Source organism: Phalacrocorax aristotelis, chromosome 3 (assembly GCF_949628215.1).
Source record: "Phalacrocorax aristotelis chromosome 3, bGulAri2.1, whole genome shotgun sequence".
NCBI classification, from domain to species: domain Eukaryota; kingdom Metazoa; phylum Chordata; class Aves; order Suliformes; family Phalacrocoracidae; genus Phalacrocorax; species Phalacrocorax aristotelis.
This window is the reverse complement of record NC_134278.1, coordinates 100811227-100952717: the sequence shown is the minus strand read 5'-3', so window position 1 is coordinate 100952717 and position 141491 is coordinate 100811227. Positions and strand designations below refer to the sequence as shown.

Below are 141491 nucleotides of genomic sequence, written 5' to 3'. Positions count from 1 at the left end.
ACAGGCTCAGAAGGCGGTCCCATAATCAAGTGAACATATAGATAAGAACAATAATAGCATATGGTAACTCAGAGGAAGATAACAAGTAGGTTATTGAAATATGCTTCAAGGAGTAGAAAGATCAACTCAAATAGGAGGGAATCAAACTGGCATTTCTTTTGATTCAAGTTCAACCTCTGCTATAATCTATACATTCAGGGTTAGGTCCAATTCAGACTACCAGCAGATACCCCCCACCCATCACCACTTCAGCTAGATCACTTCAGACCTCAGCTTCAGTAGAAATATTTTAAAATGTGAAATAGCGTTCCAAAAGCATTCAAAATTGAGTTGTTCTTTAGGCCATTTCTGTGTCGCTAAGCAAAAGATGTAGGAATCATTCTGATTAAACCTTAGACCCAAGGGGCAGAATAATTTAAATATTGATTCCCCCCCGCCCACAAGTAGTCATGAGTCACTGAACCTGTCTGAGTTACGGCACACTGAAATGTATACTTTATAAGAGAAGTTGAAAGTATTGGTAGTCTTCAGGAAATGAAAAGTTTTAACATACTGGAAGTTATATATGAAAAACTAGTATCATCCCTTTAATGTTACACCTGTGGCCTCATCAGCTGCACTTGGTAGCAAGTTTGATAGCAGGTAGCAGGTTTTGATTTTGGGGTGAGGTACAGCTTTTATGCTAAATCCTGAAGCCCATCGGTTTTCATTGTATCCCCTTTACAGTCAATACTTCTAGACAAACATGCAGCAAACCAGCATCAGCTCTGTCAGTGCCTGCCTTAGAAAAAAGGAACAGAAAATAGCGGTGTCCCTGTAGACTTTCTGGGTGCAGGTACGCCTATAGTCCTCTGTGGATATTTACTGCTTTCTTTCCTCCCCTCCCCCAAAATAAGCAGCTCGCACTTCGATGTCATGTATTTGAATTCCTACAGTTCCAACAAGGGCAGGACCTTCCCAGCAACAGGGCTTTTTTCCCCTCCTCAGCGTTGAGCAATTTAATAAATAAAATAAAATTTTAAAAAATCTCTGGTTCAAGTTTAGTAAGATGGATAAAATTTCAATCATTCACTATCAACACATCTGGAAGCTGTAGGTGGATTGCGGGACACTGGACGTGTAACAAATGCACAGCTAACCTGCATATAGGCACTGGCTATACATCCAGGACTCCCACACCCGTTCCTGCACCTAGGCTGCTGGGCTGCCTGAAGTCAGACCCTCCTCCACAGGACGCGGATTAACAAGGAGGACTTCACTACTCGAAGCAGAAGAGGTGGTGCATATGAAAACAGTGATTCGGGTTCAGTGAGAGTTCACATAAAACAACGGTTTAAGTTTCCAGGTGGAGCCACACGCAATGCGAAGTCAAGCCCTTTTCAGAAGGAAATGAATTTGCTGGGGCTCGTGAGGCTGCGCCAAGCAGAAACCCACACTCGGGACATGGTGCGAAGGTTTGCAGTGGCGTTTCCAACTTCATACAGCTCCTGCTTGCTGTCAGGACAAGCTGGTGGCGTCTGAAAGGTGGGGAGGAAATGGCCAGGAGTTTTGTTGGGGCTTTTTTTTTTTTGTAATATAGCAGATAAAAGCCTTTTGCAGCACACGTAACTAGCCATCCCAGCAACGTGGTTTCTGTGCTTCAGATCGTTTCCTGTGCACTGCCACAGCCCCTTAATCTCTCCACGTTGGTGCTGAAGCGCTCGCCACGCAGTGAGCATTTTTCTCAAAAACAAAGTTTCGGTAAACTGTCAGGAATCAAACGCCCAGGTGGTATGGCAAGAGTCATTTTAAAATAATATATCGGATCATTTAGGTCAACATTAAGCTCCTTTATGCCTTTTGTTATTCTGTTCCAAAACAGATCCTGTTGTAATATTCCCAAAGCATAGTAGACTCTCAGTCCTATTGAGTGGCCTCAGTAAAAAACCTCAGACGCTACTTAGGATCAAATTCCACTCTATGAAAATAGCCTGAGTTGTGCTGGGTTTGTGCTGTTGCAGCTCTGAAACAACACAGAAAACAGTTTCATTTATATAGCACTAAGACCATGCACAATAGGTTTCACAAAGCTTCATCAGCTCTTTGCTGTGTAATTTCTCTATTGTTTCCTGCTGTAGAGAAAGTTACATGTACGAATGGCTCCTGCCACTCCACAGATAAAAGGTAAACAGTATTCTTATGATGCCTTTGATTTATTCACCAACAATATGTTTACTTGCCAAATTATTATGTAGCATAGAAGTAAGCCCATCTAGCTAATTTAGTCTTTCACTACTATAATTATAAAATATATGTATATATTTTCTATACTAATCTGAAACACTGAACCCAAAGAGTGTCTGTGCAGGTCTACTGTGCTAAGTTAAAATTTTCCCAGTGGAAAAAGATATCTTTCAGATTATTCCTTCTTCCCCCCCCCCCCCCCCCCCCCAGTTGCTTAATTATACACAACACATTCAAAGCCATTTTGGATAAAATATGCAGCTTAAAACCAACCATACAAATTGGGTCTTCAAAAGACATCAGTACCATACAGTGCTGCTTTGAATTATAGGATAAAATGAGCTACAAAGGCTTTTAGGCTCCTAATACAGCTGCTTCTCATTTACCACTGACATTGTATATAAAGAGATGCGTTAACTGAATGCATCTTTTTACATTACCTCCAGAAGAGTGAATCCTTTCTGTGTTTAAAAAGCAGATGTTGCATTCTTTCACGTGATGTGTGAAATTCAGATGACCCTGTATCTTTTCTGGTTGGGAGCCTTGGGGGAGAATAAAGGAGAGTTTGGTTTGTTTAATTTAAATCACTGGATTTTTGTCTAAAAAGTAACTTTTACAGCATTTAAAATAAACTGAGCCCAAGTGGTGAAAAACAGTTCCCCAAACTTGCATGGTATTTGATGGGTTTTCACAGTAACGCTAATACAAGAGTGATTTGCATTACATCCGTTCTCTCTTCTATGCATCCACATCAATGACTTAAATTAACCTCCAAGAGGCTGCACATGTAAGCATAAGCACCAGGGAAATGCTTACACACTCAGCTGGAGACATGATTGGTATTCTTCAGGTACCTCCTTTTGCTTGCATGGCTCCTTTCTGTGGACGTACTGCTCTCTTTGGCAGTGTCCCCATGAAAAATATTGAAATCACCCAACCTGACTGGGGAAACACATTCACGTGGTTCAGCCATTTTTCATCTGTGCCAGACCTCAAAGAAAGGCAACTTCAGCAGGGCTGAGATGTTCTAAGACTGACATGGATTCAGAGAAAGCAAATCCTTAAAATAAATAAGTAAATAAAAATCAGCGAGTTTATTCCATGATATTTAAAGCAAAGAATTAAACTTGTAAAGTGGATTACAGGGAAATTCCAGCTGGAACTAACCCGAGGAGTGCCTTGTCCAACCTCTGGCTCAAACCAGGGCCAGCTATAAGGTCAAGCCTGCTCACTCAGAGCTTTAAATGTCCTTGATATGGCATTTTAAATAGGTCAATAAAATATTCTTTAGTGCCTGCATTAATACCCAGCTATCCCACCTATTATCACTGAAAACCGTGCAGTTTTAAACCTTGCCAGCAGATGCCACTAGAGTGAAGTTGTAATAAAATACATCGACGAGTCAAGGGGAAGACCTTTTGTTCCTTGGTATGTCTTGGTGCCTACCTAGCAGCTTCACAGAATCACTTAAATCAGAAGCTGGGCATTGGAATAAAATCCCCCAAATCCTGCACCGCCACCATCCCTCCCAGGGGACTGAGTTTTCTTGGGTTTAGCGCAGAAACAAAACCACAGTATTGCAAAGCATGAAGGTATGGCTTGATGCAAGAAGGAAGGCTGGGCATGGCAGATACTGATCATCACATTTAACCCACCCTGGCAGAGGCTGAGGCACACAACAGAAACCTCAAGAAATCGCCACATTTGGAGCATCCTGCCTGCAGTTTGTGCTGCCTGAATCCTTGGAGACCTGCTGGTGCTCAGGCAGCCTGAAGTATCTCAGCTCCTTCCATAAGGAAGGGACTAGAAAAGAGCTTGGGTTTCAGTTTGGGGTTTTTGTTGTTCTGCTTTTGAAGTTTCACCATAAACCATTGCTTCTTGATACAAGAAACCTGGCCAGGCACAGGCATCAAAAGCCAGCAATCAGTAGGCACCAGCAGCCATGTCTAGGGAAGGTGAGGCTCCACCTCAGCTGGAGTATTTTCCTGGTCAGGTCTCTGTTTGGCTCTTAGTTTCTGAACATCCTTATACTTTTCAGAGAAGGAAAGAGCCACACTATTGCTGGTAAACTAGCTGGATGATATGTGACTGCCCTTGAAGAGGCTGTGGGGAAGCATTGGAAGATCCCGACTGCTTTTCTTGGCCTGCATTAGCTACAGACAGTTACTCCATGATAGGGGAAACCCAGCTGCAGAAATGCTCCTGCCTGCTGCCAGTTAGGCAACCTGAGAAGCCTGATAAGGCTCAGAATGCTGTGCTGGGGCTTGACAGCGGTGGCCTATGACTTATCCAAGGAGCAGCTTGCCACAGCAGCAAGGCAAGCAGCACCATGTTCCAAACTCTTGCAGCTGCCTGAGGATGTTGACTTTAATTTTTTTAAAATTACACTTATGGTTACAAAGGTGCCATAAAGGAGGTGGAAGGGAGATCACGTACTGTGGGTCAAGTACTCTAAGAAAAGTTGAATGACGTGGGGTGGGAACTTCCAACCACAGAACAATAATTAATGTATCATTGATTCTGAGGACAGTTGTGGTGGGCACAGGAAAACAAGAAAACATATTTATATTGGCTTTACTAAGAAGGGGGAATAGGAACAAGGCACACATTTAAACAAAAAACATGGTGTCCATGCAGTTCCTGGGCATCCTATAAACTAAGGTTGCCCACCAGCTTTTGAAAGAGATGGAGAAGATGTGGCAGGTGCACCCACCCTGACAAAGACTGGGGCTTCCCAGCGGTTGAAACAAAGCAGTCACTGGTTCTTTCTGTGCCCTTTGGCACAAAAGTGACTGTAACTTGCTGTGACTGTGGCACATATCCAGTCACCGGTAGATGGAGCCTTTGGTCAACAGGAACGGACGTGGCCATCTATGACCGCAGGTCAGATTTCACTAGGATATAAATGGGGTCCTCTTCGGAGCAGCAGGTCTGCAGTCAGGGACTCACTCGCCCCTTGGTCGGGACATTGCCCAAGGTAACTCCTCAAGATTGAAAGCCCTCGCTTTATTAGGTGAGAGACTGCACATCTTGAGTTATCATCACTCTAAAGCTTAGGAATTCTTAAGTTAGTTGGGTAATATTAAGTCCAGTTGCCATCCTGAATGTGTGGTTTACTAATGTTTGTTGGAGTACCAAAACACTTTTGATTAGAATAAATATTACTTTGGGTTACATCATCTGTCTAATTTGACTTTGTGTACCTCTGTGACAGGACAACACAGGAGAAAAGCACTGTCCTCCCAGGAAGAGAGACAGAGAAGTCTCCCCTGGGCTCCTGGGTTTCTCAGCAGGGAATTTCTCCACTCATGATGCCCTAGGAGAAGGAGGCATGTCCACAGCAGCCCACTCCTTGTTTAATGAGTCTATCTTCCTTTGTAATCTCCCTAATCTCAAACTGGATGATAGAAACCTACTTACAATAGCACCCAAACCTCCAGCTGCACAGCAGTCAGGGAACTGGAACAAATTCCTTAGGAGAAAGAGAGCCAAAAGGAAGAGTTCCTTGAGCAACTATGGTCCTGTATTGCCAAGCCACAGTCTGAGAGAGATGAAGCCTTCATCCTCTGGAGATGCCAGTTTCTTTCTGTTGACCGTTATCTAGGCTGAGTAGTTTAGACTTGAAGGTCTAACCCAGGCGTGAAAATGGTGTCAATCACTCCTGAAGATGTAGGCTTCCTTTAGGGCTATCAGCACTACCTTTGGGAATTAACATTTCTGGTCTTCTCCTGTTTCCAAGAGGCAGTGATTTCTTCCAGCCATGCTTAGGAAAAGATGATGCCTCAGCACCGCTCCCAAGGTGCTTCTCTATCTCTCTGTGGACAGAGCAGACTTTTAGGGAGATTGCAGATGGCATCTGTTCTGCAGCAAGGTGCTGAGGATGCAGTAGCTCCCCAACACATATCACTGTGTATTAGCACCAACGTTCAGCTAAGCAAATAATATTCGCAGGCTCCTATCAGCAGCAACTCTAGCTTTACTAACTCCCCAAAGCCTTTCTGCCTTACCAGCCTCAAAATCCACTGGCTATGGGATGCTACCCCTTGTACATCTCAATTTTGAACACGTTGACAGGATTAGCAGCTCTCCACAAGGCAATTTTCTGTGAACTTAAATTAATTGCACATTTATGGCACAGGAATGCATTGCCTCATGTCATGAAATAACTCGAACCGCAGAACCAAGGTTTCCTTCTCTTTTTTTTTTTTCTTGCACTTTTAGCAGCAGGTTTTTGGGTCAGCTCTTAGAAATGCAATGGTGTCACTGTCAGATTTTTGTTAGAATTGTTAGATGGTACTCTGCCATCATCACCTGACATTTTAACTGCTCCTTTTGTAACACAACCTGGTATTTGTGCATGCTCAATTTAAATTTTGGGCCACAGGCAAAGCAGACTAAACACACAGAATAGATCCTGCTGCCCAGAAAGATGAAATCCACTCATCTGCATATTTTCCGCTCTTGAAAAAAGGGGAAGCCGTTGTAATTGTGGTGTTAAGGAGTTAAGGTTTATGAGTGAAAAGCCCATCAAGAATTAAATTGCTTTGCTAGACTAAGAAAATAGCAGATATTGATGTAATGAGAGGAATGACCACAAGTTTCTTGTGATATGCCCTATGTAGTTCGCTAGGAATATTTAAAATGAGTATGAAAAACTCCTTTTAAAAAGTCTGATCTTGCAGTCCCCGTGTAAGCAAGGCTTCCATTTTGAATGAGAACTAAAGGATTGTATCTTCTAATCAAAATATCTTTATTGCCACAGGTTGCTTTGTGTTCTTGCATGGAATTTCTATAGACAAATGTATGGATGGGACCTCCAGGCATCACCCAGTGAAACTCCTGCAATGAGATAGGATCAGGGAAGCCTCGGTCATCATCATTGAGGTCTTATGATAAAATCCTCCAGTGAAGAAGAGTGCAAGACTTTCATAACCCGTTTCAGGATTTCAGCCCATGAAATAATTTTAAAGCTTAAATAAATAATTCTAAACTTAACAAATTTTAAAGTTATTTTAAATTACGGTATTTCTTAATAACCTACGTCTTCACTGCATCTAATGAAGATTATTATCTTACTGAAAAGCGGCTATGGAGAACATGGACATTCATATCTTTTTAAAGAAGCTTTTCATATTGGAAGACTAGTGTGCCTTCTCAGTCGACTCTTTCCTAGAATCAACATATCCAGTTCTTTCTGATTTTCCATAAAGGTCATACCAGCTCTCCCATGCCTTTTATCCCTTGACTAAATTCAATTAATCTATTCACCTCCTCCCCAGTTCCAGGGAGGATGGGAGTGAATGCTACCCATGCCACCCATATGCTATGCTTTTAAATACCTCTCAGTTATTTCACAGATGTCTCTGTTTTGTCTTTCAACAAATACTACATCATGGGCTCCCATCAGGTGTGACACCCAGCTTACTCCCCGTTTTCCCCACAGCATCTCATTCAGCTCCAACCCCCACCCACAGCACCAGGTGAATGTAACACAACCATGCCTGTGTGTCTCTTGCTCTCAAGTATTCTGCAGTTCATCAGCACTGAATGTCTTAGGCCATCTCTCCAATTTAGCAGACTTGGTCTGAACCCTCAGTCATTTATTTAAAATGACTAAAAGAAGCCAGCCCAGGACAGATGTTCATCTGGATTCCACTTGACAGCACATCATCTTCCCTCTCTCTTTGGGCAGGGAAATAAATGCTTCTTGCAAGTATCTTCTCCCTTTCTTCCTCCAAACTAGTTTGAGCCATTACCATAACAGTAATGACCTCTGGACTACACTTTCAACTCTGATTCATGGTCTTGTGGGACATTCTCACAGCATCATTAAAGTTAAGATAGAATCTTGACCTCTTCCTCCTTATCAGCTAAGCAGATGACCTCATTCAAGGAAATAGTTTGGATAGGTTTGTTCTCTTCAAGACCATGATAGTTCCCCCGCTCCCCCCTTCTTTTAATTTAAAATGAAATTACTTTTTGAATACTTACAATCACACCTTTCAATGATTTCAGCATCTTTTGTCCAATCCTCTTTTGAGTTTGGTTCCTCTCTTTTCAACCCTCTTCTCATGGTAATACATAGACCGTGTTACCAAAATCAGCTGGTACAGACAGAACTTCAAACAATAATTTATGTTTGAATGTCAAATCACGTATTTCTGGAACCTATCAAATGCATGTTGTAAGACAAAGAGGCTGTAAAGCTACGATGATAATAATCTGTTCTTGTAAGAATGCTGCCATGCCTTAGAAAAGCTTCTTTTTCCATACAGTTTTACTGCTGCTTACAGTGCAGTTGTTCTGCAAAAGAGATTTATAAGAGCATTGTAAAGCATCATGCTTTTTGCATCAATCTTTCTACAACTTGTTCATTTTACAAACTAAGAGATGACTCTTTCTATTGTCAGTCCTAAACTTTAATCCTGCCTCTGGAAGTCAGCTATTTCTTTTCTGGGAACCCTGCCACTATCAACAGGAATTATACTTTAATAGCAATAGCAATCCCACAGCTGGAAATATCCTACTTCACAATTCTGGGGGCAATGCAGAAACCAAGTGCAGTTCAACATTACATCATTGGCTCTGCAAGATAACAGGCACTAACAAAAGTCCTCCCAAAAGTGTAAAGGCATTTGGACTGAAGTCCACTATTTTACCTTTGCTTACAGTCAGGAAAAGAAACTAAAATTACGAACATAGATGCAAGCAGTCAAAAGGAACTGCAGCCAAGTATTTAACCATTTTAAAATGGCTATTTAAAAATAGAGGAATTAGAGGCATTAAAATACCCAGCCCTTACTCCGGGGCTGCTTCTGAAAATGAAGAATGGTGCTGACCAACAATGCCTGCTGCTTGGCAGGGAGGAGCCATACTTGCTGTCCCAGCAGCTGCACATCAGCTGGGAGGACAGAACCACCCTCTATTTCCTCTGACTTATCCCCCAGACAGGCACAATCCTTTCTTCAACTCAAACATTTCCATCATTGCTTGCCTGTTACTGTTTCATGCGACTGTTTCTGCCATTGATGACTTTTTTCCTCATTCCTGCCTTGGTCCAGCTTTGTCAGTGATAGTTTTGGCTCTGTACATCCCACACAGACTGCCATTTCATCAATCCCATTATAGCCTGAGATCTTGAAAAGATATTTGTTCAGGTTTTTAATTTTAAACAGAGTCTTGCGTGTTTAGGAATGGTGGTCATACACAGGAACACCTCCTAATTGCCCCATTGCATATTTGTTGAAGCTAGCAGAGTGTAAACACATACACACCCCCCCCAATTACAATTAAGACCTCTGTTCCCACAGACCTTATTTTTCCTCTTCGTTGGCTCCAGCTATTTTACACATTTCCCATGATATAGCATAATATTGGACATTGTATCTGGAGTGGAACTGCTGAGTGATTTACTCCAGCTGCTGCCTTTGCTGGGTGATTTCACAGCAAATGGTTATTTGCTTGTTAATATACAGTCATGTGAGTGACACTCCAGTTTGAGCATTCTTGGGGGGTATTTTATTTTTAAATTGCATTCTTGATATTGGAGTAAATGCTTAGGTGTTCGTACTACTGTGTTCTGAGGCTTGTCAGGTGGTGCTTTTATTTTTTTACTTGTTTAATGGCAAAAAGCATTATGCCAAGCAGCATAGTCCACATCACCTGCCTCCTCCCCCTCCTCCATAACTGCAGACAGACTATTTTTCCATTCATTACAGCATCAATATTTTTGGATACAACTGAAGATGATCCTGATATGGTGGGACCCTGGCTGTAGGGAACCAACACAATACCAGTATATGATTGCTAATAAAGCCCCAGTGAACTATAGTGAAGTGCAGGTCTTCTGGACCCTAAACCCAATTACTATAATCCAAATCACCACAGCAGAGACTTGCAAAGTAGCTCCATATCTAGAGGCTCAGAACTACTCTTTAGCTGATGAGGGTCACCAAATAACGCCCACCTCTAACTCAGTTGAAGACCCTTTCTTTGTACAAACCTGTATGAATCTCTTTATCCCACAAAATACACAATTTAAATATACAGTACACAAAGGAAATACCATGCTACAGAAGAAGGGTAATTGAGGCATCAGCAGAAAATACAACTCCATAATCAGTATTTAGGTATTTAATAGTATTAACTACCATAAGTGAGTGAGAGAGAGAGAGAGAGAGAGAGAGAGAGAGAGAGAGGGGTTAAGAAACCAAGTGGTCAAAGGCAGAAAAGCCAGAATACACAACTGACTCCTTAAAGACGACTCACCCCAGTCCAACAGTCTTGGAACATAAATAACCTATATGTAAGATAGCTTTTTGTGGCTTCAGACAAGTGTCATTCTCAAGAGCCACCTCAGGCGCCTCCCTTGTTTCCATCATACTCTTTTAAAAAAGGCCACAGTACACAGCACAGTCAAAATATTAACTGGAAAAAAAAACCCAAAACAAACCCAACCCTCTGATAGTAAAGAGAGAATTCCTGCTTGACATATAGGGAAAAGCCCTGCATTCTCTGTAGGCTGAAGGATGGCGTTGGAGGTGAGGGCTGTTCATCAACTGGCGTTTGGACGAACCGGTGGGCCTCCAAGTGTAGGGGAATGAGGTTCTAGATCAATTTATCATTCTAGATAATGTTCTAGGTCAGAGGGTGGTTCTAGATCTGACAAAATCGAAACCCTTTATGTTCTATGTACTTTTTGTTCTACAAACAAAATCTGGAAACTTTCTTGACTGCTAAGTTCAGCAGCCTGGACTGTTAAATGAAGTATATTTCTGTGGATTGTTGTGGTATTGACTTTATATTTCTTTTATATCTCAAAAGGCCAACAAAACCAGTCGAATCTTGAATTCACAAGAAGCTACAAATAGTCTTTTGGGAATATTTTGATACTTTGTGGCAAATCCTAGGTTATATTCTACTGTTCTGCACAGTGATCTGACTTGAAAATTATATCACTTATGTTATCCATGAGACTTCAACACTGCAAGGGAAAGAAATCAAGATGGCTCAAAGATCTTAAACGAACAACACCCACACTCTAACACAAGACCTGCTTTGTGCTAGCAAGCTCTGTTTGCTTTGAAAAGAAAAAATGCTGAAAATACATTAGGCATGTAGAGCTTTTCTGCTTTATTATACAACAATCATCTTTATCTTTACAGCAACTAGTAGAAATTTAGGTGTCAAATTCTGTACTGTTCCCTACTATAAGCTTTGCATTTTTTACATATGATAAGATTGATCAATTTTAAGCATGACTTGCAAGAAAATAATTTTTACATGACCCAGTTCACCCCATCCATCCAAAAATCTTCATATCTTTTGTCATACTGTAGATAGATTCTATTTAGGAAGACGAAGACCTAGACAAAATTAGTGAAGGACACCACAAAACTGCAACTGTGAAAACTGAGCAATGGAAAACAGTACATTTAGAAGCCTCTTTAAACCCATGCAAACACTGAGTGAAGTAACCCTCCTCTGAACATATTTAAGTCTGTACATTCCCACATAATGTACATTTATTAGAAGTCAAGGTAGACGACCTTTACAAGGTGCTTAACTGGATGAGATGAAGATGTGATGTTCGCATCTCCAGAAACATTTCAAATATATAACCAATGTCTACAAAGATTTTGGCTCCTACACTTGAAAAAATAACTAGTTTTGAAGTGATGTCTTTTGGCATCAAGTGAGATACCTGCAACCCTCACTGTCAAACAGGCGATAAGGGCAAAATGCCAACGTGAAAGGGGCAGTTCATCCTTAGCATCGTGCTCCATGGTCTGCTCTCCGCTCATGCTTTAGGACTTTTCTTTGCAACCAAATGTGGAGATCATGTGTAGCACAAAAGCAGCTTGAAGGAAGAGCTGACACATAAACCAGTGACATCCAATTTCTATCTTCTGTTATCTGACAAGATTAGAGTAACTGGGAAAACGGAGTCAGTCCAACCAGCAGTCTAATAATACTGCTCACAATCACTAGCGAAACTACTGAATGCTGTAGTGGAAAGGTATGCATCTGCTTTTGTTCAATTACAAAAATCAAGGCAACAGAAGTACTAAGAAAAACCATCTTGCTGTAGCTTAGGGGAAGGACACTGTGCCAAAAAAGCCAGGAGCACAATCCAATATCTGTATTGCGCATCCTTGACGCAGCGCTGTTTTCTAGGTGAGGTCAGACAACTTCTCCCCTCCGGCAGCTGCAGCACAGAATTTAAGTTCATAAAGCCACAGCTAACTGTGAATTTACATGTACTTTGTAAGTTAACTAAAAAATGCCTTTTAACTATAAAAAAGCCTTTTTAGCTTAAATAAAAATGCCTTCAGGCTTACAGGGTTAGTCTCTGAAGCTGACATGAACAGGGTTTTGTTAAACTTTGCTGTGCTCTTTCTAACTGCTGGATGATGGCAGGCTCAAGAAAAAGAGCCCATGAGCTCTGTGTGGCAGCATCGGAATTACCGTTACAATTATTTCCTACTGCAACCTATGCAGAAATGAAGCTACAGCAGCAGTATTTCAGCTTTTAGGTTCTTGTTTTGGTTAAACTGAAGTTGCTCCCTCAGTAGTATGGGGCAAAAACTGATTTTTTTTGAAAAAAGCTCTATGTGATGAATATACATAAGAAAGGATGCAAAGGTTGACAAAGGAAGGAAAGCATTTTTTACATTTAGCATTCAGTCAGGCATCTGGAGACCTAAGGTTTTGGTAGGAAGGCTAAGGTTTGCTTCACAAGGTGGTTACTTGTATAACCCCAGGCCCAATCACAAAACGGTTAGAGGTTATTCCCATCCCCTGGCAGTCTGGGCTGATCAACTGCCAGACCAGCTAGCAGAAACAAAGTAGGATTAAAAGAAAAAAAAAAAAAAGGCTAGGGAAAACGAAATGCCTTGTTCCTGCCTCAAAATCCAACTCAGGCTCTGCGATGTGTGTGGTAGGAGAGGACAACCTTGGTCAACTGGCAAGTGAGAGGCTGCTAAGGGAGAAAATTTTGGGAAGCCCGGAAGAAGAATGTGAATCCATATCTGTGTGCCTACCTTTAAAGATTAATTTAAGCCTAAAAAGACCATGGCTGAGGAGTCATCCCCTGACTTTTCTGAAGCTATTTTAAGACTGAAAACACCTGAAGGAAGTTGTTGGCCAGATTTTGAAGGAACCAGTTTAGCAATGCATCAACTGCCCCTTAGAATATCCCCTAGGCTGAAACTGTGATGACTATGTGTCATGGTTTAGCCCCAGCCAGCAACTAAGCACCACACAGCCACTCACTGCCCCCCAGTGGGATGGAGGAGAGAATCAGAAGAGTAAAAGTGAGAAAACTCATGGGTGGAGATAAAGACAGTCTAACAGGTAAATCAAAAGCCAGGCACACAAGCAAAGCAAAACAAGGAATTTATTCCCTACTTCCCATGGGCAGGCAGGTGTTCAGCCATCTCCAGGAAAGCAGGGCTCCATCACATGTAACGGTTATTTGGGAAGACAAGCACCATCACTCCAAACATGTGTGTCCCCCCACCCCTTCCTGCAGCTTTATGTACTGAGCATGATGCCATATGGTGTGGGATATCGCTTAGGTCAGTTGGGGTCAGCTATCCCGGCTGTGTCCCCTCCCAGCTTCTTGTGCGCCCCCAGCCTGCTCGCTGGTGGGGCGGGAAGCAGAAAATTCCTCGGCGCCGTGCAAGCCCTGCTCAGCAGTGACGAAAACATCCCCATATTATCAATGCTGTTTCCAGCACAAATACAAAATGTAGCCCCACACTAGCTTCTGTGAAGAAAAGTAACTATCTCAGCCCAAACCAGCACTCTATGAAACAAAAGTATTTTGATTTTCCTCATTGCTCTACACGTTGAGCATCTAAATCCTTTTGTTAAAAGCGAGCCATCACAGAACAGACTTTTCTGGTTTCTGCCCTATCTCAAGCACTTCAATTACCTTTCTACAACACCAGAAAAATCAGTACCCCTTTGCTATTAAAAAAAACCCTACACATCTTATATTCATGCCAAATAATGAGGATGTATTTCAAAAAGAAAACTGATATTGCACTGTATCAAAATAGCACGTCTTCTAACCAGGAAAGCATAGGTATGAGGAGGAAAAGTTAATCTGCTATCACCAAGAAACATGTAGTATAAGTTTTTTGTTTCTTTTCTCTCTTTCCAAGCCAACATATTTTCAAGAAGAAAACCTGAAATTAACAGGAATATGAAATCTATATGCAATTTGTAAAACACAAAAGGACCATTTTTAAGTCACTGTTTGCAATACAGAATCTCAAACCCAGCTTGGATGCACCTTTGCAGCACTGCACTGAAGTTTTCCTCTGGGAGCATTAGTTTTAGCAATGACACCTTAAAAAAGAAAAAAAAAAAACAACCCAAAAAATCTGCGATAACTCTGTAATTGGAGCATTTTCATTTTTTTAAATTCCTTTTAAAGCAGACATCAAACCATTTCTGAATTATTAGTGAGGAACTTCTCCATAAAAAGGTGTTTTCCTTACCTCTAGCAAATTTAGTACTACTGAAACTCAGTAGCAAAGTTCAAAAATCCCATAACACTTGTAATGGCTGCATCACCCTGTAATGCTGGCTCCAAACTGCACCAGCTGATGATGCTATCCAGCTCCTTACTCAAAAAGGAGATATTACTTGTTAGTAGTTGCTATTTATTTATTCAGTATCTGGATCTCATTTATTTAGCAAACCAATTTTAAAAAGAAATACTGCCAAATGCTTTTTATTCTTTACCCACAGCATACTATAATTGCTACAGTATAGTCATATTATGGTATGTGAAGTTACTAGGACATCTATAACATGCAACAACATACATAAAAGGCATGCCATTCCAGAGCATATAGATTGGAAGTAAGCAATTAAAAATAGCTTAAGCCATTCCATTGCACCCCTGATGGTATTAGAAGCAGGATTCCCAACACCCAGTTAAAAAAAGCCATTTCCTGTAATTCAAGTGATATTTTATTGCTTACATTTTTTTCATAGATGCATAAAAAATGCTGGACAGTATTTACTAGATTGTATAAATACAAGACAATTACATCTGATGGCTGGAAACATTTCAGACTAAAAAGACCAAACTCTGTAATACAATGTGTATTGACTTCAGAGAAGCTGAGAATACTCAGGGCTTGAAGACGTGCAACATTTTTATTCAAGACAGCTGAAAGCATATAAAGAAACATTCGTGATTTGGGTTCAGTTAAACAAAGCATGAAGCCTTTAGAGTAACGTGGAGGGTAAATATATAATGACTTATTGGCTCTAAATGTTGCAGGCTGACCAGCTGACACTGAAAGGCATTGTTTCTTTCCCCAGAAGACCAATGACTTCGTGGCAATGAAGCTTTCCTTCAGCAGATATATAAAATGTAATTAACAATTTATTATGCAATGAAAAAGTCAAGACTTTACTGCTGGCACAGGCCCTGGTTGTGCTCAAGGTTTCACAGACAGGCCATGCTGGGTCTGTCTGCACAATGCTCAGACCTCAAGCTGTAACACTGCGAGGTCCTGCACTTAGGGAGCGGCGTTTCAGACCTGAACTCCTCTCCCTTTGTATTAGTCTAATACGTAAAAGACATGACTTCAGTTATATATTTCACCTTATATTTCTATGCTGTTAACAAAAAAATGCATATAAGTGAAAAGTAGTAGTAGTACAGCAAGAAAATGCAGTATTTTATGAAGAGCGCATTCCCCTCCCCTTGATTATTGATGATTATTAACATTGTCACCTCTGGTTTTCCTCACACACAATGCTTGGGAACACATGAAACCCTGATGCTCTATCCAACACTCATTATTTTGACCACGCTAAACGCGCCACCATCTTCAAAGCCTTCTGCAGCTCTTTTCCTTCATTTTCAAGGAAGGAATTTGCATTTTTGGCTGTCAGAAACCCTCTCTTCTGGAGTCCTCTCATTTGCCTACCACTGCTGCGGACTCGTGATTTCTTTACCTACTTTCCCTAAAGATGCACTACCCCATTCCCATCCCTAAGGTCATCTCTGGAGATCTCTACCTTCAGGTGACTTTCAGATATACTTCTATTAAACCACATCAAATAGCTCACACAAGGATTTTTCTCTCCAATCACTCTGGGCCACACACTGCAAGCGGTAACTGAGCCCAGCTGTTCAGCAGAACTCAGGCAAAACTGTTCCCAAATGAGAGCACAGAGCATCTCGCTGACTCTGTGACAAATTACTACAGCCAGTAGCAGCTCACCGAGTATGACACAAGTGAAATGAGAGATGGAAACATATTTGAAAAGCAATACAAACTAACAGATTGAGTAAATAGCTGAAAACTCGTGTTCTCAGTTACAACCAATAAATTGCAGAACCTGCATTTTCAGCTTGCAAGTTATAATTTTGTGCCTTCTTTGAAGAGTGCTTTTTTCTTTTTAAATGCTGCCTCCCCAAAATTACCTGAGCACACATTGACCTACCATGCTAGAGAGATACTCCAATCTCCAATTTTTCTTAGTGTCACTTACTATTCTCTTTAATAACAAAGACTCTAGGAAAAAAACACCCCACCAAACCCAAAATGAAAACAAAAGAGAAAAGGTGACAAGCATTTGATTTCCTTTTGCTGTTGGAATAAGGCTTCCTGACCATCAGACCGAGCCTGAACCTGCACATCCCTAGCTAACTGCACTCTGCCTTTGGGTACACAGCATTTATTAGGCACTGCACCTCTGATGCACCTGAACTTCCAAGTGACTGACAGGATTGCACTCCTTGGCTTCCCCACTGCTTCTGGGTGCAGTGGTCGCCGCCTCTTTACAAATACCCCATTGAGTCATGTAACAGTGCTAATTCCAGTTTTCTAAGTGACTAACTCCAAATTTAGAAGTCACTTTTGGGAGGTCAAACTTGTAAACTGGCTCCATAACTGAGAGATCCACCCCCATACAACTAACACCACAAAGCATGACAGTAGGATATAAAAAGGTTCTCACCTTTCACAATCCAAACACTGGCAAAAATCCGAGTTAGAGAAAATAACATTTATGGCTGCGGTACACACAGAATACAAAGATTTGCCCTTCGGGTCAGGCTACGAGGAGCGTTGCGCTAATGCAGATTTTTCCAGTGTTTCTTGAAGATCTGCTGACAAAACCAGCATGTGTGACAACAGTCCTTCATGAATGCCAATGTCCTTCGAGCACCGTGGGCACCCGGTAGTATCAGCTAGTACTCCTCAGGGCTGCGTTTCTGTAATCGCTCACTCTGAACAAGGGAAAGGATTTTTCACTTACCTTGTGAAGCCCCTTGACGGACCAGCTCCATTAGGGCTGGACTCCTCTCGGCCCCTCTCCACTTCTTACGCTGTAGCGCGTTGCCAGCCTGTGGGGCTGAGAGCCACAGAGAAGCTGCTCTCATTAGTGGAGCTAAGATTACTGGGCAGAGATAAGGCATATTTTTGGCCAATTTTGTCTCAAATATGAGCATCACTCACTGGCAGAGCTGAAGGTCTCAGCCTAAGAGCCAAATAAAACTCTGTTTCTCATCTACTGCAGCCACAAGGCTTCGTGGCAGTGACAGGCTCCCCTAGATCCCCTTCAGGAGGAATTTATGAGCATGCCTGCACTCCCGCTTTCCCCAGGGCTACACTTTAGCTGCTGGGGCTGGTTCTGCAGCATCTCAGGACTTAGCTAACTATGCACGGTCAAACTGGTTTCACAATACACTACTGGGAAGAAATGGTGAGCAGCAGATAACGTACTAGGCCTACAATGATGGACAAGCAGCCTCAAGATTGCCCAGAATGCCACCTCTGCTGACTATCCTACATTTGCGGATTCCAACAGCATCCAGACTGGGTTTGAAACCTGTTTGTGAGTTTTCAGGACTCTTGCAGGCCTGCTCATTTCTAGCTGCTTCCTTCCCTGCAGGTATCAGCCTACTCTGAACACCTCCAGAACTCCCTTACACTTTCTTGCTACTCTGTGTTTTTCTCTGTCTTTGTCAGCAGCTTGTGGACCGACTCCTAGAGGTTCTGCAAAGAAAACCAGGACACAGTTCAGGACACTCACAGCGTAGTTAGCACAGGTAAGTTTATTGCTGAGTTGAGAGTTTCAGAGAGTAGGTAGGGACTTAAGTGGCTCCAGCTGACTGATGATAAAAAAACTATGCTTAAGATTTAAGATGGTAAACACAGGATGGTGCGAGATCACTTCCAACTCTACCATGCTCAAGCAGTTGCAGAAGAGACCTGCAGTTGCAAAGAGAATTGAAAATGCCACACCAGGAACAGCTCTAAAATAGGAAGGGAAGAGAAGGTCCACGTAACTGAACAACGATGGCAAAATTGGGCGCCTCAAAACAAAACTGTCAGCCTGCAGCCAAGAGCTGCAACAGCCAGAGCAGCAATACAGTTCATCTGCAGTAATCGCTCATCACCTTTGCCATTTAGCAGTTTATCAAAATAAGACACCAGATTTTAAAAATGTTCATTGAGTAAGATTCTGGACACCAAGCTTCATAAAATAAATATTAGAAAATGCATTTACTGACTGAGAGTTCAACTGGGATCCATTTATAAAACGGAGTTATTTCACAAAGCTCCTTGACTTTCAGTATTGCTGTGAAAACCAACTACCTGAAGAACCACCTGTGCAATGAATGAAGGTGCTGATTACCAGGTAACATGCAGACACTAGTGCTGACTAAGGTTTTGCTGAACTTTCCCAATGTCTAGAACTATACCTCCTCTTCCATATCTTGGATAATTACACCAAGTTCTATTACACTTTTTAAAAATTAAAGTTACAAACCTAAATCAACCTGAATATATTTCCCGACATATCAGTTTCAACAGTCTTAGGTGACCATCTCCAAGGAATTAAAATAAATATTTAACATCTGCCAGGCGTTCACATGGGCTCTTACAGATATACTCTTTTGTATGTGTAAATATGTGAGAGTTAACGGACTTCTCTCCTTTAAGACTCTCCTACACACGTAACTGAGCGTTAAATAATCCTCAGTGCTTACATACCCAAAAATCACCCCTAAGAGAAAAAATTTAAGTGAACTTTAGCCTGTTCTTCAAGTACTTTGTACCAGCCCGTTCCACTGAAATGACTGACTGCTTACCTTTCCACCTGCTATCTATCATGGCCCCCCACCCCAGTGATGGTCTACAGAGTCAGAAATATTTAATTCCCCAAAGAATTGTTAGTCTTGGGCACAAAGGCAGTTTGGAAAACTGTTCCCTTGCTCCCCCCCCACCCCCAATCAGCGTTGTTCATCTGCTCAGAGCAGAGGAAATCTGATTTTGCAAGCTTTGTATGATTAGTGAGAGACACTAGTAGCATTTAGCACTGGAACTGAGCCCAATTAAACATTTTCAGAAGAGCCTACATGAAGCGCTCACAATCACCAGTTTGATGAACCACAGACCACCTTCCTACTTTTGTAATACAAAACTTCAAAAAGTAGGTACTGTACATTGCTTGACACCGATGGACACATTTTGTAACACTGATCAGAAGTTTTTATACTTGTTGCCTAAACACTACCCCAATAATAGCAGACCATTTTAGAACCTAGCGGTAATTTTATTTAAAAAAAACTTTTATAACCTCATTAAGGTTGGTGCCAAAATTGGAACTGGGTCCAATGGTTTGCCAGAGCAGAATTATCCCATCATCTCTCTGAACAAAAGATAACAGCTGAGAAGTACAGCTTTCAGGATGCTAAGTGAAGGACATTGAAACAGCTATTCTCAATATTCTGCTGTAAGACTAACGGAGCAAAACTGCCCTTAGTGTACAGAAAGCTGTATTCATCTTTCATGGTAGGCTTTCTTTATTACCAGTATTGAAAATAAGTCATGAACATAAAAGCAGCAAAAGTCGGACCAAGTGCAATTATTCCCCCCCCCCGCCCCGGTCTTTCCCTCTCCCTCCCTTCCAAGTTCTCCGTGGATACAGAGAACAAAGTGTATGCCATGTGCGAATGTCAATCAAATCAAATTAAAATCCATTTTAAATGTATATGTACAGCAGTTACCATTCATGAATGTTACACAGTCCCTGCAACTACATTCTTTGCAAGGTAAGTCCTCACTTTTCTCTACTGAATAATCTGATGGAGAATCAGAAAGGCGGGGTGTTGTCAAGGAGTAAGGAATGATCTCAGGCAATAAAAATTTTAGGAATTCAAGTAGTACACCTCAGAGTCTTCTACAAAGTTCCAGAAAAAAATGGTGGCAACGTTTATATATTGCAATTTTATTTCATTCGCTCAAACAAAACGTTAGCATGTAAGAAATTTAAAATGACACAATATGATAAAAATAGCAGAGAATGAACTGAGAAACTAAAAAGAAGGTAAACCTAAATGCATGAAAAGTCAACATTCATTAGTGATCATCTTCAGTCTTCGATTGACACTTGATGCTCGATAACTTTTTAAAACAATGAACTGGAAATCATTATGACTATCTGAAGAGATTTCAGCACCAGCACTAAGATTTTTACATTCAGTTGGTTTGCAGTTGACTTGGTAGCCACTTGTCTATAGTACAGGTTTATCACAGGTCAGATCACAGTGTTGAGGAAAGCAACGCCTTCCTGGCATTAGAAAGGATCCCTTAAACTGCCCTCAGCTTAAGACATCCATTGTACAAAAGCACAGAACCACCACAATATGGTTTTTAAGAACTTATTTACCAGTACGCAAAATAATCTTAGCTTCTGCAGTTCCTTTTCAATACTGAAATCTCTGGAAATGGTGCAACTGTCAGTAGGACAGGAAACGTCCACAGTAATCTTTAATTCAATCCGATTTCCTGGAAAGAACCAATTCGGCAGTTTGGGATTACAGAAAGTATGTATGTAGAAGCAGCACAAAAGACGACATCTGTTCCTTTTTCTTTTAAACAGAAATCATGTTAATTGTAGACCAAGGCACAAAACGTTTAGTGCATAAGCCAGTTCCTTGCACAATCTAGTAGTTCAGCCTTTAATTTTGGACCACTTATACCCATTCACGCTATTCCACTATGCTACTCCTGAACTCTCCTAGAACAAATCAAACATGATTTCTGACAAGGGTAAACTTCCTTAATGCTCAAAAAGTCTGTGTAAAACAAAAAGTTACATCAACAAAGATGAAAATGCCTCCTCTTGTTTTGAGAAAAACAGTACTTGACAAGCTTACTACGGATTTTTTTTAATGCCTTCAATAAATGCATGCAGAAAAATGTTTTTTTCTTTTTTCTTTTTAAAAAATGGTTAATAAATTGAGTTAGGCAATATTTCCACTGTAGTCTTCTCCTAGAATTTGAACCTACAGAAAGAGGAAGTGTTTGGTTTGGAGAAAAAATTCCCATTGAAGCCTTTCCAAAGCTGTAAGTGCTGTTTTGCTTTGGTGTTCAGCACTTAAGACAGGATGTTATTGAAAGCATTTGTCCTACAAATGGAGCTGCATATACTTCCAAGCTGAAACATTAACCACTCCAAAAGTTGTACGTAAACTCTTCTTTTGGATCAGCACAGATCCCAAAGCAACATGGCACTGTTACGGCTCAGAAAAATTGACAGTGCAAAGGAAAAGGGAAGATTTTGATTCTTATTCTTTGTCCAAAGCACTACATACCCAGTTCACAGAACTGCTATTCCACTGAACTGTACCACATTAAAAAAAAGAAATTAAAAAGGTATAATCTCCCCTAAAAATGATTCTCAGATTGTTGACTGAAACCAATGGCATACTACTCCTGTTTTTCAGGGTTTGGCTTGTGTGGAGCTGTGGGGTTTTTTGTTGGTTTTGAGTTTTTTGGAAGGAGGGTGGCAGATAAATTAGGAGGAGAAGGGGACAATTACTGTGACCTGATGCTCCATCATTCTAAGGTAACTAACTGCTGTCCTGTTTCATTAAACAACCAAAAAAGGAGTCTCAGAAAAGAGTGAAGCAGAGGGTCATGGTAAAAAGGTAAAGGACAACGCACTTACACAGGGGCATCCTTGGTAATTCAGATGCCTACATGTTTGTTCTCTTACTGAGAAATGAGTTAGGTTCACGTGGGAGTTTCGGAACCATTATGGAAGTATTACTGAATTTCAAATAGAAAACTGAAAAAAGATACAAAAGGGTTAAGTACCTGGTTCCATTAACATGGTTACTGATAAAAGTCACATTTTCCTCATTATTACACATGCATGTAAGATGAAGAAAAAGTGTAGAAAGTAATAAAAATGTGTCACCTTCCCCCTCCCTCATCCCGCATCTTTCTGGGCATAAATCAAGCCTTACAAATGAAAAGGCTACTCTGTGACATGCAATTTCTCTTTTAATTAAAAAGCTGGCTGTGTTGTGTTACATTACAAAAATGTCCACATGCATAAATCTAAAAAAAGCCCCAAAATCTACTGTAAATCTACAACATACTAATGATTTACATTTGACTGCTGATTCGCATTATGTAGAAGTCTTAGATTTGGTAAAGCATCGTAACAATGTAGGAAGGCATCTACATCTTTAAACTCTGGACCGTATTTGCTTTTTTAATTTTCCTATAAAATTGCATGAAGGCTAACTAGAGAGGCTTCCTATCGTAAAATTCCAAAATCTTGATATGCCATCACTGTCTAGGTCACTCACTTACAAATATTGCCCTTTAAAAGCGCGCATTTCTAATTGTTCCATGTTTTGTGAACTGAACTTCTACACATCTGATCTTTTAAATTATTCATGGAAATATCAGATACAATAGGAAGACAAACCTGAGATACATTTGAAGTACAACAGTATAACTTGCTAACTCCTTCATTAAGAAAACCTCTCTGAAAAGCCTTCCCAAGCTTTTCCCTGTTTTTTGTCTTAACAAATTCTGAAACATGTGCAATTTTATCTTGACATGAGTAGAATTCAAAGCACTGTGATCTTGTCTGATAGGTATAGGAATTTCTGCATAATCATTACAGTAACTTTAAGAGTCTTTTCCACCCTGCTGTAAAGGTCAGAAAAAAGCTGCAAACTAGGAGGGGAATAGCATATCACCAGAGTGATGTGTCTGAAGCTTTTCAGAATAGGTTGTTTCTCCCTCCTTCCAAGTGTCTGTCTGTCTCCGTTTTCTTCTAACAGCTCACAAAACGTAGTCAGTTTTATACCAAGTTAAAGAGTCACATCGGCTTAGTACTAGTCTTTCTATGCAGTATTCGACTTGCTGAGTTCCTGCCTGATAGCTAGAGAGAAAGAGAGAGATGTTAGCAAATCAAATAGTCAAAGACAAGGTAGAAAGCCAGAATATACAACTGGCCCTTTACAGAAGGCTCACCCTGCTCCAACAGTCTTATAATGTGAATAACCTATACGTAAGATAGCTTCATGTGGCTTCAGACGAGTAATTCTCAACCAGGCAATACCCCTTCTCCTCATGTAAAGTTTTTAACATCTTATTTTTCAGTTCTGCATCTCCAGCAAGTCTATGACTTTACCTCATGACAATCACTACTGCTGGGATTATCAAGAAACATACGTGTGGGCTCATTTAATTCTTTTTGTTTGTTTTAAGAGCAGCCTCAGGGCCCTGCCTTGTTTGCATAGCACTGTTCTAAAAGGCTGCAGTACACAGCACAGTCAAAACATGTAGGGAAAAGCACTGCATTCTCTGAAGCCCCAAACCTGCCAGCTCTTTCTACATCACTTAATGACATCTGGTATTTTACCAGCAGTGGCATAAGTTTAATATGACTTGCCCAGCCCCCTTTATTTTGGTGCTTTCCACAAAGCAAAAAACAAAAAAAGCACACCAAGATAGTAAATCACACACAGAGTTTTATTCACTCCTTGATTGGCTCTCTCAGCGACTACAGAAGACTGCTCAGGAAAATATCTTCTGTTAAAATAAATTGAAAATTGTGAGAATTATTTTCTTTGACTCTTACGTTACAGACCAAATGAAGACTGAAGCTGGAAGCACAACCCTAGTCTGAATATTACCAGTTTTAAAATACATACCTCAGCAGCTCTGGATTATTTAAAAATAACCCATGATACAAGGATAACTGCAAATCACTCAAATATAGCATCCCTCCAAACACTTTTAAAAGACACTACTTGGTGTCAATGTGCTATTAAAACAAAAAGCACAGGAGTGAAAACATACAAGCACATCAGTCAGAACAGGTCTGGCACAAATGGAAGTATGCCACCAGACTAAGGACAAAGTTGCTTTTACCAATATATCATTCTTGGGCTAAAAACACGTTACATTTACATTGTTGTGCACCTGTAGCTACTTACTCCAAGACTGAGCAACAGCAACAAACAGATTGATACCTACCATCAATGAGTTCTTCCTTTAATTTTGTTAACTCCTTCCTCATTTCGTCTAAAATGTCCTATGGTGTCAGAGCATAAATAATACATTAGTTTTGCAACATGAACAGATTAGTTTTGCCACCTGTAATTTTCTGCTGAGAGAAATCCCAAATTCCAACCTTTCAACCACCTTCAACTCTTCTGAAATACATAACCCAAGTTTATTGCAAGTTAACCCCCCAAACCTAAAGCATCCCTAAGACAGTCTTACTGCAGGTACAATGAAGAAAAAAACCCAAAACTCTTCTGCAGAAGTCCAACAAATTGATTCCTGTAGAACTTAGGAGAGAAGGGACATACTGAAGTTAAAAAGTTGCTCTAATGTAACTGCTAAATACAAAAAAAGTAAAAAAAAAATATTTGGCACACCCCTTTAAAATAAGAAAGCTTTGCTATGGACACAACATGATGTGGAATGCAAAAAAAGTAGCTAAAAGTAACTAAAAACAGCAAGCCAAGCAAATATTCGAAGGAAAAAAAGGGGGGGATCAAGTTATCAAGGTATTCCCAGACGCCAAGTAGAATGTGAGGGAATGAAGGTGACGGAGTGAAGTGCTGTCCCCCACTTGCTGTCTTCTCCATGCTTTCATCTAAGCATTGTTAACTGATGATTTGGCAACAATGTTTTTACAAGCAGAATGGGGGTTAGTATCTGTTTCTGCAGAGGAGACTGTTACCTCCTGGCCAAATTTGTAATCAGCAGGAAACTCATCCAGAACACTTCAGCCACTTCTTTTTCAGCTTTGGATTAGCATACTGTTCACAACTGAGCGTGCGATTACACTCTAGCATATTCTAGATTTGCTGGGTCCTTTATGAGCTGTTGGTAGAAGACACACACAGGGACACACCTTCCCTGCCTGAAGTCATTCCTGGCATAAGAGCGCATATCAAAGCTGCAAAGGTTGGTCTCCCAATTCATCAAGTCTTAGACAAGACTGTTAGACAAGTGGCAAGAAGCCTTGGAGCAGCAGCATGGCCACCAGTTGCTGGGAAGGGCAATGGCAAGTAAGAGCTTGCCACGTGTCCACAAGAAATGGAATGACACTATTTTGCTTCCACAGAATCTCAGAGGCAGCAAGAGTCAGCGTGCTGGAAACTTGGGAGAGCTGTGCTTTATGGGATGATAGGATCCCCATCCTCTGTGCCTTCAACTTGAAAGAACCAAAAGAGAAGAAAAAGCAGCCGGACTGCTATCTGCAGCAGCATTTCATCGAAGCACAGGAGTATCCCTTGAACTCTACCCACACACACACACTCCAGAACCACAGATCCAGAACCAGATCTAGAACCACATACCAAGCTGGGACCCACTCTAGATCTGCCAGTCAAACTGGAACATGATCTAGAACCCAACACCAACCCAGAAACCAATCTAGAAGCCAGCCATCAACCCAGAACCTGTCACTGAACTAGGAACACACTCTAGAACTTACTGTTCAGCAGGAACATGATCTAGAACCAAAATTCACCAAGCTGGTAACACTCTAGAACCAATCACCGAGCCAGAAATACACTGTAGAACTGTACACCAAGCCAGAACATTATATAGAACCAAATGCCAACTTGGAACCCAATCTAGAACAAAACACTGATCCAGAACCCCGATACAGAACCAAACCCACCATGCTGAAAAACCCACTCCCAAAACCCCCTCTTCCCACACCGGGACCACATGGATCCAAATGCCACTTGAGGAAGATCCCTCACCTCCAACTCCACCCCCTCTAAAAAGCACTCCCGCCAACAGGCCTCACAAACAACCAAACTCACCAAGTCTGGAACCCACCCGCTGTACAACCAACCACCGCTCTACAGACTCCTGAATGTAGAGTCCCCTGGCAACAGCAATCACACCATTTTCCCCTTTTCAAGGACAGGGATCCAACTTCAGCAGAGCTTTGCCTGGAAAAGAGGCAGACCACACCCACAATACACTGTGTGCTCATAGTCTCTGCCAGTAAAGTAACTAGCACCACCATCTCAACATGCTCCCCAAGAAAAGGGGCTTCCACCAGCTCAACATGGGCAAATGCAGCCAAAAACCAGTACCAAAACCTCAGATGTGACTCCCCATACCAGACAATTCAGACTGGCACTGAGAAAGCACGCTACTGCTTTTGCCCAAGCCTCACTCAGCAAGCCACCAGCGGGCCAGCTACCCTAATCATACCACTCCTCTACACCAAGGACACCATGCTGAAATGCTGGTCACCTACAGGAACCAGGCTTCCCTGCTGCACTTTGTCCTCACAGTTCCCAGAGACCCTAAAGATTGCTAGACGTGCCACGAAGCACAATAGGGCAAAAATACACAGCAGCATTCTTGCACATGGACAACACCAAACACCTTACACAAGTCTGCTTGGGTCAGCATCAGGCAACAACTGCTCTCAAAAGGACATCTGCACTGAAAGCACCTACCAGCAGCAGCAAAGATTATAATCTTGGGGCCTCCTCAGTAGTCAGAAGAACACAAATACCTTACACTCAGTTTGCTCCTCTGGGGGCTCCTGTTCTTAGGAGCTGGAACATTTGCTCAGTCTAAAGGTCACTAATGCTCTTAACTGATAGCTCCTGTCTTCATACAAGTCACAAGAAATCCCTTGCCAAGCCTGTGGCTGCACAGGTTTGTCTGTTCAGCAACTATACTGGACAAGGGCCTGTTACCTACAGGTAACCTATCAAACTATTTCCAAAGCATCCCATAGTATCTTTTCCTCATCTAACAGCAGGCAGCTGCCGCCTTCTTCCCACAAGACTGTCCTCTGCTCTTAGCCAGGTTAGCTAACACAAAAGGTGGTATCACTGGATGCTCTTTCACCACCAAACTGACGACCATGGGTGCTCATATCTGATATAAATTGGTGATACTTGTTCTGCAAGAACTGCTCTGAGAGCTTCTTTGTTTGTCTGTATAGAGAGAAGGGAAGCAGTGTTTCCAGGGAAACCAGTTTCCCAGTTCCATCCATAGTATCAACACCATCTTGTGTGTGCTGCCTAATGAAAAAGCAGGAATAAGCACCTGTGAGAATGTAATGAGACTGTGTAAGCCACCATCCTCCAGTTACAGCTCCTAAAAATACTGAAACACGTCTGCAGAAAAATAATGACTAATAATTAGTAAATCATTATTTAAGTTTGGAACTAGTTAAGAAAACAGTTAAAAACTGTTATTGGACAGCTACAAGCCCTATACCCAAGTTTCCTATACAAAGCATTATATACATACCTGCTTCAATCTGTCATAATCTAGACCTTCTGACTGTACTCCATTGGCACTGGGTTGCCCCATTGGTGTAGATTTTGGTCTGCAGTACAAAAACACATCCATGAATTACTGGTCACTCATGATTACAGGATACATAGGACTTCCCCATCAAACTCAAACATTCATCTATCAAAACCATAGCAAAGAATCAGAATGGAAAAAAAATATATTGGGAGTGGGAGGGCAGGAAAATCAGGCAGACCCAAAATACCACACAGAATAGAAAGCAACAACCAAGAATGTTTTCCACATACTGGAAATAAATGTTACTGTAAGAATACAAGTTATTAGTTCAAAACAAGAACATTTCAAGTAGCAGATTTCATTGTCAGTGGCTTCTTATTTTTTCAATATTTTTCAATGTCAAATACTTTCCCTTCTCCCTTTTCAACTGCTTACTCATTTCAAAAGAGGCCCTCTCAAAGAAACACTCCCACTAGCTAATGGCTACATGTTGATGCTGCAACTGTATGAATTCTGTGGAATCACCCTGGCTTTTCAGGGTGATTTCAGGTTTTCAGGATTTGACAGGACAAAGCTGAGCAACCTCATCTAACTCCCTTCCAACCTAACTAAATTATTCCAGCAATTGCTTTCTAAAGCTCCTGTAAGCAAATACTGGAACAGCAGCAAGGTAATACTTGAGAGGAAGTTCTAGTGCTTTAGACTATGTAATATTTAATGTTTGCTTATATAATACTAAGACATTGAAAACTTGCTTACCAAGACTATCTTGGTAACTATTTTTAACACACATTCCAGAAGCAGCACGCTTTCTACCTTCTCACTTCTCTTTTCTGATCCCCTCTGTTTATAAAAGGTGTAACTCAGACTCATGTCCTCACTGTGCTGCCACAGGGCCTTTCATACCTAAAGCTGCGAGCAGGGACAGAACCTAGATGCTAACAACAGGAACACAGACATGGTTCTCCAAGGGAGGGAGGGAGTGGTACAAAGAGGGAGGAATGTCCTGCTGTTCTTAATTACTTTAAAAATATTGGCTAACATTCTCTCTCCAGTACTGTACAAAATGTTAAGCAAAAAGCAGCTGACAAAGTTGCTGACAGTTCATGTCAAGAGGTTTTCCCAAAGTTTAGAATTATCACAATATGTTAATGTTAAGGGAGGGCAGGATATTAGTAGGCTAAACTGGATCTTATTTCATTATCCTTGCAAGTGGCATCACTGAACAAGAAAGCCTGGCCTAAACTTCAGTGTCAGTTCAAAATTCCTATATAGGATGAACTCATTAAATACTGCATTTTTCTGGATTCATTACCTGAAGGTGCTGCTTTATTTATTAAAATGGAAGGTGTCCAGGAACAAAAAAAAAGGACAAACTAGCAGGAAAGGCACAGTTCTGCTCTTTATCTTCCCTCAAGCACACATATAAAACCTTTTTTTCAGAATAAAGCAGAATGTGTGAGGGACACAAGCAGTACATCCATTACTTTATTTTTTCCATTTATTTATGTATTTTTAATTTAGCTAACAAAAAAAAAAGCTGTGTTGCTGTGTTCTCACTCAGAAGAAAAAGAATAATGAACCTCTCTATATTTTTTTGTTTTTACAAAACCACTACTTTCAGCTTTCATGCATCTTCCCTTACAAGACAGCAGTTCATCCATGAAGAAATTGTCTGATTACACTGCTTCTGTTCAGTACGAGCAGAACAAGCCTCATACTGGATTGTCTTGATGACTTTTATAACCTGACAGGACTTCTTTCTTATTTTCTAACTGAAGGAAAACACTCAAAATGCAACTTCCAACAGAAAAGGGCATGCAGACTAAAATATCATTTTGATATTAAAGAAACTTTCTCAGGTTGTGCTCTCCAGCAGACATTTTTACCTCCTGCAGGTTCCCAGTGTCAAAAATGTTAAGAAACAACATGGGACAGGAGAGTCACCTATTTTTCCTCCCCCTAATCTGTAACAGGGCACGCCTGTGTCATTGAAGAGCCTGGGACATTAAAAAAAATTCATAAAAACCTTCATACACATTCATAGCTACCAAGTAATTCTGGTGACAGGACATTTTAAATTGGTATACCCAAGCCCATTCATCTTTTCAAAAGGCAATAACTCCAGTGTAGGTGGTAGAAACCTCTCGACAATTTTTTTTAATGCTTCATGATTATTTCTGTGCACTGACAAGTTATTTATGTCAAGCCTAGTAGCACCCATTTAGACAAAAACTGCCAGCAGTTAACCACGCAAAACAGAGTCAGCAAAAGGGATTGTATTAACTCTCCCTTTGCTGCTGGACTTTTCATCAAAGCAGAGAGGAGCAGGAACATCCTGTGTTGTTAAAACAGCTCAGTTCTTCACCTGGGATCACAATACTCAATTGCTACAGCTGTTTAGATGTAAGTCTACAGCTGTTTAAACATAAGTTCCAAGAGAGAAATCGCTAGAACTGTTACTGCCTGAAACACACCGAAATGAAATACATGATCCACCAAGTTAAGACAGAAGATGAGATATTCAATAACTTGATAGTGGAAGAAGCTGGAAAAAAGAATTCACCTTACAACCACCAGAAAATCTACAGTGTGCGCTAATGCTATGAAGAGAAACCACAGTTTAGGATCTTTTACAAAACTCTTTAGATATTGACAGTGCTTAGTTCATTATGAAATAATTCCTTGCTCAGAAACTTTCATCAGGATGAGATCTTTGGCAATTGCTGCTCCATCACTTATCTGATATTTAGAGTGTTACTTGCAGTTTCCACCTCAAACTGTGAACACTGACTTACTCCAAGCAGAATAGCAGGAATTTTTCAGATTCTCCATATATAGTTTCTGACCATTTCCATTGACTATTGCTTTGTGCCCATACACTACGGTGTTACAGCATTTATCCAACATGAATGAAAAAAGAATCAGCGTCCTTTGAAATGCAGTTCCTGGCAATTGATAACAGGCACCTACTACCTGCCTTAATGGAAGAACCCAAACAAGAATATACTTTAATATTTCAATAAAATTACTTATGAATTCAATATTTTCTTAAGACAACTTTAGAGCTCTCCACAGACAGACCACTTAATGTTCCTTTTGCTTCAGATCTTTAGAATAAAAAGACAGCTCTAGCAATCATACATGATATACTCCTGCTATCTGTCAAAAATCTCAAGAGGAAAGCCTCTTTATAAACTCTACCATTCAGTCGTAAGAATGTGTTCCGTTTTTGCTTTCCGAAATGCAGGACATTCTTCATTCAAAGATGAAAGACCGTAATTTGTAAACTAGATAATTTCTAGCCTCAGGCAAATCTAGCTGTCTTCCCCCCAAAATTATCCTATTTCTCCTCCTTCAACTTGCTCAGAAGAAAGATTAATGGTGAATGCAGTTGCCATTGAAATTTAGTGAACAAAATATCCCAACCATTCAATCCTAAAATGACTAAAGAGCTCTCCCGTGTGGTTTTTCATAGCATTGCCTAACAGGACAGTGAGGCAACCTTGATAGTCCCTAAAACACCTTAAAATCAAGCATGCAAGATAAAGATTTTATTCATGCCAACATGCAGAATACCCCACCCAAGATAAGTAGCTAAAAGGGGAACTTTTCATACAAAAGATTAAGTAGTCACCACAATGAATGCCTTCATGAAAAACAAAGCTGGAATTTGACTCAGTAATTCTGAGGGGCCCTGTAACACATTTTCCTGTGGAAAGCTCTTAAAACCTGAAGGCTTTCAATGTCAGTATTTTATGACTACCACTACAGAGAGCAAAACTGAGATCTACAGCTTAAAATACCTACAATGTTAATTCTAACTTGTGAGTATGTTCCCAACAGAAACATTAATTTATGTTTGACAAGTCCTTTTTCTTTTTTCCTTTCTGATGTTCAAGTCAGGCAAAATCTATTTGTTATCTTTACTTAATTTGTGAAAAGCAGATGTGAAAACTCACCTGGAAAATTAATTGCCATTCCTGTGTATCTAAACTTAAATTTTCAAAAACCTGCTTCTCAAAATACTGCAAATGGTTCACTAAGTCCTGGCATACCCCACAGGAGTTTATACCTTTGCAGGTGGCAACTGCCAGAAAACCAGTATTTAATATGAATTCATAGCTAGTTCTTCTAGTTCTAGCTAGTTCTAGCTTCATCTCAATTTGCCTTTGACACCATCTGCTTTCAACCAGTCCAAAATGGGCTCAACTGGACAAGCACCACGAAGAGGAACCTGGTGGTGCGTGTGGTGATTACCAATCCACGTAGAAAAAGTCCAACCCCTGAATTGGTCAAAATCATTATTACAAAGTCTCAAATCCCAACAGGATGATACCTGTTTAATGAATCATAGAACCTGTTTTCAGAAGCAAGCAGATTTTTCCACGGAGATTCCCGTCTATGAAGGGGAGAAACACTACCTTAACAAGCTATAACAGGTCTTAATTTTGTTCAGTTTTAGCACCTTAAATACCATGGAATTTCACTAGTTGTGTTGCAAGAGTTCTGTTCGAATGTTTCAGGAAATACTAAAGGACATAGCTTAAGTCTTTTCAAAGTCTGCTACAAACAAACAAAAAAGGCCTGATTTTAAACAGGACACTAGTTATTTTAAAATACTTAGAACATTCATTTAAATAACAACTTCTTCACTCTCTACCTGTTTGGAAGCTTACTTGTCAGTATGCTTTGTTTAATCCCCGTAAATGACTCATAACCTCTCTGTAGAGGTCAGAAGCAGGTTCTCAAGCCTTACCAGGTGAAAGATATCCCCTTTTGGCAAGCACAGTATTAGACTTTCAAATAGCAGCACCCTTTGACTAACTCACTCAAAGAAAGTTACTTTAAAAAGCTGCTTGCTGAGATAGACTTGGCAAGTGTAGAGAATTAAGAAAAATGCAAGGATATTCAAGAGGCACTTCTACTAATACCTTTTCTTTCTCGGTCTGTGAAACATTCCTCAACCTGGCAGGACAAGCTGCCAACACTGACTAGAAAACTGTACCAGTGGTCTTAAAATATATGCTATGGTACCTTCCAGCAGGTTATGTCAGCACTAGAAAATAATACTGACATTCGATAAATGTGGAATTCTTGTTTTTGAAGTACTCCTAGAGTATACACCCAGTGAGGCTCTCATCAATCTGAATTCTATCAATGTTTTCCATTGGATGACTGAAGACGAAAGCCAGATGGAGAGATTTTTCTCAGTACATCTCAAGTCTCAGAACTCCTCTGTACTCCTGTACTCCTCTAGGTCAGAAAACATTTTTAAACAGACCTCAGTAACCTCTGAATTTCACTAGTGGAAACAAGATCAGTGAAACAGGAGGCATAAAACAGTTTACAAGAAGCTATGGCTGTAAAGACAGGTAGAATGAAGACTTAAGGACACCCCAGACTCCCCAAAGGAGTCTATATGGAGGGTTGCTCTAGTTATTAATCCCTTCACTTTCCTTTCTTTTATTGCTTATCCATAGGGTATCTATAGCCAAAGGGCCAGGTCAGCAACTGTCCTAAACAATATGAAATCTAAAACGCTCTTCACGACTCCTTACACAAATTATTTCTGTGACCAGTTCCCCCTCAATGCTATGTACTGATGCCTCGGCCTGCTTGGAAAAAGAGACCTTGGTTAAAGCAGGTAAGACCTACTGGGGGATAAGGGGGAAGAAGGTAGGGAGAAGTCAAGGCTAAAGGTTAAGCAGTATTTTGTTACACTGACAGTGTAGCAGAGAGGACATCACCACCAATGTCACCTGCTTTTTGACGAAAGAAAAAGCAAGTGACCAGAATCAAGGCTGCAGACATTTTAAGCTCCTGGACTTAGTTATTTCTGAAAGACAGACAAGGATACTGATATAGGCTAAGTGTGTTCAGTCCTGCGTTTTAGAACTGAAAACCTTGATGGCAACCTCAACCACAAGTAATGCCAGTGAGAGAATAACTGGCTTTTCTTCTCTAATCGCAGAATCTTGCATAGCTCTTTCCAACAGGCCGGAATTTTAAGAAGAATTGAAGTAATTTCAAACACAGCATTCTCAAGTTTAGCATGTTCTTTTGTTTTTTTTTTCTCCTCTCAGGAAATTCAGATAACTATCACATTATCACAGGTCAGAACCCGTTAACCTCTGTACACAGAATATACAGGAGTTCTAAAATTAACCACAAAAGCCTTCTGCTTGATGTAAATGACAATTAATACACCTAAAAAAAAAAGCTAACGCAGACATTTTTGCATTACTGAAATGTGTACTGAAATGTCCACTGCCTACCAAAGTTCCAGCTGACAAGTTACGAAAGATTGGTTAATGCACTGAAGGATGTATTCTATTTCTACGCTGCTTTAGGATGGACTTCCTTGGATTGGTTACGAGACAGCAGCAACTGAAAATTGTCACAGAAGCAAATCTTACCAAAATGGCTTAAATATCTAAATAACCATCCTATGGCTAGCACAGAAATAGAAAGGAGAAAAACTATTCAGTAGATTTACTACTGAACATATGAACCACGCACTGAATTTGGTTTCACCTTGCAGGGAATTTCAGAATTTAAATTTTAAAGAAATAGAAACAATTAATCATTGCTGTAGGCAAACATACACCCTAATAATTGAAGTTATACACCAGTAACTGTTAAGGAATCTTTTTGGGTTTTACTTTTGACTTTACTATAAAAAATTTCACTTACTAGCATTCTCCAAAAGCAGCTCTTCATTCTTAATTAAGGCTGCCAAAGTAGTTCCAGAGCAGGAATTTTAAACCCATGCATTTTACTTTTAATACTATTAAGGTGATTTTTGCTATTTTATTCCAGTGTCTTCGGCACCATGAGCAATAACAGCAAACATAAAAAGACAGCTGGTACAAAAGGGAGTACCTGGAGATAACAGGTGACTTGCTTCCATTCACTGTATTTGTTCTTTCCCAAGGCTTTCTTGTTAGTTCTGGAAAACATAAAGAGAAGATTAAAAACTGTCTCTTTCTATTTGTTGTGTAATTTACATGAAGAAACTTCACATATCTGGCAACTTAAGTCAGCCTTTTTTTGGTTTTGGGTTTGGCGATGTTTTTCACTACATGATATTAATGCTTTCACTTAACTTAATAGTTACCTCCTGTTGTATTAATCTACTTTTAGTCATACTACCATTTATATTGTGATAGCATCTTCAAGTCTCACTTTTCTTCTAGACACTGTAAATAACATTTGATTCTTAATCCAACTAGGAGACGGTCTGCCTATACTTTAATGTATTTTATTGCTTCAGTTGTAAGACACGAAATTCTGGAACTGTAACCAAATAGTCAGCTTCAAATACTGGGGGAAGGTGTTTTTAAGTTAAAGGAGTTGTCCCAAGCTGTTAATTAATTATATAAAACTAATTTAGTGTCAATTTCAATGAAGCAATTGTAGGGATAACCTAGAATTCACTCCTACCTAGAACCCCTAAACTAAGGGGAGAAAAAAAAGAGAATTAAAACCTTGAGTTGTATAAAGTCATTTATTGCCTTGCAGTCTAATTTCTTTAGACTACTGGCTGGCTGTATCTCAATACTAACAGTTTTCCAGTTATTTCCATCCAGACACACTTAGCTCCTGGCTCTCCTTTTTATTCCACAGCCAGTGGCCACCTGGGTTCTGTTCACCCTACAGCAGTGGTTTTTAGTATTAAGGCCTGCACACTGTCCAGTGGCTGAATCATCTAGTAAAGAAGTATACACATGGGCAAACAATCAACAGAGAAAGTTAGAGCATACTGAAGACTGGTATATTCATCACCCAGTCATTTTCCTTCTGTAAAGGAAAGGACACTTGCATGTGGGAATCTTTACTAAAGTACCTGGAAGTGGCAACTGTTTCTCACACTGATAGTCTTGTATGTCTGTCTTGAAGGAAACAAACTGCTGTCCCAACTTGTGCCCTGCAATGACTGAAACAACTTGTTTTCACATTCACTGCCAACTGCTTTCTGTGCACCAGCCCCATAGGTTCAACACAGGAGGACCCTATACAAAGCTCAGCATTCCAGTGGATCTCCTTTTTACCTGTACTCTTCTGAAACACTTCTGAACCAGGACCCATTCTATAGCAAAGTACCAGGCTGTAATCATGGGAGAAGCAGCAGGCTCCAAAATTCAGCACAGCTGACTGATATTTGTCATTAGGATTTAGCATTGTAGAGTCACAAAGTTCACAAACCTGTGTTACTTACCAGGTGTGCTTGTTGAAGAAACCTTAGAAGTTGAAGACTCTGATTCTTCCTGATTAAAAGGTAGGAGAGGGGGAGAAGGGGAGGGAGAAGGAAGAGAGAAAGAAAAAAAAACAACCACCTTTGACTCCTGTGAATCTAACAGATTAATCTCACTGTTCAAATATTTATTTCACTTTTTGTATAGATGGTTCTGCTCAATTGTATGTAGAAAACGTGCAAGCACTATGCACTTCACAATAGTGATTATGTGTACAAGTATAAATAATCTCTCATGTACACCATTAGAATCTTTCTCATAATCTAGTATTGAATAATGTGAAGTAGATCAAATTTCTCAACTCACAGTTTTATCTTCTTTCTGCTCTGGTTCTGTTGATCCCTTTTCAGCAATTCTTCTCCTATAAGCAGAGACAAAAGTCACCAAGATCGTCATGGCTTTAAGATGGAAGAATATAGCTTAGTGTAATTAAAGACATATACAGGTTGATAGCTAGATAATTGAACATTGGTGTTTAAAAAAGTACTTCCAAAATACTTTCAAGGACAAAGCCCTCCTGCCAAAGCAACTGTGCAATTCTTTCTCCTCTTGAAGTCTGTATCCCCTCTCTTACTGCTGCACAAAGACTTACACAGAAGTACTCAATTACACTCGAGTAAAAATGGCTATTCCAAAATGTTATCAACTTCACAAAGCAACCACAAAAGCAAGCCGATGTTTATTTGACCCTTAACCAGCTGAAAACAGGCACCCAAAATCCTACTTCTGTGATGACCAAGCAGCTAGAGCAAGGAACAGCTCCTTACCTCCTGGCCAGCAGGGCGCTCATTTCTTCCATCAACCCACTGCCTCCCAAAGGAAGTGGTCCATTTCCACGGCCACTGTCTGTTTTAGATGAAGCAGAGCCGCCTCCTCCTCCTCCACTCGAACTGGAGGAGTCTTCACCCTTCATAATACACAAAATAACAGTAGATGTGCCAACAAAATGATAGCCGACTTAATGAAAGAAACAAAATTCACAGACGAGAAAGTAACAATTGTATAAGGAGTGTGATGGGCTGGTAGTACATCCTGTTAACACTTTCCTAATAATGAATTAAGCCGACTACAAAAGTCTTGATACTGCTATTAATCTTGAACAAAAAATACAACCAGTTCAGGAAGACAGGATTTAGAGACAGGAATTGGAAAAAGAAACAAGAGTTGCATTTACCCGCGAGACTTTCCTAAGTTTGGCTCCAGCAAGTGCAGCTGCTAGTCCAGTTAAAGGGCGATTTTCTTCAGACACGAATCCCACTGAAAATCCAGAGGCAGGGAGGGGGGGAGCAGGAGGTGGAAGGGGAACAGGAGGAACTTGGCTAGGAAGTGGAGGAGGCGGTGGTGGCGGCGGTGGAGGCCCTGATGGTGGAAGTGGAGGTGGTGGTGGTGGGCCAGGAGGAGGTGGGGCTGCTACTGAAGACTGAGCTGGGCCAGGGGGTAGGGGAGGTGGGGGAGGAGGTGCAGGTGGTCCTTGGACAACACCTAGTATCAAAGAGAAAACAAATAGGCTGTATTAAGGATTTAGAAAAGAAAGATCTTATGGCCATTAAAATACTGGTTCATTTGCTCAGTGTATGAGACATTAATACTGGTAAGGGTCCTTTTCACAGGCAAGAAAACACTGCAAGTTTCAGGAGAAAAGCATTCTTATTAAACATACTAAAAACATTACGTAGTACTCTGTAAGAGATCAGATAGTTTCTGAGACTTTTACATACAAAACCCCTCCAGTCAGGTTCTGTGCTGCAACCAAGAAGAATCTTACACTGAGAAACAGGCAAAGCTTTTTAGAAGAGAGTTAAGTAAGGCCACATAGGAACAATACTGTTTGTCCAAATGGTGCTAACCACAGAGTGACTTCTCATCGTACTAACGAGCATTTAACACACCACCCAAACATCTGAACCCTCAAACTGTTTCAGAGTTCCAACGCTGATTTATAAGCTGCATAAAAATATTTCCTCTAAAAAACATTCCAGGAATCAATTTTAATACTCTAATACAAACACTAATTAGTGAGTTAGAAGACTGATGTTTTAAGCTGATGGGAACAAGCTCTTTAGTTTTTTATCTACCTATCTTTAATGCTTTAAATTCACATTAATATGCAATACAAAATGTGTTTTGAAGAAAGAATATTCTGAGAATTACTGTGTTATTATTACAGGAACATTTTAAGAAATTGTGACTAGGAAAACAGCCCCACACATCCTCCCCCTGCCTCACCCAAACCACCATAAGGTACTAAAAATACTGCACAACCACCTCAAGCAATCTCTCCAGGCAGGAATTTCACACACAGGTCTTCCTGATTTCCTTCACTGTGTAACTTTAAAAGCCTTTTAAACTCTCTTGGCCTCATTCACCACTCAGGTACATGCTTTTTTCCCATCCTACAAGTGAGGCCATTCACCCTGTTTCCATCCCAGCACAGTGTAGCTCGCGCCTTCATTTAAGACAAGAGTATGGTATAAACAGGATCTACTCCACATGGCTTGTGTTGATGAAGCCACAGTCTACTTGCCCCCAGGAGCCTCTCTGCCCACACCTTTACCTGAGCTACTGCAGACTTTATACAAAGACCTAAATCTATTAAATCAATATAAAAGCAGGGTTAAAGCTTAAAAGCTTAATAGAGACGTTTACATCTATGTAAAACACATTTCTATCATTTTAGTAGAGCGTCCATTAAGGCTGTCACCTGCTTAACCAAACTTTTTTCTAAAGCCTTTTTAGCTACACTAGTAGAATATATGCACACGTATGGCCATATATCAAAATAGGACTGCTGTCCAGAAAGAAATGCTGTAGGTGTTACATACTAAATTTGAAACTATGCAGGGTATCAAAACAGTTCAGGCTATTCCTCACTGAAGGTCATTCATATGTCCAAAGCCACACATATGTTTTTCCATGTTGGCTGCCATCAGGAAACTAATGATGCTGCCTGTTAACACCATGTTCCAAATAAACTAACAGTGCAAGGTTTACCAAGCAAGTGTTTGACAAGCTCTGTTCTCAACAGGTGAGAGCTTAAGAAAACAGAATTTTACTTATGACAGGCCACAGAACACTGGCTCTTCTCTGTGGAGCTTTAAAGTTTCCCTTACCCCAGTTTTCCAAACGGTATTTCGTTGTGGTATTAAGATCACTGCATCTCTGGAAGCATTGTGTTAATTCTTCAGGGCAGTTATGGGCTTTGATACCAATTGGTTTTGACTGCATTCCTGATTAGTGCATTAGTAGCAATAACAGAAAGCCTTACCCTGCTGGGTCGTAGGTTCAATCGGCTGAGAGGCTGCCTGCAAGACTGGCTCAGAAGCAGAGGAGTCTCCCAGCACAGAGTTTAGAGAGTTCTCAACAGAGGCAGGGGTAGCTGCAGAGGGAGAAGGGAGAACACTAGGCTTGGATGAGGGAGTCGAGGCATTCGGGGAGTTGGGAGAAGGAGAAGCTTGAGGTCCAGAGAGTGACAGAGGCGGAAAGGAAGGCAGTGGTGGGGGAGGAGGTGGCGGAGGCGGAGTTGGACCTGAGGTAGAAGGTGAAGGAACTGGATAAGCCAAGTTTTCAGGAAGCCCATTAGGAGCCGTGGGAGACGTGGACATTTGGGTCACTGGATTAGAAGTTGACACTGGGAGGACAGGTCTCGGACCAGTAGCTTTGCCTGGTGGACTGCTTATCATTACTGGAGGAGATGGGGGAAGGGGAGCAAAACTGGGCGCAGACCAGGCAACGGGCTTTGTATTTGGAGGCAAAGTCGCTGGGGCATTGACAGGAGAAGGGGGCCGAGAACTTTTGTTCAGTGGACGAGGAACTGTAGCATAATGGGGGAGTACAGGGTGGAAAGCTGAGCCTAAAGATGTAGCAAAACGTGATGCAGAGTGCCTTAGAGGCGGTGTAGGGGGAGTGGAAGTCGGTGGTGCAGAAGTCACTACAGCATACTCCGGTGTGGCCTCTGACATTGGTGCTGAGACTGCTTTTGCATATGATGGAGGAGGTGCTGAAGGAGGCTGGCAACTGGAGTATTCAGGAAGTGGAGTGCTATACGGGGAGTTGTCGAAAGATGGAGCTGGACAGAAGATGGAAAGCAGCAGCAAAGGCAGGATAAAAAAAGGAGAAAGAGAAAAAGGGAGCTAATGAAGCAACAAAACCAGCATTCAAACAAAATGTATAAATGTAGACTACAGTTAGTACCAGAGGATTAGGCACAAGTGAAAATACTGTTAGGAAAGTTTTACATATACTCAACAGCTGCTTTTAAATTTTACCAACTATTTTTGTGCCAACATTTGAATTTACAAGTATGTTCTAGAGGAAGTTTCCTCAAATCTCATCTGTGAGACGAATTAGATACAGGGTTGATTAATGATTCTTTTATCAGCTTTTATCTTCTTGTTTGGTTGCAAAGTGCAAGCAAGTGTAGTGATCTTAACATTTGTTACAACTCCACTATCAAAACTCATACCATAGGCAGCAGGTAAGTATCATCTTTCTCTTCCCCAGAAAAAGCTCCATCGCAAACTTGAAAATGCTGGGAATAAAACTACCAAGAAAATTCTCTGCTCTAAAGTGACTAGCTCTTACATAGTATTCTTCGACTTTTACCATAAGCTGATTTCTTACATAAATTGAGTTTGTTACTAAAGAACAACCAAGTGCTTGACAAATGTTCCATTATATTACCAAAATGAGAAAGCTTTCAGTTATCGCTGGATACATTTCCGCAGGCAGTGCATTATCTTATCTACAAATACATACAATACATTTAACTGAAATGTTACTACAATGATAAATTAAGCAAGACTTCATACTGAAAAGGCATTTCTCACACTATTACTTTGCCTTATGTAGGTACATACCTTCTAAATTAAAACACACAGCCTGATATGTCTGGGTTCCCCTCTCCCCAATTATGTAATGAGAATACAATTCGTTTAACAGAGCAGACAATGATAAGGTATTTAGAAATTTTAACTCATCATACTTTAACCAGTGTTGGAGGTGTCCCAACATGATTCAAGTTCTTCAAGCAATCAGAGAGTACAGCGATGGAGTGAGCAAATAGTGCAAAAAATTTATTTCAGTTAATGGAAAATTATGACAGGGAAGTCAAAGATCTTGGACTTCTTGCCATAAAAAAAGGAAGCAATTCCAGCAAATAGAAGCCTGAAACACTGACTGTTGTTGCACAACTGTACTCATTGCCTTTTGTTGCTTCTCTCTCACTCCACCACCCCAAAACATAGAGTAGTCTGGTACTTGAACACACTCAGTTTTGAAATTCTTACCAGCATTTGAAATTCTTCTCTCTCTTTCCCATTCCAGTTGTTCCCTTTCCAACTGTTCTTGCCGTTCTCTTTCTTGCCTTTCCCGTTCAAGTCTCTCTCGATCCTGCCTCTCCTTCTCTTGTCTCTCCCTTTCTAGGCGTTCTTGCCGTTCCCTTTCTTGCCGTTCTCTCTCCAGTTGCTCCTGTTCTAGGCGCTCTCTTTCAAGTCGTTCCCTTTCTAGCCTCTCTCTTTCCAGCCTCTCCCGTTCCATTCGTTCACGATCCAGCCTCTCCCGTTCCAGCTCCTTCTGCCTCTGTTGCTCTTGCAACTGTCTGCAGTAATGAAAAAAGAAAAAAGACTAAGCTGCAAAGCAAAAAAAGGAAAATATCAAGCAACTCTTAGAGGACAAGAGAGAAATTAATCAACAATCTTTGCACCAGTGAAAACAAAAGCACAGCATTTGTACCTACATAAAATTCTTAATTCTACATGTTATTTCCTGAGCTGGATAATAGTTGTTTTATGCTTACAGTAAAATGAATCATATATCCAATTTCCTCTTAACATTTGGAGAGACAGCTTTCAAGAGGTAAGAGTAGAAAGCTATTGTGGTAATTTACTAACTGATGCAGTCTTCCCAGTTTGGGATATGGAATTACATTTGTTCTTTGCATGGTATTTTATACTCGAAGCAGTGAATAAAAAGTACAGTGAAATAGCAGTAGCACAAATACTCATCAAAAAAACCCCACCCCCAAACAAGTTACGTTTTTCAGATAAACTAGTCAGCTACTATTTATCCAAATTGTACAGGAGCATCAAAATATATACATGTCCCTCTCCACCTGCACACTACTACACACACATACAACTTAACTGGCATCACAACGAGAACACCCTGAAGGCAGGGGAATACTGGACGTGGTCAGAAAAAAAACACATGGTGCAGCAGCCAGGGAAACACTGCAGGGAGCTGGCAGGGGTTCCAGCTCATGGGAGTCTTTGCAAAGGAAAGCAGAGAGGTAGAAGATGTGGAAAGGAGGAAAACAAGTAAAAGCCAGGCAGAGGAAGTACAAAGACCTTCCTAAGGGTAAGGAGGAATCATGAAGATTTGCTGCCAAAGCCACTAGGTTTGCTGAAAAATAATAGGACTTTTCCTGCAAAAATACAGTGGGAAAAGCTGTAAACAACCCTTCTGCTTTTTTCTTCAACTTGTCTTATATTTTCTTTATTTAGTGGGTTGTTTTTTTTTTTTAACTATATTAGGAAAAAGGTAGTTTCTAGTTGGCTAAAATATAGCTTTTTGATTTTTCAAAACTTTTTCATTTCTTGGGGTAACTCACTACTAAAACAAAAATTAGGCATATATCCTCCTCAAAGCTGCGGCCAGTACATTCCTGTCAGTATACATATCACTGAAAATGTTGTTAGTCATCATCCTCTACTTGAATTCTTACTTTCAAAACAAAATCATGACATTTAAAGATAACTACTTATATATAAAGCACACAACGATTTTTTCCGCCATGCTGCAGATGCCAAGTGAAGATAGCTTCTCACTAAATACAAAGCACAGGCAGCTTTTAAATATCAGGCAAAAAGGAGACCTAAATTTTGACACCTTAAGCTAATAGAGATGTGTTTTCTATAGACTGGCACTGGGCAATCTTATTTGGAAAGGTCATTAGTAATTCTATACTATACACTTAGAGCCATGTAAAACTGAAACCTGAAAATGAAGGGAACTTCAGCTATTTCATTCCTACTCATGCTTGGAAAATACTGGCAGAATGGAAACTCCAGCTCATACACTGTTACTATTGAAGTCCATCCTCTTTCAGAAAAATGTTTTTCTGTTAAAAAACAAAAAGGCCTGTAAAATATTGAAATTTTGTAATCGTTATAAGCAATTAAGTTCCAGTTATGTACAGCAAAAGGACTTTTCCCTACTGAATTTGTTACCCAACATCCTCAGAAGCTGCAAAATAGTTCTATATCAGTTCTGCTACCAGCTCCTGCTCTCCTACATTACAAACTTGTAACAGCAGTCATTAAGAAACCAGGGCTGCAACTCAGCTTGTTAAACGTTTGATTTTTACCCTCTGAAGTCCACCAAAAAGTCTGGTAATTCACTGCTACATATTTGGAACCAGCAGAGGATTCCTACAAAATATCAAGATAATATAAACCACAGAAATTTAAGCTCCAAAAGGGATATTAAAAATACTTTTGGTATTACATTTTTTCTTGCTCTGTATTGTACAAAACCAGTTTTATTATGTGCTCTTCTTCCCTCAGATAAAATCTGTTTTTAGAGAAAAGCAGGTTTACATCATGGATAACTTCAGCATGGACTTCTTAGGCTCTCGTTTTGTAAAGGAGAGCTGGATGCACAGATGTTTGTAGCGAAAAGGCTATTCAGAGCGGGAGTCAACATTTATAGACTCCAAAGCAGCTTTTGTTTGTTTTGTTCATTCTTTTTCATTTATCTGCCAGACACTAGCATACCCAGAAATTTACACACTGTTAATCCTAAAACTAAAATGTAGATACGGCATTTGAAGTTCTAAGCATTTCATGTTACATTTAGTTTATAAAACTAAAAGGTACCAATTCACTGGGTTTAATAACACATCTAGCAGCTGCCAGATATTTAAATTCTTTTAAGTTCTCCATTTTGTTACAGAAAGAGAACCTCAGTATAGGTCACACCTCCCATAAGAGCAGTGTCACCGAGGCAGTTCTGCAATAAGCCATGGTGACAGCTGTGCTATTTAATATTTTCAAAAGCAACCTGGAAAAGAAACAGTGAGGTGCTCTTGACTAAGCTCCTTAATATTATTTAGGATAGCAAGGATGATGATTGATTATAAAGAATTACTGATATTCTAATTCCAAGTAACTGGCAATAAAATTAGAAAATAAAACTTAGATATAACTGAAGTGATGCAGGGGAGAGGGGAAATCTGCTAAATTCATACATAAAATGCCAGACTACAGGTTCACTCAGGAGTGAGATATTAGGGTTATGACAGACAGTTCTATGACAACATCCATTCATGGTGTGTTCTGTTCAAAAACATAAGCCAGGTACTTCATATTAGGAAAGGATTACAGAGCTGTATAGAAAATATCATCATCCTGCTTCACAAACCCTGCATCTCTGCTCCCATCTTGAAAGGCAGAAAACAGCAGAACTGAAAAGGTTCAAGGAGGACCAACACTATGATCAAGAGTACCAGCCTCCATGGAAAAAATAACTAAAGAGGCTGGAATTCTGCATTCTGGAGAAGACAATCAGAGGTCTGCAACATCCTGAGCAATGAGAACATCCTAATACAACCGCTGGGAGGAAAGAGTCAGTGCAACTAATAACAGCAAAGCTCAAAAAAACGTAAAAATGATAAAGAGTGAGCACCTCTGCACGTCACGCAGATGAACAGTGGAACTCCTTGCCAGAGTGACTCAAAGAAAGAGCAGGGAAAAGGCCACAGAAGAAAAACAACATGGAAGGTCATTTAGGAAACAGAAATTGCATCATACACAAGAAGCTGTTGAACCAAAAATGCCCAGAGGATTGGAGAGTAGCAGGGGAAAATATTCCAGGAATTTGCCCTGGCCCAGGAGGATGGGGACTTTTGTTCGTTTTGATTTAAAGCTTTTCTAACTATCGAGAGGGTTATGTCCACGTGTGTCTATGTAGGTACTATAGACAAGGAGGGGAGGAGGGAGACATGGATGATAAGACTCTATATAAATGTATACTCTCTATATTACATGCAATTTAGCTAAAGCATAAGGTGTATGCCTAAATCAGAGTTTCTTTGGGATTGACTAGTTCTCCTAATGTGTGTGTACATGTTCCTGAGGCTCACCTGGGGATTTTCTTCTCTTCAGAGAGCTATGAAGACACACAATGCCCTTGTGCCATAACAAAATGTACCTAAGCATTTATTCACTTAAACCTTTATCTGAAGAAAAAAATATTTCAGTCATCAATCAACACTATCAAACTGTATTGGCTGTCTACTAAGACATAGATAAATGGCAGTGAGATAACCCCTACACAGGACCTAAATGATAAAGTTCTCATAATTAAATAAGTATTGAGTGATTCAGTGTTTGATGTTTTATTTTTGTAACAGGATCCTCATTTGCCATTTCTTCAGGAAATAAAGGAATAAAACCAGGTGTTTTTTTAACCTACAAATAAAAACTATGAACAAGTTGACGACTTTACTTACAATACAAATGCTCTACCAAGAGAGGGCAGCAAAATACCTTGCAAACGTTTCCTCTCTTATGTAAAATTCCCATGCAGTAAGATATATGAGATGAAATACACCATACTTGAGGATAATTTTAAGTTTAAATGATTCTCATTATATATTGCTGAAGCATCCCTTTGTCAACAAGGAAAAGCGAAAAACCAAACCAACAAACCCAGAAAAACACCCAACCCAAAACCAAAACCACAAAACAAAAAACAAACCACACACCACAACCCACTACATTTTTACAGTAGTTTTAATGATTTTAATAAACCTTTCAGATAGAAAACAAAAAGTGACGCAGGTCAAAAGATCAGTACACCAGCAATGGAATCAAGCTGCTTCAACACAACTTAATGAGCAAGGATGAATTTAATTAACTAAGAAAGAATTACAGCTTAACAAGTGTAACAGTTGTACCTTAAAAAGATTAAGAACTCATTTGCTAAGTAAAAAAAAAGAAAGGGTGTGTGTAAATTTGCTTGCACTAAACCACCCTGGGTTTGTTTACTTAGCATTAGATAATGTAATTTTATTTTAAAATTGTCAGAGATCAAAATTATATTATGCAAAAGCATTAGTAGATTAAGAAGAGTCACTACACATCAATTAAAGCATTTCTGAAACGACAAGACTTTGGTAGATCTAAAGCATGGGAACGTTCAAGAACATTGTGAAAGCAATACATGAAAAATCCTTCAGCTTCAGAAAGCACAGTAGCTACCAGGACAACTTCTGAAAAAAAAGTGAAGAGGTACTAAAAATGCCCCAGAAACCTCTCTTATAGTGAAATGCTAATTATGCAAAGGCAAAGTGATTCTAATTATTTTAAAGGTGTGAATTACGAGAATCTAAGAGCTCATTTACATTGAATAGTTGAGACAGTGATAGAAAACTGAACAGCACATCAGTCATACCCAGCGTAGATGCTGTTACATGTGGTTTTAGGTTCAAAGAGTCAACTTCAGAATTTCAGAAGAGCTGCTAGCTTTATCATGCATTCTACTCGTGAAAGTTTCTTTTTGGATGTTAACTAGTTCCATGCCAAAAGCATCTCAAGGAAACTTCACTTTGGGGTATTGGTAGGTTTTTTGTTTTGTTATTTTAAATTAACTTACTTTAATATTGCAACAGCTTTTAAAGTTATTTCATCTCTTCTTCTTGCCCTTATACCTTTGTCCAATTAAAGAGGTATGAGGAGGTAGAGTCAGAGGATGAAGAAAGAATCATATTTACAATACTAACTTGTGACTTTGAACTCTATCAGCATTAATCCTCCAGTTTTTTGGGCAGCCAAGAATCAGGAGCCTGGCTACATTCTTGAAATAACACAAGGAGAAAAATGCAATGAGCAGAGTTAAGTACACACTGTTGCATCCCTGCTATAAAAAAACCCAAACACATTTTACAATGGTCGAAGTGCTTAGAATTTCTCCTACACGACAACTGCAAAACAGAACTGCTGTTAGTTTGTACCCAGGTACATGCAAAGCCTTTCTAGTTTTTTCTGAATCAGCCCATAAAGGGGAATAACAATTAAGAAGCAGTGCTACTATCTCAGCTCTTGATGTTATATGAAATGAGCCAATACCTCATGTACACCAAGATCACTTTCTATCATGCCTTTCACTAGCAACATCACTACTTTCAACAGATCACCGCATGCAGCAACTAGAAAGCGATCCCAAAATAATATTATCCAATACCTTTAAATCTGGGGGGGATGGGGGGCAGGGAAAGGTTGTTTTAGCTTCTCATCTTGGAAGTGAATGACTGACAGCGATCCTTTGGTCCCTTTGCTAAGGACTTCAACATAGTCATTCAAAAGAATTGAAGCCTCAATCAATTTTCTTAAAATATGACCATTGCCATATGGGTTAAAGGGAAGACAAAGATCTCAACTTGATTAAGAAATTTCAATGTTTACTGGTGAAACAATATTCTGTGTAAAAGCAGACTTAGTAGCCAGGCAGAACCTGTCTCAGGAACACTTTTCATGTTTAAGCCTATATCTTGGTCATCTGCAGAAGAGTTACTGCAAATGCAAAGACTGTCCTTCCACCATAGAAAGTATGCCTCAGCATTAAGCAACTTTTATTGTGTCAAAAAACAGAGCTGTTGTCACAAGGGCACCAAGATGGGAAAAAAACCCAACCAACATGTAACAAATCCATTGCTGAAACAGTTTGTGAAAGCAAATAGCTGTCTGCTCTGGCAGGTCACCTTGTTTCCTCAGGTGGAAGTTTTTCTGTATGTTCACATAAATCTTCAGAATTTAAACACTGGCTTGCTTTACTCTTGGACGTGAGATCAAGCCTTTTTTTTTTTTTTCCCCCCTAAAAAGATGACAGGAAACCGTACTGAGAAGACCATATATCAACCTGAATAAGAGAATTCAGCCACAAACCCAAAAGGCTTCTTGTCACAAAGCCAGATACATTAAAAACAGAGGTATTTCCAAGAATAGTACAGACAGAAGCATCTTTGTATCACAGCCAAATTCAACAGGCACTGAGCTGATAGACATTCCAAGATGAACAGAAACTGGTTTGAAGTATTTGATCTTAAAACTCACTGTAGAAAACAAAAATCCAATACAAAGCCTGCAGAAAACAAAGTATCTTAAGGAACAGACCTGACTGAAGTAATTGCTGCATAAAGAGGTCAGCTGTAGGCAGATAATACATAGTATTTGACAGCTGTTAGTCATCATTTATGAACACACCGATCTTCTTGGCTGAATAACTTTGTGCCAAATCAGGGCACCCAATCACTCAAAGATCAATAGCAATACTTTCCCCATTTCATCTGCTTAAAGATACAACAGCAACAACAAGGATTGGGGGAGGGGACGACGACCAAACAAACAAGCTAAGTGTATTGAAGACGACATTAAAAAAAATACCACTTGAGCCACTAAAAAGAAAGTTGACTTTTAAAAAAAAATATCATAAAACAGATTCTCAGGTTTGTGTCCCACATCAGGTTTTTTTCTTTTTTTTGAAGAACAGTGTCTGGCTTGTGCTGTTACCTATTCTAAAACAAATGTGGCGCAGTGGAAAACAGGCACAAGGATGACACCCAAAAGGCACCATGAAGGTTGCCCATTGGTAGCTTAAAACACTGCAGTAATATATTCTGCACTTTATCCATTCTGAAAGTTACAGTTAAGACATTCTGTATAAGAAACCAAATGTGATTATAACAAAAGTATTCAACCCTGCATGAATCTTTAATGCTGTGCTTCACTAGTTAAAAAAAAAGTAAATTTCATAACCCAACATAAACAAGAAATCTAGGAATAAAACACTACTATGTCAAAGCTCTAAAGTTAAGCATATAATAACGACCATAATTAAACCTGGATTCACTAATCCAAACCAATGGGGCTGTTCAAACTGTGTTGCTGATCTGGCCATTAAGCTTACACTTACCAAATAAATAAATATTAAAATATGTTTAACCATTAAAATACATTTATCAATTTAAAAATTGCATTGCAATGACTAGGACTATGAGAAGACCACCGTAGTACTCCAGCCCTGGAGTCTCCATATGCCTAGGCTTTCAGGGTGGCTCTGAGCTATTGTACCAACTCCTCTAACCCTGCCTCAATCTGCGGAGCAATAAACAAGACAGTAATGTTTGGAGTTTTATTCTAAAATGCTGAAAGCCCCAGCATGTGGGCAGAGATACCATTATCTAATCTAACAGTCACTACCTACTAGAATACATCTCACATGATGGCTCTCCTCCTCCCACCACTGAGTCACTGCAACAAACAGAGCAGCTGGCTGCAAACAGGCTACACAGTGCGTAGCTGAGCTAGAGGCACCAGCACCAGATGCAGGGTGACCTCAGCTCCATCTGAAGCATGCTGTCGCCTACAGAAGAGCAGCTACCTTGCCACTGCAAGTAACTGCATGCACTCTGTGGACACCAATTTAACTAGACACAGTCAACATACTATGTCACTGTTATAATAGTTTATAGGAAAAAAGTTAGAAAGGGACATGTTGATTGTTTTGAACTTAGCTGCTAGTTTGAGTTTTGATATAATAGCTTAATCCTCTAACCTTCTGCACCAGGTCAGAAAAGGAAGGAAAAGATGTGTCTGCTATGGCCCTTCAAATTTCCAGGAACTAATTCAGTTTTTATTATTCTAATATCAACATTAAATTTGCTCTCCCACCTCTAATATTAAATATTTATTCATCATCCCAAAATTCAGCATTTACCACAGAGCTCGGTCTCCTGTATGGTCACAGAAACCTACTGAATACGTCTCTCAAGACCTACACATTATTGCTTATATACCATGGAACGAACACACACTATCCCCCAAATTTCATAATTCATTTACAAAGAGAAAATTGTATTAATACAGATAGCAAATTTCCGTCAAACAAAAGCAGCCTGCACTGAGACCGAGAGTCTTCATGAATAAAAAGTACACTTGGTGCAACAATAACAAAATCTCAGCAGAAGAAATCAATATTTAACCTCTTCACATCTTCCCAAGCTCCCTCAGTTACATGAACTTTGCTTTTCATCATCTGAACTGAGCTCTTGCTATATGCTCTCACCAAAACTCCTACCAAGTTAGCTTTACTTTTTTTCAAGTGCTAGGCAGTCCAGACAGCTTCTACCTGAGAATATGCACATCGTTTCAGAGAAACACAGACCAGAGGTAGTCAACTTGATAAAATGAGCATGAAACAGACACTTAGATGATCTGCAAAGCCTGACTGTTCAAAGGCAGGAGGAGGTTGGTGAATTGAGTTTATGTATATGCTCTGGAGCTGACAAATTTCAACAGTGTGTTCAACTGTGTTTTCAACATAGTTTCAACAGTGTTGGACCTCAAGTTCTTTAAACAGTAGTGAAAGGTGAGACTGTTTCAATTATGTGGTTTTTAAGTTTGTATCAAAGAACACTTTACACTTAATTTAACACAAAATTATAAAGGCATGTTAATTGATTACCTACAACATGATTTTGAAACACTAGGCAAATCTAGAGGTCATTATAGCTGTTTCCAATGTTCTATCAGCTTTCCCGTGCTTGATCAGCAGTTGCATGTACCACTTCCACTGTCAATCTGATTTTCCCTGTTCACTAACATATACTAATACAGCCTAAACAGTAGTATTTGGTCGACAGGTTGCAGTGTGTCTTCTTTGTCCCGTCCTCCCCCCCCCCCCAATGTCTGAAAACAAGACACCAGCTACTTATTATTTCTCATTCCATTTTGATCATCAAAACCTGCAACATCATCTAACTCCTCCTCTTCTCCTTTGTACTCACATATCTCAACTCGCATCAGCAGCAAGGACTTATTTTGTTCAGCAAAACACCATATAAAATCTAAAATTTGATTGTTCCCAATCCCAATGATGCAAGAGGAACTGCCTGTTTATGCTCCTCACACTTCCACAGCAACTGTCTTCTACCTTAACTAGGAACTTCCCTCCTGGTATCTGTCAAATGCTTCACTAAAGCCCAGGAATACCACATGAACAGCCTTTCTTCTTTTGCAAAAGAAAATATTATCTGGGTACAGTTTACTCTGCTGTTTTATCTGGTTAATTATTCTTTTCTTCAAAAGTACTTCTAAAGCTTTTCACATTAGCAAGGTCAAACTAACAGGCTTTCATTTCCTTGATCAAAAGGAATTTAAGGTCTAACAACAAGCTTTTATGTTATAAGATCAAACCACATTAGTTGGAAATAAGAAAATAAGAGAAAGAATTAGGTTTTATCAGTCGAGCAAAAACTGGTAATCAACCACGACGACAAAGACATGAAGAGGCAGCTATAAACTTAAAGGTTATTAGATACAGGATTTCCAATAGAGAAAGGGATCTATTGACGCTCTGTGATCAAACCTCATCAAGCCTAGTTCTTCTCACCTTGATCTGTTCAACTTACAAAGTTCAATTGTTCTTTAGTTCACATATCTGACAGAAGCCAGGCTGCAAGAAGTAATCTGTGCACATCAAATTTTACAAAAAAATAAGATTCTCCATTGGCAACTCCTTTAGTGGTATTGTAGTGAGCGCAGCCAGGACAGAATTAATTTCATAGAAGGTAACCACAATAACCAAAAATCTGGAAAAACTGAGAACAGTTTCTAATCCCAATTTCATGTTTTGCATTAAACAGAAAAACCCCACAGAACTGGAAATTTTGCAGAAAGGGTAAGATTTCTAAGAGACATTTTTAAAAGTGTTAACTAAGATACTTGTCAAAACCATCCTTCAAGCAACATCCATATTCAATTGCAGCAATTAAGGCAGCAATTTTGCCAATGTAGTCAAAAGACTGCTCTTCTCAGTCTGCTAAATATGTCAATGTTACCCAACACCTACAGCTATTCAGTACTGTAACCAGACGGCACCCATTACCTCTCCATAAAGCCAGTTATTAAGCCTCTGAAAGCTAGACTTGACAGAACTAAGGAAAACTTTATTGTTCATGGGAAGAAACTGTGAATGGAAAGAAAGTGAGGGGCACTAAAAAAAAGATAAAAATTTAAAAAGCCATTATTATACCAGAATTCTGTTTTCCAGAAACACTGCAGGCAAGGAAGGAAAGAAAAAAACCTGAAGTCTTTAGGATGAGATAAACAACACTGACTGATGGATCTTTTTACTTTTGTCTCCTTTTGTCTCCTGTCCTACTACGCAATGCAGAGGCTGGAAAAATCCAAATGGCTGCAGGCTGTCCCATGAAACTAACTCAACAAGCTCAACTTGAAAAGTTTACACTGATGTAACTTTGACCTGCTGGAAACCTTTAGCTTAGGCATTAAAAAACGCCCTTTGATTCCATCTAAACCACATCTCCAGGATGCAAAACTTCCCGCAGATTTTCTAACATGCACAGCGCAGAACAGATTCACATGACAGTATTCTACTGACCGCTCATATCCTAAACCAAAAAGCTTATATATAAAAATAACATGAATAGTATATACATATGCCTATGACAGATTAGAACTGTTTGCTTAGTTAGAAATCAATCCATATACCTTTAAAGAAATCCTACTTCCTCAAAATAAGCTGTTGGATAAATGGCACAATTGAAAAAGCAAAGGAAAACTGGAAACAGTACATCTGGCCACTAACTAGGGAAGGGCTTGAGGGAAATCAGTAGAAACAAGGCTACCAGGGAGAGAAAGCAATGTGCAAACTTCGCTTCCGTTTAATTATCATAACTACATTACTACTATATTGTGGGATTTTCATTTATTTATTTATTTTACTTTCAGTATTTCCACACCTTTTCAAAACAGCTCAGGAATTGTATATGTAATAATTACGAATTTTCCCCCCCTGTAAATTATTTAACAGTAGTTAAAAAAATTAAGATTAGCAAAATCTACTTTTAATCTGTAAAATAAAAAGCATTCCTTTAATTCTATCACTAAATAAGAAACTGCTACCCTGGTCAGCCTCTGAACTTGTACTATCAAAAACTAAGAAGCCTCCAAAAGATGTTATAAAACCCACACCATAACGCTACTCCTTTCTAGCAGTCACATACCAATTTTTCTTTAATAGTATCACCCCGATCTATATATATAAATATCTATATATATATAGAAACTAAAACTGTAAGCAAACTCGAAGTATTTAACAACTACAAAACCCCCTAATATTCCACTGTTGTGTTTATGTGAAGTTCTAACATTTTTGAGTACTTACGAGAGAAGCCGGTCAAGTTTTGGTCCATTACGTCCCTGAAGGACAACAGGCGGCTTGTATACCTTCATTATTCCTTACGATCTATACACCTTCTCTGTTTCTGGTGTTCTTGGTCTCTTTATTTATGAAGCAGTGATGATTTTGAAGTTATTTATGAACATTAACTCATTAAATTCCCAAGTGTCATATCAGATACCAACCCAGTGACTCATATCCCTGACAATATATTTATCATGGCTGGAAGAGAAGGTAAATTTACATGCACGAGTAGCACACAGAGGCACGCCATGAACTAACCTTATATTTTAAAATGGTATTTGACATTAAGTAACTCTGAGGTTATTAACAAATACATATGCCAACTGAAGTTGGCTCATTATCAAACAATCCATGGAATTTATAAACACTGCCTGACTACCGCTCTGACAAAATGAAAAAACGACCCATATAACAAAAATCCCTCCATTTTTGAGGATTGAAAATGGGAGCTGGAGTGTTTTAAAGCTTGTTATTACAGTACTTAAATGAGTGCAAGTTAAGGAAAATTACAGTTATCTTCAACTACTGCCTGATGGGGAAAGCATACACAATGTGTTATGGTTTCTTAAAAGAAAGTAACAAAGTTATCAATTCACCAAAAAAAAAAAAAAACTATTTCATTGACCACCTTATGTGTACTCTTTGCCTCAAAAACCTCAGTGTTTTAGATTGCACATCTGGTCCTAGTGGCTTTAGAGACTATAATCACTGCAGAGCAAACAATGCAAATATTCAAGTAACAAGATCTGCAGCAAAACAAACGAAGTAGTATTACTACTTTAGCACTTTTACTCAAAATGTAAGGCATCTAAATCCTTTCTAAAATAGAGAAAAATCTTTGAACCAAAATAATACACTTTTGTTGGCACCGTTCTAATTTAATTTTTCAGCTCCCAATTTCCCCAAGATTCTTGAACACCGGTTACAAAAGCGAAGGAAAACATCAGATCAGCAAAAGAGCTCTCTTTGATATGCCATTCTTCACCGACCACTCCTCTGGCGAAACATTTCTGAGGAAATGTTTCTATTTGTGCCTCAGAAAACCCTGAAGCTACAAGCCACATAATTTAACTTGGAAATTAGTCCTGCTTTGAGCAGAGGGTTGGACTACATGACCTCCACAGTGTCCCTTTTTCAATCTGAATTTTTGTGTAAGCAGGTTATTCTCTCTCAGGCTTAGGATCATTTCAACAAATATCTTCTTTAACATGGGAGTCAGTCAAACACTACTGAATCTAGGTACACTTAAGGGGAGGTATATGAGACCAGCACTTAAAACCAACTATTATCAAGCCACATCTTAAACAAAACCCCCACCCCACAGACACTCATTTCACGAGCAATAGACTTAGCAAAGCCTGCCTTTCTACTGATCCATCACAAACCCCATGTTCCTTCCTACGCAGTAACATTTATTCCCTTCTCTTGCATTCCCTGTAGTCTTACTGCTCCCCACAGAATTCAATTCTGCCCACACTGCCTTTACCCTTTACTGTGACTGGAAATGCCACTTGCAGATAGATTAAAAGTAATATATACCTAAACCTTTTCTTCCCAACCATTCACTACTCGCTACATTATGGTAGTAAGTCTATTGTTATTACAGTCTGAAAGCTGAAAGACAGTTACTACAGAAAAGAAGTTCTAGCTCAGACTTAATTGAACTGTATTATAACCATATAGTTACAGTAATAAAGAGACTGGAGAAGCATTTGTGAAATGTTTTAACGAAATTACATGTTGTTCTTAGGCTTAATGACACAATGGCAATAATTTTTCCACAGACAACCTGGCTAGCAACATGAGCAAACACTCATTCCAGTCCTCTACCCTTTTTTAGGGGAAAAACAAATCAAAACCAAGAGGACATTACATTATACGAAAACAAGTAGAGTACACTGGTCAAATGAGAAAGCGAAGCCATAAGAATGCCACCTGATAATATGTCCTTTACACTCAAACAATTTCAAGAGAAACTTGCGGAGCTCTTAATGTGGAGCAGCACTTTTTTCGGAAGTGATGTCCACATACAATGCTTCTCTGAAAAGTATTTCAGCATTATAAATTTAAATTAATACAGCCTTCTAAAAGAACAGACGGGAAATAAAAATATTAAAAGCCATTACTGTAGAACAGAAAAAATATCAAAAGAAAAAATCTTTTTAAAAGTCTGTCCAAAAAAGTGACATGAAAGACCTTTATCATGACAGCAGACTTGCATGTAAACACATCAGACAGATTTATAATGAGCTTCTTGCTATTTGTTTTTAAACGAGACTTTCAGAAAAAGCGATCCCTGCTCACATTTAAGAACATACTGCAGAAGAGACTGACAAGAATGACCAATTTTGATGTCAAAACTTTTTTCAACACATATAGCTAGTTTATCAAATCTGTAATATGAATTATTCCCAAATTAGCAATCTGGTTCTGCTCACCTTTGCACAAACTAAATGCAAAATGTCAAAATAGGAAAACTTCCACGTCAATTAGACCCAATGTTAAAATATTTTTCCAGTTACGACTGAAAGCTATTAAGTGCATTTACACCATCAATCTGGACTACTTCCTATTTATTCAAGGATCCTGTTCCCTGCATCTGTACTGCATGTGACCTAAATTGCTCCCAGCCTCCCTTCTGAAAGGGAACAGCTAATCTCCTGGGAGTATTTTGATGGTAAAATAATCCAGGATTGCACCACAGGCAGTATGCTTGGACATCCCAAGGCCTTGCTGTTTTCACCTAACCAGTCTGACAGCACTATCCTAGAAGACTTTGCCATTTTGTACACCCATATCCCAGACACTCAACCTACAGCATTAACCCATATTGCTACGCAACAAAAGCAGGTATATGGCAACTAGAAAGTTTGTTCCCAGAACTTGAGCACTTGATCAATATGTAGCTATTATTAAAAGGAACTGAAAAAAACCCATATGTTAAAAATGCTACGGGTCTGAAAAATATCCCACAGAGCATGGGACAGAGTACTGCAGCTCCTCATTGAAGGGAACAACTTAGCTTGGAGGAGTGCCGACTGGTCAGGGGAACAGGGGCTACTCCCTGAGGACAGCACAGATATAACCGGTATTGCTACAGCGGAAAGTAGGACTATGAAAGGTTCCATAAATTAATACACCAAAGCAGAAAATTAAGGTTTCTTTGTTAAAGAACTAATATAGTATAAAGGCGAACAAGCTTTCCAATACAATATTTGATTTAGTGCATCCACACTCAGGAAGAAAAACTGTCATTCTCCATGATGATTTAATTCTCTACTTCTAAAGGTTAAAGCTTCCTTCCTTTCTTCTTTCTTCTTTATAAGCATGTGTCAAAAACTGAAGACAACAGTCACTGGAAAATTAATTAGTCTGGTTAAAAATGACAGCAGTGAAATCTTCCAAGGCTTCCCCATCTGATCTGCGGCTCTTTCATGACAAGCCAATAGCAATTGCATTGCTTGAATGAGTAGAGATCACGAACAAGGGATCTAGCTACAATCAGAAGTTTTACACAGGAAAGCTGCACTACTACTACTACTACTGCTACTACTACTACTACTTTTAAGCTCAACATGAGCTAACAGCGTGCTGCTGCAGCCAAGAAGGCCAACAGGATGCTGGGTTGCATCAAAAAGGGCATCGCCAGCAGAGAGAAAGAAGTCATCATCCCGCTCTACTCAGCGCTTGCCAGGCCACACCTGGAGTACTGTGTACAGTTCTGGTCCCCGCTCTACAAAAAGGATGTGGACAGGCTGGAAGGGGTCCAGAGAAGGGCCACCAAGATGATGAGAGGACTGGGAAGCCTGCCATGTGAGGATAGGCTGGGAGAACTGGGTTTGTTCAGCCTTGAGAAAGGGAGGCTCAGAGGGGATCTCATCACTGTGTACTAGTACTTAAGGGGCAGCTACAAAGAAGATGGAGACTCCCTTTTTACACGGAGTCCCATGGAGAGGACAAGGGGGAATGGACACAAGTTGCTCTTGGGAAGATTCCGATTGGACACGAGAGGAAAATTTTTCACAGTGAGGACAGTCACCATTGGAATAATCTCCCCAGGGAAGTGGTTGACTCGGCCACGTTGGACACCTTCAAGAGTCATCTGGACAGGGTGCTGGGCCATCTTGTCTAGACTGGGCTCTTCCTAGTCCAAACTTTCTAGATGATCCCTGAGGTCCCTTCCAACCTGTGATTCTGTGGTTCTGTGATTCTGTGATACTGAAAACCACAAGCATACAAATGTTGCCCTAATGCAAGAGAGTAATAACAAGTCCTTGACATTTAATATCTCATCATTAGTGAGGAGTTATTACATTCTAACTGAACAGCTGTTCACTTACAATACCGTACCTTCTCTGGATTTCCAATTCTTCTTGTGATGGACCATTTTGAACTTGAGAGGGAAGTTGCGAATTCTGTCGAGGCAATGTAGGACCTAAAAAGTGAAGACAGGCCATAAATGAATAATTTGAACCTTTACTTTGCAAAAAGAGCACAAAATCAAGGAAAAAGGCCAGCCACCACATGACACTACAGGAACTGTTTACTTCTGCTTTTTAAGCCAAACAAGCTCAACAATGTAATACAGCAAATAAAAACTGCAACGAATGTTACCTTGCATATTTGCAGAATGGATTTATTTCACATGGATGAAAAGGTTTCACAGAAATGCAAAATAAATTTTATATATGATGGAATTTGACAAAAGCTTTGAAAAGCACCCCAAGTCTGAGATTTTCTTAAAACAGTTAACAAATACTCTTGGAAGAGGAGAAAAGGCTCAAAAAATTAAAACACTCACCTAAATAGAACACTGGAAATAGGGAGGTGGGGGGGAAGAACAGGAGAAAAATCATCAGAAGCTTATCACCATATCGAAAGAAGGAAGACAAAGTATGTTTCTACAGGTCACACCAAAATTTAATCAGATTTTAGCTCATCAACTTGGATCAAAGACCTGCCTTTGTGGATAGGTAAGTACTGTCCCCAAAGGAACAGAGGCAAAACACAGATTCACAAACTGTGCATTCTGCTAAGCACAAGAAGCACAAAAGAGAAGGACGTGCAAATTCATCTTCGGCTTTTACTGATGGGCAGTTCTGAATCATACATCTTTCAATTAATTATATATGCTCAATCTGTCTTCTAAAAACAAAGAGGCCTTTCCACATTCCTCAGAAATGTATTTACAGCACAAAGTTATTTAGAAAGAATTAACAGAAGTGAAAGACGAAGAAGTGTGGAATGGAATATAGTAAGCAGATAATGAAAGCATTGTTTCCGTAAAAATGGGCATTAAACCAGGAAATTATTTAGACCATAGCTATGCTTAAGATTATGGAATTTATAAGCAAGCAGAATTAAAAAACAATAAAAATGTATCCAGTTCTGAAAAGATCCTGAAGCAAAACAGTAATTTCTTGCTGATACTCCACGAAACTAGTTAGAGTGATGGAGTTGTAATGAGATCTCCCCCATCTCAAATATCAAAATGTAAAAGTTGTTTGCCATCTGAACTTGTGAACGTCAGCCAAAAACATGAAAAGACCATGTGTGATATATTGAGGCACCAAGGACAGGTCGTCTGCCTCAGACTCAGCAAACACGTGCCCTGTTTAAAGGCTATACAAAAAAGGTTCATTTATTCAAAACAGCAGAGTGGTCACACTGTGGTCATAAAGACAACAAATCCTGAGAATTATAAAAGTGTATATTAACCACTGTACCCTGCAGTTAAAAAGTAATGTAAGAACTTCCTTCCAGAAGAGAAAAGCAGGAAGTGCACTACAGAGGTTGTGTCTTCCTTATTTATTCTTTTCAGCAAGAATTAGGTCCTCATACCTAGTACCTGTTGCTGCCCTGGATGTACTACTTTTGCTTGGAGTATCTCCAAGGAGATACCCACAGATATAAATCTGTATTATTTTTAATGCAGAAGATCTAACTGCAATGAAAATTAACAATTAAGTTATCAGTACATAGAAACATGTCATATTTCTCATCTGGAAAACTCTTCTGCTTTAAAACTTCTGAAGTCACACGTCCTCCTCTGTCATCTCCCCTGCGTGACAGGTGGTAGGTAGACTTTTATGCCCATTAAGCCATGACCACAGCTCCCAAGCAGCCGGGGAAGCAGCCGGGCTGTTTGCTGTCTGCACCATGGTGCAGCCTTTCATGGACTTTTAGAAGTAGACACAATCCAGCAGCAGCTGTCTTTCTGCTTAAAGGTGCTACATGCCACTACCGTTTGCCCCATCTAATATGCTCCTCCCTCAGATCTGCCGTTTCTCAGTATGAAACACATTGACCTTAGAAATTAAAAACAAAGAACAAAGAAAAGAAGAAGAAATGGTCATACTATGGCCATTTACCAACTGGAACTATTTTGTACTGAAAGTACAGAAGAAATGAAAACTTCAAACCTCCACCCCTTTAACCTTTAAGAGTATTTAACAGGTTTTTTTGAACAAGGTATTATGCTGCTGTAGTTGAGTTTGGACTACCACTCTACAGCCTTTCTGCTAGTGTCCCCCCAACTCTTTCTTTTGCTAGCACCACTGGAAACCAACTATTTAGTTTCACTTGCACTGGCTATTCAAACCAGCCTCGCTATCAGAAAACCCCGTTCTTACAGTCTCAACCTTCATTCTAGGGCACACTGTGTGAGAAAATCACGTTCTCTGGCATAACCTGGCCAATCTACTCCAGTAAATTATATGCTTCTTTCATAACTATACCTGCAAGAGGGCCAAAACCAATCACCTGCTAACAATTAACATGGTTGTTCTAGTATTACTTATACATTTTTGCCATAAGGAAATGCAACCTGAGTATTCCAAAGGCTTTCAAGAAAGAAAAGTTCAGCTACCAAGTCATTTGGCCTGTTCTGACAAATTCCTCTCTGGGAGCATACACTCTTAATAATCACGGTGCTAATGGACACTTGCAAGTTAAAGGTACATACCAGGAGGAAAAGTATGTTTTATCCTATAAAATTAAGTTATTACAGCAAGCCAAGACCACCATTTCATTGCTAAAATACAACTCTCTAAATAGTGGGACAGATGGTATAGTAACTAAATAAGCAGGAGCTAGCTCATGAAAAGCTCTCCCAGAGTCTTTCGAACACTTCAAGATACTTCAAGAAACATCAACCCCCAAGATGAATAGTCACAGATACTGCCTGGAAAAAAAGTCTGATCCTTCTACAGGATCACTTTATCTTCAGAGACCAGTACAAGCCAAGTAAGAGACAAGGCTGCATGGTCTATTCACCCTGGGTTTTAAGGAAAACCTAACATCTTTCTTTTTCTAAAGAAGGCACAGATGGTGCACTCTGGGGCGCACTCTGACAGACAGAGGATATAATTTCATACTAATTTGTTCAGCAGTCATTCCACTTTAAATGCTTTCTGTTTTTCAGCTTATTCTCACCTTTGCTTCACCCCTCCTCTGTGACAGTTCAGGCAATTGTGTAACGAGAGAGGGACTGGAAATCCAATGCATTAAAAATCCCATGGGAAAAAGCCTGCAAGAAGTGTTTTAACCAGCTAGATCAAAGCCAGTTCTGGTTCTTCACGCAGTCACACAACTACCCTGGCATAGCTCAGAGAACGACATCAGACTTCCAGGGGCTGCTTGAGCCAAATTAAGCATCCCTAACATCACCTTTTTAAACCACAACAGAGTTGCAGTTTAGCAAACTCCTTAACTTCATTTTCACCTCCAATTGACTTCTTACCTCTGTATCTCCATTCAAGAGATGAATTAATTCCAGTTGCACAACCCCATGAAAGTATAATTAGCAAGTCGGAGATGGAAACACATGGTTTCCCCTCCCTTGATGTCTTTTGGTTCATCAGTTCCTTCAATCTTTGCAATTACATTGCCCGCTTTAGAGTTTGACCCTACTTCTTTTAATGTAACCTCTCTTATGCTAGCAGTGTTGACATAGCAGCTGGGTTACACTGAAGACATCACATCTGAGGTAATAGCTCTAAAAAACCCCAAGTATCTACTGTTCAAGAGTGGAACAATACATGTGCTACAGGTTATACAATGAGCTACAATGTGTATTTTCATTTGGCTAGACAGGCTTGCTAGGGAGCTTGTAAGGATAGGTGAAACCTTGGGGGGGGGGGGGGGGGGGGGCGGACACAACACCACTGTTAGTCGGATCACGTGAACTATTCCCTCAGAACGCCTGCATGCCCCAGGGTTCAAGAAAGCCAGAGCACACACAAAAAAAACCACTCCTGCAATTACTGTACTGTTCAAAGTACATCATTAAAAGACCAAAAAAAAAAAATCTTGTTTTTTAAAAATCTAGTGTATTTAGAAAAAGTTGGTCAACTCTTACACACAAGAATTTTAGTTTGAGGTGAAGATCTCCACTTTCTCCCCCCCAGAGAAACAGTTTACATAAGCAACTCAGTAATTAAGAATTTCTACTCTTTCATTTCCCAGTATGTTAATGCCAAAACTAAGCAACATTGCAATTATACAGTCTGATATTCAAATCAAAGTATGACTGACTTTTCAAAGGAAGAACGGATTGAAAGCAGACAGCAAGTTAATTTATATAGGCATATGCTCTAAAGATAAGCATACTAATTGTAATCTTTACAAAAGATTTTCTTTAAGGACAGTTTGAGTACTCCTACTAAGCAAAGAACACACCCCAGGCAAGAGTTCAAAACCACAGAAAATAAGATGTATTCTACAACAGAAATATAAGAACTTAAAACACAAAAAAACAACAAACCCATTACGTTTTACTAAATGCATAAAGGTTTTCTGAATGAAAGGAAAGCAGGCTTTTTCAGAGACCTATACTAGGAAGTAATAAGAAAAATTATGGCAAACTAACTTCTTTCACTTGACTCTAGCTCCTTCTCCTCCCTTTCAGAGCCTATCCTGCTCTAGGACAATACAGACATGGGGAGACTTGCTAACTAGCCTTCAGCAGAAGCAAAACAGAACCATTCCTTTAGACCTGGGGCTTGTGTTATGGATTTAAAAGCAAGACCATGATGGTCAAAAACTAGGGCATTAACAAGTGGTAAAACTATTCTCTACTACTTCTATTTGCTGAATCACCTTCCAGCTAAGACTTACCTTTCTTTCAAACATCTGCTTCCTCATAGACAGGTACCATTTTGGGAGTACCTTCAGCTGCGTTAATTTCATCACTTTGATTTATCTTAGCAAAGTGGTAACTATGTTGCATTGTTTATATTGAAAGTAAGTGTTTTCTGTTTCACTTCATAGGCACTTTTACCTGATCAAGGTAATAAAAGGGGCCAAGAATAACAAAAATATTCATTAAAATACATTTGAATATAAGTAGAGATAAGCCTCGTATCAATGCCAACAGAGCCTCAGAAACAGAGTGCTGATAACCTGGGTGCTTGGCTTGGCTCAGCACTAGCTTGCTGGGTGGCCTCAAGCAGGCCTGTGGTTTCCTTTTGCTGTCTTTTCGCACAGGGGAAGACAGACAAAGCTGTGGCAGTAGAGTACTACAGTTGCTTAATGAAACTATGATACCGCAATCTTAAAAAAAGGAAGTATCTAAAGTTAAATATATCGATACCATCAACTGCAGGATATTTATTACTTTTTTTTCCCCCAGTTCTGTCAAAATTTGTTTAAATAGCACCATTATAGATGATGACTGTCACTTTTTGTATATAATACTGAAGAAATGAGCCTTTCTAACAAAGCTGTATTTCCACAATTGTGCTCATGATTTTATGACAACACCTGGTTCCCAAAAGGCAGGCTTAATACAGCTGCAACTTCCACTGGTATTGTTTTCAAGACAACAATATAAACCCTGAAAAGAAAAATATACTAACATTCCCCAATGTTTATTAAAACAAAACTTTATCCACAAAATTAATACTTCTGTGTATGTTTGCCATGCAGTCAAGACCAACTCCAAATTTTAATGAAATTCTTTAGATTGCTGAACCAAGCTTTAATGCTTTCACCTGATACAACGTCAATCCTGAAGAAACTCACAAATCAGAAATACCACACAGGCAACCCTTAAAAGGGAGTATAGCTCCGAAAACTTACCAACTCTCCCTTCGCTTCCAAATACCACAACTAACACTGATAATGCTTTCAATAATCTTATGTGCAATTAAAATGGAACAGAAGTATTTTGTCCACTGAACAGTTAAAATTCCTTTAGGACAATTTTTTGGCATATAAATCATTAGCTAGTAAGGATTAGGTATTATAGAATCTAGTAACTAAAAAAAATTTCTTTGATCAATTCTACATTTATAAGGAAAAGAAAAAACTTACTAGCAAAAATAGAGATAATACCCAACTTCTCACAACACAGGTAATAATACCACATCATGTTACTCCCATTCTGACAGGGTGTGCTGACAGCCTGCTCGAGAGGCTTACCAAGAGTACAGAGACAGTGTAATTACTTCATTGCAGTAGAATAATTTTTCTCTCAAAACAGGTTTTAGCATGATGTGAGCTATAACAGTATGAGCACAAGCATTTGAAATCCTATAGTCTCTACAACATATCCCAATTAGGCAACTCCAGTTTTCATTTCGGTTTGCACTTCCCAAAGATACTAAATTATTCAATCTATGAGTACATGCATTCCCCATCAGCAAGGATTTAATGAACTATCTTTGCTGTAAGAGAAAGGACTGCACATGGACAACTTAACTTCTAGCATTCCTAATCATTTCAAAGAAGTTTAAGCTCAATGTTTTTTCCCCAAGATAAGGCTAACAATATAAAGAGACCCTAGAAACAAAACAAGTTTCTTTTTCCTCCTCCCCATTTTCCTACGAAGTAAGTGTCACCTAAGCTGATATTAGAACAGCCTTCTATTAGAAAGAATTAGAATAGGCTTATTTATGGTTGTATGACACCCTTCAGCTCTTCTTTTGCTGCTTTCATTTTCTGCAATGAACAACTCGAAGTAACACCTCAAATCAAATTACACACATAAATCTCAATTAGTCTGTTAGTCTCTTAGCAAGGCTTCCCTGGGACTGAAGACATGCCACACAAAACAAAGCCAATTCCAGCTGAACTAGAAGAGATATTTTGCAGCAAAACTGAGTATGATGCCCCTTTGTTCCTCCCATCTCCCAACACACACTTGTCTTACTTGCCCCTATTCCTTCAAAAGAATAATTAGTTTTCTCACACATCAGAGAATTTTTTCAGTCATCTAATTTCCCTTCATTGAGGCTTTACTCTCACTCCAGAGTCACTTTCATTGCAACACTGAGCTCTACTTAATGAAGATAGGAAATTTTTCTTTGTAATGCAATGCAACACCTTTGCAGAAAACAGTCATCTTTATGACGGACAATTAAGACCAGTTACTGAATATCTGAACGCACCACACAGCCTTAAAGCCAGAAATCCTCTTCAAATGATCTCTTAAACTGATGACTCATACTTGTCATTTGATGAAGCTATAACTTTTGATGACCTCAGACAATTATTTAATGAGTAAGTCTTTCAAAACTCTCCCAAAAATATATCAGGAACAAATCTTAGTTCGTTTTTAATACATCTCCTAAACAGTACGGAGCAGGAACTTGTAGCATTAGTAGTCTGCCTTAAATTCCAGGAGAAAGTGCAGTTCTGTAGTGTTCTCCTCTGGATTTGCAGGTGGCTTACAAGCTGCTCCACTAGCCAGCAGGAAAATAGGGTCTGGTTGAATAGCTACTAGCCAATACAATAATCCAAACCAGAATGGAGTGAAAACACTGACTTTTATGTTAATGTAAATGTAAATGTTCCAGCCTAAGAGAAATTAGGGCAATCACATGATCAGCACTGCAAATAGGGTGGGGGGTGGGGGTAGGGAGACATTGCATATTTCAGACAATTTCACTGACAAGGCCACCATCAGTTCAGAGTCCTTTGAGACAAACCTATACTGTTTTCTAGAAGAAAACTGCCAGTTGCAGTAAAGCCTTTACTCTGTCCCAACTTCAAACACTTTCATTCTGCATTCTGAACTCATTAGAACGACAAAACGCCCGTCACTGTGTGCTCAGTGGCACAGGCACCCAACGTCTTTGCCTCTGCTTCTGTAGATCCACTAGAGGGAGATCCTAAATTAAACAACCTCAAATTATGCCAGCAATACAACAGGTGAAGATGCCAACTGCAAGCAAGATCAATGACATTTTTCAAATATATGCAAGAGAAGGAGACTATTCCATTTTTTTCTTTTTAGTGAGAGAGCAAGAGCCGTAAATAACAGCTGACTTGCAAACCAAAAGGACGTCCACAAAATAATCTTTAATATTGCTCAGAAGTCATTTATGCAAGGGTTCACAGACATCTAAAGTTTAAAATTCATCTACAGCTTTATGAATTTCTGAACAGTATTCTCAGATAACCTTAAAACTGCTTTCCTTTTAAGAACAAAAAACAACTTAAATTAAATAAGCTAGTAAAAGAAATTGCCAAAATGAGCAAACACAGCGAAAAATAAGGATACTCTTAAGAATCAAACTTTAATTGTAAGCCATTATAGAGTAAAAGGGAAGTTATCTACACAGGATTTATTTTACTTGGGTTGGGAGATTCTTTATGCTGTTTTAAATATACTAGGAAATGCAGCAATTCACATAAATTATTACAGACAAATTATCCTCTTCAGGCATAGATTTTTTAAGCAGTGTTGTCAGAATACCAACCAGGACTGCATATGTTAGACATTTTTAAAGTTCTACCAGATAACTTGGAAGAAACAAAACTCTCTCTATATAAAGTATTTATTAGCACAAATTCCTTTCATAACATATACCCCCTAACACCTTTTTAAAGAAGGCTAATTTGTTTACAAGGGGCAGGGGGCACGGGGCATTTGCAATCCATTTCCTAAAATGAAGAGCTAATATTACAGCCTTGGACCAGTCACCTGTCTAAGTAAATATTCAGCTATGTCAGATACACTAGGGAAAAAATAAACTTCACACCAAGGATTAATTTCTAGCTGCACTTTTAGGAAATTATACTGACTATAGAGAAAAGAAATGCATTAAACTTTGAGCAAGGAGTCCAATTAGTTTGTTTCTAAATTGCAAGCTACTTAGTATCCTATTTCCATTATTGAAGCAAGTGTGCTCAGAAAGATACTTCATCTTTTTCACCTCTTATGTTGATAAGTGGTCTGAAAAATTAAATAATATGTAGATCATACACTTACAGACCTCCCAACTGGTAAAACTGAGGAACATGTTGACAGTATTTTAACACACATACATTATGAATGTTTACCTTTAAACTTTGTCTGGAAATGGTACCAGGCTTACAAAGTGATTCTGTATGCATAATTATGAATATTTTTTTTTTTTTTTTTACAAGCAGCAGTGCAAAACTACTCATCTTCAGATGTCTGCTGAAGCAACACTGACAACGTTAAGCTTTGTTTTTATTTCATCTTGATGGAAGCTAGTGCACCTATATGACTGTGAAATAGGTGATAGCTAATCTTAAACAGCCACAGTCCTTGGCTGAAAGAAGTTAGAGCAGAACAGGTATCTCCTCCTGTGCCGACAGCGTCCACCATTAGGTTGTGATGCAGCTAATTACTCTATTTTGACTTGTACCACCTACTACTACCAAGTCAAATCACAGGAAAGAGAAACAAAGTGACTATATTACAATTCAGAAAACTTAGACATTACAACCAGTCACTATCAAACATAATTACACAACTTAATTCACATCCCTGTGAGACCTACATCTCAAAGCTGATAAGAACAATCCAGGTGAACTGCAACACTGTAGCCAGCAACTGGGACGCGACATTACAGTCATACTTAACTCTCATTTCATGAACCACACAAAAATACACCTGGAAAAAAATTCCCCCCAATCATCAGGGATTAATTGGTATTAAGTTGAATAAAGCAAGCAAACTCAAACAAAAGGGCCACTTCAGAGATCACTGAAGAGACAACTGGCAGAATGATTTGGAAGAATTCACAATTTGGGATCAACAGAGGACTGAATTCTAAGCACAGTGATTTTTATACTCATTGCAAATCTCCGCTCCCTTCCTCCTCCCCCCACCATTTAAAGAATTCCTGAAGTGATGAAACAGAAATAAGAGTTATTTTCACCAAGTTGTTTGCTCCTGTGGAATGACATTGATTCTAGGCTACTGTTCGGATGACATTTTGTATTATTAAAGTCACATTCAAGGAACCCCCTAAAAATGACTCTTTTTTTGTCCAAGTCTAAATAATGAGTCTTTATGAACTGAAGTAGCATCTTAGGTCAATAAAATTTCTACTACTGAAGAATATAACAACATAGTTCTTAGCCCACATATACTTTGCATAAACAGCAAGAGAACTAGTCATTAGATGAATTACAATAATCTGTGAAATTAAAACACAGGCACACTGACCATTAAAAAAAAATTAGCACTGTCATGCCTGCCTATTATTTCAGCCTCTCTAGTAGCTCAGTTTTAATGTTTAGATAAGGAGTTAAACTAAATGATGAAAAAAATATTATGTATATACACATACACACTTGTTTGAAACATGTTGTGCCAAAGCCTTCAAGTACAGGTAACAGGACACAAGATAAAACCCTCAAACTTGAGGTGATTACCATAAATCAGGCCTTTTCAGACTTTACATCGAATATGTAGAAATCAACACTTCATGTGTTCCCAGATGTTAGTTGGGAGATGGACGATAAACAGTCAGAATGCACGAAATATTTACAATCAAACAACCCTTAGGGAAAGGAGAACTGAGGGATTTAGAGGAGAAAACTGAAACATCCAGCTGATAAGTCAGAAAATGGGCTACACAACTAGATTATTTTAGCTGGCAAAAAGAAGCCTCATACCTCTAGCTACCCTTTATATTTTGGCCTCATATGCTGTGTAACAGCATAAGCACTGCAGAATGTATCATCCTACTAGGTCTAGATAGCTTAGTTTCAAAAGGTAAGTCTTGAAACAACTATCAGAATGAAGAGCAGCTTGATAAGCCACCCTTTGTTGCTGTAGTTGAGACAGCACTAGTAAGGTTATCTACAGCCTCTCTGCTACACAAAAGAAAGAAAACTGGCACAGAAGTACTACCTCTTGTTGGACAATCTTTAAAGTTTAATCAGGACAAAAGAATTCTATTTGGTTACAAGAACATGAAAGTCTCTTGAAGTCTTGTAAAATAAGAATGCCTTCTGTGTGTTTCCCAGTGTTAATACAGATCAATTTGCTGTAGACCCTGTCTAGAATGTATTACACAGACACCACCTGAAGCCTGAAAGCTCTAACTTTTCCACAAATGTTTTAAATGCTTTATGTCATCCTGTTCTCCAAATTAAATGATAGATCTGTTGTCTAAATTATATGTGCTCATCTGAATGTTACCTCTGGATCCAAGGTCTCCAACCTAGAAAACTCTGTAGAGTAAGAACTGTCAAAGAGGATGACATGAATTCCAAAGTTTGAACGGAATAACCCCATACATTTTCATAATAAACCAGTCCTCAATGAGAAGGAAAAATACCAAACCACATTAAGAACACTGGATGTCTTTAAAAATCCTGAAAAGTACCCTGATTAAGAGCTACACACTTGTTGGGCAGATGTTTTTGTTCTGTTTCCTAATAAAATGCGGTCAACAAGTTTCTATATGTAATAGATAACAAGAAAACAGGTTTACTTGTTAGAAATTGCATTTACACAGATGGCAGTCAAATTGAGAATCACTGTTAAGCAGCAGCAATTAGGCAGACAAAACATCCAAATAATTAAAACGGCTAAAGGCTGAATCATGATTAGAAACAAGACTTATTGACTTTTAGGTATAAACATTCAAATTTTTTCCATCTCTGTATTTGAACAATCTTGAACAAAAAAAGTCAAGAGACTCTTACCAGCTTCCTGTGAATTTAATACTTCTAAGGCATGCATCATGGCACTTGCGAAGACATTGGCATCTTCTTTGCTGCCAAAATTCAGACCATACACCTGCCTAGCATCACGCCATTGGTGGAAGGTCTGTGTAGCCTGATTGTACTTCAGCCCTTTCGGAATGGCACAATTTATTACCACCTATAATCATAAAAAAAATCACTTATGTTTAAAATTGCTGTTTCAGCTTCATGTAGGTTTTATTCCCTAACCACGTGGGTTAATTCCGGTCCCACAATCCACGAGATGACAATGTTGAAGCACACAGACCCTTCAATTTTAATTCCAATGCCACATGAAATCAGTGAAGAGAACACACAAGGGGACTAATGAGATATTTTATATCAACTTTTGTAGCTTAAGTGTTCTCATTTCAAATGATGCAGTGATGTTTTGTAACAGCAATGTAATAATATGAACATTTCTGACTTAGTAGCAGAGTACTTGATGTGAACATGTATTTGGATTTCAGAAACTCAGGCTGCTGCGCCCCTTAGCTTGCTGTGCTTATGTGGACTTCTACTATGCCTCACGAGGTATCATTTTGCAGGGTAGTTATGGCTTACACAAAAGGTGATAAATTCTAGTTAGTAGGACAACCATTTATTACAAGCTATGTTCCACTGAGAGGATCCCATTGCACTTGGATAACTATATCCTCTCAGTTTTTTCCACTGAACAATGTGAGAGGGGGGGGGAAAAAAAAAAAAAAAAAAAAGAACAAACACCCTCCCAAAACTCACCAGGTTTGCTCTCAAATGAATAGACAGGGATCATTTATTCTTGGAATAGGTGTTTAATGACAAACCACACAGGAGATCATCAGCCTATGCTTCAGGTATGTGATAAAAGACCAAGAACAGACCAAAAGAATTTTATGAAATGCTGGGAGAGAGGCAAACAGATATAGAAGCCTTCCTCACATAAAAAGATTAGATGTTTAACCCCAACCCAAGCAGCACAAAGTAGAGCATATTTCAAGACAGAGCACTAAGTTTGCCATTTAATCAAGATCTAATAACTTCTTCATCAAGGAAATTATGATCTAACCCTTGTTGCTCCCTTCTGAAGCTCTCAGAGTGGGAGATAATCAGCATTACCAAATTTCAGAAGTGTGGGTGGGTTTTTTTGTTGTTGGTTGTTTTCTCCTTTTTGGGGGGGGGCGGGGAGCAGTGCTTGGGTTTTGTTTTTGTGTTGGTGTTTGGTTTTGTTTTTTTTTTTTTCTTTTAATGTACTGATCTGGTGAAATGACAAATCATGCATCCAACTCTTCATAATATAGGAAGAGCTTCAAGAGAACTGTTGGTACCTATGTAGACTGCAGCTAAGAGCAGAGAGTAGGGAAGAACAAAAGTTCTTAGGCTGACACTTGGCCTTAAAGAGAATCAGATGACTTCTGTGTACACCACTAGCCTTTATATCTGTCTGTAGGAAGGAATGGAAAAGAGTGCACAAGGACTATCGCCTTGGACGTATGTAAAGTGCTTTGTTTACAGGGAAGAAGACATAATAGAGTTTTGCTACTTCAGCTCAAAATTTATTATTTACAGTTTCCCATAATTTTACTGAAGACTTATTTCTTAATGTTAAAAACAATTTATAAAGTAACTTAAGATTCCTTTTCCAAATTTTCAGAGATTCGCTTACCTGATGATCCTGAATCTTCCTGCCCACTACTCTGAATGTGTTGTTGCCTGTGTGATGATATATATGAACTCTGCTGAATCCAGTTGATCCACCAGCTGGTACCCATTTCTTATTGGCATCATCATAGACCATTACAGCAGCTCGTGCTTGGCAGATACTCTGTTCACTGTTGAAATACAAGTATTTTAGAGTAGTACATTAAATTACTTGTGCCAAATCATCATCTTTTTGATGAAAGTTTTTTTTTTTAATGCAAAACATTAATGTAATACTCCTTGCAACTTGCCGAAACATCCACCTTTCTAAATATAAAACTGCTAGTGCTCTGACTTCTGCTTAAAGGTGTTCATTCTGAAAAGTTGTGGTCAAGACAAACAGGCCTAACTACTAATGAAAGAGGCCAAGACGAGATTTATTCTTCCCTTTTTTGCACTTTTTCCCCTTGCAGGTTTTCTCCCCCCACCCTTCCTCCTCACCCCCAACCACAAATGTTAATTAAATGCCACAACTATATACAAAGTTTTCTGCGAAGACTGGAGAACAAACAATCTGGGGTTACACTAGCTTCATGGAGCTTTACATTTTCTAGTAGCAATTACTTCTACAAGAAATGAGGATTGGAAGGCCTTTGCTCCTTTTAACATATTAGAAGAAAACACACATGGGATAAAGTTCAGCACAAAAAAATTCACCTGCTCATAAATGAAATGCTTTTTGATTTTGACTATTTTACAAGAGTTGACACCTAGATGTAACATTTTCTCCCTGAGAAAATGTTCTATTGATTACCAAAAACTGCAATTTCATCAGTAGCTAATCCTGATCATGGCAGTCATCTGGAAGCTAAGGTACAGCCTAAAGTTAAAAGGGAGCATATCATCATGTCATCGTGTTAGAAACACAAGAAAGCAGACATACCATAAATAGACTATTTATTAGGAGAGGAGTGGGTGATATTACACAAGTTGTCTTTATGGGAAACGTCCAGATGTAGACAGGAAATAAAAATAGAAAGGAATCATTTCTTATCAGTACGTCAAATTCTTTGAACATACCACTCTAGCATATCCAACATTATAGAAAGCACACGATGCCTGGCTTGCAAGGAATGTAGCCTGCCATTTGGAAAACCAAGAAGGTTGAAGAGACATGCATTCTTCGTAAGTTACAGAAGAAAAGTAATAAAATATATTTCTTCATATTTTATGAAGGAGGGATGACTCCCCCCCAGTCTTACCTGGTGTTTTTTGAGGGTTTTTATTGGTTGATTGGGGGGGGTTGTTTGTTGCAGTTTGCGGTTTTGTTTGTTGGGGTTTTTTTTAAGACCATACTGAACTTCCCAGTATCTTATTTCCATCTTCCAGCACAATAAAAATCAGCAGTGTATCCAGCTTTTCTGTTGGCTTTCAATACTAGCATTTTTGAGAAAACATAGCATCAATTCCTATCACACTTTCCATGGCACTCCAACAATTAGAAAAGTACTCAACACTGGGATGCTTCTCAAGACTAGGGGAGAAGAGAAAATACTGAGATCATGTCTCTTACGCATGTGAGAGATTCAAGGATCAGATGAGGAAATGTATTCCTAATTTTAAAAACACATGTTCTAGTCTCATCACCTATTCAACAACTAAATCAGAATGGGATAACAACGTCTAATTAGACTGCCTTTTTTCTAGCCAGAAATTAGTTCAATATAAGGATAGTAAAATTATAATACGCATATATACGGTGCTTCTTTTCTAAGCATAGTTCATCTTATAGTTTACAAATCAGACAGAAAGGACCACATCTGATCCAACAAGAAAGTTTAGATGGAAAGAAAATGAAAAGTTACAAGTCTTAGGTGTTTCACAGTCCCATTAGAAACATGCCACAGGTAAATACGAAGGTTCCCTCAGCTGAGAAGGACAATGCAAGAACCTATTGGGTTTCTTTACTTTTAGAGTATTTTGACACAGAACTATCTTAAAGTTCAAACCTAGAAACATTCTGTACTGTTCGCTGAGTACAGAAAAACCAGTAGTAGTTTTTCTAAAATGCATAGCGGTTATTACAGAAAACATCTGTAAAATTTCTAAACCTGAAACAAATTTTTGCTACATTTTAATTTAGATCAATCATGGGAATGATAAACCATAGATGACAGGACCTAGATACGGACTTGGAAGCAGAGGCTTGTGGCTTGCAGGGCTCTTGCCAAAAAATATCTTAATCTCAATCATGAGTCAGACAGATAAAAAGATCTTTTAGATTCTATTAAAAATTGAGACTATGAGTATAAGCTAATATGTTCCAATTACAACGAAGGTAGAACCAGAGAGTGATTGAGTAATGGTACAGTGATCAGAAGACTTAATTAATAGGAAAGACCATCAAGTTCAGACATTCTTATTCAGACCACTCCCACTCTTTGCCCTGCCACAGGCCTAAGTTTTTATGAAAGCTCTGGTTTTACATGATTTTATTTAACATAACAAGAATAAAAACCTACTCATTTTAGAACTATTTGGTGTTCAAGTGGCACAATTCATAAGTGCAAATAAGATGACCTTGAGCAGAATTTCTAGCTTTTCTTTAACAACTGGTAAACTATTTTTAGTTTCACTTCTCAGGCTATGCCTTGTAACTAGAAATATTATACAACTCTAGATCTCAAATATTTCATGTTCCATTTAAAATAAAATAATTTTCTTAATAGCAGGGGATGATTCTTAACCATATAACGATACAAGATGATTCACATACTTTAAAAAATGACAAATACAAACAATTTCCAGTTGACCTAGTCAATCATTACACAATAAGCCTTCTGCCTTCATTTCACACAAATCCTGTAACAAAAATTTTAATGTTCCAGGTCTATAATTTTCATATCCAGGTACCAATCTGAAGGTGAAATATTCCCCTCCTGCCAACAGTTCCCACCACCCATCACTTTGTTTATCAGACTGCAGCAGTAAGATGGAAAAATGAAGCTATCGCTATCAGAAACAAATTAAACCATCACAGCGAGCTAGCCTTTTTCCTGGGTTCAAAAATTGCACATTGCTAGATGTGGGGGAGATCAATTCAATTTCTTTCTCTTAGTAAAAAGTTCTGCACTCTAAAGTGATTGCATTTTGTTTTGAAGAAAAGCATGGAAGCAGGAACTTTGGCAAACAAGAATCTTTAGATCTGCTCTTCAATGACCATTTAATAGTTCAGTATTCAAATATAGCATATTATATTACAGCAGTTAGACACCATAAAGTGTTTAAGTATAAAAAACCCTTGCTTTTAAAAAATACGATGTACACCTGAATTTCACTAACTTCAAAGGGCTACACCAAATCAAATATCCATGCTGTTAGCTCATGACTTTATCTTTGACAGGTCTAGTGAAAAACAAGGTTTGGTTTTCTTTCTACATCCCACCTTTTCCTAGGAAAATGCTGATTTTTAACATACAGACTGTTACTAGGACCGGAGCCAGTGTCCTTTGTATTCCTCTACTACATATGAACTGAAATTTCAGTTCAAAGGAGCAGGAGCCAAGTGAATCAGAACAGTAGTGTTTAATCATATTTCTTGATCTTCAAGCTTATTACACTTCCCTGCTGTACTTCTAACAGCATTCATCAGTTATCTCAGTATTTATACATAAACTCTTCACAGTCCACAAGATTTTCTGTAATACATGTGTCCCTTAAACTGCAGGAACTGACTGGAACATGCTAGAAGATTATTGACTTCACTCACTGCACCAGAATCACTTTGGTCTGATCACAAACACTTTTTTTTTTTTTTTTTGTTTTAAACAAACTGACAACTTCAGCACTAGTGGGAAATAAACAAGTTGGCTAGAGTCATGTTGAAAGAAAAAAGGAAAAGGTTCTTCATCTATTTGCTGTGTCATTAGGCCTTCAAAAGAATCCTACAGGATTTTCTTACCTATCTACAGATTTTTCCTTTTTCTGGTGCGCAGTACTGGTGTAATAGATCCAGAAACTATTACACTTGGATTAGCCTGCACCTTCCCAACATGAGAGCTCATTAGGGGATGCAGGAGAACTACTGAAGGGATCCATCTCCAGCTTCAAATGCTACTGCCAAAGGCACAGCTGCTCAAAGAACTGATTGCTAACTTATTGGGGAACTAAAGTGACAACCTAAATGTTAACTGGGAAAAATTAAGAAATTTTCTGTTCCCAAGAAAACTTACCAAACTAAGTATATGAAATTATATACAGAAAAGGGAAAATTCATAAAAGGGAACATTCATGCAAAACACTGCTTACCAAACCTGAAGAAATGAAGTGTACAAGCTCTCATCCCAAAATGTAGACCTTGACAAATAGCTGGATAAATATATGTTAGGAAGAGTTCTTCTCTAGACAAAGATGTAAAGCTCTGATTGTTGAAGCCAACCGTAATTCTGGATAAGTCCACCTACAGCAATACCATATAAAGCCAAAGCCAGAGTGGTTCTTTTTTATTTGGGGTGGAAGAGTGGGGGGAGGTCTGGCACTCAAAAGGCTCACAAGAAAAAAAACACAGTAGTAATGAATCATAAGTATGAGATTATACTTATGGGAGAATATACTTTCCTCCTCCAGTGATGAGATCATACGGAAAGCTCAAAAAGCATAGCAAACTGAGCCCTAACAAGACATCATTCTTTCGCCCAGATGGAATGCATTCATTCTTTCACATCCCAAGTTCTTAAGCTTAATGCACGGCAACACCGTTGCACAGCCTGCTGACCTAAGCCTTTTTTTCTCTCTCCCCAAGAAGTGGATGGTTGGTTTTCCTCTCTCAATAGCTAAAAAGAAGAAACAGACTTAAATGATCAAACTCATATGGAAAACAGCATGATTGCAGCCACAGAAAAAATTGCTTAAATATACATATGAGAGTAAGGAAAAGCTGCAATTGCTCTGATTCTCAACCTTTAGTATTTTTGTCAGTGATGTAACAATGAGGTTTTTTGAAAAATCATATCCCGTTACTACTACTTCTGGTGATTCAGGGTTTTGGCTTTTTTTGCCATGTTCTCAATTTACAGAAACATAACAACATGTTCTTAAATGTGCAGTCTTTGTGGGGCAGAAGGAATGGAAAGAGACGCTGATTCATCAAACGCCTGTTTAGGATTTTCAAATCATGTGGCACAAAGCTAGAAAGAAACTCCAAATATTTCCAATACTAACATCTTAAAATATACATTTTTAAAAAGCAGCTAAATGCTGGTCCAGATATTGAGTTTTGCATCTTGGCAGTGCTGTTTTGTAAGATGATTTTCCCTGCTTGTTCCTGAACCCCGACTGGCATATCACAGTGAACATGCGTGTTCTCCCCTTCACCATTAAAAAACAAAAATAAACAACAAAAACCCACACAACATACTGTGTGCTGTACCACTACTTTCTATTGGCTAATACAGACACTTTGTAGACAAAGGTATCATGTATCCTAAGCTGCTCATTTGTCTGAACTCAACAGTTGAGCTTCTTGTTAGCATCTGGAAGTTAACATAAAAATGTTTCCAGTGCCCTCAGATATGCTCCTCACATTACGGTCTGCCGAGAGCCAGATTGAACTCAACTACATAGATGATTAATATCAATTTTTGGGAGTAGGGGTAGGGGAAGAGGTTTGGATTTGTTTGGCGGGGGGGTGGGGTGGTGGTGAGCAGGCAGAGGGGAAGAACATTGGGTCACTTAAGTTTTTAACTTATAATCCACTGCTTTAATTTTACTCATTCTTTGAGCTTCAGAGCTTTACCGCAAAGCAAGTCTCAGAGGAAGCTGAGCGTAACAGTCACCAGCTCCTCCTGCCAACTAGACTGGCATCCACGCCACCAACAGGACATCATGAAAAAATATAATCCGTTTGGGCTCAGCAACAGTTAACATAGTAGTTCTTCAAATAAATTAATTTCTCTGTAACTCAGCTGAATGGCAAGAACCTCAACTTTTTCTGCATTACTAAAACCTAGCTGAATATGCTGCTGCAGGGGGGAACATGATGTGCTTGGTACAGCACAAGGAACTATGCTGTGCTATGCTACACGCATCCAACTTCAAATGATGTGGCGTGCCCGCTCCAGCACTTCAGCTAGTACAGAATTTAGCTTTAGATTTCAGAATAAAACTAAATTGAGTCCAGCTGATTTATCTGACTGGTTTTCACACAGATTCTTCTTCTGACACTATAACCCCCCCGAGGCCAAGAGTGTTTGCTGATTTCTTCCAGCAGATCAAACTCAAACTGGAGCTGCTGTTCAAATGGGAGGAGAATGCAGAGGGAGTATTTCCAGACTGCTTCACTAACAGCTCTCCTGCTAATGAGTTAGTACTTGCCTGTGCCTAGAAAACTTTTGATTGATAACGCAGATTCATTCATCTCTCCCACTTTTTCTTCTCATGAACTACTCAGAATACAGATCAGCTGCAACATCAGAAAGCAGAGGGAAATCCTATATGGGAAAGCCCCCACTAGAAATAGAAGTACTACTGCTGAGGAGCAGGGGAAACTGAATCTAAACACTGGGATTAAGAGCTGGCAAATGAAAGGTGCTTTGCTTTTGACACCAAATTCTGCAACAGTCCATTGCACAGTTTTAGTCGATATGCAGTTTCTTGAAGCTAAACTTCCTCTGCTCAATGAGCACCTTCCACTGAAAGAAAATTGCTTTTCATCTCATGTATAAAAGCATTTAACATAAATGTAAGAGCAGACTGCTCTTGGGGCAAGTGCAATTTACAGAATTAATTTCTCTTGTTGCTATAAATCTATTCCTTCACAATTTTGCAGTTTCAGCTTGCTCCATAACAGCAGGTGAATATCAAACAAGTTAAGGAAATCATTGCAGGACACTCAGGGGAAAAAAAAAAAATTACTTAAAACAACAGATTGATGTCAAATGAAAGTCTACTTCTCACATAGACCTACCAATTAATAACCATGGGAAATTTTTTTTTTTCAACATTGTTTCACAGGCCATATTTAACAGAAGAGTATTTCATATAATGGACAAAGTAATTTTGTCTTGGGAATTCAGTATTGTCTCTAGGTTTCTCATATGCTGATTCACATAAAAATTTACCTATTCCTTTCATTAAGAAACATTATTTCAGTTTGAAAACGCACGCTGGAGTCAAACTGAAATGCTCACAATCTAGAACAGCATTCTAGAAATACTCAAATTAAAATTTCTGTATAAATTGTTTTTTAAATGGACAATCACACTTAGAGAAAAGAGCACAAGCTGAAACAATCTGGAACAGAGACCTGAGAAATTGGAAGAGAGAACATGTTCTAGCCACAGGCAGCACAAGGAGTGGCAAAATGCACAGAAGTTACATTAACATTTCAATAGAGGAAGAGTACTGTAAAATTTTGAACCATCTTAACATATTAACTGATGGTATATTGGTGGTCCACTGGAACAGGTGGACTTCAGAGTAATTTTACATCAGTAAATGCTAATCCCTAATCTATTCACACTCAAAGGGAATCAGGTATATCTAAGAGAATATGAGAACAGTCAAACCAAGAAATAGCCACGCTACAGAGAGGAACCTTAATAAAAACAAAGGATTGATAGTAATTAATAATAGCAGACTGAAAACCATGGATTTTGAATAGCATGAAACTAGTTATAGTAATGATGGCTAACCGTATCTGTAATATGCAATAATATAATATGCTATAAAATATGTTGTTATATATTATTATACGTATGTGACTAATTACACACAGAATCATAGGTTGGAAGGGACCTCAGGGATCATCTAGTCCAACCTTTCTAGGAAGAGCACAGTCTAGACAAGATGCCCCAGCACCCTGTCCAGTCAAATCTTTAAGTGTCCAATGTGGTAGAGTCAACCACGTCCCTGGTGAGATTATTTATTCCTTTCTTATTATTTACTATTACCTCTAGTTACAATCTCCATCTTAAGCTTAAATTCATGAATACTCTCTGAAGTCAACCTTCTAATTTTCATCTCAAGCTGAATATGGCATTAAGATACCTTTCAAATCTTAAACTAAAGAGAGTGTATTACCCAAAACCAGGTATCAGTTTTCAAACAGGACCAGAAATTAAAATCATTTAATACACAAAGGAAGGTGTGATTTTTTTAAGCAATGACTCCAGCAGACAAAAGGAATGCCCATTTGCTGTCTTGTTTTTTATAAAGGAAGAATAAAAATCTTTTAACTTTTATTATCCATAGTATACCCTGCCTTCTATAAAACCAGAGACGATCAAAACTTAACTAAAAGAAACATGATACAACTCAGGACTTCATCTCCATCACTTAATTTTTCTAGTACTATCCAGATATTTATCTATTTTTGTGTGAAGAGAAACTGTTTTTCACAGCTTGCACTCCAGGATCAAGGTTTTCCTTATAACTGATTTGGATTAAAAAAATGCAGCACTAGAATGTTATACATGTCCAAAAAGCATGCTCAGCCTTGGTACAGAAAATACTTTGGATGCTTGAAACACAATGTTAGGTTTTAAATCTAAATGAAGAGTTTACTTTGAACAACAAGACATTATATAGTTTGTCTAAACTTTACTGTCAAAAAAATACCATGTTCACTGAAAATTCCAAGTTATGAGATAGAGAAGTAAGAGCTTGGATATACTGGAATTTTATATAGAAGATTTGGTCCTTGTCTTGTCGGTAAACCTAGTGATAACTCCATGGAAATACTTTATTAAAAGCCTTCAATATATAGCTTTGAGATAAGATTTTCGATGAAGCGACCTGCAAGTGACAAAAGCAGTATTTCCCAGTTTCTTCTAGAATTTTCTAGATTTTTCATCCTATAAAGAATCATGAATAGTTGGGGTTTTTTCCCAGTAAATGTTTCCAACAGATGTTTTGGAAAAAAAGAAAAATCAAAACTACACTGTGGCTGGCTATTTTGTTATAATGCATTGGGGGGGGGGGGGGGGGGGGGGAGAAGAAATCTTTTTAGCCTTTATTTTTTATACTGGTAAAAAAAAGTCTTAAATTTAGACTCCATGGAACCACTAAATAAGATAATTCACTTTATGCTTCCTCCATGCACTTATCCATATTCTCGTTTTCTTTTATCCTCTTACACAGGGTGTTCTCTTAGCCATAGCATTTTTGGTACTTCATCTAGATATTTTTCCTGAAAATACTGCATTGTTAAAATAGAATCCATTTTTCCGCTGATTCTTTAAACATATTTCTCAAGGGCATTTACTACTTTACTTACACTAAAAGGTTATGCAGAATCTATGCAGTAATTTAAATAGATTACATTTCCTCAATGCAGATTCGATACAGTGGCATTGCAAGCCAAAGGTTTTGTCACAATAAGGTGAATACTGCCTAGATAGCTATTTTACTCAACAGTAAAACAGGAGCAGAAGATTCTCACCATGATCTTTCATCCATCTTAAGGCAGATTTTTATCAAAGAATCAGTTTGTCTACCTTCTGACAAAGCTAATGGAAAACAAGCTCTACAGCACAATCTGGGAATGAACCAATTTGTAAGCACCAGGGTACACTGTAACTGAACAAAGCTAACAGCCGTAAAATCAATACCTTCACCAAATACGAACAATCATGATAGATTTAAAAAGTTCAAATATTTTAACTTAAAGGTCTTAAAGACTAGGGCCAAAAGCTAGCCAGATACATTACTTCTTTCCTACAAATAGCCTGTTTTTGATGGTTTGTTGCTTTTCTTGCTACAATTCCATGAATCTGAGCCCAGGCATGCTGTGGAAAGCCTTTTTAAAGTGGACATCATCATCATCTTCAGCAACCAGACTGACAGTTGGTTATTTCCTGTGAAAATCCACTTAACATACATTTCCTATCTTCTGTACATATTTTAACAAAAAGTTACCTTATTATGTTATTTCTTAAGCTTTTGTCGCATAGTACAAATCACAGCTTTCACAGTCCAGATTCCCCGGCGCAACCCGGAGCTCCTGAACACACGCTGCAACAGAATCCATCATTACACTACCATTGCTGAGGATCATGTAACTCATTTTACTTTCAGATAAAGAATGCCCAACTCCTCCTGGAATAGTGAGATAGTAGCATTTTTACATTACCTATTTAATATAACGTCTGCCTTTGATGTAGAGAGCTGTGTAAAGGGAACGTGACTGAACTTTGATTGAGACACTATAGCCCCAGTGTTAATATATGGATATGCAACTCAATTCATTACACCAAGGATTCTTTTACAAAGTGCCTTTCTAAAACTTCATTTCACCTAAAAAATATGAAAGTAAAAAATGTATTTTTTGAATTAAGCACTTGTATTTAAACACCAAGTTGACATTAACATGAATTAATCAAGGAAAATGTGGGTCCACTGGAGAAATGAGACAGGTTATCCAGCACAAACAACAGAGAAAAGGCTACGTGTATTTGCGTTGGTCCCTACTGGCAAGTTTCGTTCTCAGACTTCCCAGGTCTGCGTGAGTACTGGAGTACTACCTGAAGTAGAGGAAAATTAAGTTAGGGGCCCCAGTGAGATAAACTGGATACAGAAAGTCTACTGAATTGGCTAGTATGCACCCAACAAGGGTGGAGGTAGCTAGGTGGTGACATCACGAGGCCACTCTAACATCTTTACAAGGTGATCAAGACAAGTTCCTCACAGCTGGGAAAAAGGCAAATGTCATGACCATCCTCCAGCAGTGCAAGAACCAAGGTTCAGGGAGCCAGAGGCTCAAAGGGTTGCAGTAAAGAATTTTACGTCTAACTGATAAGCTATTACTGGTGAATTTCTCAGGGGTCAATACCAACTCTGATACTGTTTAATGTCATTGTTAAAGACTAGCAAAATGGGTGGAATGCAACTTCCGCAAGTCTGTGGATGGCCTTCCCTAAACTGGGATACATTGATGTGCTGGGCAATAGAGCTACTCTTCACAGGAGTCTCACCAAGTTGGAGAAACTGGCTGCCAAAGGGGATTATTCTCCTCTATTTAGACCACATCTGGCATGTTGTGCCCAGTTTTGGGCTCCCCAGCAGAAGGAAAGACTTTGACAAATGGGAGCGAATCAAACAGAAAACCATTTAGTGGACTAGAGAAAAAGATGCATGAGGAGAGCCTGAGACATCTCTGTCTGTTCAGTTAAGCTAAGGCAGGAACGTAACTGCCATTCTCAACTACTCAGTAGGTCATTACAGAGAATACAGAGTCAAAATCTTCTCAAAAGTGCACAAGAGAAGGATGAGAGGTAATGGTCAAAAGTTGCATGAAAGGAGCTTTCAGCAAGATAAGAAAAAATTGACCATGGGAGCAGTTAAACCCTGGGACAAGCTGCCCAGGGGAGCTGTGCAATCACCATCCTTGGAGACTTCAAAATCCAGCTGGACATGGCCCCGAGTAACCTGACCTCACTTAGAGGATGGCCCTTCCAAGCAGGGGACAGGAATAGATGAACACCAAGAACGCCCACCTCGATTAAATCATTCTATGGTTCTAGAAGAAACACAATTCCTTTGAGAAGGTCCCAGCCATAAGTACCTTACTTATGACAGTGACTGCCTTAGCACCTCATTTTATTGGAATGTTCTTCCCAAAAATAACATTATGCATTTCACGAAGTTTCAACCAGCCTCTCCTCCTGTAGCCTAGAAATACAGATCTTAAAACACTAGTAGCAGTTCTAATGTTCACTGTCTGAAAGTAAGAGGTTTACATAAACTACATATTATTTATATCACTGACCTGTACTACAAAATAAATGTCTGAATATTTAAAATAGCATTTTATTAAGCTATTTTAGATTGTTACGATTAGCAGAGTAACTCACTGAATTTGACTGTGTAAGAGAAAGAAAAATATTTCAGTTCTCAACCACGGATGGAATAAGGAAAAGCAAAACAAATACCATCAAACTCAAGGATTTGGTAAGTAAAGATCCAAGAGAAAACAGACCCCTCAGTATCTTCCTTTCCAGATCAAACCAACCAAGTTTTCAGTCTTCACCAATTTGTAGCTCTTTCTAAACTTCTAATCATTCTTTCTACTATTAAGAAAACCAAAATACCCCATGAAACTATTAGAGGTACAGTGAAGCGAGACAGAGAAATTCAAGCACATTACTTCAACCAAGACACTGCTCAGAGTAAAGTGGAAAGATTACTCTAAATATCTTATATACAATACTTACATAATCCTAATGTGGTCCCCTCATGCAGCCCCACCCTTTTTTTTCAGGCACCTAGCAGATGCATAAATGGGAATCAAAATCAGTACTCCCATTGGAATAAGGCAGAAAAAGTAAAATGTGGTTTAAAAAAAAAAAAAGGCAGGTGACAAATTATTTTCCATGAACAGAAAGAGGAAGAAGAAAAAAGCTTTAAGAATGAGTTTTGGTCAAACATTAGAAGAAATGAATTATAACTGTAATTATAGAGGAGTTGCTAGAAACCCCTTTCATTCGAGATTCTTTTTCAGAAAAGATGAGACCAAACACCTGTGATCATGGTATTATTCACCTCCTTCCTCCAAGACGCGACTGATTAGATCAGTCCAGTTTTCCTGTATGCCAAAGCTCTTCGCATATTACTCTTCCTTCTGTCCTCACCCAAAGCTTTCCCTTTTTCATGTCTACTGTGCTACCTGCTACAACTCCCCACTCTTTCCTCCCTCCTCTACTTTATGCTTTCTTGCCCCAGCAATGACCCTTACTTCACTCACTCCACAGCCCTTGGTTAACTTAACCAACTCCTCAAATCTCCACAGCCCAGATACATGCTGTTATCACTCCCCCAGGTGAGACCACATTTCCCCATAACCAAGCCTGATACTAACTCCTGCTCCTAACCAGCATCGCTGCTTCTCGATCTCACCCGTCTCATCACACATTACCCTTACTACCAACTAGCAGTAAGATGAGCTGAACCTACACTGCTATTCTGAACTGGCTCTGAATTAAGCCGCGCAGTGCAGCGGGCCTAGAAGCACAGACCACACGGAGACCTGCACTTCCCTGGAGAAGACGTTCACTAGAGATGTGCCTCTCCCTGATTTAGAAACACTGGACAAGAAAAGGCCCATTTCAAAAAATAGTATTCTTTTCCTGAATGCTTCACTCACTCACCTGATGTACAGCCTGCTGGAAAAAGAACTGTAAAAGCTGATGACTAGCCTGCTTTTTCACACAGAAGTAGCTCATAGGGCACAGAATTAATTCATCATCAAGTTCACAGGAAAGCATTGAAGAATGAGAAACTGAATGAACTTATACTAGCCTTAAAAATAGCAATTTCTTTGCCATGGCAGTCAATATTTACTAAACATTGCAGAAGAAAGGTGTCAGCATGCCTTTCTACAACACCGAGATATTGAAAAAAGTTATTAACTTTTTTTAAACAAAGAAGAAATCTGCATCTCCAGTTAGAAACCCTAGCTTCATCACCATAACGTTGTGCAGCTAAACACCTCAGTACTCACAAATATCGTGCCTGGTAGGTCAGCACAGATGCACCCCGCTCACCTAGGAGGCCACCTCCCACTGAATAAACTAAACTCAGTTTGTAGTTTGAACAGCAGTGCCTGATAAACACCCCATTCTCCTTTCTACCATCTAACCAACCAGTGCAGTGAATACCTCAAAGGTAGAGAGGAACCTATTCAAATGATTTAATTTCCAAGCAAGGATGCTAGATGACGCTTACTAAACACTACAGATGTGCTTATGACAAAGATTCTTCCTAAAGACTATTAGCATTTTCTAAAGCCATTATAAAATTAGAAGAAAAATGACCAGGGTAGTTTCAAGTTACTGAAACAAGAAGTTTTCCAACATTCTTACAGGCAACTACAAACCCAGAGAAGTATCCACCAAATCAGTAATCCCAATATTCTGAAAAGGTATACTGTTCCTAGCACAAAGCTGTTTTCTATTCTTCACAAAAAGCAACAAAGCAACACATCAATTTTCTCAAGTCAATCTTGAAATATTTTCTGTTCCTTAAACATACTTCTAGAAGCTTAGTCTTGTGCTGTATTTATTCTACTCCATTTTATTCTTCTTTGGAAAGCCATACATGTATTCTAAAGCATATGCAAGAGGCAGCAATTTTCTCTACTTGAAAGACTTAAGACAAATAGGTTTCCTAACCTGGCACTTTACCACAGCAGCTTAATAAACTGTTCTAATACTCGTGCCAGTTCCTTCTCACACACACACGTTTTCTGTACACACACTTCATATTTTTAAATTTTGTATCAATTATACACAAAAATCACCTTTAAAAAAACCCGACAGGATAAATGAGAAATAAGAGTAACTGATAATACTAAATTAACAAGTTGTAGAAATCTCCTAAATAGAAAAAATTAGGCTAAATTCATGTTAAACAGAACCTTATAATCTTCAATAATTACTTCTGGAGACAACAAAAAGTGAAAAACATCATGGTAAAATTACTTATGGTCGGTCAAGACAAAAAGACACAGCCTTCTGTGCAATAAGCCTTGCTTCTTGCATACTCTCCTCCCAACAAAGCATTTAAGATTAATGAATTTCTGAAATCTCTTAACAAGTCTATACTACAAAATACTTCAAACACAAACACACCTCTTGACAATCCTCTCCTTATTTCCCAGGGCTCCAGGATAAGGCCAAGTTACAGGCCTTATTCAAGCAACTCTAAACAAGTGAATTCTTAAGCAATCCAAGACCAGTCACGGCATAGTCAGCAAACATTGATCTGTAAAGATTACTCTACCTACAACTGTTTCTTTGTACAGGAAGATCTAATGAACATTCTCATGTTTTATAGTCAGTATAGACATTTATGATAATCTGTAAAACAATGGAATACTAAATTTCCACTTACACGCCTACCTACAGTAGAGCTCTACTCCCCTTATTTCAACACAGGTTTCCACATACAAATTCCACCACAATTCAAGGAGAGATCATCAGGTTAGCCCAATCTGGAAGCATTCTGCTTCCACTTCAATTATGGTTTATTTACATTTGCCTTTGAACACAGTCAAAGTTATCACCTACATTAAAATATTAATTCAGCTTTCAGGCCAAACTACTGCATTTACTCACCAAATAGCACATTTTTCTTTCAGTCCTCTCTTCTTTGATTGAAATTAGTTTTTGGCAAGTCGAATTCAACATTATTTTGAATAACTCTGATTTCTTTCCCACACCATTTAATCTCCAAATAACACTTTTTAAATCAGCATTTTTTCACTCCTCCTATACTCTACTTATTAGTAATATCATTCTAGAAGTGGTTACTCAAGTCAATTGTCTGATTCTCCCCCATCCCACCGAGGGGGGAGTGAGTGAGCAGCTGTGTGGTGCTTAGTTGCTGGCTGGGGCTAAACCACAATGAAAGCATAAGAAAAAGGCTTGAAGGTTTTACTCTTCCTCTCCAAACTAGTAGCCAAGAAACAGCACAAGCAGAAATACAAAAAATCCAAGCTAGAATTCATTGCAAGTGTGTTTTGAGTCTCAGTGACCCACTTTTAACTTTGAACACCAACAGGCAATTGTGGTAACTAATTCAATCTAGTTAATAATTAACATTTGTGCATTCATTACATCTAATGTTCTGTCCTAGAAAAAAGGATGATCTAGATGCACCATGAACTGTTGAGTAGTAGATGTTTGATTTTCTCAGTGTCAGCTATTTCATGCATCTCCTGCAATAAAAATTAAGCAGCTAGAGTGAAGTAGCAGTAAGCACAGAGCCCTTGCACAAAAGTGTATCAATGCAGGTGTGTGCTCTAAACACTTGTTTGAGGAGTTTTTATCCATGCAGAGTAGCAGAGTATAAGTGGACATTTGAGCTGTCATCTCAATGAGTAAAACAAAAACTATTTTCAACATATTGTGCCTCTCTGAAATAGGTCTATTATCAAAACTCTACAAAATAGTTACCTTGTGGAAAAAAACACCGAGCAGGCAACACAAGCATATAAGAATTTCCTAAATTATGACCCAAGTTCATTAAAGTTATAAATTTTATATCAGCATCTCTACCATGACATCACACACTTTTTCCAGAGAGCAGCTCTTGTCTCAGATTGCAATACTTTATTTCCCCCATTTTAGGATGTTTTGTTTGTTAGCTTCTTAAATATTGTCATTGAGATCCACGGTCACACCAGAGAAACAGTTACCAAGTTAAACAGTGAGAAACTGTTTCCCTTGGTTTCCTGGTCTCAATTCCTAGGCAATCCAGCTGTCACCCCAGTTGTTCTCTCTGCTTTGCAAACACTCATGTTGACACAAAACCTGAATTTTGAGACTGGGAAGTCATCTCTGTTTCTTAATATGTGGGCATATGCTACAACCACAATTCAGTTAGCTGGTCTCTGATATAGTAAAATCCATTTTGCATTTATGCCTATTCAATTGTCCAAATCCACTTTTTAAAGAGCGTGTGATGAATTGTAACAGTAAAATTTGGTTAATGTAACATAAAACAAAGTCAACAGAACTTAGTTTACACTTCTGTATGCATAAAATGAAAAGGTAATGTTCCAGAAAACACTAACAAGCTTATCATAGACCTTAGGAAAAGTATATACTCTAAACTTTTTTCTATTATGACCTTTTTTCTCCCCTACATCAGCATATTAGCTGTGGGGGGATTTGTTTTGTTTTAAAAGTTTATCATTGTCTTTAAAAGCAAAAAGGTAAGCTGCTTGTTCTCCCTCTTCCTGTGTACAAAGGACAGCATTCACTGCATCTATTAAGTACCTAAAGGCTGCAAGTCATTTGTTTTGGAAAAAAAGCTCCCAAAGGCTATCAAGCAAGACTTGTTGAGATAAAACCTTTCAAGACTTACATCAGGGTTTCCCAGACACTACGTGTACCACTAAGTGCAGACTAATCATATTTTGTCAGACTGTACACTACTACTGAATCCATCTACCAGCATGCCAGTGAGGATAATGTAAGCATAAACTATTAGGAACACATGCTACTCCATGCAGCTCTTCTGCTTCTGCATCCTCACAAAAGTTGCTTCAGAAGTGCTTCATGGCTTTTTATGAAATTAAAATTAAGACAAATGGACTCATATGAAGCAAAAACAAGCAGGGGGGACTCAAGGTTCTGACTGCCAGCAGCGAGTGAACAAAGCAGAAAGCTACAGAAAGGCTGTTCCAGACCATAGGAGAAAAGAAGCCCCAGCAAACTGGCCAGCTACCCTGTCAGCACAATCCACTGAATAATCCAAAGTTCTGGTTTGGTTTAGAAACCAGTTACTTCAGCTTTTATTCCAGCAATCAAAGGCTGCCAGTGACCTAGGCAGCCTAATCAAATCCAGATCTTGTTAAAAACAGTAGTTTGAATATCAGTAGCTGTTTTTCTTACGGTACTTGGTCAGACTAACAGCATCATCCATACTCAAAGCAGGACACAAAGTGCATTTAAATCTAGGTAAGGCAACACAGATCCCTCCACTAGCAGGGACATCAGGCAGTGCTCTTTAACAACTAGTATCTGTTAAATGAAGCAGATGCACACAGAGATGTTCACAGGAGCAAGAATTCTCAAAAAAAACCGAACCCAAACTAACATAAAAAGCCTAAACTTTGATAGTGAATTTAAAGAAAATATTCAAACGAAAAAATATTAAAACAAGCACCAGCATGCAGTCTTACCTCTTCCTGCCTAACAACAGTCAAAAAATTAGTCAATACATTTTAAGTGAGCATTCAAAGTATCTGTGCATGGACCAAATACTATTCACAATTCCTCACAAAAGAGAGCATACAGCAGGACCCACCATGAGCACCAGTGTTTCCTTCAGCGCAACAGCTAAAGAAATGGTTACAAAAGCCTTCAAAGGGGTGATGCAGCATCCTAAACTACCCAGAACCACTGCTGCATCAGGTAAAGACTTTCAGTTTATGAAGCAGGCTCGTGAAAACACAAATTAATTCTTTTATATAACAGCATAGGCCAACCAGCAATACCTTTATACAAAGTTATAAAAAATGAATTGTATAAAACCAGATGTATAAAACAGAGTTTCTTCACCTCCATTAAGTAAGGAGCACACTAAGTATATGGTTTTGATATCTAAAACTTTGCCATATAAATAATTAGTAAAACGGAGGCAGATGTAAAATCTAAAAGATAAGGAAAAATTAACTTTAATTAGCTTTTTAAAAACATGAACACAAAGTAGTATGCTTTGGACTACAGCAGACATACAAATTAGAAAGACACTTAAGAAGGCAGAAGTTCATCAAAAAAGACACAGGGGTTTCAGAATAAAAGAGCCAACCATGCAATGCAGAGATAAAAACCTGAGAACGTACTAACAACATCCTCCATAAACAAGAATGAGTAACATGAAAATTCCCCCAACAGTAGCAGCAATGAAGTACTAGAACAGCCTATTCAGTAATATTGTCAAATCTCATGGTAGATCCTGAAAAAGTTCGACATGTCAAGATAAATTTCTTTGATTCTTACTTTTCAACTCAGTATTTTAGGGGTGTCCCTGTGCATAGGCAGCCCTTGAGCCTTGCAACCACCAGGGCACACTTCCAGGCAGAAGTCACGAGCACCCCTTTCTGACACCTCTGTGGGGCGGGACAGAACCTGGTTCCTCGAATCCCCCAGGGCAGTGATGCAAGTCAGTGGCTTCGCCGCCCCAGCGCACTCGGCTCACAGGTATCTGCTGCAGACGAGCCCTGCCACACAAGAGACCGATGCAGCTCTATATGCAAAGTAAAGCCAAGATCCAGCAGTTACTAAATATATTGCAGCACTTAGTAAGTGCTGATTTTATCATCTCCAGATCAGCAGGCTGCTGTTTCAGAAGGTATGGAGTAAGAATCAATCAGTCAAATGAATCTGGCTCAGGTGTTTCCAGACCATGGCTCCAGTCCCACATCTAAGAAATGCCTGATGAACATGCATAACTTTATTAAGATCTGAAGCTACCGCTGAACTAATTTGTAATTACAGCACCAGCTGGTGGCCCAAAACACCATGCTGTGTCATTTGGGCCTCTGCACCACAGCCCTCAGTATCTGTGGCAGTTAGGAAAAAAAAAACCAACCCAGATGCCCGGAATATCCCAAGTTCCTTTAACATTTGAAAGACAAAGTTAAATGTACGAAATCAACTGAGCAAGGATCTAAACACTCACAGTTATGTTAGTAGTTTAGGAAATGGAAGAGTGTCTTCCCGAAAAACACACACTGAATTCAGAATACCTCATCCACACAAGTGAGGCACAGCTTTATATCCTTAGAAATGTTCTTACTGTTTTTCCTCACCCTTCTCCAGTTGATTTGTATTTGGCTTATCTGCCCAGGATAAACAGTCACTCAAATGCCATTGTGCCTAGAAATGTTGCTGGTAAATTATGAGTTGGCACCTGATTAATTCTGAGTCCCAGGACAGCAAATTACAGAACAAGCTCTTCATGGTTAAAGCAATGTTTTGCCTCCTTAGATACTCTGGAGCCCTCAACACAGAAAAGGACACGGACCTGTTGAAGCAGGTCCAGAGGAGGACACAAAACTGATCCAAGGGCTGGAGCACCTCTCCTAGGAGAACAGGCTGAGAGGGTTGGGGTTGTTCAGCCTGGAGAAGAAAAGGCTGCAGGAAGACCTTATTGTGGCCTATCAGTACTTAACGGGGGACTATAGGAAGGATGGGGACGATCTCTTTAGCAAGGCCTGTTGTGACAGGACAAGGTGTGATGGTTTTAATCTAAAGGAGGGTAGATTTAGACTGGACATAGGAAAAAAAATTTTAAATGACGGTGGTGAAACACTAGCCCAGGTCACGCAGAGAGGTTGGGGAGGCCCCATCCCTAGGAGTGTTCAAGGTCATGTTGGATGGGGCTCTGAACAACCTGATTTAGTTGAAGATGTCCCTGCTCACTGCAGGGAGGTTGGACTAGATGGCCTCTAGAGGTCCCTTCCAACCCAAACCATTCTATGATTCTACACACCTTCCACAGATATACTGAAGACTTTCAGGGCTGCTGACAAATAAACACCCTCTCCCCAACAAAGAAGTGGGCAGTACTTGCATAATAATGGTCATAATTAAGTGTTTCCCATATGCTGATGGAGACACTGAATTGTATGTTTTCAAGGTCAAAAAGCAGCATTTGTCCTAAAGATTTCAGACAAGTTAGAGACAAATGCTCTCATTCCAAGTTTCAAATATTACATATTTGTACATATTTGTGTATACGTTGCACATGTAGAGATAACTCTGAGGGGAAGAAACAAAACAGAAATCCTTCCTTTACCTTCAAAGGAGGCATTCACACTACTATTCTGAGAACCAGGAGAAACTCCACATGGCACTATAATATATCCTTATGGGTGGCCTTCACAAATGATGGGAGATTGGGAAAGGAGAAGAGTGAGGATGCATAATCAACATCAAGCATTATCTACGATTATAATTTCTAGAACCCATTAGCCTTTAGCAGTGATTTTCCTTAAAATGAAACAACCAACTCCTAAACAGTCTAGGAACAGACTCTTAGCTGCAGTTCCCAACAATTTTTAATGTAGTAAAACTGATCGTTTCGGTTTTAGTATTATTCTACTTAAGTTTCAGATTATAAAAGTGCCTGGTAAAACTCATTCTGTTGTGGTTCCTCAAACTGTGTTTGTTCCAGATGATAAGAAAATTCAAGTTTTCCCCTCAAACTGTCTGGATCTTTATCTGCTTCTTTTAAAAGTTCTGGGGTACAGATGGTTCCAAAATTCCTGAGCACGTACAGCTCCTCTTCACATGTACTGCACTGTCAACTTTGCCACCAATATGCTCAAAACACTGTTGTGCTTGACTTGTCCTAGAAACCCAAGGATGTTAGCCAGCAGACATCTGCAGGTGCCTGGCAATTGCAACTATGGAACTTAGTACCACCTGTTCACCACCCTACCATAGGTGTCTGCAGGACAGCTGCACAGCATACATGCATTAGCTTCTCAGGTGCTGTAATCCATATTTAAGTCTAATTTAACTTCAGTTATCAATAACTCCAGGTGTTTATCCTCAATCCGCTACTACTGCCATAGCAATAAGCAACAACAAATGCTTGAGCAATCAATCTTACCAATGTCCCTGAGAAAATGGGCAACAGTTGTCCTCCGAAATCCTACAGCATTTGCATAGATTCTAACACTTTGGGACAACGCTAATAATTCGATTCAAACAACTGACCGCTGAAGGTTGAATAACTATTAACTCACTCTTCCTAAAAAGAAAAGTTGGAGCATTTTGCATTTGTGGTATTTGGTGTTGGTTCTGAAATCTGCCTTTGCTCTCCAAAGCTCCAGCCAGTGTGAATGACCTTTCATGCTAGGTGCATTAAAGGGAAATGCAGAACCTTCTTTTCTGCTTTTTGTTATAGACTGGTCTGAATGTGGCTGCAAGAAAACAGAGAAGAAAATTGTGTAGGAAAGTTTGCATAGATGTTCTTCGTCCCAGAATCAGGTTGGTCCTATCCATGCCCTCCCTTTTGTATACAAAGTCATGTTTTTAGAAATACTGGTTAATGGAAGCTTACACACACTTAAAACTTGCATATATCAGCAATATTTGCAGTCATCAAAATAGGTACAGCAAATCTAGCTTTTTGAAAGTTTTGACTCCAGCATATATGGAGAGGTTACAATTTCAACAAATTTTTTTTAAAAACTCAGAAGGTACACAAGGTCTGTTTGCAGAACGCCTGCTGAAATTCCTGCTCTATGCACATCATTTGAGTCAAAGTGCAATCTGAAAGACAACAGGTCCTCATTTTTCGCGTATCAATTTTTAAGCTTGAATCAGTGAATACATTGTCTAAGTTTGCATGACCATAGCTGTAATGGAAAAATATATTTAAAGAAATAGAGAAAATTCTCTCCCCTAAAAATTTTAGAAGTACTTCAAATACCTTTTAACATCATAACATCACTTGTTATTTTAAAAGCAGTCTCCAGTCTTAAAAACTATACAACTTCACCAGGAAAAAAGCTGCCTTACAGAGCCCCGCATTCTTCATTCTGAGGCTAAACTAACATTCCATAAAGTCCTATACCTTAAAGAGCTGCAACTCAGTTTCTGATGTCTCTGAAGCTTCTTTATGACCAGAAGCCAAAAGCATTGACTGCTATCATTGTACTACATTTCATATAGTTTTAAGTGGTGTCTACTTAAATAGCAAATTACTGCAGATACCACTTAAACGTTTCCTAACAGCTAGGCTGAGCAGCTTGGGTGGAGCAGCACTTGTGGCTGGAGGCTCCCTCCAGACTCCTTCTCCGGTTGATAACAAGCCTGCTAAGAACACTTACAAAGGAGAATTTCAATACCCCGGCACTTTGGCTGAAGAGAAAGCCATAGCATGAAATTAATATGTCCTGTACTGATTACTACTGTAGCCTAGGTTTAGTTTACCTGACGTAGTCCAGATTTAATTAACTAACAATCCCATCATCTTGATTTTGCTGGAAAAATAGTTGTTCTTGCTTAACACGTTTTGTTCAGTTTGCTCTCTCTACAGCAATGTAGAATCACAAGAGCCAAGAAATGCTGTCCTCTGCAAGATTTATGGGGCAACAGCAGCCAGAATCATGTCCATCCTTCATCAATATTCAATTTTGGGTGAGTGATAAAACTCAAACCAAGTGATTCAATTATAATAGTAAGTTGCTATAAAAAGAATTTCATTACCAATTTGTCGTCACTACAATTTTAGTAGGAATTTTGATTTATTGCAGTATTTTTGGTATTTTAATCTAGGTTATGGTATTATACATGCCTATGAAAACAATTATCAGAACAAACATTTACAGCACATTCATTTATTAGAAAACCCTACCAACACCTTTTCAGTCAAGAAGTGTGATTCCCCAAGGGGAAAAAAATTTTTTTAAATAGTTTATATTCAAAATATCCAAGTATATTCTAAATTTTGCAGCTCACTGTCTGCAAAAACACTGCAGAGAAACAAAATAGTTAAATGCAAAGTTAGATATCTTAATTGCATCAAAGAGATAATAATAATTCATTAAGCTCACAACAATTTTTAAAGGAAAGAAAAGGAAGAGGTTTTATGTATTATAAAAGCTATTCACCTTAAAACGGAGTTGAAGTTATTCATAAAGCTATATCATTGTGATCAACATATGCTTATTAGGTGTTACTTCTTTGTAATTCCAATATACAAGAAAAGGAAGGCCTTTTCTGCATCATTCACTGTTCCAAAACACCCAAAAGAACCTAGTGTGGCCTAAATTTAAATTATATAACCTCCGCTTCTTTCAATGGGAGCTTTACAAGTGTAAATAAAGACAGCTTTTGGTCCTGACACGGAAACTTAATTGAATTTTGAATGAACTAGAACTATATAATTTTTTTTTTTTTAAATTTTTTTTTTTTACATACAGCTACGCTCATTCTTTACAGCTAAGAACTGTCAGACAAGAATATTAATTTTGATGTAAGTAAATGCACCTTCTGTGTGTACACTAAATGTAGACTTTTTAAAATGGCTTTTCAGATTCCCCAGAACAAAGCAGGAAGAGTTACTCATCAGTTTCTTGCCTGTACTTCAGCATTAGGCTGTTAACCTCCCGAATACCCAAAGCCCGGCAACAAAACAGGCACCTTCCATCAGTGAAGTACTATTCCTGTTCCCAGCAACACAGAATATAAATCAAGCCCAAAACCTTCATTAGTGTGAGATTAAGACTTAAAACATCCAGAAATTTATGTTAAAATTCCCAGAGGGATCCCAACATTCATGATATACAATCTCTGCCAACCCACAAATACTAGCAACAAAAATATAATAGCCACCATAGAACTTTAAAGAGGAGTAATTTAAAGCATTTCATTAGATTTTAACAGTGATATTATGGATGGTGGGGTTTTCTTCCAGGCAATAAATACTTACACAGAAAACCTCAAGTGTCAAATAAAACACTTCTCTCAAAGTCACACTATATGGAGTGCTGCCACCATAACTATCTTCTGAGGTCACCATGTTCTCTTCTGTTTGGTTTTACAACTCTCGTAACGAGACAGAGGAAAGGAATGTGGAAGAGTCAACTGATACTACTACACCATAAAAATTCACTGAGTTTTTTCCTGACCTAAAAAGGTTCTGTGAATTTAAAGTTCAAGACTTAGTACTAGCATTTCTGGATTGCAGGTCTAAACTGGCAAAATTTCATACTCCTCTATATCATAGGGTTTATACTGGGTTTCTGTGTTTTGCTCTATACACAGCTACCTAGGTATAGTTTAAGACAGACAGAAAAACAAAAATATACTGACATGTAATATGAGTAATGAATGAGGTACAGCAGAAGGACAGTGGCCTGAAGCAATAGCTACAAGGAAGTTCTGCTCTTGCATAGCGCAAGTCATACACAGGAGCTGTACAACTTTCAAGCTCTTCCCTCAAGCCATAAAAATTTTGCAACATGTACTGCCTCTGTGCTACATACACAGAGAATGCTTTTACAGAAGAGGTTTCATAAAAATATTACAAACTGCTAGAGCAATCACTGAAGTAACCTGTCAAAAAATTGTCAAAATGTTTAGAAATATCTTTCCTTACTACAGCAGACCTTTATTTGCTAAAAGGAATAAATTGGAAGGTGCTATTTGGATAGTCTAAACTACTTCATCTGCGTATCCACTTCATCCCCACTGAGGGATATTAACAATGTCCTTTTGGTCTTACAGTAGCACAAGCAACATGATGGCTCCTCCTTTTCATTTCACTTGCAAATAAATAAATTCACTATACTGTACTACACACCCTAAAACAGACTGCTTAACAGAAGCAGAACTCACAATGAAGGGAAAAAGTGAAGCCAGTTGCCAAACTTGAACTTTTGATTTGACTTAACATCAAGCCCAACCACCCTAAAGGTTAAAAAGTTACATACAAAGACAGTAAACTTCTGGACTTCGTTGCTACAGGAAGTTATGGAGGCAGATAAGATCAACAAGCTAAAAAGGGATTAGAAGAATTCATGGATAACAGGCTCTAAATAAAAATAAATATAAAAATAACATAATAAAAGGAATTAACAGGCATGTTCCAAAATGTCTCAGATCACACAATGCATTCTAGGGTACTAGCAGAGGGGAAGGATAAGGGATCACTAAGATAGCTGCAGGTAGTTTCTTCCAAGCAGTTTCTCCTATTGCTACTCTCCAGGACAAAAGTATGGGACTAGATTGACCACTGGTCTGCCCGAACAGGAGACTTCTCTCATTTTTAACACTAGTGATATTGAAATCTCTCTAGTTGACACAAAACCTAATTCTTTCCACAGGCAGGGAATCCCAGAACTTTGAAATTTGCCTTGTTCTAATTATACATCCTGTTTTCATTGTTTTGTTATCAAGGGAGTTACATCTAAGATAGGAAGCGAAGCCTTTTAGATTAAGAGTCATTTGCTATTGTTTTAAGTAGTCAGAAGGAAGTCCCGGTTTAAATAAACAGACACGCTGCTCAGAGATGGGGAAATCTTCACAAGCTTTCTTTTTTTTAACCTGGCATTAATTTTAGATATAACTACTTTCAAACCCATTTGCATGATTTCATAGGTAATCTATTGCTAGCCTACTTTTGATATAGTTTTATCTAAGATTTCATAACAGAACACTCATCCTAAATCAAGACCCTAAAACCCCTGTTCTCTAGCTATCAAGCAACATCAGAAAAGCATTGCTACATGCCCCTAATAGCATATTATCAGATGTAAGAAATTTAAAAAGACAACACGCTGAAGTACAATGCAGACTACGAATTTTATACAACAAACAGATCTGTGTGCACTCCACGATGAGACTGTGAAGAGTTCAGTATCCAAATTTTACACTGAAGAAAAAGAGATTACGATCTCTTCTGTAACAGGCAGCAGCAAAGAAGCACACATATGTGGGTTAGTGACATGGTTGTATTTACAGGCTAGATGTGAACAATCTTGTCCTCATTACTATCACACAAACACACAGCATTTAATCTCCATGGTAAGGAATTATCCAGGAAGACCACTTATACTTCCAAAAGACTCTAAACTGAACAGGAGAGCTGAACACAGTGAACTTTATAGGCTTCTAGAGATAGACTGCCTGCAGTTGTCTTAAGAATTTAAAAGCAAAACCAACCACGTAAGTTATGGTCTCCCACATCTCAGCTCCCCCACAGCTACTAAAAGGATGGGAAGTCTGCCAATACTATCACCTTTAACTACTCAAGACTGATACAGCCGTGCAGCAGGTCTGGCTAGACAATGTCAAAAGAGAAAAACAACTCCTGCTCTTGCTTCAGCCGGAGAGCTAACAATAGATGCAGTGCATTCCACAGATCAAACAGAGCTGCAAATAATCCCAGCATTTTTCACCACAGTCACACGGAGTACACAGGCTATGTCACCTAAGTTCTCCCCAACTGCTGGGCAAGTCTTGGGGCTTCTGTAGCCTGCAGCCACTTTTTAAAATGGCTTTTAAAATTATAATCTCTGAAGACAAGTGTAAGCAAATAGATTCTAAAGTGGTTTGAGCTGACCAAGCCTTGCCTGAACTGTAGATCAAGCCATTCTAAAGCTAGGAAACAAAAGCTCCCATTTCAGACAAGAACGTGTTATTCAAACAAGACATATCAGAAAATTTTAAAAATGCAAACTAAATTTAGGATTGATAGTTCAGCTGAGGTTTGTCCAGTTAACCCCAATCACAGAAAAAAAATAAAGACCTTTATAAGGATAAACCAGCATTTTTAAAAATAGTTTTAAATGGCATTACAAAAAAATAATGTTCAATAATAATGTTCAATTAACTTCAAAACTTTTGAGACAAGAATTAGAGCAAAAAAGCAGATATACAGTTTAGACAAAAAATACGATTCTAATTTCCAAAGCTCACAATGAACTACAATTTTAGCAAGTGCTAGGCATCACTCATCAACATCTACTGAAGTTTAGGCAAAGCACAGATCAGATAAAAAGCTTCACAAACAACATTTATTTTGACCGAGCATAATCGAGTTCCAAAACCCTGAACTGAGCTAAGTTATTGAGGTAAAACACAGAAGACAAGGAGAATGGCTATATGCATTAACACAAGTTGGAAAACTCCACTACCAATCAAGTCCTCTTTACCATATTGAATTTTTTGGTAGTAGCTCCACAACCTATAGAGGCTACAAACCCAAGCTATAAAGACTGCCTTGTGGATGTTCTGCCCATCATCCCATCTATCTGCAGGTATCATCTGGAAAGCACACTGGGCAGGTTGAGCTAACAGAAAGACAATAACTGCCAAGTGAACAGGGAAAGCATTTGTTTCATTAAGAACTCTGCTCACAGAAGTTTAAAACACAAATATCTATTGCAGAGTTTCATTTGCGTCTTTGCTGGCACTGCTAGTTAAGATGTACAGGTCAGAACGAAAAGCAGCACTCATTTTTTGAAAGGAATGTGATGCTACTGTTAAGAAAAATGGTCACTTGCCTCACACCTCTGGATTTTCCCTACTACAGGAAGTTAAATTCTTTCTGTATGTTCATTTGCTAGAGCTGGATAAAAAGACCAGGCACTCTCCCCACTCTCATTCCCTTTTTTGATCTGTTCTTCTGTATTATCTACAAAGCGTTTTAAGCCTAGCATCTGATAGGGAGACAAGCAGCACGAAGTTATTCACTTAAACGTAAGGATACTCAGCAATGTAGAGTAGATTACAGGAACTCCATGAAAAGACCATAACTACAAATAGTAGCTTGTTGCAACACAAAAGGAAAGCAAAATGAAAAGATTTCCACATTTTTGAGCCATTTTGCAGATAGAAGTTTTCATTAAAAATTGTCAGTATCACAATTCAGCTAGTTTCTAGAAGTAATCAATCCATTATTACCAGTCCAGGAGCCCAGCCCATAAACGTACCAACTAGCTACAAAAAGTTAGTATTTGATAACACTGTGTTGCAGTATTTCCAACACTTAAGGCTGCTATAAAACACAAATAGGCCGTGTACAAAGAAGGCAAACTGTGTCCATCTTTTCAGGTAGTATTTTTGCTAGGTGCAGAAGCCACGACTACTGCTAATCACATGTCAGCAAAATTACTTCTCATGGTACAAAACAAAACAGCTTCAGTCAGAGATTTATTTTCAAGTAAAACATTTTACTCTAAAAACAACTAGCTTATACTGTAGGAGAAGCACATACTGACTCTAAGTCACAAAATATTCTCTTAACTCACTAGACTTCCTTGAAGGTTTTTAAACTCTGTAGATTCCTGTTACACCAATATACCTAATTCTGATGAAACCCTGGAGTTGCTCCTGAAAGTCAGAGCAAGTTCAAGCATTTCAGATTCAATACAGAATTTGGCTACAGTCCACTGCAGCAAACAACAGCCTGGGTCAAACAGAAAGGATTTTAATGAGGCACCTATGACACACAGGTACCACGGGTAAGGGAACAAAACCTGAAACATACTGCAGTTGCGTAACTATAGCAAGACAAGAGTTTATGGTAAAAAGAGGGTTACTCCTGCAAAACCAACCCCCTCCTCTTTTAGGTTATTATCAGTAGGCTGTACCCCCAGAGCTTACCCCATAAACTGTTACACCCTACTTGGATCCCAAGAGGGTAATCCTTCTCAACGCGATGCCTCAAACGTTACCAGGGAATCTCGTATCATTCTCACTCTTTACACTCTAGTCTTTTCTCTACAATACTATCTGTGATGCTAGCAACAGATTGCTCCACGCTGCTTTTTACAAAGCTCATGTTTTCAACTGTGTAAAAATTTGCAAGCTTCAACCACAACAGATGACTTTTTTTTGTATACTTTGAGTCTGCATTTACCACGGATTTTTTCCCCATGAGAAAAGCCTGAACGTCATAGCTACAAGCCTCAGTTTTCAGAAGATTGCAGTTGTTGGGCTTAGACTGAACAGATTCCATTCCAAGCTGAGGAGAGACTCAGCAAAATTTTCCCTGAAATTACTACCACTGTATTTTCGGCTAGCATTTAGAGCCTCAGACCATGGAGGGATGTCGACCAGATTTACAGAAGCCTGTGGCCCAGTGGTTTCCATTCAGAGCAGATGCAAGGTTCTGAGTGGCGAAGGAAGCAAGCTGTCACGTTTATATAGACTCTACGGTTAACCTGAATCCTAAAAAAACCAGCAGCACAAACTATTAGTAAAAATCTGCTAACGGATAACAACTACATCTTCAACATTACTTAAGAATTAATAATGTCAAACAAGTTTTTTATTTCCTCTAGGTCTTCTGGAGCCCTAAACTAATTACCACAGAGAAGTAGCAGATGCTGTACTATGACTTGGTTCTTGACAGAATTTACAGGGCATTTTCATAAGAAAGATATACACAAAAATTACTGCAAGGAGAACAGACCGTATTCAGATAGCAGCTATCGACACTATACTCTGAGTAGATATATCAAGTGCAATTTTTGCAATGCCTGTGCTGCAGCAGAACCATAAAGAAATGGAAGAGTGTGATTGCTATCATCAGAGGGGACAGAAGCCCAGAAGAAGATGTAAGCAGAAAGAAGGAGGACAGAGTAGGAATTCTGAATAATACCAGCATCCTGGAAAACTGACTGGAGGGAAAAAAATTTCAGGTCTACATTTAGATATATTCCAGTGAACAGATATAAATCAGCACGTGACAGACTAGTCAACAATCGGCCTTGGCTTCCAAATCATGTAGACCAATAGAAGAGTAACAACTGGCAGAAGGTCTAAAAAACAGCCCAGCCCACAATGAAAGATTAGTGAAATTGGTGATTTTAATCTGGAAAAGACTTAGAAGAAACAAAACCTCACATACGCTACAGGTAGCTTCAAAGAGGAGAATAAACTGTTCTCTACCATCCACAGTTAGTGAGTATGGAAGCCTTAATATACGGAAGGAAAGTTTTAAATCACGCAGTGAGACAAGAACTCCAAAGATAATTCAGAATGGAAATAGGTTTCCTGATAGGGGTGATACATTTAACTGAGGTGCCCAAAATGCAGTCTACAGACCACAGTCTGCAAGAAACCTCTGCCCAAACTAGTCCCTGGCATCATTCTTCCTCAGAGCCTCCCATGATATAGCCAGAGAGCATGTAAAGTTATTCTGAAAATCTGTTCCTTGCTGCTCTGAGGGTACCACACCACCTTCCTCCTTATAACCAGGTCTGTATCTGCCATGTAGTCAAAACATACAGAAGTGACCCATTCCATCATTCATTACAGAGCAGTTGCACCTCCCAGTATCTAAAAGGAGTCACATGGAGTAGACTGTCTCATTATATGACAGGTGAACATTACCTGTCTTCCAGTTATATGGTGAAGGAGAGACCAAGATAGACCAATTCAAAGCATCTCTGTAAAAAGCCACATGGTCTAATCCACAAAAAACATTAGAACACTGCACTAAGCGTCAAGGTTCTTCCTAGTCCTGTCATAAAACCTGACAAATAAATATCAATGGATCTTAGTTTGGTTAAAGTTAGCAACTCTGATTAAGCACCGTACGAGCAGAACGTAGATCCCTGCAGTTACAGTGTTCCTCTCTGGTAAGCACACACTGTTGTAACCACAGTTTCAGTTTCCTTCATGTGCATGCTCTACCAGCAGAACAAGAACTACCAAGAGTTACACTGATTTTAGGTAGCACATGTGGTTGAGAGTCTAGCTGTTCCAAATCTACGCGTATTTCAAATATCACAGCACATTACAGTTGGCTTATTATTTCAATTTTTAAAGAACCTGAGAAATTACACTGTAATACAGTTTAAAACAATAACCTTTAGAATTAAAAAAAATACAAGAGTTAAGAACAACCAGAAGTTCTGGTTGCTTATATATGAGAAGAAGGAGTGACTTACCATTCTAAAACCATTAAAAAGTTTTACTTACATACTTAGTCCTCTCACCCCTCCCATCTTTTTTCTCAGACTACCTCTGACTTAGGATAGACGGACTGAGGAGTAAATGAACAGCTAGTAGGTTTCTTCATTATTCAGCATATAGTGAAGTTTTTTACACATCAATCAAAACTTGTTCTGAATACCAAATTCAATAGTTACTCGTGGTTTAAGCAGAGTGTCATAATAGAGCATTTGAGAGCTTCAAACTTGAACATGCTTATTTTTTAAGAATTATCAGAAGTTGGAAATTAAAGGAGAAACAGATGGGAAGCTGTTTCCTCCACTGGAGAGCTGAAGGACAATAACTGGAGTACCAAGTCCTCTGATGTCGATCATTTAATCCAAGATGATGTAGGGCCCTTTGTCTTCAGTGGCCGTATAACATTCTCTGTGCTTTGAAGGATAAACGTATATACTGAATAGTTTAATGTTTTGAGAGATCAGGCCCACAGTCTTAAGTTAGTCAATAAGAAAACAAGTCAGGACATAGTTAATGAACATCCCTGACAACTCTGAACAACTCAACCAACACCAAAGGACAGGAACTCTTTAAAAAATAAGCAGCAGTCAGTTCTTGCACAAAACACTGAGCTGAGGCAGTTCCCTACCTCATTCATTACAGACTTTCCAACCTCTGCAAGAGAAAGACAATCTAAAACAGAAAAAGCAGCCTTCAAACCGCAAACTAATTCTTTCTGCAAACCAGAATCCAGCATCTATTTTAAGGGAGGAAAAATAGCATATAATCATTCATATGCTTCCACATTCTTTTTACATAATTTGCATATAGTGTATGCATACAGGTATTAATGACCAAGAGCTGGTAGGCTAGTGTGACTGAGCCCACACACATAAAGAATGCGTTCACTTCTTTCCAACAGCCAAACAGAACTTTGGACTAATTGTATCAAATCTACAGGATTTGCCCCAATTTAATTTCAGTTCAGGGCGGAAAATGATGGATATGAAAAGCTGACTATTTTGTAACAGCCCTATTTATAGCATCATAGCACCCAAGTTTCAAAAAAGGAAAAAAAAAATCAAAATAGTATGCACTACCCATACACTGATTACTTTCATCTGGCAACCATAACATGGAAATTATTTGTTGCTTCACCTGCTGCATCTTGTTGCTCATTTTGGATTGCTACTCCATTATACTACGAAACACAGCAGTACAAATTCCTTAAAGAAAAAAAAAGTGAGGAAGAAAAGATTGGTGAGAACAAAAGGAAAAAATATTTTAAACAGCATTTGCTCCTCGCTGCTAATTTTTGCTCTCAATCGTTTGGCTCTCCATCACAAAGTTACACATGGAAAATTTCTGTGGAGATTTACTTTAGCCCTGAATGCTGTCAGCAAAATCATCGCTGCTACTAGACTTGGAGGAAAAAGGGGAGGGTGGGCTACATGATAACAGAAGTTAAGAGATTATTCCCACAGCATTACATTTGGATTTAGGATCCAATAGGAAAAGTGGATGGGTAATTTAGACACCTGAAGATAAAAATGAGTTGATCAGTATTTTAAAGCATTTAAAAGTTAAATGCTCTTTGTCCTACGACCAGAGTGTTTTTAGAACATCCATTTTCTACTTTGACTTCCTTTAAGATTTACCTACATAGCCTACCAATGCACTACCCATGTCTCAAATGGGGAAATTTCCTGTGCATATCCTAGAACTTCTCCATTCTACACATTAAAATAAATTCGTTCCATTAAAGTTACAGATGAAACGGTTAGCTTCACAATTAAACTACTTTCTGCCCTCCCCCCCTCAAGAAGAGGGGGCAGTTTTACAAATTCCTGCTGTTTCCTGTGCCAAAAGATACTATTAAAACAAGTCATCATAGCATTGAAAACCACAGGCAGTATTCTCATTCTTGCCAAACAGTTCTGCAACAGAAGCAAGGATTCACCCTCCCAAACATAAAGCTAAAAGCCCCCAAACACCCCCATCCACATCTTTAAATCATTTCTCTGTAACAGAGCTCAGGTTTGATCTCAAATATAGAATGCCATAAGAATTTTTTTAGGTTGCATCAGGTTCTCTTTGTGTACACAGAGAAACGTTTTTTATTGGGTCTGCCTGGAAACAGGCATGCAAGGCTCTGGCATTGAGCTCTGAATTAAGCAGCAGACTGCAAGAAAGAAAATGGTATTATTAAAGGCTGCTTGCTCCTTTAATGATGCTTTATATATTAGAGGCATCCCCTTGGCAAAACGAGCAAGAGAACAGTACTGAGAGATGTTTCAAATCTTTCCTAACTTCATTTTGACTCTTCCTTTTGACTCTTCCTTTTGACTTCTGCTTTATTAAGAAGCCACACGTTTACAACAATAAAATAAAAAAAAAAAACAGCTACTTATAAACCTACTTCAGACTGACAATTTAAAGATATGTTAGAATTGAAATATGCTGTTGTATACAGGCAGAAAAAGTGACAGTATTTGACCTGCTATTGTTAGCATCTAACTTAATTTCAGCTTAGATTTTGTAAGTTTGCTTTCAAAATCCACAACAAAATTCAGAGAATTGCTTAAAATAAGATGGATTATTATATAGGATGAACATCATAGCACAAGACACAATGCATACATTTTATTCTTGAAAGCACCATATTAAAAATCCGCAGCTTTCAAGTTTCTGTATTTCAGTCATCTGTATCGCATAACAGCCTTTGAAACACAGACAAATTAACATCCTTCTGGCTTTCAAATACTATTTTTGCCTTCTTTTCCACTACAGAAGCCTAACCATATTATAAAATAATACCTTACCAGCTGTTGTTGTTTGTCCATTACTTAATTACTGGTTCCAGAGCCATAGAAGGTAATTTTCCCAAACACGCCCTAAGCATTTATTCCAGAATCTATCTAGAGTGAATGTAAAGAGTTTGGATGCTGAGATTGGTTGGTTTTAGCACTGGGGGGAGTGGGAAGGTAGAGAAAGGAGGTATCAACATATGCAAATATCAAACTTAATTCTAACGGTTAGAAATTAACTGGATCTTTTGGTTTAAGGATTCATACAGTGCCATCTGCATTAACCTTCTCTGCATCACATTTAAAGGTTTTTCAGACTTCATACCCAAAGATTTTTTTCCATACAAGAAATTTCTCCCTTTTGAGGTCTCAACATGTTGCTTGGCAATACCAACCCATCTCGGGGAAGATAACCGCCACCCCTTTTCATCTGGTTGGAAGCTTGATTGTGTCGCACAGGTGTCCCATCCATCCAGAAACAAAGAAAGGCTCTGCAAGTACACTGACGTCACCGCAGCTACAGCAAGCACCAGAATAGAAAGTCAAATATATACTTCATACTACAGTCCTAGAGGAAGTCAGAACCATACCCTCCTGTTAAAGTATAAAATGAATGTGCCGAGATATGTGCCGGGAATACAAATTTAATATACCCTGTACTAAGTGACATTCTGTTTGTTGCATAGCAACAGGAATCTACTGCAGAAAAACAATATGGAACTTTTTTTTCCCCACTTGCCAAGCTACAATTAACCCCAGCCTTCCTGAGAAACAGACCATCCACCACATAAACACTACCCTTGTTTACAATCTCACCAAAAAGCACTTTCTCAGTTTTATGTTAAAATGATTCTGTGCATTTAAATGATTGTGGGGTATGGTGCTGCTGAGAGAAAATTCGTTACTACAGTGCATATGGCCAGCAACATTTTAACTCCATAGTAATGTCCAAGGAAAAGTTCTTAGATGCATAAAATTTCCATTCTTAAGTGTGGAATGTTTTCATCATTTTATATCAGATTTCTGTCATACTATGTAAAAAAAAAATTAAAGCTCTCAAATTCTAGCAGAAAAGCCAGTGGCTTTATTTCTAAATAGTTTTGCTTCATTTTGTGTTATGTGTGTTTGTTTCGGAGGCTGGTTTTGTTTTACAAAAAAATTAAAATTACCATCAATCCAAACTACTTCAAATTTAAGATCTGTTACGAATTTTTGAAGCTAAACTATGTGAGGACATCTAAACTGTGTTCCTCTTCACGGGAGAGAAAGTTTTTTGTAAGACAGTATGAACTGCATAAAATCCCTTCCCCAGAGAATAGAAAAATTATGGTCACTCAACTGGTTGGGAAATTGATACATCATAAGTTACATGAAAATATGCAACACCAAATTGGGGAGATTCCCCTCTCAGTTTTCTTTTTCTTTGGGGGTTTTTGTTGTTTGGTTTTTTGGGTTTTGTTTTGTGGTGTGTTTTTTTTTTTAAACACCCTCCCCATTGCCAGACAAGACCAGGGTAAGCTCCCTGAGAGTTACAACAAAATTATCTAATGACTGGGCTTTGGGGTGAGTCCACTCCCTACACCCACCCCAAATGCAGACCTGCTTGAAGACGGGGAGCTTAGTTCAATTCAGAAGGAAAAATGCAAGATTTCAAGTATATGGATGTTAAATACCTAGATTGCCACTATATAAATCACCAAACCTGAAAGCATTCCCAGGAGTTATACTAACAGCTCAGAATTCAGGCCAACATCACTTACAAAATATGTGCAATTTACTTAGAAGAACAAGTTAAGCAAAAAGGTTAAGATAGATAACGCAAAGTGGACCATTACTGAACAAGCTTACAAACGTTTCCCAGTTCAAACCAGCAAAGGATTTCTTGTACCATACGGTCACTTCTCTCCCTCTTTATTCACAGCTAGGGACCCACAGAACGGGCTAGACAGAAATCAGATACCTGCCATGCATCAAATATTGGGAATCCTAAACAAGTAAACACCTTCATACACAGGCAGCACACAGAGGTTACCAGTACGTATCCAAAACAGTGTTTTCTTTTCATTGTTGGGCAGGGAGCAGTGCAAGAGGAAAGGCTGCTTGGTTTACATCCATCTGCCCAAAGAAAAGGATGCACACAAATTGAAGGCAAGATATTCAGAGTATTTAGAACTGGCTTAACTGTACACTCTTCTATCCTGTGATGACTAACTAGGGGCTTCAAGAGGGCAAAAATAAAATCCTGCTATTAAGTATTATTAAGCATTAGTCATGTCTAAAGATGCAACCCTTGCAATGCAATCCACTTTTATCTGCATCTTACAGATCTACTATACACAAGTCACACTAGTGACCAAGACCACATCCACACACCACCACAGATGGGCCCCTCAAACAAAGCACTCTGAGCATTCCCCCCAAAAAAATGATTCCCAGTAGTCAGATACTTCAAAGGAAAATACACTTGCACACAGGAACAGTAACATTTGAAAAGTTTTTTCAGTTTTACTTTTTTCGACCTTTTTCTCTGCAATCCAATCTCCACTTCCTTTATGCAGACATCATGTTTGCAGAGTAATACAAAAACAAATGGCAATTTAAATAGTATCCTACAGGTGCTTACTTGTTTTCAAGCACCTAATTCATTATTCTTTGAAATAAGAATTATACCAAATACTGCCACTAGGTCAGACATCAAAACTACAAGCTACCTATAAAATAATGAAACACGCAGCAACATTTACCTGTATATGCAACATGCCTGCAACAACTCACACAGTACAAAATCTCCACATGGTGTCTCCAAAGAATTGAATAACCTTCTCAGGAACTCAGCTCTTGAATGTCTGAAAGGTTGCCCTATGTCCTGTTACCTACCACTGCAGCAGTTGATCTAATAAAAGATATTGCCTCTCCTTATAAAACCTTTGTCTTGTTTATATCCTTAGAGCAACACAGCTACAGCAACAGCGTTCACAAACAGAAAGGTTGTCTTGCAGGCTATCTTACTGCCATCCATTGGTAGATTTAGCTACTGTTGGAAACAGTGTCAATTACAGGAACATAGAACTGTTCTATCAGTGAATAAGAAATATACAGCAAACAAAAAAATACACAGGAATACCCTTTGCTTTTAAAGTTGTCTTTATAGTACACCAAACCAAGAAGGCTGAGATGAGCTATCCTTCCAAACTTCATGAAAGGACTAAGATATTAGCAAAATACAAAATGAAGTCCCTGAACCCAGCAGTCCAGATTTCTTCACCTCACAACTTAGTTGTAAGGTCAGACGTAAAGTTCAGCAGTAATAATTTTTAAAATAATTCATATATGACGCAGTTAACCGAGCCGATCACTAAACTAAAGGGTACTAGACTCATCACACCATATTGTGGAAACTGGAACAATGGTACTACCACAGTCCTTGAGATTACAGAACAAGATCTTTAGGATGCAAAATTTGTTTACTTTTTCTTTTTTTTTTTTTTTTTTTTTTATGTACTTGATGTTTAGGTCTTCTCCCTCAAGCTCAAGTAAAAATTTCCATGTGAAACCTATTACTGCATTTCTAGACAGTAGCTAAAAACCCCATGAAACCACTGAAATGCTCCGAAACATCATTCTCAATTACTCTCCAAAACATGTAACGCTGAAGAAGCAGCTGAAGTACTGGATTCAACTTCTGCTTAAGTTTATTAGCAACAACTTACTACTCAAGTGCTCTAGCCACTCATCCACTCTTCCTCCTACTCTCAATTAGACATGAATACCCTGCTAGCTTTCTAAGATTAACCTACTCCTCAGCCTTCTCTTGGTCAGAAAAACATTGACCTGGATAGGTCTTTCATGCCTTCGCTCACCCCTCAAACAGAGCAAAGTAGCGACTACTGTCTCCATATTCCATTTCAGACTAGATGGTTCATATCTGACTAGGAAGGCAGTCCTCTCTTATTTCATATACATACACCAGGCTGAATGGAGATAAAAGTATCAGCTACTTCATGCACCATCCTCCTGCTCTACTCATACCAAAATGATTCAACTGAATACATCAGTGTATAACAGTAAATTAAAATATAATAGTAGCTTCCCAGTTCTGACTATATTCAGAGACTCCTTGCAAAGGAGGAATATGCGGAGCTAGAAAAGTACCTCTAAAACTAATTTCCAAAAAAAAAACCAACCCACCAAACAAAGAAAATCAGTATTTTTGCTAAAGTAGTACATAACTACAACCAAACTATGCCTGCTCTTAAGTAATATGTTCCATCTGAGCTTCACCACTGATCATTTTCATAACGGTGCTGTCATTCACTACTTAGATTTACTGTCTCTGCCATAATTAGGTTCATTCGGATTAGGTTTCACTGTTTTGTTGGTCTGGCCACACCATCTATTTCAGACAACAGATAACAATGTTTATTCTGAAGTTGTAAAGTCCATTTAACTTAATCCACAGTAGCCAACTGCAGTTTTCTAAAAATGGGCTTTGTAAATACATTCAAGAACACAGTACAGGTTTTCTAGCAAAGCTTCACTGTGTTCAATTTTAAGTACAAATCCAACGAGTTTAAAAAAAAAAGTTCCATTAACTTAGTCTGAGTACTTCTATAGAAGAGTCAGCATTGTTTAACAGACCAAGGTTTGCCAAAAGGATCACACACTTTCCTGAGATATCAACAAGAGTTCAACACAGGAGAGGAAATAAAAGATGTACACATCACTAGGCACTGTTTATAAAAGACTCCAAGCTTTTAAAAGAAAGTGAAGCACAGGAAAGATATTTTTATAGAACACTAAAATATACAGAGAAAACAAGTTTTCAAAACAAGTAGCAGTGTATATTGTTCATTGTAACGCATTACTGGCATGAACATTTACAGTGGCTAGAAAAGAAAAATTCTTGTGAGCCTAGAGTTGGAAGCTTGGTACCTGAAAAACACTTATTTAACAAAAGCTATTTCAAGAGCTAGTGATTTTAAGTAGCAACACTACCAGGTTCAAGGCCTAGATTTACTCAGAGCATATGCTTAAGTCACATCTGCAAGGCCAACTAGAAAGCTGAATGGAACCTAAAAATACCGACCTCCTCTTTCCACCAACGCCATTAAAAACACGACCAATACAGCAGTACTGAAAGTTCTGTTGGAAATACATGAACTACAACAGATTCCTGATCATCTTCCCATTTAGTATGTGCACTTTCAATCCCATGCAATATGAACAAAAAAAAAAATGCAACTGCAGCGGAAGCCTCCACCAAATATACAATTCTAGCTGATATGACCACATATGGAGACAAATACTGGTCTGTACAACTGAAATATAAAAGCATTTACCAGCAACCAGATGAAACCACAATAAAGTGTTCCCTCAACTACATGCCCTTCAAAGTGTTTCAGTTAAAAACCTGGTATCACTGTACAGTAACCAGCAATAAAGCGACAGCAGTCAGTGGCCTAAAAAAAAATTCAAGTATTAGTCTATATTTTAGGAAGTTCCTTTAAGGAGAATGACACACACAGAGAAACTGATTTCCTCTAGAAAGAAAATTGAAATATTTCTCTGGTTGCTATAAAACTGCAACTAAGGCATAATAAAGGCTCTAGCTGTACCAATGATAACCCTTGTTCTTTTACTATGTTGCTAAATTCCAAGTTTTAAAGCTTTTTATTTTTTAAACTAGGCAGCTGGTACGCTTAGAACATGCAACAACCTACCCTCACCTTCTTTATGGGAACAGCAGTAAGTATAGATTACTTAGTAACCTGATTCAGGAAACTGAAAAGAAGTTTCAAATTTGTGAAGAATAACAAAAGAATAGAGAACATTTGAAACAAAATCCGTCCAATCTTGTTTGTGCTGCAAGCTAGGAGTTTAGAGAGTTATTTCTGGCAACACACCAGTCCAGCAAAGTAGCATTTCTGTACCACCCTCTGGAGTGCAGTTTCCACTTCTCTCCCCCATGCTTCACTAGGTGTCAGCACCTTTCTCTATCATAATTGAAAAAACAAAAAAAGGAAAAAAATTAAAAACAAAAAACCACAACACCAACCTACACACTTAGAGGAGCATACTAGTTTTAGACTAAACTGAAACACTTTTTACTATTCTTCCTTTATATAAGCCAGCTTTGCACGGAGAATTTTCAGTGTGTGAAACTAAGAGCAGGTATTTTTTCTTGCTTGAATATTGATCGTGTTTTCTTTTAATGAGCCCTGCCTAAAGATTACTTATGGAGAACAAGAGAATCTTACTTCAACTCCTCACATTAACTTGTGCACTGATTCCCAAAACATGTGCTTATTATTAGCAGCTCAACTGGAAAGACTAATCCAAAGTAGACTGACAATTCATCTCACATCACACTGAACAGTCCTGTTTTCTCCACCGGGCCATCACTAGCATTTGGGCAGTAAACCCTGAAGAATGTCAAATCACCTCCCAAGGAGCAGTTCCATAAGCTGTCCCTAAGTGTCCACAGAACTATAACATTAGAAGCAGCACATGCGTAACACTGTCACAAGGTGGTAAGCATGACTTTTGCATTCTTTTTTGGAACTTTTTAAACAGTCATGAAACGGCTACAGCAAAGGAGACTTGTAATAAGTCATAGAACAAGTATCTGAAATAAAACTCAACGTTTTCCTCTAAAACCTGTACTGGTACAGAGCATTTTAAAACAAAACTACTTCCAACTCAGTTACTTAGATGCATGGTTTTAGTTCTTAGGTTAGAAAATTGGAAAGTTAAAATAAGGTAGCGCAGCCATTTCTAAAAGGGAAAAAAGATTCTGCACATTATTCAACCAAAAAAGCTATACAGAAACCTCATTATTTTCCAGGTTTGTGAGAACACATGGGAAGTTAGGGCAGGGGAGGGACAGTAGGGACACAAAACACTGGCAGGTTTAATACTGACAGATAAAAAATGCTCCCGTATTAATCCCAAGAGAGGTGCCAACCGCCCAAGAACACAAGGTAGTTTTATACAATTCACCAGGACTGGCAGGGAAAGGCAGGGGTGGGGTGGGGAAGTGAGGTAGGCACCACCTACTTAAGTATATTGAAGCTGTTCAACAAGGCTTGTGTGGCTTCTGTCTCTGCCACATTTACTTTTAGCTACTACTAAAAGTCAAATTTTCTGAATCAAACATAAAAAGCACATATCTTCTGCTTTCTCTCAACACTACAGCACTCTTAAAACCTAAACATGTCTGGATGTTTAGAGAGCTGGCACATGTATTTCTACACTGCTGAGTGGAAGCAGGCATGAACTATCAAGAGCAATTTTAGATGAAAGGTCAAAGTACAGAAGGGAATAATATCTGTTTCACAAAATACATTTGCTCTCTAGTAATGAAAGCAAATTACTCTATCCAGTGGTTCAATAACCTACTTCTACAATAGTTCTGCACAAAATGCACTGGCATGGCAAGAAGCAGTTCTCATTACTAAGTATTTCCAATCACAAGCCTAAGGCAGTGCCACGATACATCACTTAGGGCATAAGCATGCTAGCAAAGCATCCGCTGAAACAGGTGCTGGAAGAATAATTCCTCTCCTTTTTATGGAAGTCTAGAAAAAACACACTTTTATGCTATAGTGGTCTGAAGTAGGGCACTAACTAACTGGGTCTTGTTTTCTGACCTCTAACAACAAACATGACACCCTGAATCAGAGTCAAGAAAAAAACTTGTACATACCCTTCCAGAGAGCATTCCTGAATTACACACTCTCCCAGACCGCTTCTAATTTTTAGAGGCTGACAACATAATTGCTCAGATGACCATAAATAGCTTTTTCTAAAAAAAATTGTATTCTGATCCCCACACCCTCCATTCACACAGTAATCTTTTAAAGACTTATACTTTTACTACCAAAATAATTCACTAAACTATCCAGGGACCTTGAGGGCAAAACAGTTGTCAAATTCCATATCAAGTGGGCAGAAACAACCCGTCCAAAAATTACTTGCAACTGTCACAAATAAATTGCTAGCTGAAGACTGCACTTCTATCAGACAGATGACTCAGTCCATCTGTTAGTTTACTTAAGAACAAGGAAAGTAACCTGAACTCTTGCATTCACCTGAAAAGGAAAAAAAAAAACCTGCCTACACCACCAATTTTACTCTTGAGATATGAGCAATTTTAGGAACTATATTGGTTGCAGTTATGCGTATCCAGCCTAATTTAACTGCACTTCCAACATTTTGTCAAATATTTCTCAACTAAATTAAGCTTTCTGCTTCAAATATGCTATTTGTGCAAGTGCCTTTGCTTTAGTTTTAATACAATTCCAAAGCGTTACCCTACATCTTGATGTACACAATAACTTAATGCCACCATTGAAATTAATGGCTCTGCTACTCTGGTATTTATTACCTTAAATAACTGCAGTTATTGCAGCAGACCGAACCATACTGTCACTAATAATACGATGCTGTTATACCACTTTTCTGGAAACCCTGGGAAACGCGTGTGGATTCCTTCAAGAATTCCTAGTCCTAATGAAGGTACATGTTTTGTTACTTCTGCTGTGGGCTTTCACTCATGTATTAAAGACTTAAAAAAAACCCCAGTGAGTATGGTATTGGATATCCTAGCACTATGTTTAAAATATAATGAAGGCTTACTAAGCCAGGCACTGACTTTTAAATGATAACATGAATTACATGCTAAAGCAACATACTTGAGCAGAAAAGCTGGTGAATGTAAGTAAGTAAAAATTTTAATATGGTTTAGAAACAACAAATGTAGCTTTTTACCTTGAAAACACAAGTAAGGATACAACATGATTTTCTAAAAAGGCAAAAATCTGTAAGAAGTTAGCTGCTTGCCCTATTTAAATACAGAATGAATATTCACACATATGATACGCACAGTAGCCCATCCTAAACACAGATTAATATACTGGGCTCTGGAAATACTAGATTTAAAAATTCTAAAAAATACTGTTTCTTTCCCAGTTCCTGCAACTTGGGTAATGAAACCAGACTAAGCAGTCTGCTTTCTGACTAGCACACTAATGAAAAACAATTCTTTCCCACACAAAGAAATGGATGCAGTAATCCCACGAGAAGGCTGTACAGTTTGATTAAAAAAAAAGTCAGTATCTTGGAAAGCTCATTTATTTTTATTGGAGTTAGCATACAAAATGAGCTAGATAACAAAAAAAAGTAAAAATTTAAGAGAAATCTGTTAACCTTCACTGTAGAATCCCAGCTCTAGCAGGAGAGTTCTGTAATACAGGTTTCAACATATGCTTCAATAAAAGTCTGTTCACACATGTTCTTGCACGAATACGATGGGTTCTATTACTAGAACCGGGCCACCAAATTGTGCTATCACCTAGATCTCAACTACCTTTTCCCCCCGTCACCACATTCCAGTCAGCTAGTAAATGGAAACCTCACTGAATATGCCTATTCCTGGATACCTATTATGAGATAAGTGCATTCAGGAAAGTATATTAAGAGCAGTACTTAGTCAGCTAACCACAATACAATGAGAACAACAGGTGTCCATGGGAATCAACTGTTTACCTAAAGCGGGGGAGAGAGATACACGCAAGCTCTATTCAAGCTGGCTCCTGAAACAAGTAACTTCATACTTAGGCTAGACCATTTAACTGCAATACTTAATATTCAAAGTTTATCAGCAACCTAAAACCCCTAACAGATGCTACTCAAATAGCATGTAATTTTAATTCGAATACAAAACAGACTTCTAAAAGAATTAACTCTTGTGGTCAACTTGTACAGCTGATGGCTGCGTCTTACTGAATTGCTGACTGTTTTATAGTACAAAGATGCTCTCTACAATGTTTAGTTTTATTTGGCATAAGGAAAACGTTTGCTCTTTGGTAACTGACCAGCTAACCACTCAGACAAGATGCAAGACCTTAACACGAAATCATCAGAATTATTTCAGGCTTGTGACGGCTGAAGAATAGGCTCTCGCACATGTGCGTATGAAAGGACGGAACGGAAACTGAGGGCTTCCCCCCCCACCCCCCAGCTCATCTCAGAATGACTTCTAACGTTTGTTTCTTTTTGTGTTGTTTGGAGCAGCAACTGCATACTTACCTGCAGAACAGCAAGAGCAGAATGCAGTTTATGCATTCCAGGAGACCATCAATACTGCGTCAAAAGTATGTTTTTAGTATTAACTGCTAAGATTTAACAGCACCTGCGAATAGAGGAGCTATATAAGAAACACTAGTTGATTGCCTCATCCACCTTGTCACTCCTCCCCATCACGACTTGCCTTCTTGACCAGCAATTACACATTAAAAGGCATTGCCCAAACAAAACACGTCGTGAAGATATTGTTGAAACATGTTTCAGAAATATACCGTCAACCCTAGTCCAAACAAGTCCAAAGAGAGAGCGTGCAGTGAAAGCTTGCCATTATACTGGAGTCGGACCAATTAAACAAAACTGAGTCAATTTAATAGTGCCTCTGTAGAGAGAAAATACTCCTTTAACCACATCATTTTCTTCGCCTGCATAGTCTAATTGAGACAGTTTGCTTCTTTTTTCGAAAGCCTTGGAACTGAGCACTCCTGAGGTCATATATTTCTTTGAAATACCTGATGACCGCTGAACGCGACCATCCAGCTTGCAACGACATTAACCAGCTTAACGCTCTGCACTCACCAGCAGGTAGAAAGTTTCAGATCTATAATATAGTCATTTGCCTGTATTTACAAACTGCTTCAAGTCAACTATTCAAACATCTAAATAAGCAACCTAAGGGTAGGTTCAACCTAGACACTTTCCTGTTATGCTGGTTAAGAGAAATATTTGTGCTCCCTCCAAGCTGGCAGAAGTCCTAGTGCACATACAGTTACATCAGCGAAAGCATAGTCTTGCTGGTATAGCTTACTTCACTCAGTATCAACTGCACAACTAAAGTACTTTTTGCCAGTACAATAACCAAATTTACACGGGGCTTCTCAAAATATTTATGCCAACTCTTGCTAGATTAACAGTGGTCATTGTGTTGAAGACTGTCAAGATAATAATAATTAAAAAAAAAAGGAAACCTCCGTTTTAAAGGATGTGGATACAAACTGTGAGTTTTGTAAGTTGTAACTTTTCATTTGCAGGGCATCTGACTTCTACATGAGCCACATGAGTAAGTGAAAATAACTTATCACAAGCCTAACAAAGCTTAAAATAACATAGAATGTAAATACTTACAGTTAACAAAGAAAACTAGAGGGAAATACAGAACACAATTCTGAACAAAACAGCAGGGAGATTGTTCCCATGCTTCCCACTGAAATGCTACCCTTTCCACTGAAGGTGTACGCACATTGAGCTGGGAAGACGACACACACCCTTAAAGTTCAAAATATGCAATTAGGATTTTACTGTAATTTACAGAGAATTCTAACTGATGGTCAGCTTTTTGCAGCAGAGGAATGGGCTGATTTTCACCATACAAACCTTGCCAACCTATACTCCAAAGGACCTCACGACTTACGGTCATCTTTAAGACAAAGAAGGTTCAAATCCAACTACAAGCCAGACAATATCTTCCAGGGGAAGAAAAAGAAGAGCAGCTCGGTTCCCCCGTTGTTTACCCGGGGACAGGCCTACAGGGAGCACACCGTCCCCCAACAGGCAGAGACCAGCGCTGGGGCTACCGAGCCGCATTTCTCACCGGGTCCTGCGCCAATCCAGAAGGAAGATTATGGAAACAAGAGCAGGCACTAAAAAGATTGGGGGGGGGGGGGGGGGGGGGGGGGCCAGGGAGGCAGAAAATCGCCTTCAAATGAATGAGCCGGCGGGGAGCGGGAGTCCCCAGCGGGAAGGCAGGCGGGCGGGCGCCCACCTCTCTCCTCCCCCGGCCCCCAGCCGCGTCCACCTCTCTGTTTACATCCGAAACCTCCAAACTAGGCACTTTCCCGGCTGCCGAGAGAAGGGGATCCCCCCTTTACCCCCCCGGCGCCCCTTTATTGATCGCGGAGGAAAAAGCCCAGCTGCTGCTGCAATGCAACACGCGCCGGGCGAGGCGGAGGGGAAGCGAAAAAACAACACCGGGAGAGAAAGAAAGGAGCGGGGCGGCCGGGGCTCACGCCCCGCCGGGGGGCGCCGCCGCCAGCGCGGGGGGGTGTGGGGGGGGGGGGGTGGAGCGGGTCCGTGTCCCCCCCTCCCCAAACCGGCCCGGGCCCATCTGCCGCCCCCCGAGCGCAACTTGGCCGGAGACGGCGGGGCCGCCCCTCCCCCACCCGCCACTAACAATGGGCCCCTCCCCCACCGCGGGGCTCCCCTCGGCCCCCTCCCCCTCCGCCGGCCGAGCACCCCCCCACCCCCCCCCCCTCACGGCTGCGGACCGTTAGAGGAGGGGGATAACAGAGCACACACACACACCCCGCACCGGTCCGACCGCTCCGGGGCCGGCCCCTCACCTCATGGTGCTGCCCGGGGTCTGGGAGCCGCTGCCGCTCCCGCTTCTTCGCTCCGCTCCGTTCCCTCGCCGCTCCGCTCCCTCGCCGCTCCACAGGGGCCGGCGCGTCAAGGGAGAGCCAGACCCCCGGGCCGCCGCCGCCACCGGCGCCTCCCCGCCCGTCTCCGCCGCTCCCTCCGCCGCCGGGCCGGGCCAGACCACCACGGGGAGCCGGGGGGTGGGAGGGGACGGGAGAGGTGGGGGAAAGGGGCGGGGAGGAGCGAACCAACGCGCGGGAAGGGCGCGGGGGGGGGGGGAGGAGGAGGAGGAGGAGGAGGAGGAGGAGAACAGGCGGGCGGGGGAGGCCGGAGCCACCAGCGGAGCTGAGGGAGCGGCGGGGGGTGCGGCGGGAGGAAGGGGCGGGGGACGGAGGGCGGAGGCCGCGCCCAGCGCCGCCCGTGGGGGTGACCGGGGCTCGGCGACCCCCGCGCGGGGGGGCGGAACGGGACGGGCCGTCCGCAGGTGAGGCGGCGGTGGCCCCTCGAGGGAGGCTCCCTTAGCCAGCCGGAGGAGCGGCGTTGGCGGCCCCGGTCCGGCCCCGGCTCCGGTACCGGTCCCGGTCCCAGCGGCCCCGTGGCCCCCGAGCACCTCCTCACCGCGGCCCCTCGGCTCCCCGCACCGGGGGCTCCCGTCCGCGTCGGCGGTCCCGGGCGTAGCGGTCGGGCCGGGCTCGGTGCGTGCAGAGGGGCAGCCGCCAGACGCAGCCCGCTGCCGGAGCCGGGCGGGCGGGAGCGGCTCCGGGCGCCGCGGCTGCCCCTCGCGCCCTCGGCGGCGGCTGGCCCGGGGCGCGCTGGCGGGAAGGCGGGAGCCGTGTTCCGGCCCTACGCCGGTCCTAGCCCCGCGCCTCTGCTGAACACAGGTTCGCCTTCTGCTTTTAGTGCCCCCGGCGGATCCAGCGCACGGAGGGCATAACTTTAACCCGACTTGTGGTTCTGGCAAGCACCGAAATGCCCATTCTCTTTTGTCTCCGTGAATAGAAGTGATGAGCGTCTTTGCGATTTCCAGTGATGCTAAGGTGTCTTAGTTCTTTTGCATCTTTGATTTCATTTTTTCCCCCTAACAAATACCAGTGTTTTCTAGGGTTTAGTTATTAAAATTATTTAGTTATTACGAATAGTTATTTAAAATGTATGTGCAAAATAAATGGGTATCTTCTTTATAAATCTCTAGACTTCTAGGTATAAAAAGGTAAAGAATTTTAGAAATACATATATATCTTCTTTATATATTTCTGATCTTGCTTTCACACATTTCAGGGTTTTTTTACCGTGAATCTCAGTTATTTGATGCTATGCATAGAACCTCTTCCTTGATCAGTATGGCGTCTGAGACGGGGGCATCCACCGGTAGTTCATGGTGTCAGTAATGCAGACGAGAGGAGCCAGTCAATGAAAAAAATTGGTCAATTGTTCTAAAATACTACTTCAGGAAAAAGGAGAGGCTCTCAAACTGAAGCTAATGAATAATAGTTTAGTAAGAAAATTAATATGTTTTTACTGGCATTGGGATGATGTCAATGAAAATGTTGCAGTAGAGGTGAATCACAAAATGCAGATGAGTAATCAGAAGAAAAGCAGCATCATACTCTTAAAAATTAAGCGGGTATCTTTGACAACAATGTAAACACAGTGGGGAAAAGGGGACACAACTGAACCTGGTAAATAAATTTATCTTAATTGCTTCCAGCAAATACTCAGGACTAATGACTGACAATGGATGTCAGGTCTTAAGGAATCGTGTATTTTCTAAGATCTGGGCTTCCTCTCACCATAACATCCTCCAAATAAAAGGTTTGAAAAGAAAGCTGTTCTGACAGTGAAAAATATCTCAAAGGCAGCCAAATATAAATGTTAAGATCTATATCTAACTGATATATCTGTGTATCTATATAGATCTATCTAAGATGTATATCTAATGGACTCCAGGAGATACATCAGTAGAAGGAATGGCAGAGACAGTCAGAAGAAGGAGGGTTCTATTCTAAGATCCCAGTTGGTCTATACCAGAAAAAAACAGGATCATAATGTGGCTGTTCTGACACGACTGTTTGGTCATATTAGTTAATTAGAAGTTTAGCTGTGACAGGTATATAAAAACCACGGAAAGTATGCCCGGGCTACAAGTCTGCCTGAGAGGGAAGGAAAATAGCCAGAAGCTGTTACTCCTGCAAAATAGCTATTATCATTATTTGTGTTGTATTACGTGGTGTTCCTAGCCAAATCAGATATGGTCATAGCTGGATTTCTCAAGACATACTCTGTGGTACAGTAGAATTTGTAAAAATGCCAGAAGAATCATTTTGCATGCTGGCATCACAGATGTCACCAAGTGCAAAGTCATTCTGGATGCTAGCTTAGTAAAAAATCCCATTGAATTAATCTGTAACAAAACACTAAATCTGCAGTAACTCGTATTAGCAGTTACATGAGAAAGAGGGGAGCCAAAATTATATAGGGCGGTAATCCATTATGAACGTTGAGTGCTTTTTTCTTTCCAGGTCAATTTAGCAATGTTATTGTCAAGAAACTAAAGTAGTCTAGCAGAAAAATGAGTTAGTGTCGTGTACATATTTATGATATTGAATTATGCATTGAGAGATCTGTAATCTCTTGTAGCAGGCCCGTGTGCTCTCAAGCTGTAATCGTTCGATGTGTCCAAGTCACTTTGTGCGATTCTGCTGTTCGCTGACGGGATCCTCCAGCGGCACAGCATGGGTGTTAATGCCCTCCACATCACCTCCCACAGCTCTCCCTTCTTCTGGCAATGACAAAAACAGTGTGGCAGAAAGCCTTCGTGGCTGGTGGTGTCACGCTAATAACCTGGGGCTGCTGACAACTTACGAGGCACAGCCATGTAATGGCTCTTCTGATCTGTCTCCGAGGACCGTGTTTGTGCCCTCCTTCCTCCGGATCCAAGCAGCTCAGAATACACCAAAGCCACCCCTCCCTCTTGCATTTTCTGCTGCAGAGCTGGAACCAAGGACCAGAGTTCAGATGTTTCCAAAGTCTAAGCAAGCTCAGGTTGAGCAGTATGGTGTGCCTCCTCTCCAAACAACCCAGCTAATGAAGGCTTTTTGAATGCTAGAGAAATGGCTCACCCAGGCACAAACCAGAAGTGAATGTGTTTCTGTTTAGTATCAGCCAGATGCAAGAGGCTTGGCAGGCTACTCCTGAGCAAACCCAGCCGAGTCCGTCACATCTCATCAACATGGATCACCCTTCATACAGGGTCATGAGGAGGATGCATGACTAATGTTCTGGAGACATGAGGGAAATCCAAAAGCTTCAAAAAGCAGAGTAATTCTTCCTCTCACAGTGAGGTTTCTCCCATCTTCTCTGAAAGAATCTCCCACTTTGTAGTCTTTGTTTCTTTGGAAAATCTGTTTGTATTTAAGAGGAAAAAGTAGCTGAGATCTTCATATGTCTTACTACAGTCAGTGTCCTAGGACAGCAGTGCTTATGCAAGATCACTTTTGCCTTCAATGACCTGTAAATAACGTAATGCGGGATATACGGTCAGAGAGGTTTCCGGAGTGGAGGGAAGTGGATCTTTCTGGTGGGTTTGGTTTCTTGAAGGTTATTGTACTTTCTACTTAATGTGCCTAGAGTTTGTTTTTTTGAATATGTAGGAAAAGTTTTTTTATTTCACTTGTTCAGATTATTTTCCATAGAACTAGTATAGGAAGAAAATGCGATTTACTGTATAATAGAAGTGAGAGAACTGCGACGAAGCATTAACTTTCTCTCTGGTGATAGTGAAGGGCTTTCCAAAAATGGTGGACTAAAAGAAAATGGCTCTGACAGTGTGCTCCTGTTAGCATCTAAGATTATCAAAACACAAGTGAACTAGGTAATTTAATATATTATTCTCATCACTGGTTATGTTAATCTAATTTATAAATACATCTTTTGCTCTGGACCGGACACAGAGCCGACGCCTGAACCAATTCCATGAGGTCATGGTTAGCTGAACAAGATGAGGATCAGACTACTATATGGATAGTTAAAATATACCGGCTAGTGTAATTCTTCCTGTCTTCTTTCTTTCCCTCACCCCCAAGTCATTTTCAATTTCAGGTTGCCATGAGTCAGCCAACTGCTGAAGTGTTGCATAGCAGACCATTAAAGGAAATGCTTTCAACCAAAAACTCTTTAGCTTTATTTTATTTATGAAATTATGCAGTATTTCTCAACCATCTTCTGGGGGAGGAGGAGTAAACTATCTCTAAAATTCTTTAAGAATGCTAAAATAAATAATTATTGGTGTGACTCAGCAGATAATGACAACAATAGCCAGCAAGGTCTTTTCTTAAGGGAATAATGTTTTTGTTTTGTTGTAAAAAAGGCAAAACAACATCACCAGAAAAGGAAGCAAATCTTTTGCTATCAAACACAGTCCTTTGACTCCTGAATGTGAAGCTCTTCCTACCAGCATACCCTGCTCCTTGTTATAGAAGTAAACAATTCATAGATCTTCCATCAGGCACCTCCAAAGAGGAATGAAAACAACAGCTGAAGCTTTCCACTGTGCACCTTTCCTCTAAGGTTCCTAATAGTGCCCCTCGTACTGTCAAATAGCATCAGCAAGTCTAACCGCAAGCCTCTGTAGACATGAGTCTGGAGTATGGTATGTGTCTTTCAGTCTGTTCCCAGTAGACTCAAATATTTAAGTGAAAACTCCTTGAATAAAAAGGGATTGTTTTTCCACCCTTATATTTATCATGAAAAGAATTTGTATTGTGCTGCAGGCTATTCAGTGAGGGCTGAAGTCTCTTTTTGTGTAAGTACTGTCTATCAAGTGTAAATCGATGCATTGTGTACTAAGTGTAAAAATGCTTTTCTGACACTCACATAAATTATGATTGTTGTTTTGACCCTTGTCTTTCATTCACCTCCACTCAGTTGCTGACTTTTGTGGTTTCTGAAATGACATGTTGATTTAGGTCCACTGCGATAGACCAATCTCATCTCTTACTTTCCATCTAATTTTATACTCTTATCCCCTAATGGTCTTATTTGCCACCAGTCTGCATTCTTCTTATGCATTACCAATAAAATTTATTCATTATGTTCTTTGCTCTCCCTTGCTAATGTCTTAGAACAAATTGTACTTTGCTGCTTTATCTTACGCTGGAGGAAAGTCCAGGCACAAAGCTGGCCCAGGATTTGGTTAAGATTGTTTTGAGCCATCTTTTCTTACAACTCCAGATGAGTTATGTTTTAAGTTCCTCAACCACAGCCAAGGATTTGGGCCATTATTAATTAGTTGTTATTAATAATTGTTAAGTGCCTACGGTGCACTTGTAGCATAAAAAAAGGGGCAGGCTTCTTGCCTAAAAAAGCTGTTACTCTAAGAGGATGTCTACCCTGTAGTCTCCCATACCTGAGCTAGCTTTAAAATACTTAGCTCAGTTAGGTGGTATTAGTTATCTGGTACCATCTAGCTGAAACTGCACTGAGCTCCGCAAGCAGCTGCTCATCTCGCTTCTTGGCCCCAACACTGGCAGAGAGTCAACTTTACCAGAGCGTGTTCACTGCACCATACCCCTTCATTCGGCCCGAGTTTAGGTAGGCAGATGCCAAAGGAGGTGGTGTAGCCATTCAGTTGGAAGCCTGTACCAGATTTCACCAATTTAAAGCTACCTTGCATTTTGCAGTTTATCTTTAAGGGGCAACACCACTACCACCCCGCAAACAATTGCAAAACTTGTTCTGAAACCCTGGGAATATTCTACTCTGACTCCACTGCAATTATGTTTTGTCTTTTGACCATCTTTCTCCTTTCTTCTCCCTTCTATTTTAGATGACTGACAACACGCTTACTATTGCTGGTTAGTTTCCATTCACTGCAAAGCTGGAATAACTTACGATGAAAGTACTGTCCCAGTTATAGATGAATGACAACACTTTTACTATAGCTGGTTAGTTTCCACTGACTGCAAAGTTGGAATAACTTGCAGTAAAAATAATGTCCCGATTATAGATGAATGACAACACTTTTGCTATTGTGAGTGAGCACCTGTGGACTGCAAAGCTGGAAGTAACTTCCAATCCAATTATCGTTCCAATAAAGGTAGAAGCTTAGTAAGATGATGATAACCTCTTTAGTCCTTTCCAGCACTGCAGATTTTGCTTTCTGGCAATAGCTATAGCCAACTCCATAATTTGGATTTCAAATTTAGTAAGTGATAAATCATGCATGAGACCCAAAATATACAAAGCAGCAGTTGCAAAAATATTCTTCTTCAGTATTTTAGAAAGAACATCACAAAAATGTTTGCCAAATGAATTAATGTTTCTATAAAAAGACATGTGAAGAAATGAGCTCTTAAGAGATTACAACACTAACACATGCCATTATTATTACTATAAGCAGTTAGCAACAATTTCAAAATTAAGAAATACTCTATAAAATCAATGAGAAGGAATTCCTTGCAATTGGCTCTAAGGCACACTTCCAGGACTAAGGCTCTGTACCTCAACAATAATCTCTCTCTCTGCTGAGTATTTATTCTCCAATTCCTCTGTTAATTCAGCTCCCATGTTTCACAAATACAACAGTGACGGATTTTCTCCTGCTCCTTCCAGCCTCAGACAGAACAGAACCATCTCATACCCTATTTCTTATTTCACAGGGTTTTTTCTAAACAACTCATACCAATTGTTTGCCACCGGCTGGCATGGTGCAGTCAGGAGTTTAGGTACTCCAGTTAACTGACTGCTTTCCAAGCATACCACTCATTAAAAAGTACCGCTGGAGAGTCTACATTCAAAAAATAAAGGTTTTCGTAGCAATAAAGCCTTTTCCAAATCCTTGCTGAATGCAGGGGTTTCTAACCGGCTAGTAAGAAAGCGTTGCTCTTCTGGAGAACATAAATAAATAGAGGTAGGAAAAGACCAATAAAGAAATCTTCCTTACTAGACTATTTCCAGAGTTTTGTTTAAAAAACAACCTTATACTATCTGGAATACATTTCACTGTCAGGAAGTTCTTCTTTGTAAAACTTTCCTTGTTTCTCTTAGGCTTACTATGCTTAGATAAATTCTACCTTCCCTGTATTTTTCTCTTCTAAATAACTGTAAATTTTATCATGAGCTTCTTCAGACACCAGCTATCCCTATACCGTCAACTGCTCTACGTCACTAAAGCAAGATTTTAAAATGTTCTTATAGCTTAGTTTCTGAAAAGCCTCCACTATCATTTTGTGGCTTAGTTCTAAGCTCCCTCATGCTTCTAGCCCCAGGTGTGCAAAACTAATGTCTTTTTAAAACTGCTCTTTGCTTCTGACCATGGAAACAGAAATCACATTTCACGACACTATTTTCATTAGGGTTGTTGTCACTCTAAAAGATTCTGTGGATTTATAATAAAAAAACAGGTAGCACCAACTGTGTGAAGACAAACTGATTTATAACCCTAAGGGATTCTCAGACAATCATTTTATTTAATTGTCACAACTGGCTGAACATTTCTAACCTTCTAATTGTGAATAGAGGTTGCCTTGTACAGCAAAATGATTCTTACAACAATGATCCATTCATTCTGCTGTGACTACACCAGTGGGTGGAGGGGAAGTGCTAGCTTTGTAATGTTTGAAATTATTATTATTAAAACAACTGTACAACTAGGATATTGGCCTATCTGCAAGGAAATAAAAAGCCTTCCATCTCTTACCTGTTCATGGTTTAGAACCACCCTAAGCTCGTAGCAACCATAAGCATTAGCATCTGATAGGGTTGGCATATTCATAAAATCATCAGTAATATGAGCAGATGTGATAGTAAGAGCACATGCTCAGACAAAAAATGCTAGAAAGATGAGAAGCCAGTCCCCTTCCACAAGAGGTGACTGACAGGGTGAAAAATGCAGAACTGAAGGAGAAGCGATGCAAGATTTGCAAGCCTGTTCCTAAAACACAGCAGCAAGGGAAATCCTTGTGTGCTTCTTTGAAGCAATGCTGAGAACACAAGCAGGAAAAGAAGTGTTCTTATAGCAAAAAGGTGGCAAGGTTATAATGCTAAAGAAACTATAAAACCCTGCAGGAATTAATCAGCATTTTTCCTGAGAAAAGAGCAATATATGGATATACAAAGGCAGGGAATGTATTTTTTTAAAGAAATACTATATAATAGTGTTTCATAGACAATTATTCTAAGGCCGATCCCAGAGAAAATATAATACCAAAGTCAGTCTGCCTTTGTAGAGGTGGACTTTGCATTTATCATTTTAAATATGGTTTTAAAACCAAAGGCGGACAGCTCTTTATTCTGATAAAGCTGCTATGCATCACCCTTCCATCTCTTAACTTCGTCATGGAAGCTCGAAATAAGTTTTAAAAAACAAGACACATTACAAGGTTAATTTGACAAAAATCATCACTCACTTCATGCGCTTCTCCACAATCTGGAATAGATGGTGTGTTTGGAGGACAGCTGAAAGGGGAGATGTGCCCCCCATCACACCAAAGTGCATGGATTCCTGCTTCATAATGGTCCTTTCGGGTGGACTACACTTGTGGTAACTCAGAGCAGGCTGGAATCATTAGCAGGCTATGCTTGGGAAGGGAGAGGAACTAGCTAAAGTACAGAAGACGAACTAGCACAGGGAATCCTAGGGGATTTTATACACGAATCAGATCATGTTAAGTCAAAGTGCATCACTAGAACTGATGCCTTCAAACCTGAACAAAATGAGACTAAAAGCATGGCTTTTGAATCCTTGCCTGTGACTTGTACGGTGTATTGGGTTTGCGTGACAAGGTTTTGGTAGCAGGGGGCTGCAGTGTGGCTTCTGTGAGAAGGTGCTAGAATCTTCCCCCATGTCCGACAAGGCCAATGCCAGCTGGCTCCAACACAGACCCACCACTGGTGAAGGCTGAGCCCATGAGCGATGGTGGCAGTGCCTCCGTGATAACATATTTAAGAAGGGGAAAAAAAGCCTGCACAACTGCAGCTGGAGAGAGAAGTGAGAATATGTGAGAGAAACAGCCTGCAAATGCCAGGGTCAGTGAAGAAGGAGGAGGAGGTGCTCCAGGACCTGGAGCAGAGATTCCCCTGCAGCCCATGGTGAAGACCGTGGTGAGGCAGGCTGTCCCCCTGCAGCCCATGGAGGTCCGTGGTGGAGCAGATATCCACCTGCAGCCCATGGAGGACCCCACGCCAGAGCAGGCAGATGCCTGAAGGAGGCCATGACCCTGTGGGAAGCCCACGCTGGAGCAGGCTCCTGGCAGGACCTGTGGACCTGTGGAGAGAGGAGCCCACGCTGGAGTGGATTTGCTGGCAGGACTTGTGGCCCCAAGGCGGGGGACCCATGGCAGAGAAGTCTGTTCCTAAAGGACTGCACCCCATGGAAAGGACCCATACCGGAGCAGTTTGTGAAGAACTCCAGCCCATGGGAAGGGCCCACATTGGAATAGTTCATGGAGGACTGCCTGCCATGGGAAGGAGCCCAGGCTGGAGCAGGGGAAGAATGTGAGGAGTCCTCCCCCTGAGGAGGAAGGAGCAACAGAGACAACATCTGATTAACTGACCACAAACCCCATTCCCCATCCCCCAGCACAACTTGAGGGGAGGAGGTAGAGAAATCGGGAGTGAAGTTGAGCTTGGGAAGAAGGGAGTGGTGGGGGGAAGGTGTTTTAGGATTTGGTTTTATTTCTCATTACCCTACTCTGATTTGATTGCCAATAAATTAAACTAATTTCCCCAAGTCATCTGTTTTGCCTGTGACAGTAATTGGTGAGGGATCACTCCCTGTCCTTATCTTGACCCACGAGCCTTTTGTTATATTTTATCTCCCCTGTCCAGCTGAGGAGGGGAGTGACAGAGCAGCTTTGGTGGGCACCTGGCATCCAGCCAGGGTCAACCCACCACATACGGAGACGTAGGAAATTTCGCTCCTATGTTAACTAAGAAAGAGGTATTCTTGCCTCTGGTTACATATGGATCACTGAGGAAAGCCCAAAGCGCTTGATTATGTTCAGGAAGATAAGACTGGTATAGACTGCAGGAAGGTCTCAGACAGAGAAGCTCTGCTCAGCACAGCTCAGCCAATGAACTTACTGTACAAACTCTTAATTTGTAGTGTTTTCAGGCAAATTTTGGAATGGATCTTTCACCTCAGAAATAAGCAAATTATCCTCATTATCTCTGCATTACAGTCTCACCCATGACAACGTAATGCTGCTTTATGTGCTACACAAGTATCTGAGCATGTTGCTTTCTGCGCGACTTGGACCTTTAGCACATGCAAGTCAGATGAGATTGGCCCACATAAGCTGTGACCTTACAATAGGGCATTTCCTCTTCCCTTTGGTTCGAAACATAGCAGCTCATATTTTCATTTACATTAAGAACTTTTACATCAGTTACATCTGAATTTTTATGCTATAATTAAGATCCCTTTGCACCAAAAAAGTGGTTCGAAATGCATTAATTAATTACATTAAATAAGCACACAAGAGACTGCCTTGCAGTTTTTGTTCCTCCTCTAAGAATTTTGTGAACTTAGCCACAATTCACAAAATTGTTCAGCTTCATAAGCATTTCTCCCTCAAATTCTCTTTCACCTTTTGCACATCTTACTGGCTTCTGTTAGGGCTCTCAAGCAGCAACAAATGTGTTTCTGTTCCTATATGCTACTATGTACATTTGCTAAATCCTTTACAACAGGTTTTCCTCAAAAGCTAAGAACTTTCCATAACCTAGTTTTTACCTATCAAGTTCTGCAGACATACTCTCCTGAGATGCTGACCTCACTCGTTTCATGATTTCTATCCAGCTACTGCATTCTTACAGCAGCTACGAGGAGTTCCGACTGACTATAATAACCAGGGAAAGGCTTGTGTTAGTGTATTTAAAGGACTTAAATGTAAGAGCAGAACATCCACAAGGCAATTAAAAAAAGATTCTTCTTAACTGTCCTGTATTGCATCTTCACTGCCTCTTCTCCTCTTATTATGTAACAAAGCTCTTTCTTTAATGTTAAATTTATTATTACAGCTGTGAAATTGGATAAAAGTTTTAGGTGGGTACAGAAACTACAAAGTAATTGCACAGCTGAGGTCATTAGTAGAGGAAGACAGAAACGAATGCTTAGTTGGGAACAGTGGTCTTCCATAATTCATCAAAATGCCAAGATTTCTGAATATTCACCTCAAAAGAAGGAATTTTTGCCACTATTTCACTTTACCATGACTTCATCCAAACCGGAGTATCATGCAGAATTCTGCTTTGCTGGCTTCTGGTGTCTTTAGCACAATGGAAATAAATGATGAAGAATCCCTGCGCTCACCAAAAATAGATCATATGCAAAGCCAACTGGGAATCTTTGTGCAAGAAAAGGGAAGGGTTAGAAGCTATGATCACATGAAATACAAATTATAATCCATGTTCACAATACATGGCTAACAGAGCTCACCCAAAAGGTTGGAGGGATATACTGAATAATGCTATACACTGTGTTCACCTTCTGCGCTGCCTGTTAAGCTCCTCTGTGATGGAAGGAACAATCTTGGCAGTCTTTGGTTTCATGCCTGTCATTACCATGACACTACCATACGTTCCCTTCAGCATTGTATATGTCTTCTTTTACCTCTCAGCAGCAGCAACTTCAGTTACTCAACAGGAAATGTCTCGAAATAAGCCTTTCATTTGAGGAGTCTGCCAAAATGAAAACCCTTTTAGAAATAGACAACTGATCTCATAAACAGAAATAAATCTAAAATTAACTGAAACCAAAATCACATGTTTCCCCCCCTACGCCCCCACCTAGGTCTCTGGGTGTTGGGAATCTTAAGCTGTACTCTCCATTCTGAAACTAAATTAGACCTGCAGTCTGAAAACTAACCTCAGACACAAACTTTGGTGGAGCGTCTTGAAATGATATGTTCTATACTTAGATATAAATGCACAACTTTAGATTCATCTTTACTCATAAGTTGTTTCCTAGAAACAAAATCTTATCATTTTGGTTCAATTAGATTGTGTATCTTAATTAATTCTCTAATCTTCCTCTGGAAGCAAATCATCAAATAGAAGAGGCATCTGCACTGTTCTAATTGACTTAAATAGAAATAATGAATGAACAACCTTTGGGTGGATTGGATACCTGGATTATTTCTCACTGAAAAAAATAATACATCTATCCACAACCAAATTTTGCGAAGAGAGTGGTAATTTCATCAACAAAGCTTTAGGAAAAAAGTGGGCTAGAATTAAGCATGTTTACTAGGTAGAGCCTCTACTCCATTCACTGTTAGGGCTTCCCTTTTAAGACTGAAATGAAACAGCAACAGTTTGTTTCTTTTGGAGATTTCTGTAATAGGGAAGGTAGGATCTGGTCCACATATAGGTATTCTGGGAATCCTTCTGAATAAAATACACCAGGAATTGCGTTTGCCACCTTTATTCCTTCTGACTGAAATAATCCCACTGAAATCTATTTTTTTTCCAGAGAGAATGGGTTTACATTTTATTAAAAGGATAATGCTATTGCTACGCCTAGAAAGCAAGAAGTCTTTTCAAAAAAAAAGTACCTTGAAGTAATTTTAACAGAATGCAGACCATTTACTTTGCAAAATTAAGCTCTTGTACTTGGAATTTCATGGACAAAACGCAAACCTCATGAATGATTCCCATAAGGATTCACTTAGCAGGCTTCATTATGTGGAAAGGGTATAAAGCAACTGAAGACCTAAAATGGCTGCTCGGCATTATGTTGTTCTGTGGCTGCTAGCGTGATTTACAACTATGCATTTTCTGCTCTTGTTTCTTTAGCTTAGCGATGAATTATAAATGAACAATTGGATCCTGGGATTCTTCTTCTTGACCTAAAATAAAATTAACCTGATCGAGGGACAGTTTTTTACACAGTAACTCAATTAATTCTTTATAAGGAAATGCATTATTTGGAGAAAAAGACCCCAACCCCTCACAGACCTTTCAGTTTTGCTCTTAAATGAAGAGTAAAGAAAGCTAGATGTAAAACCAGACCACAAAATTACATTTAAGCTAGTCTGATGCAGTTCAAGTAACTGTGTGGATAAGCAATTCACACACAGCTTCGTGTGAACAAGCATTTAAGCAACTAAAAGGCAATCAGTATGCTTTGGCTTGATTTGAATGTACACGTGCAGTAAATTTGTCTGCTGACGTAGGTATTTGACAACACGTGCAATTTGCAAAATCACCTTCAGTCTTCCTGACAATATGGATCTTTCTGTCTGCTTAACAGTTGTGGTCCGTATCTGTTTTTAAATAATGTACACAAATGTTGCAATCCCTTCCCACAAATGAATCACAAATAATTACTGAGCCTTTTTTCTTAATAGATGACGCAAGCCCCTGCCTCAGGGGCTTGCAGTTTACCTCAGTAACAGGCTAAAAAGATCAAAAATAATACACAACACCAGAAATTGGGGGGAGTCTGGCACCGTTCAATACTGAAGACTTGAGAGAAGAGATTGGTATGAAGGAAGAGGAGACAGAACTGTGAAGTTCAAAGTCAAGAGGACGTTAACACTAGAAAGGCATCTAAGTTTTACTTTCATACTAGATGCAACCTCAAGACCCGCCAAAGGGAGAATCACCTCCATGCGCGTAGCCAGTCCTCGCTGTATTTCTAGTGCTGCTGTAACTAGACCTGAATTTTTAAAATTAAACAGATGCATATCTAGGTAGGTCCTACTCATCTAAGAGATGCCCTTATGCTTTGTGGTTGCAGGTCCCCAGACGGGTGTGCAGATTGTCCCTGTGCCTTTTCAAAAACCCCAGCACGTGGCTGTGGCCATCTCTGTGGGCCAGTCCGGGGCTAGGGCAGACGGGGGGAGGCATCTGTACGGGCCCTTTGCATCCTCTGATCACAACCACCAAAATAGCTCTTGGGCTGTCAACCACAGCCCCAGGGAACAGAGAAGGTTCTTCAGCTCTCTTCTTGTATTATAGGCCTGGATTAGGCTGATTTAGCCTTATTTTTTTGTAAATAAGGCACCAGGATCTGCCAGCAGCATTCCTCTCATTTTATCTGATCTCATAAGAATTATTTTTAGTAAGAACTGGTTTGCCCTGAAAGAAAGCTATTCTCTAAAAAAAGCTTTGTACACTTAAGACATATGGGACAGAAGGAAGCCTGCATCTAGCATTACGGTTTTTTCAGTCACCAGAAAAACCCTGAAATTGCCCTTTTTAGCAAACAGAAAGATAAATGAGTTGGTTCTGAATTGAAAATAATAGATATGCCTTGTGCCATTCTTGACAACCTTTTCTGCATTCTCATTAGCTCAGAGAACATGTGCACAACTCCTACCTCTTTTTGTAAGAAAGTTACACAGGTATAATTCCACTGAAATAACAGTTGAATAGCTGTAGTAGAATGGGATCTATTTCCATTGCTTCTCTCACAAAAATTAATTGAAATAAATACTTTACAGCAGCAGCAGCATCAGCCGTTCTCCCTTTCTGACAAGCTTACAAGCACTGCAGACATCGCTTAGGGTCATTAGACTCTGTATTTTCGTACACAGACTTAGTGAATGGCATGCATGATATGCTTACTAAGCTACTTTGGATAAACATGGAAAAAATCTAGTGGTGTAGTTGTCACAGACCAGAGTGGTTTCATGTGCTATGTGATGTGAAGGGAGATTCCTTTGCTATGTGTCATTTACCTTTTATACATTGCTGTTGCTCAGTATTTCATAACCATTAGTTCTTTGAATGCCCGGACTGAGATTGTTATATACATCTATAAAAAAAAGAGAACTGTGCATTCTTACATGATGTCACATTATAGTCCACAAACAGCTTTATTGCTCATTACCATGTTTGGGAACAAAGGGAAAGGGATGCCAATGACGTATGTTTCACATTAGAACAATTTCCTTTTCACACTTGGGGAACAGAGCTCCTCTCTTCTACATACGTTTTATGTACACACACAAAACCATGGGACGTCAGGATCTGAGAAAAAAAACCTCACTTATGTTTCATATGTAAATCAGTGACAGCCGTAGTCATGTGCTAAATGATAAATAAACTGGTGAGGTTAAGTCAGCAAAAACTATCATGAGTTAATTTTTAACTTCATTTCTTAAGCCATGATCATGCAAGTCATAAGGACCATCTTGTTTAGACTCTGCTCTTCCTAGAAAGGTTGGACTAGATGATCTCTGAGGTCCCTTCCAACCTGTGATTCTGTGATTCTGTGACCTTTGAGTAGGTTGGGCTCTGTCATGCATGAATTAACTGTCGGCATAACTGATAGATACAACAGCAAAGAGCATCCTAGATCATAAACACCTTTGGGAAAATAATAGTTTGTGTCAGTCCAGTGTATAGCACAAGAAGACCTCACTGATGACTGCCTTTCTTGGCACACCTGTAACGTGATGCTTCAGTTACTGTTAATTCATTAAATCAGTTGACACCGTGGGTAGAGGGTGATGGTATTTAGCATACAGCCAGAATTCACGGTAATGCGGGATCTGTTCCTCCCTCATGTTCCCCCTGTTGTACTCCAAAACTGCCCTCCGATGCCCCTGTGCCTCCATTTCTGCCTGTGTGGTAATAATTTCCCCTTCCTAGGAAGGATGAGAGACTGTCAATGTTTTTAAGGTGAACTGAGGTCTTCGGCTGGGATTTTCAAAGTGGACACAGCTATTTTATAAAGTAGGTTGTGACATTATGGATAATAAAGATAAGGCTTCCTGTAGCTGAGGTTTTTACACTCTCCATTTAAGTCACTGTTTGCTAGCTGAATTACAATATTACAATATTAGCAAGTACTAACTCTGACAGCTGAAAGTTACCATGCTGGGTATTTACCTCACCTGAATACTTTTGGATAATTCTAGCAACCCAGGCAAGAAAGAAAGATATAATTTTTCCTTAAAAACATTCACATCCTTTTCTGTAGAAATCCTAGCCCATCCTTACTCTCCAGCAGGAAAGGATCACAAAAGCTGATGTCAAGGAGGCACCTTTTGCTGTTCATACCATGAGCCTCTCAATTTGGCCAAACCTCTGAAAATTGCTTTGCACTCACTCAGTCAGGAATGGACAGGCTTGGATTAAACTTGTGTGGCATAGCACAAGAAAGAAAAGCTAGACGGACTAGGAGTGGAACACTTCAAAGTTATGTTAAGAGCTGACTCTGTGCCTAGCTATGTCCCTCCCAGAATCTGGAATAGAACCAAGAATTTCTGATGTGCAGTATTTTTCTGTTTTTCCTATGGAGATCCACTAAAAAAAGTGAATGCCTTGTCTCCTTGCAGCCTGCACAGAGAACGATACATTTCAACACAGAAAGAGATGTCCATGGACCTCTGCTGCAACCTGTGGATCTGGAATTCCACCCCTTCCAAGAAAACAAAGGAAACTAAATGTGGTAACATGTGAAAGGACATCAGCTTTCCTTCCTTAACAAGCTAAGAAATTCTTCTGTGTGTGTATACAGACATAAATTACTTTGAAAGGAACTTGCAATGTCAATGCATTCAGGAAACAGGAAATAGAAGAATTGATGTTGACCTGGCAACCATTGCTCATCGGCTTTGACCACTTCCATTTTTATACAGTCTTTATTTCTGCCACCTCATGCAGAAGTTCCTCCAAGTCATCCGGTGCACAAGAATTACTTCAGCCTTTTATTATTAGCATTAGTAAGTATTTGTGTGGTGGTAGTCCCTAAGTCGGTGGGTGTTGTGTAAGCACAGAGGAGAGCCAGTCTCTTCACAGACAACTTTGCAATCTGAAGAATCTGGACTGTAATTCAATAGCTGGAACTTTTTGCTGCAGTGCTCAAATTGAATTCAGCCAGCCCCCAGCTTATCTCACTAGTCTTCCTTCTCCTCCTCCTTTTATTTTTTCTTCACTCCTTAGGCCTTTGTTTCTTTTTTGTTTGTTTGTTTCACACTTTTTCAACAAAAATGAGAGCATTCTGTATTTCTCCATCCGTTTTCCTTTCCTGTTCTTTCCCACAATTACCTCACTTTTTTTCCTTCTTCAGCTTTATTTCCCTCTTCTGTCACAAGGAGTGAAGCATGAGCCTGGATCTTGCATTATCTTTGTAATTATTTGAACCCGTATTACGTCTTCAGACCACCTCTATAGCCATGAATGTTAAAACTAGATTTATTTTTTTTTTGATAAAAACTGATTCTGGGCAGCCTTCCAACTATGATATCAGTCTTGTAACATTTGCCTGAGTTTACTGACATCCTGAAAGAATGCTCTCAAGAGGTGTATTCTCCTGGCTGAAAGGGCCAGCAAAGGCACATCACAGTCAGTCATTAGCCTGCCCACAGCTGATTATTTTGGGGGTTGAAACAGTGCCAGGGGGAAGAATGAAGACCCCAAGAGGCAAGCTCTGGAAATGACTGGAAGAAAGATATGCAGGGCGGGTGAGGAATAAGCAGAAGAAAATCTGAGGAGGAAAAGGAGGAACTTAAGAGCCCTGAGGCAGAAGCAGCAGTAGCCTAGAGGGGAGATTTTCTTAGTGTGATGGAGAACAGGAAAAAAAGCACCGATTAAATTCTAGTTACAACATAATTCTAATCTATGAACAAATCTCCTGGTGATATCAGTATGAGATCCAGCAATAACTGGAGAGATTATAATGAAACACAATAGCCTGCCTTCTTTTCTCCTCAGCTCTGCTCTATCATCTCCCTTATCCATCCCTATTTTCTCTGCCTAGGCCTGCCCAGCTCCTACAGAAGTTAACAGGAGCTTTGCCATCACCTTCAGGAGGAGCACAGTTGGACCCCGTTTGCAGATTACTGTAAATTGAGGCCAGCCTTGGCAACATGCTCACAGAGGGGCCAGTTCCACGTCAGGAAGTTGGGAATGTTTCACTGACAGTGTTAATGCACTGCAGAGCAATAAAACTACTGGGTTCTGGCATATTATGGAGCAAATATGACAAAAATTGCAGAATCCACAATATTATACTACCCACAGTTTTCCATTGACCCTAATTATAGTTCTGTTGCTAAAGCTATATAATTTGATTTTCAACAGCACACCAAAAAGGCAGGAGCTCAGCAGTTCCCCAAGCGATTGCTGGACAAATGTATTTTGCTTGTAGTCAGGGTTAAGGTGAATGATGAATTAAGAAATTAGATGTCTAAAAATTGGGTCTCCAGTTGGACTAAAGGGTGACAACTGATATCTGTTAGTTAGGGCTGGCATGCCTGTATCTTTGAACTCCAAACATTTGAAGCTGATGATACCTTTTTACTTTAATGGCAGGTGGTTGATCCAGTGGAGGCCACAGTGTCCAGAGATAACAAAAGGCCACCACTGGTGTGATGGCACTTGGGCCTCATGCGTATGACAATAAAAGCACAAAACTTTTTCTGCTTATCCCCATTATTTATCCTGCTTGACTTATCTTTTGCCATTTTGAAAGCAATTTTGTAACTCAGTGTCCATTGGTTGCTCATCTTCTGTCCTTTTTGTTCTGACTGCCCAGTTGGTGGCAAAGAACCATCAGCTGTCACTAAAACCTGGTCTGACATCATTGAGCCATTTCACAGAAGATACTAAGCAGCATTAGCTGGTAACACAAACAAGAGCATCCAGACAGCACTGCAACTACCCACACACAGCTGGAAGTCTCCATTTCCTACTGCGAAGCCACCAGCTTATCCAGTGGCTATCTCTGGAGTCTTTTTCCTTTTTAACGAAGCAAATCAGCAAACACAGACTGTAGCTTGAAGTGAGATAAAAATATTCATTAGAAAAGGAAGATTTCAAGTTGTAGCTCTCCAATAAATTATTACATTACTCATCATGTGAATTCATGTTTGGATCTTAAAGCATTTTGCCCTTCTTTTATTTCTATGTGTCTGTGTTTTTGTTTATTTTGCTGTTCAAGTCCCTAATCTCTTTCTTGCCTAATTTACTGTTGCCACACAGCTGTCATACACGGTCGAGCTGATGCCTCTCCCACCAGTGTCAGATGAGTATTGCTGTGGTAGTGTCAAGAGCTGCCACCCTCAGCTCCCCTGTCCTAATGGAGGTTTCCACCTGATGGCCAAGTGCACAGCAGGAAGCCTGTGCTTCCACCTCCACGGGGCAATTAGTGTAAACCCAGTTTAAAATCCAGTTGAGGTAAACATAAGTAGACAACCAGGCTTTCCATGAAGAAACTGAGATGTGACATACTTTTTTCTGCCAACATTGCTCGGGTGGCGATAACCTCCAGCAAAGCAGCAGGGTGGGAAGCCTGGGGTGGCGACTTCTGTAGCTGCTGCAGCAAAATTCACCACAGCTCGTCTCTCAACATGGAGTAATGCTCTTGGCATTAGTGGGAATTGGGCATCCTCTGACTAAAGTGAAAAGTGGCAAGGGACATGATTTCAGATTGTTACTGATTTTGTTTTGCTTTCAAAGGCAGCATGATTAAAATTTGGATTCTAATTATCTGCCCTTTTTTTTAAGTAGTGATGCCTAACTAATTCCCATCAGTGCTTTCCCTAAGATCAGAAGCAAAGCTGTCTCTAAAATACATTTTTTAGATTCCAAGCCAGTCATATAAGAACATTGACCAAGATGAATCAGTTCTATGGTGTTCTTATTCTGTGTTTAATAATAAAATAAAACCAAAAAATACTAATGAAATGCCAAATCCTGCAGGGTGCTGAAAATTGCAGACTGTTGTCTGAGCTTGCACTCTGACCCTGGCTTACATTTGTCTGCTAAAGCACAGTAAGCACAAATGATATTATAGAAACAAATAAAACACAATTAAACGAATCCATTCCGGCAGATAAAACTAATGAAAGGTTTACCACTTCTCAAAAATAATGTGCTCAGTAGAATACAATCTCTCAAAGTGCAGTATGTGTTAACATAATACATTTCCATGCTTAGATTTTCAAAACTGCAAAATACAGACATTTATAGGTATGTGTTTCAAATTTAAAATAATCTCTTTGGAGCAGACAATTTCTTTTTCTGACATACCGAAGGGGAATAATGTGCATTGTTTATGCATTTGCTCAAGCAGTGGAATTTTACATGGCTAAACTTCACTTCATTAGGTGTATATCAGATTAAATTAGCTCAAAATCCATCCCAACATTCATTTTCAGATCACAGTCTTCAGAGGAACTGATTTATCAGATTGCCTAAATCCAGATGCACTACAAATAAGCAAGGAAAGACAAACAAGCCTCTTGGCATAAAACAAATGAGCTGGGGGAAAAGGAATATGAAAAAAGAAAGAGCTAAGGGAAAGTAAGAAAAAAACTGCCAGTGGGAAGAATGCAGAGTTTCAGATCTCGGAAGCTACCCTACTTGGATTTCCTCGTGTTCCACCTTCACTCCAGCCCCGCCTTTTTTTTTTTTTCTTTTTTTTAATGTTGCCTTCTGTACCACCATCCCTGCTCTCATCCATCAGCTCTCCGCTTTCTCATTTACATTCCTTTTTAAACCACTTCTCTTTGACAAACCTTATAAACCATTTAGAGTGCCTGAATCAGAACAATTCAGAAGCACCAAAAAGCTTTGTGCATGGTCTGATCAATGGTAGCTGCCTGAGTACACTTTTAGCTCCCAGCAAATACAAAGGAAAACAGAACAGGACCTTAAAATGAAAGGTAGTTGAAAGCAGACCCCTTATCACACTTCCATTGGGTATATCCGTTTGCTGATTCTGGAGTTGTGAAAACATTGTAAAAGAGTACGAGTGAAGGAAAATTGAAATGCTTGTTTGATACCAGTGCTGGCAAGTAACAGTGGCCAAGTGTTAGAATAACTACTCTTTAAGGAATTTGGGATTAAAGGTAAAATCCTTCCAGCTGAGACCATGTCTCCTTAGCCCAACAGAGAGAAATCTCTCTTCCTGCACAAGCTCTCCTTTAATGGTGGCTAATTAACCTGGTGTCACGTTAAAGATTTACCATATTTATCAGGTCTGACTCAGTTCTTATTCATCGCTATTGAAGAACTCAGCAGAGATAACTTGCCTCATTTTCATCCTTGTTCATGTAGTTTGGCTTGGATAGAGGGTTAAATGAACTCAGAGAAGTTAGTTCTGCTAGATCCTGTACATGATACAGTTTTACCAGGTAGCACTAAGACAGTCAGCGCCACATGTATTAGCATTATACTCCTCTGTTCTTGATTTTGCTCCTTTTGTTTCCTATCAGACTCTCTAGAGGCCTTAGTTTGTATTCATTCACTCTCTCAAACGTCTTCCCAGATGCTCAAATCCCACTTCTGTTATAGCAGTTTCTTTTAAATTTGTCTGGATCCCTTGTGCAAAGTCAGGACTTTACTGTTCCTTAGCTCAGCATTCTCCTGGCTGGACTCCAGCTCAGGTAATTATATCCAGGGCTCTCTCAAACTTCTCTCTCTAGCTGCATTTGGAGAAGTTATTCTTCCCTTTCTTTTCCGAACTGCTTTATAACATTGCAGATGCTGAGAACTGATGGGATGTGTATTTCAGAGAGGCTGTGCGTTATGCATTAGGGGTGAAACAACACCTACCATGGGGGGACTGAAAATATGGTCACAGTTTCCTTTCTTTTTCATTTCAACATTATTTTAAGTGGACACTTGTCACACAGAGTAGAAGCTGAAGGACAAAAATTTGGTCCAGATTAATCTGTTGTTGCTATTTGAATGTGGAGACTTCTCCCTCTAATTTATTATTCTGAATCTAGCCTAGATTTGTTCAATAGCTGTTCAGTGGCTTATGTCGCTTGAGCCGGTTGTCACAAGATGCTCACAAAAATAGATTTCTCACTTATTGGGAGAAATATCAATACAGAGGCTAAAGAGAGAATGAGCATTGCTAGAGGTGATGCTGCTACATCAACCATGAGGCAAACTACAAAGCAAAAGCAATAGAAAATTTAATTTTGCAATGCCCGTGTTCAATCTGCTTGTTAACCAGCAGTTCTCTGATTCTGGTACTTATCCAGTGCTGGGCCAAAGACAGCTCAGAATATCCTTTCCAATGAAAAAGGGTTCAGACAGTATCGCAAGGAGTCTGAAACATTTAAGAGAGAGAGAAAAATATGTTCCTTCTTAACTAAGTAGGAATCATAAATTCAGGTAAATTACGGAAAGAAAAAAATATATATAGTAAAAACAAAGACAGACGACAGCAATTAATCTACTTACTAGATGCTGCTCATTTCCTGCAGGATACGGGCATGAGAACTGGCTGCAAGCACTTATGCAAGCTTATCTAACTGCTCACTGCAGTGCAGATCTTCCAAGGCAAAGAAGTGGATCTTCACAATTCAAGTGAGTAAATTATAATCAATTCTCATTCCCTCACCTTGGAGGGATTTGAGCTGTTGCTATCAGTTAGCAGTAGTTAGCTGTTCCCTAGTCTGGGCAGAAATGCTGCACTCAGGGAAACCTTGGGAAGACAAATGATTCAGGAGAGGGCTATGGTCACAAGAGGTTTAAGAAATGTTTTTCTAATCTAAACTTAAAGGCTTTATTTTCACCATGGGCCATCTATCAGAGAAGGATTATCAGAGAGCAGCCTCACCTACTTGGCCCTGCTTGGAATGGATGTTGGCCCAGATTACCTCTGGAGGCCAATTCAAGCCTACATTATTCTGTGGTTATTCTCCAGCCCCGGTGATGATAGCCAATATCTGGAAAGAAAGCGGTCGTGCCTGCTCTGCACCCGTAGGGGAATCCATCACGCTGGGGAAACTCCTACTAAGGAAAAACAATAAAAGAAACATCTATCTGATGCAAAAGTAATATAGACTATATTGCATATTTTTTTGTTTTTCCTTTCCCCTCAAATCTTCCAGGTTTTAAACGCTGCCAGGTTCAGCTCAGCTTTCATGTTAAAAAACAAAATGTATACCCAGTTAGACCATGACTGAACTTGGATCACTTGCTGAATTAAGTTCTCCAGAGTGGTCATGGCCATCACAGACTTCACCTGATGATGTCCACCTGGCTGAGATGGCTTCTGCACTTGTCCCAGAAGGGGCTGCGGGTAGCGAAACGGAAAGGGGAAGGAAAGGACCAGGGGTCTGTGGAAGTGTACATCCGGAAGTTTAAGTTAACCCTACCCTACTGCAGAGTTAAGTTAGCACAGCCCCCGTGCAGTTTTGATGACAGGACTTGGCTAGTGCAAAAACAGCTGGCACCAGGTACAGTGTCTCCCTCTTCTGCTAAACAGTCCTTTCATGCAAAAAGAAATTGACCCCACTGTACTCGGTAACATTTTTATCCTCCCTCCCCTGCAGTTCAGTGGAACGTAAGCAGTAATAAATCCGTATTTAAAGTACTGTTGACTGCTTTAGAACTTCAGCAGTAAAGGAAATAAAGTAAGCACATAAGCATGTAGCCCTTGCACAGTTAAACATGGCGTCTACTGCTGGGTATAACTGAAAGCACGGTTGACTAAGGAACTAAATAAAACTGTAAAGCACTACTGTATGATTTATATCACATGGATTTTTCTGTAATCTTTGTAAGTGGAAACCAGGAACGGGTGTGCATGTTAGCACAAGACAGATGACAGGAACTAACTCATTTTAGGATTTTTACTGCAATCAAAACACTGGGGACAAGGAGAGAGTCAAAGCATACAAACATGCTTGAGTGAAGGAATTCTTATGAAGAAGAAATATTCTCTCTGTAATGATATCCACGTAGCATGGATGCAATTGGCTTACATATTACCACCTGAGATGAGTCTGATGATGATGATGCTACAACATGAATAACTAATAAGAACTGTAACTTGTATTATTCCACGCCTGTGTGTTTTCAAGTGAGGTGATGTTAGAATGAAGCCAATTCTACAGCTTCATAAACTTCAGCATCTGTTTCTTTTTTCCTGTTTGAAAACTTTGAACCCTAGACAGGTTTTAAGGCCAGCTAGCAGGCAAGTTAAAATTGCTTTATCATATCCAGCTCAGGATTTTCTTATTAATCATTATGGGTAAAGACATCTAATGTAAGAACAGCAACAGTCTAAACTTCCGCAGTACTCATCACCCAAATTTTTTAACTACTTTACAAATATTACTAGGTGAATTTGAAATGAACAGTGATATGCATCTTATCAGAGAAACAAAGGCACTGCTATTATGGATCAAATTTTCGAAGGCGTTGCCAGTCTTATTCTCTGCGGGGTCTTAACACACAGGGCAAGTTCACCATGGTATAATCCTTACCTTACTTTAGTCACTTAGTAGAAGAGCCTCAGAATGCTCATATACATTTCTGCAAATGCTGTAACAATCTCCTGTTCTCAAAATTCATTAAGACAGCTGTATATTTTACTTTTAAAGATGTTATGAAAGAAACAAAGCGACTGCTTGAACTGCTGCTTTACCAGAAAGTCCTTTTTGGCGGCATGATTGTGAA

General features: G+C 39.5%; 1 protein-coding gene and 1 long non-coding RNA gene across 7 annotated transcripts; one reads left to right on the top strand and one right to left on the bottom strand.

The window, feature by feature from the left end:
- Window positions 1-22541: 22541 nt before the first annotated feature.
- ENAH (ENAH actin regulator) lies at window positions 22542-117671 on the bottom strand. Of its 6 annotated transcripts, none has more exons than XM_075088758.1 (15): window positions 117098-117671; window positions 70968-71133; window positions 69284-69461; window positions 57719-57803; window positions 41371-41681; window positions 39351-40151; window positions 37260-37567; window positions 36853-36992; window positions 36392-36446; window positions 36049-36097; window positions 34713-34779; window positions 32167-32229; window positions 27825-27903; window positions 24555-24612; window positions 22542-23454 (listed from the first exon to the last, which is right to left on the bottom strand). In XM_075088758.1, exons 1-15 carry the CDS (start codon window positions 117100-117102, stop codon window positions 23417-23419), a joined length of 2403 nt encoding a protein of 800 aa, XP_074944859.1. In that variant the 5' UTR covers window positions 117103-117671; the 3' UTR covers window positions 22542-23416. The 6 variants fall into 6 exon arrangements, with proteins under 6 accessions (XP_074944859.1, XP_074944861.1, XP_074944863.1 ...); XM_075088760.1 differs by having other exon boundaries at window positions 39351-39461; window positions 117098-117259; XM_075088762.1 differs by lacking the exon at window positions 39351-40151 and having other exon boundaries at window positions 117098-117268.
- A 20-nt stretch (window positions 117672-117691) lies between these two features.
- Window positions 117692-122205, top strand: LOC142055179 (uncharacterized). Its single transcript, XR_012659836.1, has 2 exons — window positions 117692-120984; window positions 121480-122205. It is a non-coding gene; the product is annotated as an uncharacterized LOC142055179 (long non-coding RNA).
- Window positions 122206-141491: the final 19286 nt, after the last annotated feature.

Coding starts and splice junctions, on each gene's coding strand:
- ENAH (XM_075088758.1), bottom strand. Junction 37,568..39,350: donor TGAACCTACGACCCAGCAGG/GTAAGGCTTTCT, acceptor CTTTGATACTAG/GTGTTGTCCAAGGACCACCT. Junction 36,447..36,852: donor AGCGCCCTGCTGGCCAGGAG/GTAAGGAGCTGT, acceptor CTCTGCTTATAG/GAGAAGAATTGCTGAAAAGG.